Genomic DNA, 144,179 nt, shown 5'->3' with positions numbered 1-144,179 from the left:
AGCGGTGGGATTTTGAACTTTGCATTTATGACCCATGTGCAGTGATTAGTGTGCGCTACATAGTGAAAGCAGACCATAGCGCAGCCACAATCTGTTTTGGTTGGATATTCTATTTTTGTTCTCCGCTTTTCCTGAAGCTTGATTTTTGAAACTGCCAGTTTTAACCATGAATGATACCGGAGTCACTCCCCTTGTTGTTGTTGTGGAGGAATTTGATAGAGCCAAGATAGGGACATACGAAAAGAAGCAACTGCAATACTTTTGCAAGCAGTTTCAAGTTCCTACCAAAGGCATCTCCCGGAAAGGAGACTATTCCAAAGCATTGGAGGCCTGGTTAGAGGCCAGAGACCCCTCTGCCCCGGTGGTGGTACCGACAGAGGAAGGGGAGGAGGAAGTGCCCGTGACTGGGCCTGTATCCCCTCCTGGCAGCAGTGTTTCCTCCAAAGGTCTTTCCCCTGAAGAAAGAGAAGAAAGGGCGAAGGAGCGAGCCTACAACGTGGAAATGGCAAAACTTAAGATAAATGGGCAGTTGGAGATAGAGAATGCAAGAGGCAGGAGAGAAGCTGATTTGGAGATCAAAAGATTAGAGTTTGAAAGAGAGAAGTTAGCTTTTGAGCGTGAGAAAATGGTGAGGGACATGGAGCTCAAAGCTAAGGAGTTAGAATTGAATCCCTCTGGTGGCAGCGTCCCATCTGTGCCTGCAGAAAGTAGGTTTTATTTTCCCAAAGATGTGATCAAAGATTTTCAGAAGAATGAGGATATTGGTCAGTGGTTTAAAGCATATGAGTTAGCATTGTTGGCCCACCGGGTCCCTGAGAAGGATTGGGGAGCGGGGTTGTGGGGTCGCTTTGTGAATGAGGGAAGAGATACCCTGTTAGACATGCCTGTTGAGAATAGGACGTCTTATGCTCATATGAAAGATGCTTTAATGTTAAGGTATGGCCTAACCCCAGAAAAGTACAGACAGGCCTTTAGAGAATGTAAGAAGTTGCCTGGTACCACGTGGGTGGAGTATGTGTCATATTTTTGCAGAGCCATGGATGGTTGGGTAAAGGGCAGCAAAGTGGAAAGTTATGATGCTCTTTATGATTTGTTTGCTTGGGAGCACTTGTCTAATAACTGTTTTCCAGAGCTGCGCCAGCACCTTATTGATAGCAAGATATCTAACCCTAGAAAACTTGCTGAAGAGGCGGACCGCTGGGTCAGTACCAGGGTCCACAAGGGTCCAGTGGGAGACTCAGCCAAAGGTGGGCAGGGTCCCCAGCAGAAGAATGGGGGGGACAAGGGTAAACAGAGGGAGTTCCAGAAAGGGCCCCAAAGTAATTCCCAAGGGAACCAAGGGAAAGGTTCCCAGCCTCCCCCTGTGAAGAAATCAGAGGCCCCGCCAGGTAAACCTGGTCATAGGGGCCCACTGACCTGCTTCGTTTGTAAGCAGGTGGGACACCGTTTTTATGACCCTCAGTGTCCCTTGAAGAAATCTGGTGCACTACCCAGTGCACCACCCCGTCAGTTGGCTAGTGTAGCTCTGGGAGGGGAGGAGATGGTTGCCCATGGTGGGGAGGGTCCCGCAGAGATGTCCCTGGTCTCTCTAGGAGACATGGAATTGGTCCCGCCACCCCCTCTGCCTAGTAACACTAAAAAATATAGGCAGTGGGTGACCATTAATGGCCATAGAGTGGAAGCTCTCAGAGACACCGGAGCGAGTGTGACAGCTGTCAAATGTCACTTGGTGTCCAGAGAGCAGGTTGTTCCCCACGCATTCTACCCTGTGATAGCTGCTGACAACTCCCAGAAAGAGTGTGAGGTAGCTCAAGTTTCCTTTGAATGGGGGGGAGTTTCAGGTACTCTTCAGGTTGCTGTGAGGCCCGCCATGCCTGTTGATTGTCTCCTGGGCAACGATTTAGAAGACTCCCCTTGGGCTAAGGTGGAGAGGGAGACACATTTGAAAATGTTGGGTGTGCCAGAGTGGGTGTGTGCAACCACTCGATCCATGACAGCAAGTAAGGGTGTTGATGGGGTTCTGGAGCCTGAAAGTATGGCCCAGGACCCAGCTGTGAAGAGAAGAGGCAGGGGGCGCGGGAAACCGTCCCCCGTAGTTCCCGTGGTCCAGGAGGAGGCAGACCTCGAGGGGGATGCCCTGGAACCCACAGGTGAACAAGTTGCCGAACTGGGAGACCTGCCCGAGCTGACCCATTGGCAGCAGGATGGTGGTCCCTCCAGGGAGGAATTCTGTGCAGAACAGAAAGTGTGCCCTTCTCTTGTGGGTATGAGGCAGCAGGCCTCAGCCCAAACCTCAGGTGATCAGTCAGGGTCACATTTTGTGTACTGGGAGAACGACCTCCTGTATAGCGAGCCTAAGGCTGCTGAGCCTGGGTCAGCCCGTGTGCTGGTGGTACCCCAGCGCTTCAGAGCCTTCCTACTGGGTTTGGCTCATGACGTTCCTTTAGCTGGACATCTGGGGCAGGACAAGACCTATGACAGGCTTGTCACCCATTTCTATTGGCCTCAGATGCGAAGGGATGTAGACATCCAGTGCAAGACCTGTCAGACTTGCCAGGCAAGTGGGAAAAGCGGGCGGAAGCAGAAGGCTCCCCTCCAACCTTTTCCCGTGGTCAGTACCCCCTTTGACCGGGTGGGGATTGACATTGTTGGGCCACTGGACCCCAAGACAGCCCTGGGCAACAGGTTCATCCTGGTCTTGGTGGACCATGCCACACGGTACCCGGAAGCCATCCCTCTCAGAACAGTGACTGCCCCCGTGGTGGGACGGGCGCTGATGGGTGTTTTCTCCCGAATGGGGTTCCCCAGAGAGGTGGTGTCAGACCGGGGCACCAACTTCATTTCCAACTATATGAAGTCTCTGTGGAAGGAGTGTGGGGTAACTTATAAGTTCACCACTCCTTACCACCCTCAAGGTAATGGGTTGGTTGAAAGATTCAACCGTACCCTTAAAGGCATGATCATGGGTCTTGAAGAACCAATGAGGCGTAAATGGGACGTCCTCTTGCCATGCCTGTTGTTTGCTTACCGTGAGGTGCCACAGAAGTCTCTAGGGTTCAGCCCCTTTGAGCTTTTGTATGGTCACCCGGTAAGAGGACCTTTAAGTCTGGTCAAAGAAGGCTGGGAGCAATCTCCCAGGAAACCTCCCCAGGATGTATACAGTTACATGCTGGCCTTTAGGAACCAGACTAGGCGCTTCAGGGATCTTGCTCAGGCAAATCTGGAGGCCAGCCAGGAGGAGATGAAGCGGTGGTATGACCAGAGGGCCACTCTGGTAGAGCTTCAGCCTGGACAGAAAGTTTGGGTCATGTCCCCTGTGGAACCTTGTGCGCTCAAGGACAGGTGGACTGGACCATTCGAGGTTGTGGAGAAGAAGAGCGATGTCACCTACCTGGTGGATTTAAAGTCTCCCAGGAACCCCTTGCGGGTCCTGCATGTCAACCGTTTGAAGCCCCACTTAGAAAGGTCCGAAGTGGGCATGCTCCTAGCTACAGATGCTGGAATGGAGGAGGAGAGTGAGCCTCTTCCTGACCTCCTGTATGCAAAAGAGCAAGATGGGTCAGTGGATGGTGTTGTCCTCTCTGACACACTGACCCCTGAACAGCAGCAGGATTGTCGCCATTTGTTGGGGCAATTCCCTGATCTGTTTTCCTTGATTCCTGGTGTTACTCAGTGGTGTGTCCATGATGTAGACACCGGGGACAGCACTCCTGTCAAGCACAAGGCTTACAGAGTGACTGACAAGGTCAGAGCATACATCAAGGAGGAGGTCTCCAAGATGTTTGCCCTAGGGGTGGTTGAGTCCTCTAGCAGTCCTTGGGCCAGCCCCGTGGTCTTGGTTCCAAAGGCTGCAGCGCCTGGTGCTTCACCGGAACTTCGGTTCTGTGTGGATTACCGAGGACTCAATTCAGTCACCAAGACTGACGCGCACCCCATCCCCAGAGCTGATGAGCTCATCGATCGGTTAGGGGCTGCCCAGTACCTTAGTACGTTCGATCTAACGTCTGGGTACTGGCAGATCGCCTTGACCGATGGGGCAAAAGAGAGGTCAGCATTCTCCACACCAGATGGGCACTACCAGTTCCGGGTTATGCCCTTTGGGATGAAGAATGCCCCTGCCACCTTCCAGAGGTTGGTCAACCAGGTCTTGGCTGGGCTGGAGGATTTCAGTGCCGCCTACCTGGACGACATCGCAGTGTTCAGCGCCAGCTGGGAAGAACACTTGTGCCACCTCCAGGAAGTGTTGTTGGCCCTGCGCAGAGCAGGCCTCACAATCAAAGCCAGTAAGTGCCAGATTGGGCAGGGTTCAGTGGTGTACTTGGGGCACCAAGTAGGGAGCGGCAAGGTGGCCCCCCTGCAACCCAAGATTGATACCATCCTGGCATGGGCACCACCCAAAACCCAGACTCAGGTGAGAGCCTTCCTGGGTCTCACGGGTTACTACAGGAGGTTTGTCAAGGATTATGGTAACATTGTGCACCCCTTGACTTCGCTGACTTCCAGGAAGCAGCCACGACTTGTGAATTGGACTGACGCCTGTCAGACGGCCTTTGACACCCTGAAAACTGCAATGTGCACAGCACCCATACTCCAGGCACCCGACTTTTCTAAAGAATTTGTTGTTCAGACGGACGCTTCAGAGCATGGCGTGGGGGCTGTTCTAGCTCAGGTGAATGAAGAGGGCCGAGACTTACCTGTAGCCTTCATCAGCAGGAGGTTACTTCCCAGGGAACAGAGGTGGAGTGCGATAGAAAGAGAAGCATTTGCTGTGGTCTGGGCGCTGAAAAAGCTGAGACCCTACCTGTTTGGGACTCACTTCCGGGTGCAGACAGACCACAGGCCCCTCAGATGGTTGATGCAGATGAGGGGTGAGAATCCAAAGCTGTTGAGGTGGTCCATTTCCCTACAGGGGATGGACTTCACGGTGGAACACCGCCCTGGCACAGATCACGCCAATGCTGATGGTCTGTCCAGATTTTTCCGCCTTAGTGATGAGGACTCCCTAGGGTAAGGGTAGTTCTCCCCACATTTCAGCTGGAGGGGACACGTGTTAGACCTGGCATCATTGGCATGAGTCTCTCCTCCATTTTTTCTGTTTGCCTCCTCTGTTTACGATGTTTTTGCTGGCATATGCTTTGGGCACTGTGCCACTGCTGATCAGTGCCACAGTGCAAGTGCTCCCTATGTGAAATTGCTGTATTGATTGACTTCCATGTTTGGCTTATTTGGTTTACTATAAGTCCCTAGTAGAGTGCACCAGGAGTGCCAGGGCTTGTAAATACAAATGCTGCTAGTGGGCCTGCAGCACATGTTGTGCCACCCACAAGAGCGGCCTAGTAAAAGTATGTCTGAAGGTCTGCCATTGCCAGACCACGTGCAGTCTGACTGTCACGAGGACTGCGCAAGTACACCTACTTGCCAGTCCCTAAACCTTCCCTTAACCTCATGTTAGTCACCCCAATGGTAGGCCCACGGGCAGGGTGCATTGTAAGCATAAGGTAGGACAAGCCTGACAAGGTTGGCATGTCCTAATAGTGAATTACATCCATAGTCGTTTTTCACTATTGTAAGGTAGCCTGCTCTCCATCAGTTAGAATGGGCTGCCAGGATTATTAATGTCATAATCCTAGCGGGCTCGGGGAGCATGGTGCAATGTCGAGTTTGGTATCCCTGAACTCAGGGTTTAATAACGCATCCGTTTGTGTGGATGGTTTTTGGACTCTGTGTTTGAAAATAGCACTTTTAGAAAGTAGCTATTTTCTTGGCTAACTGTCTACCGGTCTCTGCTGGTTCTGGTGTGTGTGTGACAGGAGCTGGGTGGCTCCAGAGAGTCTGAATGAGTCAGTGTGGGATGAGTGGGGCATTTGCATTGAGAGTAGGGGAGAGTAGCTCTTGATAGCCTGCCCTGCCCGATACAATGTTGGCTCCGCCCCCCTGCCAGGCGACTGATGACTCTGTGCTTGCCTGGGACTTTCCTGGCCCGCCTCCTGCCGGGCAGCTGATGGCCCTGCCCCTGCCAGTAACAATGCTGGCTCCGCTCCTGCTGAGCGGCTGAGGACTCTGCCCTGCCCAGTGAATAGGCCAGGTGCTCTGGCCTGGCAACACCCACAACAAACCCAGGATGGGGGGAAATTCCCCTGCATGGACAAAGGGATCAAAGCCAAAAAGGGGTATAAGAGAAGGACCCCTGAACCAAGAAATCAGATCACTTCTGACAAGGAAACCTGAACCAAGGACAAGAAGCCTGCTGATCTAAGGACTGCCTACCCCTTCTGCCAGAGTGCTGTTTGTTGGGGGAATCCTGCATTGCTTCTTTATTTTTGCCAAGGAACCAGGAGAGAGGAACTTTGTGTGTACTCTCACTCTTTGCTGAGAAAATCTCCAAGGGCTGGAAGAGTGCCAGTCTCCTGTTGAAGTCACAGGGCTAAAGGACTTCATCTGCTTAAAGTGCTATTTGCTGGGATTTGTGAATCCAGCACCTCTGAAAGAATCCAGCAATCTCGACGCCGACGGACGCCGCCGAATCCAGCTCGACATCGTGAGTAACGGCTCCAGTGTCCCGCTTCCTCGACGCCGGCCGCCGGGCCCGATCGACGCCAGCAGCAACGCCAGTGAGTAGTGAGTTCGGCTCCAGCTCCAAGTGACCCCGTGTCTGCACCGCTGCTGATCGCATCGACTTCGAGCCCTCTCGACGCCGTGAGCGCTGCTCACTCTTGCAACATCGACATCGACGACGCCGTATCCTGCTTCATCCCGTGAGCGCTGCTCCCGCCTGACTTCGGTCGACGCCGCTGCAGATCGCCCCGACTCCGAGGCCCGATCGACGCCGAAGACGCGACGCCGGACATCTCGACGCCGCTGATCATCGAGTGCTTCACTTTTCCAAGGTACTGTGTTGTTGGGGTCTGTGCGACTCCGGGCTCGACGTAGCGCTCCTCGCGGTCGACGCCGAACCTTTGGATTAACTTTGCCTCGACGTCGTGTGACTCCCGTGTGGGTTACTTTGTTGCCAAGAACTGTGTTTTAGAGAAGAAGAGTTGCTTTTGATACTAAAGACTTTGTGCTAAGAAGAAACCGTGCTTGAACTATTATTTTTCCTTCCAAGAGTATTTATTAAGACTGTGGTATATTTTTGTCGTTATTTGGTCTTGTGCTAAACCTTATATAAAAATACTTATTTTTATAATTCTACTGTGTCGTGTCCATTTGTAGTGTATTCACTTTATTACTGTATGTGGTCATAAATGCTTAACGCACTGCCTCTGAGATAAGCCTGTCTGCTTTGCCAAGCTACCAAGGGGGTGAGCAGGGGTTATCTAAGTGTGTGATCTCCTTGCCCTGACTAGAAAAGGTGTGTCCCTATTTGTCAGAAGTGTATACCTCTGCCAACTAGAGACAGCCGCTTCTAACATTGGTGGGTCAGCGGTGGGATTTTGAACTTTGCATTTATGACCCATGTGCAGTGATTAGTGTGCGCTACATAGTGAAAGCAGACCATAGCGCAGCCACAATCTGTTTTGGTTGGATATTCTATTTTTGTTCTCCGCTTTTCCTGAAGCTTGATTTTTGAAACTGCCAGTTTTAACCATGAATGATACCGGAGTCACTCCCCTTGTTGTTGTTGTGGAGGAATTTGATAGAGCCAAGATAGGGACATACGAAAAGAAGCAACTGCAATACTTTTGCAAGCAGTTTCAAGTTCCTACCAAAGGCATCTCCCGGAAAGGAGACTATTCCAAAGCATTGGAGGCCTGGTTAGAGGCCAGAGACCCCTCTGCCCCGGTGGTGGTACCGACAGAGGAAGGGGAGGAGGAAGTGCCCGTGACTGGGCCTGTATCCCCTCCTGGCAGCAGTGTTTCCTCCAAAGGTCTTTCCCCTGAAGAAAGAGAAGAAAGGGCGAAGGAGCGAGCCTACAACGTGGAAATGGCAAAACTTAAGATAAATGGGCAGTTGGAGATAGAGAATGCAAGAGGCAGGAGAGAAGCTGATTTGGAGATCAAAAGATTAGAGTTTGAAAGAGAGAAGTTAGCTTTTGAGCGTGAGAAAATGGTGAGGGACATGGAGCTCAAAGCTAAGGAGTTAGAATTGAATCCCTCTGGTGGCAGCGTCCCATCTGTGCCTGCAGAAAGTAGGTTTTATTTTCCCAAAGATGTGATCAAAGATTTTCAGAAGAATGAGGATATTGGTCAGTGGTTTAAAGCATATGAGTTAGCATTGTTGGCCCACCGGGTCCCTGAGAAGGATTGGGGAGCGGGGTTGTGGGGTCGCTTTGTGAATGAGGGAAGAGATACCCTGTTAGACATGCCTGTTGAGAATAGGACGTCTTATGCTCATATGAAAGATGCTTTAATGTTAAGGTATGGCCTAACCCCAGAAAAGTACAGACAGGCCTTTAGAGAATGTAAGAAGTTGCCTGGTACCACGTGGGTGGAGTATGTGTCATATTTTTGCAGAGCCATGGATGGTTGGGTAAAGGGCAGCAAAGTGGAAAGTTATGATGCTCTTTATGATTTGTTTGCTTGGGAGCACTTGTCTAATAACTGTTTTCCAGAGCTGCGCCAGCACCTTATTGATAGCAAGATATCTAACCCTAGAAAACTTGCTGAAGAGGCGGACCGCTGGGTCAGTACCAGGGTCCACAAGGGTCCAGTGGGAGACTCAGCCAAAGGTGGGCAGGGTCCCCAGCAGAAGAATGGGGGGGACAAGGGTAAACAGAGGGAGTTCCAGAAAGGGCCCCAAAGTAATTCCCAAGGGAACCAAGGGAAAGGTTCCCAGCCTCCCCCTGTGAAGAAATCAGAGGCCCCGCCAGGTAAACCTGGTCATAGGGGCCCACTGACCTGCTTCGTTTGTAAGCAGGTGGGACACCGTTTTTATGACCCTCAGTGTCCCTTGAAGAAATCTGGTGCACTACCCAGTGCACCACCCCGTCAGTTGGCTAGTGTAGCTCTGGGAGGGGAGGAGATGGTTGCCCATGGTGGGGAGGGTCCCGCAGAGATGTCCCTGGTCTCTCTAGGAGACATGGAATTGGTCCCGCCACCCCCTCTGCCTAGTAACACTAAAAAATATAGGCAGTGGGTGACCATTAATGGCCATAGAGTGGAAGCTCTCAGAGACACCGGAGCGAGTGTGACAGCTGTCAAATGTCACTTGGTGTCCAGAGAGCAGGTTGTTCCCCACGCATTCTACCCTGTGATAGCTGCTGACAACTCCCAGAAAGAGTGTGAGGTAGCTCAAGTTTCCTTTGAATGGGGGGGAGTTTCAGGTACTCTTCAGGTTGCTGTGAGGCCCGCCATGCCTGTTGATTGTCTCCTGGGCAACGATTTAGAAGACTCCCCTTGGGCTAAGGTGGAGAGGGAGACACATTTGAAAATGTTGGGTGTGCCAGAGTGGGTGTGTGCAACCACTCGATCCATGACAGCAAGTAAGGGTGTTGATGGGGTTCTGGAGCCTGAAAGTATGGCCCAGGACCCAGCTGTGAAGAGAAGAGGCAGGGGGCGCGGGAAACCGTCCCCCGTAGTTCCCGTGGTCCAGGAGGAGGCAGACCTCGAGGGGGATGCCCTGGAACCCACAGGTGAACAAGTTGCCGAACTGGGAGACCTGCCCGAGCTGACCCATTGGCAGCAGGATGGTGGTCCCTCCAGGGAGGAATTCTGTGCAGAACAGAAAGTGTGCCCTTCTCTTGTGGGTATGAGGCAGCAGGCCTCAGCCCAAACCTCAGGTGATCAGTCAGGGTCACATTTTGTGTACTGGGAGAACGACCTCCTGTATAGCGAGCCTAAGGCTGCTGAGCCTGGGTCAGCCCGTGTGCTGGTGGTACCCCAGCGCTTCAGAGCCTTCCTACTGGGTTTGGCTCATGACGTTCCTTTAGCTGGACATCTGGGGCAGGACAAGACCTATGACAGGCTTGTCACCCATTTCTATTGGCCTCAGATGCGAAGGGATGTAGACATCCAGTGCAAGACCTGTCAGACTTGCCAGGCAAGTGGGAAAAGCGGGCGGAAGCAGAAGGCTCCCCTCCAACCTTTTCCCGTGGTCAGTACCCCCTTTGACCGGGTGGGGATTGACATTGTTGGGCCACTGGACCCCAAGACAGCCCTGGGCAACAGGTTCATCCTGGTCTTGGTGGACCATGCCACACGGTACCCGGAAGCCATCCCTCTCAGAACAGTGACTGCCCCCGTGGTGGGACGGGCGCTGATGGGTGTTTTCTCCCGAATGGGGTTCCCCAGAGAGGTGGTGTCAGACCGGGGCACCAACTTCATTTCCAACTATATGAAGTCTCTGTGGAAGGAGTGTGGGGTAACTTATAAGTTCACCACTCCTTACCACCCTCAAGGTAATGGGTTGGTTGAAAGATTCAACCGTACCCTTAAAGGCATGATCATGGGTCTTGAAGAACCAATGAGGCGTAAATGGGACGTCCTCTTGCCATGCCTGTTGTTTGCTTACCGTGAGGTGCCACAGAAGTCTCTAGGGTTCAGCCCCTTTGAGCTTTTGTATGGTCACCCGGTAAGAGGACCTTTAAGTCTGGTCAAAGAAGGCTGGGAGCAATCTCCCAGGAAACCTCCCCAGGATGTATACAGTTACATGCTGGCCTTTAGGAACCAGACTAGGCGCTTCAGGGATCTTGCTCAGGCAAATCTGGAGGCCAGCCAGGAGGAGATGAAGCGGTGGTATGACCAGAGGGCCACTCTGGTAGAGCTTCAGCCTGGACAGAAAGTTTGGGTCATGTCCCCTGTGGAACCTTGTGCGCTCAAGGACAGGTGGACTGGACCATTCGAGGTTGTGGAGAAGAAGAGCGATGTCACCTACCTGGTGGATTTAAAGTCTCCCAGGAACCCCTTGCGGGTCCTGCATGTCAACCGTTTGAAGCCCCACTTAGAAAGGTCCGAAGTGGGCATGCTCCTAGCTACAGATGCTGGAATGGAGGAGGAGAGTGAGCCTCTTCCTGACCTCCTGTATGCAAAAGAGCAAGATGGGTCAGTGGATGGTGTTGTCCTCTCTGACACACTGACCCCTGAACAGCAGCAGGATTGTCGCCATTTGTTGGGGCAATTCCCTGATCTGTTTTCCTTGATTCCTGGTGTTACTCAGTGGTGTGTCCATGATGTAGACACCGGGGACAGCACTCCTGTCAAGCACAAGGCTTACAGAGTGACTGACAAGGTCAGAGCATACATCAAGGAGGAGGTCTCCAAGATGTTTGCCCTAGGGGTGGTTGAGTCCTCTAGCAGTCCTTGGGCCAGCCCCGTGGTCTTGGTTCCAAAGGCTGCAGCGCCTGGTGCTTCACCGGAACTTCGGTTCTGTGTGGATTACCGAGGACTCAATTCAGTCACCAAGACTGACGCGCACCCCATCCCCAGAGCTGATGAGCTCATCGATCGGTTAGGGGCTGCCCAGTACCTTAGTACGTTCGATCTAACGTCTGGGTACTGGCAGATCGCCTTGACCGATGGGGCAAAAGAGAGGTCAGCATTCTCCACACCAGATGGGCACTACCAGTTCCGGGTTATGCCCTTTGGGATGAAGAATGCCCCTGCCACCTTCCAGAGGTTGGTCAACCAGGTCTTGGCTGGGCTGGAGGATTTCAGTGCCGCCTACCTGGACGACATCGCAGTGTTCAGCGCCAGCTGGGAAGAACACTTGTGCCACCTCCAGGAAGTGTTGTTGGCCCTGCGCAGAGCAGGCCTCACAATCAAAGCCAGTAAGTGCCAGATTGGGCAGGGTTCAGTGGTGTACTTGGGGCACCAAGTAGGGAGCGGCAAGGTGGCCCCCCTGCAACCCAAGATTGATACCATCCTGGCATGGGCACCACCCAAAACCCAGACTCAGGTGAGAGCCTTCCTGGGTCTCACGGGTTACTACAGGAGGTTTGTCAAGGATTATGGTAACATTGTGCACCCCTTGACTTCGCTGACTTCCAGGAAGCAGCCACGACTTGTGAATTGGACTGACGCCTGTCAGACGGCCTTTGACACCCTGAAAACTGCAATGTGCACAGCACCCATACTCCAGGCACCCGACTTTTCTAAAGAATTTGTTGTTCAGACGGACGCTTCAGAGCATGGCGTGGGGGCTGTTCTAGCTCAGGTGAATGAAGAGGGCCGAGACTTACCTGTAGCCTTCATCAGCAGGAGGTTACTTCCCAGGGAACAGAGGTGGAGTGCGATAGAAAGAGAAGCATTTGCTGTGGTCTGGGCGCTGAAAAAGCTGAGACCCTACCTGTTTGGGACTCACTTCCGGGTGCAGACAGACCACAGGCCCCTCAGATGGTTGATGCAGATGAGGGGTGAGAATCCAAAGCTGTTGAGGTGGTCCATTTCCCTACAGGGGATGGACTTCACGGTGGAACACCGCCCTGGCACAGATCACGCCAATGCTGATGGTCTGTCCAGATTTTTCCGCCTTAGTGATGAGGACTCCCTAGGGTAAGGGTAGTTCTCCCCACATTTCAGCTGGAGGGGACACGTGTTAGACCTGGCATCATTGGCATGAGTCTCTCCTCCATTTTTTCTGTTTGCCTCCTCTGTTTACGATGTTTTTGCTGGCATATGCTTTGGGCACTGTGCCACTGCTGATCAGTGCCACAGTGCAAGTGCTCCCTATGTGAAATTGCTGTATTGATTGACTTCCATGTTTGGCTTATTTGGTTTACTATAAGTCCCTAGTAGAGTGCACCAGGAGTGCCAGGGCTTGTAAATACAAATGCTGCTAGTGGGCCTGCAGCACATGTTGTGCCACCCACAAGAGCGGCCTAGTAAAAGTATGTCTGAAGGTCTGCCATTGCCAGACCACGTGCAGTCTGACTGTCACGAGGACTGCGCAAGTACACCTACTTGCCAGTCCCTAAACCTTCCCTTAACCTCATGTTAGTCACCCCAATGGTAGGCCCACGGGCAGGGTGCATTGTAAGCATAAGGTAGGACAAGCCTGACAAGGTTGGCATGTCCTAATAGTGAATTACATCCATAGTCGTTTTTCACTATTGTAAGGTAGCCTGCTCTCCATCAGTTAGAATGGGCTGCCAGGATTATTAATGTCATAATCCTAGCGGGCTCGGGGAGCATGGTGCAATGTCGAGTTTGGTATCCCTGAACTCAGGGTTTAATAACGCATCCGTTTGTGTGGATGGTTTTTGGACTCTGTGTTTGAAAATAGCACTTTTAGAAAGTAGCTATTTTCTTGGCTAACTGTCTACCGGTCTCTGCTGGTTCTGGTGTGTGTGTGACAGGAGCTGGGTGGCTCCAGAGAGTCTGAATGAGTCAGTGTGGGATGAGTGGGGCATTTGCATTGAGAGTAGGGGAGAGTAGCTCTTGATAGCCTGCCCTGCCCGATACAATGTTGGCTCCGCCCCCCTGCCAGGCGACTGATGACTCTGTGCTTGCCTGGGACTTTCCTGGCCCGCCTCCTGCCGGGCAGCTGATGGCCCTGCCCCTGCCAGTAACAATGCTGGCTCCGCTCCTGCTGAGCGGCTGAGGACTCTGCCCTGCCCAGTGAATAGGCCAGGTGCTCTGGCCTGGCAACACCCACAACAAACCCAGGATGGGGGGAAATTCCCCTGCATGGACAAAGGGATCAAAGCCAAAAAGGGGTATAAGAGAAGGACCCCTGAACCAAGAAATCAGATCACTTCTGACAAGGAAACCTGAACCAAGGACAAGAAGCCTGCTGATCTAAGGACTGCCTACCCCTTCTGCCAGAGTGCTGTTTGTTGGGGGAATCCTGCATTGCTTCTTTATTTTTGCCAAGGAACCAGGAGAGAGGAACTTTGTGTGTACTCTCACTCTTTGCTGAGAAAATCTCCAAGGGCTGGAAGAGTGCCAGTCTCCTGTTGAAGTCACAGGGCTAAAGGACTTCATCTGCTTAAAGTGCTATTTGCTGGGATTTGTGAATCCAGCACCTCTGAAAGAATCCAGCAATCTCGACGCCGACGGACGCCGCCGAATCCAGCTCGACATCGTGAGTAACGGCTCCAGTGTCCCGCTTCCTCGACGCCGGCCGCCGGGCCCGATCGACGCCAGCAGCAACGCCAGTGAGTAGTGAGTTCGGCTCCAGCTCCAAGTGACCCCGTGTCTGCACCGCTGCTGATCGCATCGACTTCGAGCCCTCTCGACGCCGTGAGCGCTGCTCACTCTTGCAACATCGACATCGACGACGCCGTATCCTGCTTCATCCCGTGAGCGCTGCTCCCGCCTGACTTCGGTCGACGCCGCTGCAGATCGCCCCGACTCCGAGGCCCGATCGACGCCGAAGACGCGACGCCGGACATCTCGACGCCGCTGATCATCGAGTGCTTCACTTTTCCAAGGTACTGTGTTGTTGGGGTCTGTGCGACTCCGGGCTCGACGTAGCGCTCCTCGCGGTCGACGCCGAACCTTTGGATTAACTTTGCCTCGACGTCGTGTGACTCCCGTGTGGGTTACTTTGTTGCCAAGAACTGTGTTTTAGAGAAGAAGAGTTGCTTTTGATACTAAAGACTTTGTGCTAAGAAGAAACCGTGCTTGAACTATTATTTTTCCTTCCAAGAGTATTTATTAAGACTGTGGTATATTTTTGTCGTTATTTGGTCTTGTGCTAAACCTTATATAAAAATACTTATTTTTATAATTCTACTGTGTCGTGTCCATTTGTAGTGTATTCACTTTATTACTGTATGTGGTCATAAATGCTTAACGCACTGCCTCTGAGATAAGCCTGTCTGCTTTGCCAAGCTACCAAGGGGGTGAGCAGGGGTTATCTAAGTGTGTGATCTCCTTGCCCTGACTAGAAAAGGTGTGTCCCTATTTGTCAGAAGTGTATACCTCTGCCAACTAGAGACAGCCGCTTCTAACATTGGTGGGTCAGCGGTGGGATTTTGAACTTTGCATTTATGACCCATGTGCAGTGATTAGTGTGCGCTACATAGTGAAAGCAGACCATAGCGCAGCCACAATCTGTTTTGGTTGGATATTCTATTTTTGTTCTCCGCTTTTCCTGAAGCTTGATTTTTGAAACTGCCAGTTTTAACCATGAATGATACCGGAGTCACTCCCCTTGTTGTTGTTGTGGAGGAATTTGATAGAGCCAAGATAGGGACATACGAAAAGAAGCAACTGCAATACTTTTGCAAGCAGTTTCAAGTTCCTACCAAAGGCATCTCCCGGAAAGGAGACTATTCCAAAGCATTGGAGGCCTGGTTAGAGGCCAGAGACCCCTCTGCCCCGGTGGTGGTACCGACAGAGGAAGGGGAGGAGGAAGTGCCCGTGACTGGGCCTGTATCCCCTCCTGGCAGCAGTGTTTCCTCCAAAGGTCTTTCCCCTGAAGAAAGAGAAGAAAGGGCGAAGGAGCGAGCCTACAACGTGGAAATGGCAAAACTTAAGATAAATGGGCAGTTGGAGATAGAGAATGCAAGAGGCAGGAGAGAAGCTGATTTGGAGATCAAAAGATTAGAGTTTGAAAGAGAGAAGTTAGCTTTTGAGCGTGAGAAAATGGTGAGGGACATGGAGCTCAAAGCTAAGGAGTTAGAATTGAATCCCTCTGGTGGCAGCGTCCCATCTGTGCCTGCAGAAAGTAGGTTTTATTTTCCCAAAGATGTGATCAAAGATTTTCAGAAGAATGAGGATATTGGTCAGTGGTTTAAAGCATATGAGTTAGCATTGTTGGCCCACCGGGTCCCTGAGAAGGATTGGGGAGCGGGGTTGTGGGGTCGCTTTGTGAATGAGGGAAGAGATACCCTGTTAGACATGCCTGTTGAGAATAGGACGTCTTATGCTCATATGAAAGATGCTTTAATGTTAAGGTATGGCCTAACCCCAGAAAAGTACAGACAGGCCTTTAGAGAATGTAAGAAGTTGCCTGGTACCACGTGGGTGGAGTATGTGTCATATTTTTGCAGAGCCATGGATGGTTGGGTAAAGGGCAGCAAAGTGGAAAGTTATGATGCTCTTTATGATTTGTTTGCTTGGGAGCACTTGTCTAATAACTGTTTTCCAGAGCTGCGCCAGCACCTTATTGATAGCAAGATATCTAACCCTAGAAAACTTGCTGAAGAGGCGGACCGCTGGGTCAGTACCAGGGTCCACAAGGGTCCAGTGGGAGACTCAGCCAAAGGTGGGCAGGGTCCCCAGCAGAAGAATGGGGGGGACAAGGGTAAACAGAGGGAGTTCCAGAAAGGGCCCCAAAGTAATTCCCAAGGGAACCAAGGGAAAGGTTCCCAGCCTCCCCCTGTGAAGAAATCAGAGGCCCCGCCAGGTAAACCTGGTCATAGGGGCCCACTGACCTGCTTCGTTTGTAAGCAGGTGGGACACCGTTTTTATGACCCTCAGTGTCCCTTGAAGAAATCTGGTGCACTACCCAGTGCACCACCCCGTCAGTTGGCTAGTGTAGCTCTGGGAGGGGAGGAGATGGTTGCCCATGGTGGGGAGGGTCCCGCAGAGATGTCCCTGGTCTCTCTAGGAGACATGGAATTGGTCCCGCCACCCCCTCTGCCTAGTAACACTAAAAAATATAGGCAGTGGGTGACCATTAATGGCCATAGAGTGGAAGCTCTCAGAGACACCGGAGCGAGTGTGACAGCTGTCAAATGTCACTTGGTGTCCAGAGAGCAGGTTGTTCCCCACGCATTCTACCCTGTGATAGCTGCTGACAACTCCCAGAAAGAGTGTGAGGTAGCTCAAGTTTCCTTTGAATGGGGGGGAGTTTCAGGTACTCTTCAGGTTGCTGTGAGGCCCGCCATGCCTGTTGATTGTCTCCTGGGCAACGATTTAGAAGACTCCCCTTGGGCTAAGGTGGAGAGGGAGACACATTTGAAAATGTTGGGTGTGCCAGAGTGGGTGTGTGCAACCACTCGATCCATGACAGCAAGTAAGGGTGTTGATGGGGTTCTGGAGCCTGAAAGTATGGCCCAGGACCCAGCTGTGAAGAGAAGAGGCAGGGGGCGCGGGAAACCGTCCCCCGTAGTTCCCGTGGTCCAGGAGGAGGCAGACCTCGAGGGGGATGCCCTGGAACCCACAGGTGAACAAGTTGCCGAACTGGGAGACCTGCCCGAGCTGACCCATTGGCAGCAGGATGGTGGTCCCTCCAGGGAGGAATTCTGTGCAGAACAGAAAGTGTGCCCTTCTCTTGTGGGTATGAGGCAGCAGGCCTCAGCCCAAACCTCAGGTGATCAGTCAGGGTCACATTTTGTGTACTGGGAGAACGACCTCCTGTATAGCGAGCCTAAGGCTGCTGAGCCTGGGTCAGCCCGTGTGCTGGTGGTACCCCAGCGCTTCAGAGCCTTCCTACTGGGTTTGGCTCATGACGTTCCTTTAGCTGGACATCTGGGGCAGGACAAGACCTATGACAGGCTTGTCACCCATTTCTATTGGCCTCAGATGCGAAGGGATGTAGACATCCAGTGCAAGACCTGTCAGACTTGCCAGGCAAGTGGGAAAAGCGGGCGGAAGCAGAAGGCTCCCCTCCAACCTTTTCCCGTGGTCAGTACCCCCTTTGACCGGGTGGGGATTGACATTGTTGGGCCACTGGACCCCAAGACAGCCCTGGGCAACAGGTTCATCCTGGTCTTGGTGGACCATGCCACACGGTACCCGGAAGCCATCCCTCTCAGAACAGTGACTGCCCCCGTGGTGGGACGGGCGCTGATGGGTGTTTTCTCCCGAATGGGGTTCCCCAGAGAGGTGGTGTCAGACCGGGGCACCAACTTCATTTCCAACTATATGAAGTCTCTGTGGAAGGAGTGTGGGGTAACTTATAAGTTCACCACTCCTTACCACCCTCAAGGTAATGGGTTGGTTGAAAGATTCAACCGTACCCTTAAAGGCATGATCATGGGTCTTGAAGAACCAATGAGGCGTAAATGGGACGTCCTCTTGCCATGCCTGTTGTTTGCTTACCGTGAGGTGCCACAGAAGTCTCTAGGGTTCAGCCCCTTTGAGCTTTTGTATGGTCACCCGGTAAGAGGACCTTTAAGTCTGGTCAAAGAAGGCTGGGAGCAATCTCCCAGGAAACCTCCCCAGGATGTATACAGTTACATGCTGGCCTTTAGGAACCAGACTAGGCGCTTCAGGGATCTTGCTCAGGCAAATCTGGAGGCCAGCCAGGAGGAGATGAAGCGGTGGTATGACCAGAGGGCCACTCTGGTAGAGCTTCAGCCTGGACAGAAAGTTTGGGTCATGTCCCCTGTGGAACCTTGTGCGCTCAAGGACAGGTGGACTGGACCATTCGAGGTTGTGGAGAAGAAGAGCGATGTCACCTACCTGGTGGATTTAAAGTCTCCCAGGAACCCCTTGCGGGTCCTGCATGTCAACCGTTTGAAGCCCCACTTAGAAAGGTCCGAAGTGGGCATGCTCCTAGCTACAGATGCTGGAATGGAGGAGGAGAGTGAGCCTCTTCCTGACCTCCTGTATGCAAAAGAGCAAGATGGGTCAGTGGATGGTGTTGTCCTCTCTGACACACTGACCCCTGAACAGCAGCAGGATTGTCGCCATTTGTTGGGGCAATTCCCTGATCTGTTTTCCTTGATTCCTGGTGTTACTCAGTGGTGTGTCCATGATGTAGACACCGGGGACAGCACTCCTGTCAAGCACAAGGCTTACAGAGTGACTGACAAGGTCAGAGCATACATCAAGGAGGAGGTCTCCAAGATGTTTGCCCTAGGGGTGGTTGAGTCCTCTAGCAGTCCTTGGGCCAGCCCCGTGGTCTTGGTTCCAAAGGCTGCAGCGCCTGGTGCTTCACCGGAACTTCGGTTCTGTGTGGATTACCGAGGACTCAATTCAGTCACCAAGACTGACGCGCACCCCATCCCCAGAGCTGATGAGCTCATCGATCGGTTAGGGGCTGCCCAGTACCTTAGTACGTTCGATCTAACGTCTGGGTACTGGCAGATCGCCTTGACCGATGGGGCAAAAGAGAGGTCAGCATTCTCCACACCAGATGGGCACTACCAGTTCCGGGTTATGCCCTTTGGGATGAAGAATGCCCCTGCCACCTTCCAGAGGTTGGTCAACCAGGTCTTGGCTGGGCTGGAGGATTTCAGTGCCGCCTACCTGGACGACATCGCAGTGTTCAGCGCCAGCTGGGAAGAACACTTGTGCCACCTCCAGGAAGTGTTGTTGGCCCTGCGCAGAGCAGGCCTCACAATCAAAGCCAGTAAGTGCCAGATTGGGCAGGGTTCAGTGGTGTACTTGGGGCACCAAGTAGGGAGCGGCAAGGTGGCCCCCCTGCAACCCAAGATTGATACCATCCTGGCATGGGCACCACCCAAAACCCAGACTCAGGTGAGAGCCTTCCTGGGTCTCACGGGTTACTACAGGAGGTTTGTCAAGGATTATGGTAACATTGTGCACCCCTTGACTTCGCTGACTTCCAGGAAGCAGCCACGACTTGTGAATTGGACTGACGCCTGTCAGACGGCCTTTGACACCCTGAAAACTGCAATGTGCACAGCACCCATACTCCAGGCACCCGACTTTTCTAAAGAATTTGTTGTTCAGACGGACGCTTCAGAGCATGGCGTGGGGGCTGTTCTAGCTCAGGTGAATGAAGAGGGCCGAGACTTACCTGTAGCCTTCATCAGCAGGAGGTTACTTCCCAGGGAACAGAGGTGGAGTGCGATAGAAAGAGAAGCATTTGCTGTGGTCTGGGCGCTGAAAAAGCTGAGACCCTACCTGTTTGGGACTCACTTCCGGGTGCAGACAGACCACAGGCCCCTCAGATGGTTGATGCAGATGAGGGGTGAGAATCCAAAGCTGTTGAGGTGGTCCATTTCCCTACAGGGGATGGACTTCACGGTGGAACACCGCCCTGGCACAGATCACGCCAATGCTGATGGTCTGTCCAGATTTTTCCGCCTTAGTGATGAGGACTCCCTAGGGTAAGGGTAGTTCTCCCCACATTTCAGCTGGAGGGGACACGTGTTAGACCTGGCATCATTGGCATGAGTCTCTCCTCCATTTTTTCTGTTTGCCTCCTCTGTTTACGATGTTTTTGCTGGCATATGCTTTGGGCACTGTGCCACTGCTGATCAGTGCCACAGTGCAAGTGCTCCCTATGTGAAATTGCTGTATTGATTGACTTCCATGTTTGGCTTATTTGGTTTACTATAAGTCCCTAGTAGAGTGCACCAGGAGTGCCAGGGCTTGTAAATACAAATGCTGCTAGTGGGCCTGCAGCACATGTTGTGCCACCCACAAGAGCGGCCTAGTAAAAGTATGTCTGAAGGTCTGCCATTGCCAGACCACGTGCAGTCTGACTGTCACGAGGACTGCGCAAGTACACCTACTTGCCAGTCCCTAAACCTTCCCTTAACCTCATGTTAGTCACCCCAATGGTAGGCCCACGGGCAGGGTGCATTGTAAGCATAAGGTAGGACAAGCCTGACAAGGTTGGCATGTCCTAATAGTGAATTACATCCATAGTCGTTTTTCACTATTGTAAGGTAGCCTGCTCTCCATCAGTTAGAATGGGCTGCCAGGATTATTAATGTCATAATCCTAGCGGGCTCGGGGAGCATGGTGCAATGTCGAGTTTGGTATCCCTGAACTCAGGGTTTAATAACGCATCCGTTTGTGTGGATGGTTTTTGGACTCTGTGTTTGAAAATAGCACTTTTAGAAAGTAGCTATTTTCTTGGCTAACTGTCTACCGGTCTCTGCTGGTTCTGGTGTGTGTGTGACAGGAGCTGGGTGGCTCCAGAGAGTCTGAATGAGTCAGTGTGGGATGAGTGGGGCATTTGCATTGAGAGTAGGGGAGAGTAGCTCTTGATAGCCTGCCCTGCCCGATACAATGTTGGCTCCGCCCCCCTGCCAGGCGACTGATGACTCTGTGCTTGCCTGGGACTTTCCTGGCCCGCCTCCTGCCGGGCAGCTGATGGCCCTGCCCCTGCCAGTAACAATGCTGGCTCCGCTCCTGCTGAGCGGCTGAGGACTCTGCCCTGCCCAGTGAATAGGCCAGGTGCTCTGGCCTGGCAACACCCACAACAAACCCAGGATGGGGGGAAATTCCCCTGCATGGACAAAGGGATCAAAGCCAAAAAGGGGTATAAGAGAAGGACCCCTGAACCAAGAAATCAGATCACTTCTGACAAGGAAACCTGAACCAAGGACAAGAAGCCTGCTGATCTAAGGACTGCCTACCCCTTCTGCCAGAGTGCTGTTTGTTGGGGGAATCCTGCATTGCTTCTTTATTTTTGCCAAGGAACCAGGAGAGAGGAACTTTGTGTGTACTCTCACTCTTTGCTGAGAAAATCTCCAAGGGCTGGAAGAGTGCCAGTCTCCTGTTGAAGTCACAGGGCTAAAGGACTTCATCTGCTTAAAGTGCTATTTGCTGGGATTTGTGAATCCAGCACCTCTGAAAGAATCCAGCAATCTCGACGCCGACGGACGCCGCCGAATCCAGCTCGACATCGTGAGTAACGGCTCCAGTGTCCCGCTTCCTCGACGCCGGCCGCCGGGCCCGATCGACGCCAGCAGCAACGCCAGTGAGTAGTGAGTTCGGCTCCAGCTCCAAGTGACCCCGTGTCTGCACCGCTGCTGATCGCATCGACTTCGAGCCCTCTCGACGCCGTGAGCGCTGCTCACTCTTGCAACATCGACATCGACGACGCCGTATCCTGCTTCATCCCGTGAGCGCTGCTCCCGCCTGACTTCGGTCGACGCCGCTGCAGATCGCCCCGACTCCGAGGCCCGATCGACGCCGAAGACGCGACGCCGGACATCTCGACGCCGCTGATCATCGAGTGCTTCACTTTTCCAAGGTACTGTGTTGTTGGGGTCTGTGCGACTCCGGGCTCGACGTAGCGCTCCTCGCGGTCGACGCCGAACCTTTGGATTAACTTTGCCTCGACGTCGTGTGACTCCCGTGTGGGTTACTTTGTTGCCAAGAACTGTGTTTTAGAGAAGAAGAGTTGCTTTTGATACTAAAGACTTTGTGCTAAGAAGAAACCGTGCTTGAACTATTATTTTTCCTTCCAAGAGTATTTATTAAGACTGTGGTATATTTTTGTCGTTATTTGGTCTTGTGCTAAACCTTATATAAAAATACTTATTTTTATAATTCTACTGTGTCGTGTCCATTTGTAGTGTATTCACTTTATTACTGTATGTGGTCATAAATGCTTAACGCACTGCCTCTGAGATAAGCCTGTCTGCTTTGCCAAGCTACCAAGGGGGTGAGCAGGGGTTATCTAAGTGTGTGATCTCCTTGCCCTGACTAGAAAAGGTGTGTCCCTATTTGTCAGAAGTGTATACCTCTGCCAACTAGAGACAGCCGCTTCTAACAATACTGCTGCATAAGAACCTTTGAGGTGTCTTCTCGGTGTTTAAGGAGTGGACCTTCTTTACTGGAATGGAAGGATGCTGCCGTTCAGAAGGACAGTAGTGCAATGTCAGACCAGTATACGAAACCTATGCACAGTAGCAGATGTATTCCATGTAAAAATAAAAATAGACTGCTGAAGCATACTGTCTTTTGAATTTAAGGAAACAAAGCTCTGTGTGAAAGTCTGTGAACTGACAGCGTGCCCTATAGCCCGGGGAGCTGTGCCAAGCTCAGCCTTGAGAAGTGAAATATAGGTCAGGGTTTTCCAGGTTTGTCGCTCGGAGATGAAGGGTGGAAGTAATCCAGGCGCGGGACTCGACCGGCTGTGGGTTTCATCTGGGGTCACAAAACTCTGCAAACCCTGACTCTGAATGCCCCACGAGCTCATGACGCATTGCGTGTGACATTTCAATGCTCTTTGTCTGAGCGCTCAGTTCCGTGACTCCTCCGCGATACCAACCAGACTACCATTGCAACCCAGCACAAGGAGAGCACCCGCCAGCAACACAGGGCTAACTTGGCCCACGGACACAGCACCGGAGACTGCTGATGCATCCAACGAGAACTCGGGTCTCCACCCATGTGTCTACTGGCACAGCAGGAGTGAAATATCTTCCTAGCAAATACACATACTCTATACTTTCTCTGCTTTCCCAGCTTCTATCGGACAGTTAGGAGCTGTGACCCACAGTTGTTTTAAAATGGCGGCAGGTGACGTACGTGTTATTTTTAAATTGTTAGAAAGTAACCAGGACACACGTCCTAACAAGCACTCACCTGAGGACGGTAACCAGGACACAGGTCCTAACAAGCACTCCCCTGAGGACGGCTTCTTCCGGCGGCAGTCGGCATGGAATGGCTGCCGCAAAGAGCCGAAATTTTTGCGATTCGGGGGCGTGATTTTTTCTGAGTGACGGATGACGTCACGGGTAGAAAGAAGGCAAAAAACACGCACCCGAATCGCAAAAAGACGGGGCTTGATCAGAGTGATGCCCCTCTCCTCCAATGGCTGGCCAGCATTTACGAGGCCAGCCAATGGAGAAGAGGGGCGGGTTCAAGCCCCGTACTAAGAATCATTAAATCTCTGACCGAGACTGTGCAAGCGCAGCCTACGGTCCTCGACCTAAAAAGAAACATAGTATTTTGAAATAAAGTCTGATTTTCCAGCTGGTTGTTCTAAGAGTCCAATTCAATGTTCAAGTGAATTTCGACAGGAGAAGAGATTTGACTTCTTTTCTGAAGTAGGCAGTTGAGGGGTTAAGTCTGGTTTCTGGGGGTAGTGCATTCCAAATCCTTGGAGCAATACCAGAGAAAGCGTGGTTATATGTTTTCTTCTTGGCAAATCTTTGAGGCTTTAGAAGAGGGTTGCTGGTGCTCCTGGATGATCTGTTTCCACACGAAAGTTCCAGTTTCTGGGCCAGATACCTCGAGTGTTGTGATGTATGGCTTTATGCGTCATGCAGGCGATTTTTAAATGAATTCTTGCTTCGAAGGGTAGCCAATTGAGCGCTTTGAAGTCAGGGTAAATGTGGCTATTTCTTTTGGAGCATGTGATGAGCCTGGCCACTGAGTCATAGGGGGGCAGTTGTAGATCTAGGGAGTCCACAGAGAGTTGCACTGCCATATTCTAGTCTTGGAATTACTAGTGCTTGGACTGCCAATTTGAAGTCATTTACTGGGAAGAAGGGTTTTAATTTTCTCTGAGTGCTCATCTGAAGGTTTGCTCCTTTTGCTGTGGCACTGATGTGTTTTTGCATGTTTAGGTTACTGTCCAGAGTTACTCCCAGTGATTTTGCTGAATCGATTATAAGAGGTTGGCAGTTGAACACTGTAAGTTTTTTAAGCCATTCGTGTATGGTGGCTGGTTGGTTAGGTGGGGTGATTAGTAAGAATTCAGTTTTGAGGGCATTTAGTTTGAGGTGGTTTTCAGTCAACCATGACTGAGTCTTTTGTAAAGTTTGATTGAGAGATTTGATGTCATCCGGAGAATTTATCTTTAAGTATATTTGCGTGTCATCTGTGTACATATGAAAGTGGATATTTGATGAGTCGAGAATCTCAGTGAGAGGCTCCATGAATAGGTTAAACAGTGTAGGTGAGAGGGAGGTGCCCTGCGGGACTCCTAATGTGACTGGGACGGTCGTGGACAGAGATTGGTTAATCTTGAACCTTTGGGATCTGTTAAGGAGGAAAGAGGTAAACCTATTTAGTACTGACCCTGATAAGCCCATTCTGTAGTGCAAGAGATCTAGAAGATTATCATGTTTGACGGTGTCAAAGGCCGAAGAATAGTCGAGCAGGATAAGTAGGCAGGTTTCTTTCTGGTCTAGGATTCTTTGTGCGTCATCTACTATGTGGGTCATAACCAATTCAGTCCTATGTCCTGCCTGGATGCCAGATTGGAATTTATTGAGCAGGTGGAAATTGGTGATGTGGTTGTCTAACTGGCTGAGAACACATTTTTCTAGGGGTATAGCCAGAGTTGAGATGTTGGAAATTGGACGGTAGTAATTTAGGTCCGTGGGGTCAGCTATTGTTTGTTTTAGGATGGGGGAAACTTGTACTGATTTGAGAATTTCAGGAATAATTCCTTGGACTAAGGAGGCATGGATAATCTTTGTCCAAAGTGGCAGTAGCGCCGGTATGAGATCTTTGAGGTAGTTTGCAGGAAGGGGGTCTGAGAAGTGGTTGGAGGGGTTCAAGGACATTGGTGCTTTTAGAATTGCTTCTTCGCTATAGGTTGTGAAGGTGGCCCAGGAGGCGTTATTTTTTAGGGCAAGCTTAGATGAGCCGGTGATTGGGGTTGCTAGAATGTGAGATGTGTATGGTATTTCTATAGTGTGAATCTAGCCAGAAGACAGCAGAGCAATATGCTGGGCACTCGAACTTGATAGTTGGGGTGGGACTTCATTGCCCAGTATTCACTGTTGCTCTGCCTTGCCCCAAACACCGCCTGCAAGCACTTTCAAGTGTTTCTCATTGCCGCTGCACGGGACAGCAGTAAGTTGCTTGCTAGAGTGGGACTTTGTCCCCCAATGTTCACTGCAGCTCTGCCTTGCCCACATGCCACCTGCAAGCGCTTAAAGTTCTCCTTATTTCAAGCAGTGCAGGATGTGCCCAAGACATGCTCAGGTGAAGACCAGGCCAAGAGCGGGACCGTCTGTGCCCATCAGAGCCTGGAAGAGACTGGGTCATCCCTCTTTGGTTGAGCATTTTGAGAGGTAAGGCTTTTTAAAGGATGTTCAATTAATTTTGCAATATCTAAGGACTTCCGTTTGAGCTTATTGAACATCACGGGTGAAAGGAAGATTCAGAGTTCTGGTGGAGCAAAAACCCCTCCACCAGCTAATACCTTATCCATCACTAACCATTTGTTCTCCATAATGGGAGTTTTAAACTCTGAGATTGGCCTTGCCAAGGAAACAAAATAGACGTGATTCAGCGACACTCTTTGTCATCACTTACAGCTCCCAGGCTCAAGTTCAGAGAATCCCTGTAGATCTGAACGGCCTGGACAAGGATGCATTATCGACTGGGCTTGAAGCACAAGGAGGGGTAAATGAAACCAAGAGCCTAAGTAGTGATGTGACGCAGTGCGCACAACAGAAAGAGAATTGAAGGACAAGACCCTATCTACCCATCCAGTCTTGTGACTGAACTATTTTGTCTGTGGATTTAGCGACTGCAATTGTAGAGCCTTCCCCCCTAGTTCAACTCGCCCCCTCCCAAAAACAGGAGATGCATTAAGTAGGTGGCTATTAGAAGGAATCCTCAGCCCAGCTAACATTGGCGGAAGGGTGCAGTTGTCCTCTACCCACAAACGTGCAACAGTGTTGAGAGCGCTATTTCTCCTCTGGTGGCGAATGTAACCTCAGAAATGTAATCATACTGTGTTATTGTATTTTCCTGTTTGGAATCCCCTGTTCAAATCTTTGATTAAGGATTTAACAGGTAAAATCGAGGCAGGCTTAAACAACATTCGCTCACTCTGGTAATTGGGCTCCCAACTCAGGGGGTGAGAAACTTGTAAGTGTGGGCCATTCTCATCTCAATTCACAGCAGGTACGTGGGTCTTCCAATCTGACCCACAGGTATCATCAAGATGATACCTGTCATCCAAAGGTCATCCAATGTATTGCAAAGGTCGAGATGATGAATACCCCTATCCTTATGAGGGGGCCTTGCTCACAGGAAGCTGGAAGAATATCATCTAATGGCACAGGCCAGCAACATCTGCATCTCCTCCCAGAGTCAGCCCTGTTTATTATTATTCTTGAGGCGCCCCCTTTTGGCCACAGAAAAAGGGAATTAGAGTCAGATTTGAAACACAAAGTCATGTACTGGTTTAAAGTTAACCTAGGTTGGGTTGATGCCCTCTCTTAGGAAATCCTATTAGAAGAGTTCCAAGGTGGATCCTGAACCAAAACTCTCGCAGAGGGACTGTGTGGTTGTGAGTTTTAGGAACCCGGTCTGGTGAGATGCCTTCTTTCAAATTTTAATTACTTGGCCAATTCCTCAGTCCAAATCAGATCCCTTACTCTGGGCTATTTTTCCAATCCCCCTTAGCCATTGAATGGAGTTGCGTATGTTGAGCATCTGAGTAAGGATAATCGGTCAGTTCACTTACAACCTAAATTGCTTCCTTTAAGTATCCGTTTCTCTGCCCTAAGCAACTTGCAAGAAAATGATTGACGCGTATTGCCCTCTGTTCCGAATGACCCCTTGATTAGCACCATGGTTACGGATCCACCCCTAAACCAGATCGGGCCTTTAGATTGGACGAAGAGGCCAGGCCGAGCAGAGAGCTCTAGTGCAACCATCCTATGCTGGAAATGTTTTAAAGCCCTTTCTTGAAATATCGCTGGCCTTCGCTCCAAGCTCCCTAATGAGGACTGGTTGGCCTTCATCAAACACTTTGATGTGTTGTACCTCCTAGAGACATGGGCCCTGGAAGGTTATCATTTCCTGTTGCAACCCTTCTGTTCCTGTTGCCTCCGGGAGAGCTAGGAGCGGCTTGGCTATTTTAATCTCAGTTCAACAACTTCCGGTATAAAAGTTAAATCTGCTAGCTCCTCTCCCTGGTACCAGTTAGTATTGCTTTCAGGACTGAGCCTCGTGAATTTGTTGATTATAAATGTTTATTATAACATTTGATCATCACTCTTCCAAAATTGTGACTGATGGTTCACGAAGACATTGGTATAGTAAGAGCAACATGTCCCTCATAATGTTTGCTGTGAGTAGGAGATTTCATTTTTAAAAAAAAATATTTTTATTATTCATCATCAGAAAAACAAAGTGTAAACAGTTAATTACTTTGACATATATATCTAATACAACAAAAATAATTCAATTAAAGCTTAGTCACTTAAAGTAACAAACGAGATGCAAAACATAATTTAAATACAATTTCAGAGAAAGAAGAGTTGAAAGATCTGAACAATTTTAACACCGCCAACTATAATCCTATCAAAAATGAGCATGAGTCTATCCCCTTTTAAATTACCCGTCTAATTTAAATTTCCATTTTTCAACTGGGGCCCATATCCATTTCCTAAGCTGCTTTGCATTCACACCTTTTTTTTCATATAAAGCTTTCTCTAGAGTATAGATAGCTAATAATTTTGAGAGCCATTGTTGAAACGAAGGAGGATTAGAGTCTTTCCATACCGTTGCAATACAAAGCCGACTCAGCGTCATTGCAATAAACAAAAATTCTTGATGGGGTACATCCTGTCCCTCCTTTGCCACCCGAAGAACCATAATCTCATTAGTTAATTTAATAGAAATCTCCAATTCCTCTTTAAAGAATTCTTCCATAGCTTGTTTAAAGGGATCTAGTTTAGGACAAGCTACAAACATGTGTATCGTGTCTGCCTCCATACTCTGTCATCTTGGGCAGAAGATTCCACTCGTACCCCCCCAGCGGGCTATTCTATGCGGTGTATAATATAGTTCATATAAAGTCTTGTAGTATTGTACCTGCAGATTTGCAACCTTTAAGATAGTGTTTCCTAGCTAATAAATATACGTTATTTAAAAAATTTACCGAAAAAAAAAGTAGTCCCTTGGAAGAAGCGCCGGCCGCGACGTGCGTGCCCGACGTGAGGAGCGCGGGGAGGAGCGCGAGGAGGACCAGCGGACATGGCGCGGGGAGGAGCGGTGAGGAGCGGCGGACAGGCGGTGATGAGCGGCGGACAGGCGGTGAGGAGCGGCGGACAGGCAGGGAGCGGCGGATGAGGTAGGTTATTTATTTATTTATTTAGGAGCGGTGAGCGGCGGAAAAATGAAGCAAAAATGAGAATCGTGAGCAAGAGGAAGCAAACGGAGCATTACAAAAGTGAGCCAAATGGTGCATTACTGGAGGAAAAAGTTACGTGTGCAGGTTACAAAAGCGTACATCGTGAGCAAGAGGAAGCAAACGGAGCATTACAAAAGTGAGCCAAACGGTGCATTACAGGAGGAAAAAGTTATGTGTGCAGGTTACAAAAGCGTAAAAAGTAAACATAGAGGTATAGGAGGAAAAAGTGACGTGTGCAGGTAGCCAGAGGAAGCAAACGGAGCATTAAAAAAGTGAGCCAAACGGTGCATTACAGGAGGAAAAAGTTATGTGGGCAGGTTACAAAAGCGTACAAAGTAAACATAGAGGTATAATACTGCAATATATGGAGGAAGGCTCCGGGGGACCCATGGACAACGTCGGGGCGGGCGGGGGCCCTGAAGCCTAATTGATCCCGGACAACGTCGGGACGGGCTGCTAGTATCTAATAAATGAATCAATATAACAAGCAAAGAGTAGAGGGGAGCAGGGACATCCTTGCCTAGTCCCACGTTCAATTTTTATTGCCTCGCTCAGTTCTCCCCCCACTCTCAATCTGATGTTCGGATTTTTATAAAGGGCCTTTAATGCTCCCATACATATTTTCCCAAAATTACATTTGTTCATTGTTGCCCATAGAAAACCCCACGAGACCCTATCGAAAGCCTTTTCGGCGTCCAGCAATATTAAAGACATAGGGTCTCGTGAGGCATTCGTACCGTCCAGCAGCGCAAACACCCTTCTAATATGATCAGCAGTACTCCTCCCCGGTATGAACCTGTGCTGCCAGGGTGAAACTATCTTCCCAATTACCAAGCTCAGCCTGTTTGCCAAAATTTTAGAATAGGCTTTAGTATCACTATTCATTAAGCTGATTGGTCTGTATGACCCAGGATCCGTAGAGCTTTTATTCTTTTTTAGAAACACCACCATTGAAGCTTCTCCCCAAGACCTCGGAGGGGCGGCGCCGTTTTTTATGAGGACCATAAGTCTATAAATGTCTGCTTCTAAGGTCGGAAAGAACTTCTTATAAAACTCTAGCGGTATTAAATCAGGTCCAACTGCTTTCCCTGACGGAAGATCATTAAAAACTCTTTGTACTTCTTCTAAGGTAAAGTTAATCTCCAGGGAGTTGTTGTCCTCCTTTGTTAGTTTATCTAGTGAGGCAGACTCTAGATATTCCTCAATTTCCGCTGTATCTGCTTCCCCATTATCCTGGCTATATAATTTCTTCTAAAAGTTCTGGAATACAGAGCAAATTTCCTTTGGTGTTTTTACTATTGCCCCTGCCTCCGTAGTAATTTCTGTTATCTGCCCCTAAGTAGCCGCCTGCCGAGTTCTAATCGCTAGAATCCGTCCTACCTGTTCACTATATTCATGTTGCTCTTTCCTCCTCGCTAGGTATTTACCAGCTGATTTTGCGGCATATGCTTCACCCACTGCTGCTTTAGCAATAGCTAGTTTTTGCGTTACTTTTGTCACATCCTCTTTCTCTCTTATACTTCCTATCAGTTCTTCCTCTAGCTTTGCTACTAGACTTATCTTCTTCTCAAGATCTTCTTTTTCCTGCTTGCTCCGTCTAAGAGAGTAGCTTAGCGTTTCCCCCCTAATACCTGCCTTCATAGCATCCCATACTATTTGGGGTGATGCTGTGCCCCTATTGTTTTCCAGGAATTCTTTTAACCAAATTTCCATGTGAGTAACATAATTTGTATCCTGTAGCAGAGCTCTCTCGAAAGTCCAACTAATTATGCTTTTCTGTGAATGTGGTATAGAGATCTCCATGGAAAGCGGATTATGATCTGACATCAATCTGGGCATTTTTTTAACTTTCACCATCGGTATCAACGAGGGAGAGATCAAGAAGTAATCTAACCGAGCTAGAGTTTTATGGAGGGGGGGGGGGGCAGAATAATATGTACTGCCTCCCCCTCCGTTTATAAGTTCCCAAATATCGATCAACCCATTATCCTGCATGAGCTGTATCAGCGCTCTGTGGGGTTTTTTCTTTTTACCAGTGAACCTTGCAGGATCATCTTTCCACAGCCCATTAAGGCCATTTATATTTAAGTCGCCACAAAGTGAAATGGGGAGAGGCCAGTTGGGTAATTGAGAATTTATATGAATTAGGGTTTCCGGATCATCATCTGTTGGTGCATAAATAGAACATAAAGTAAAATTAAAGCTTTGAATTTGGCACTCCGTTAAGACCCACCGCCCGTGTCTATCTACCTGTTGTATTTTTTAGTGTAGTCCTATTTCCCCGTGCTAATATTGCCACCCCACGTGTTCTGGTGCCCTGAGTCGTGCAGGTCAAAATTTTATATCCCCATTGTTCCGGTAGAGTTTTCTGCGAGATCTCTATATGCGTCTCCTGAACACAGATTAAGTCTGCTTGCAGTGTTCTAAAATATTCTTTCAAATCCCTTCTTTTTCTTGCATCATTTAGTCCACACACATTAATTGTGACTATGCGCATCATTTTTCTTTTTTTTCTTGTAGGAGATTTCAAATGTACAGTATTTGATTCTAGTAACCGGAGGGTGCGTGGCCTGGAAAAAAAAAACTATGGGTTACATTTTAAACATTCCACTTGTGGAGATGCTCTGAATAATATAATACTCTTCGCGGGTTTAGTGTTTGTGAGTGTATGTCAATGTAGACTGCTTAACACTAGAGTCAGCTTGGGTTGTACATTTTACCTGAGTTTTTAACCCCCTGAATAAGGACAATCACTCCCAAGATCTGAGGCCCCTTACAGCACGAGAAAGGGAATCAGTGCTACAGTTTAGCCAGTCCATTACAGTGAGGGAGGTTGAGGTAGCCATCAAGCAAAGTAAAGAGAGTAAAAAGGCCCCAGGGCTGGATGGATTCCCAGTAGAGGTGTTTAAAGATAATCTTGATCTCTGGGCCCCTTTGCTTGCTAATGTGCTCAGAGCTGCTCCCTTTAACCTGGAATGGGCTATTGTGGTGCAAATTTGTAAAAACAAAAAGGCGACAGATCCGATCCTGCCTGTTATAGGCCTATTTCTTTATTACCATACCACAGTGAATATTTTGGCCTGGATCCTTCTGGTGTGATTTTAGGGGTGGGCTACTCCAAATATTGTCCTTTCAGAAACCAAATACGGGTTTAGACAAGGAATGGGAATAATTGAACAGTGTTTGAACGTATCTCTTACTGTACAAAGGTACACCAAGTCCATGAAGGGCTCTTTGCATCTAGCATTCCTGGACTTGTTGTATGCTTTCGATAATGTCATCGTTCCAAGTTGTGGGTCATGCTTGTTAGTATGGGGGTGAAAGAACCCCTGGTTTCCCTTCTTCGGCGACTATAATGAGAGCACTTCAGTTAAGATCTGTTTTGTTTCAGGGTTCGAGTGTACTTTTTCTGTACATTCCACCCATGTGGTACAGCAGGGTTGTATCTTAGCCCCATTTCTGTTCATCTATATAAATGACCTAGATGCCCACTTACAAAACAAAGACCACTGACTCACTGTCAGTGAAACTGCTCTCCCACCCTCTCAGCTCCACCATTAAGTGAGGCCTCTCTGAGCCCTGCACTCCTGTAGTGTTGACGGTCGAGGCCCTCCTCCACCCGCAGGTTATACCTGCGCCTCATCACTGGTGGTCCTGTGGACCTCTGACTCCTCTCTCTCACTCTGCTTCTGCTCCTTTCTGCTGCGTTTTCACCCTTTCAGCTTTTCTCACCCTTTCACTCTCTTTAGCACTCACTTTGTACTCTTTATATCTTTTTCCTTTACTTTTTCACCCCTTTTACCCTTTTTATCCTCTTCTTCTATTGCCTGCTTTTCACCCCCTTTTTCCCATGGCTGCTGCCCCCGCGGCCCATCCCCCCAGCACAACCAGCCCGAGCCAGTTCCCATCCCACCTCCCAGCTGTCCAGCCCTCCCCGACCCCTACTTAACGGTGGCCGGTGTGCGGCCACGCGCCGCTGGCGTGCCAAAGGAGCGCCAAAGGAAATCCTGCCTGCGCCAGTCCGCGACCCGACCGCGACCAGCGCCAGGAGCCTGGACCTCCGCACCGCCAATGCTACAACCCAGCGGCGCTCCACGCACTCAACCAAGGCCGCAACAACAACTGCAAGCTAACATCACCAGCCGACAACGACGGACCCTTCATCTGTCACCGCTGCTGCCACACCTGCAGCAGCACCACCAGGAACACAGACCCAGAACAGCCCGTCCACAAGAATACTACCGAACCAAAGACCCTGCAATGCATCCTCCTCAACATCCGATCACTCCACAAACATGCCACTGAAATCTGGGACTGCCTCGACAGCACCACCCCAGACGTAGCATTCTTCACCGAAACCTGGACCAACACAACCTCGGGATCGGACATCGCCATCGCCATTCCCCAAGGATACAAGATCTCTCAGAAGGACTGCCCCACCTACCCAGGAGGAGGAATTACCATTGTCCAAAAATCCACCCTCCAGCTGAGCACACTCTCCAACAAGCCCACAGACCTGATGGAACACCTACACTTCAAGATACAGGCCAGCCCTACCACCACCCTCTGAAGAACTCTCATCTACCGACTCGCCGAACCGCGCAGGTCTTTCACCAACTCCATCACGGATATCATCTCTCCCCAAGCCATCGCATCCACCAACTACACCCTGCTGGGAGACCTCAACTACCACCTCGACAACCAACTAGACCCCAACACCACATCCCTCCTGGACAACCTCCACAACTTTGGACTCTGCCAGATAGTGATCAAACCCAGGCACTCAGCAGGACACACCCTCGACCCACTCTTCACAACAGGAAACTCCATCATTTTCAGCCACACCACTGAACTCCTGTGGACAGACCACTGATGCATCCACTTCACCTTCAGAACACCTACTATCCAGACACCAGCACCTGCTCCCATGAAGAAACTGGACCAAAATCCCCGACGACCAGCTCACCTCCTCACTCAGCAACTCCACCCCATCCACTGTGGAAGACGACGACCCCAACACCGCAGCCCAAACTCTCCACAGATGGATCTCCGACAGTGCCTACACCATAGCCCCCCTCAAGAAGAACAACAATACACACACCAAGAAAGCCAGACGGTTTACCACTGAACTTCGAGAGTCCAGACGCACATGCTGCTGCCTCGAAAAGGCCTGGAGGAACTCCAAATCCAAAGAAGCCCACAAAGACTTCAGAGCCGCCACCAACGCCCATTACCCCCAGTTCCCTTATGTCCTCGTCCCATTCATTACAAAGTGGAGATGATCATCTCCCGACAGAAAAAAAAACAAGAGGAATGCTGGGACACTAATTCTGCCCCTACCCCGGGAGTACATAAGCAGTACTTACCCAGCAGCCCTCCTGTTCTTTTTTTCTGTCTGTCGACAGATTGGATGGTGTGCTGGTGCTGCTCCTGCTGGGCTGGAGTGGCGGTGCTTCTCTTCTTCCCCCCGCCCGACTGCCTGGCTGTACGGGCGTGGGGTTCCCTGGACTGCCTCCTGGCCTGCCGGGCTTGCTGGGAGTCAGTCTGTCTTGGAGCCGGTGTTCTGCTGTGCACTTTGTGTGCCTACTGGTCCTTTGCAGCTGGGGCTGGAGTTCCCGAGATGTTGCTTCCGGGTCGTGGGCTCGTCTTCCCGAGCTTGGCCGGGGAGACGTGCCTCGATGGATGGGCTCCTGCTGTTCCTGGCTGTGGTGACGGTGGAGTGGGGGCCTTGTTCCTGGTGTTGGCCCCCTCTCTGCGTGAGTCCCGCTTGCGGGGTTTTTCTTTCTAAACTTCATTTACATTCAACTTGTCTGCGGAGACTCTTTACAAGAGCTTTTCAAAGAGTCAATCCTGTCACTCTGTGCCTCTGCAGCCCCTCCCTGCTCCCGGGCTGCCTCGGAACCGGGAACATGAAAGTGGTTGTAGCTGTATTTCTAAGCCCCGTGAGGGAGACCAAACCGATGGGGGAGCTGAGCTGGTTAGCGTGTGGCTGTATTTGTGGGCTCCCCTCTGATGTAGGGGGAGACCAAACCTACGGGGGAGATCCTCTGACCCGTCCTGGGGCTCAGGTTTGCACCTCTGTTTATGGCACGCCTGGGATTTGGGTTACATCGGCTCTGTGGAAGTAATGTCCCGTTCTTGCTGGGGCTGCAGATTTGGGGACCGGGCTTCGGGCTCGGGAACTGTGGATGTTTTCGGGTTCCTGCCAGTCCACTCAGCCTCTTCACCTTCTCAGTTTGATTAAGTGAATGCCATTGAGTTGGGTAACATTACACATCTGTTATTCAGCTCCGAGCCGCCCTTCATGGTGAACGTTTCCTTTACTACCTGTGCTGCTTTTCTGTGTGGCTGTGTCCCGTGCGATTCGTTTCCTGTGGTCCCTCCGTCCTCCGGGCAGGCCCCCAGGTCCTTCCTGGGCATGGTAGCTGTGTTGGTGGGGGCTTCAGTGATGGTTCTGCTGGACACACACGTGAATGGAGTCCGCGCAGTGCTTTCTTCTGGGGTCCTTGTGTGACTCGTCCATTTGGTCCTGGCCTTTCCACGCTCGGCCTGTTGGGTTTTGAGGGGTTGGCGTCCCTGAGATGCCTTTCTTTTTTGGCGTGCTGCTGGGTGGACTTATGGCTGGTGGTCTCGGGCGCTGGGGTGCTGTGTTCCTTTCCCTGTCCCTCGCCTGACTGTCGGTGTACTGGGATCTCTATGGCTGCTTGTGCTTGGCTGTGGCTTCGCCTGCGCCCTTCTCTGGGTCTGTGATGTTCTGTGCCGGTGGGGGCCTTGTTGTGCTGTTGGTCCCCGCTCTGGCTCTTTCGCCCCCTTTTCTTCTTCTAGGTGTCTCGTGGGCTGGTCCTGGAAGTGGTGGCTGGCTGTCCTTCTGGATGTGCCGTGTTCCGGCGCCATTGTCTCCTGGGTGTGCCATGGTTTGTGCCGGGGCCTCCTACTTGGGGTGCATGCATTCGGTGCTGTGCTTCGCCCCCTCTCCTTTTTTGGGTTGTCCTGCTGCTGCCACTGGTGCCCGCGCTGCTTGCTTCCTGTGTGTGCTCAATGGTGGGTGCTTCTGTGTGCTTGTGGTGCTCGGACGCACTGGTGTTCTCTGGTGCTTCCCCCCCCTGCGGTGCGTGGGTGTCTGGTGGGTGGTGGTCGGTCGGGCGCTGTGGTTCCTGTGCTCCTCTTTTTGGTCTGCGGGGTCACGTTTCTGTTCCTGGCCTTCTGCCTTGCCGCCTGCCTGCCCCGGCTCTTGTCTGTTCTCTGGGGGCGGGCGTGTCGAGGGGCTTCTCGCTTTGGTTCCCTTCTTCAGGTGGTGCCCCTGCTCTTGGCGGCTCGAGCTTGGGGGTTTTCCCCTCTGGGGTTGGCGTGGGTTCCTGACGCCTCTGTGGGGGCTGGTTCCTTTTTTTCGCTGGCTCTGCCTTTTTTGCTTGCTCCTGGGATTTTCTCTGTGTTGTTGGGATCTCCCTGCCTGCTTGCTTGCGCCTTGCCCTCTGCTACTCTTCTGTTTGGGTCGCTTCTTCGCCGACTGCCTTCTCCGTGGGTGACCTTGCCTCCGCTACGGGCTGGTTGTTGTGGCCTTGCTCCGGTTGTGTGCCCTGGTTCTTCACCTCCGCTTCCTGGCTTCTGTGGGGTTGGTCGGCGTTTGAGGCTCCTGGTTCCTGGCTCTGTTCCTACAGTCCTTTGGGCTGCGCCTGGTTCCTGTCCTTGGATGCTTTCCGGGGGCTCTTTGGGGTGCTCTGTCCCCTCTACCTGCGCTTGGGTGGCTTGTGCTGCCTTGGGTGCGGCTGTTCTGTTCCGCCCTGCCTGCACCTGTTCTCGTCTGTTCCCTGCGGTTTTGCTGGGTCTGGCCTGGTTGGTGCCTGGTTGGGCGCCCGTCTGGGTCTTCCTGGTGATCTGGGCTTCCTTTTGCTCCGACCTGGGGCTACTGGTGTTGTCCCGGGGCCTTCTGTGTGCTTGGCCTGGATGCTTCTGCTCTGGCTCTCCTCGTGCTTGCCTTTGGCTTGCTTCTGGTGTTCTTGGCCGCCCCTCCTGTTTCTGCCGTGGTGCCTGCCTGGTTTGTTCCTGACTGGGGCCTCCTGGATGTTGCCGTGTCCTGTCATGCCGCCTGTTCTCCGGAGTGGTGTGCTGTCCCCATGCTCCGCTGTCTGCTCAGTGGTTGTGCCTGGTTAGGCCGGGTTGGTGCCTGCCTGGCCTCCTGGGGCTGCTGGGTGCTGTTGGCTTCTTGGTCCTTATGCTCACGGGGGTGTTTGCTCCCTGGGTTGTTCTGGTCTCGTCTGGTTCCCTTGGTGGGTGCCTGGCTGCGGTTTCGGCTGGGGCGTGCCTCTCCTGCGTGTTGGGCTCCTTTTTGGGCTCTGCTTCCTTGCTGGTCTCCCTTTGGGTCCTGGCGGGGTGTTCTGCTATTGGGGCTGCTTCCTGGTGGTTCCTTCTGGGCCTTCTCCTGCTGATGGTTCTCTTCCCGGGCTTGTTTCCCCGGTGTTGTGGGCCTGTGTGGGGTTCTGTGGCTCCGGTTCTGCCGGCTTCTTGCTGGTTGTGTGTGGCCTCGGTCTGTGCCTCCTGGGTTTTCGGGCTCTGCTGTCCTTTTTCAGCCTGCTCTGGGGGTTTGTTGCCGGATTTTACCTGGTTCTTTCCTGGTTCTGGGGTCCTGGCTCGCTTCTTCCTCCCTTGCTTCTCCGGGCTTGTTCCCGGTGTGGGTCTATTTGGGTGCCCCACCCCCCTCCCTCTCTGGTTGGGGTGCGGTTCTGTGGTGCTCTTGCCTCTGCGGGTCCCTCCCTCCTGGCTGCGGGTTGTCTGTGGTATTCCTGCTGCTTGGTCCTCTGCTCTCCTTCTGGGGTTTGCTTGGGTCTGCTGTTTCTCCTGCGTGGTCGGGTTGCTTGGCTCTGGTCTTGGCTTCCTGGTTCTGTTGGCGTTTGTTGCCCTGTTTTTTTGCTGTTTGCTTGGCTCCTCTCCGGTGTTGCTGGGTTCGGGCCTTGTAGTTGTGGTCTGGGTGCTGTGCTCCCTGGGGCTTTCTTTTTCCACTGCTCCTGCCCTTGCTGCATGCCTGGCCTGGGTGTGGGGTTCCTGGGCGGTCCTGTGCAGTGTGGGCGCCATCTTTTTGTGCTGCTGGGTTCTGGGGTTTTGGGGTTCTTTCCCCCTCCCAGTCTTTTGGGACGGGTTCTCGATCCTGTTTGGCTCCTGGGTTGTTGTTGCTTCCTGGGCCTCCTCGGCCGGGTTTTCACCTCTGGTCTCTTGGGGTCGAGTCCTTTGGTTTTGGGAGGTTGGCCGTTTTTCTGGCCCATGCTTTCTCCTTCCTTTTTGGTCTCGGTGCTTGTGCCTGCGCTCTGTTGGACGTTTCTTTCTTTGGCTTTCTTCCGGGATGTCTTGGTTTCCTTGTGGGTGTACCAGGTCCTGTGTGCCTTCCTGCTGGTTCTGGGCGTGGCGGCCTTCTCCGGTGGGTTGTTTTGGCGGGTCCTTTGTGTCCTGGTCCCGGTCCCGGTTGCTAGTTTCTCGGGTTGGCGGCCTCCTTTCTTTTGGAGCCCTGGCTTTTTCTTTGTCTCCGGTCCTTGTCCCTGCCGTCCTGTTCTGGGTTGCGGGCCGGTTGTTTCCTGCGGTCTTCCTTTCCTCCTTCTCGGTGCTCCCTTGGGTTGCTGCTTTGTTGTGGTTTCCTGGGTTTGCTTGTGCGTGCAGAAGGCCGGTTTTTCTGTTTGGTATTCTCCACTTTGTAATGAATGGGACGAGGACATAAGGGACCTGGGGGTAATGCTCTATTACTTACCGGTAATCTTCATTACTCCGGGTCCCGTTGTCCTCGTCCCATTCATACGCCCCTCCCTCCCTCCCAGACGGCCGGCCTTCCTGTCTGGGCTTGTTAGTACAGGAGGGCTGCTGGGTAGGTACTGCTTATGTACTCCCGGGGGAGGGGCAGTATTAGTGTCCCAGCATTCCGCTTGTTTTTTTTTCTGTCCGGAGATGATCATCTCCACTTTGTAATGAATGGGACGAGGACAACGGGACCCGGAGTAATGAAGATTACCGGTAAGTAATAAAGCACCACCAACTCATCAGAAAAACAAGGAAAAAAGCGATTGAAGACAGAATCTCCACACACGCCCACAACAGCAAAGAACTCTTTAGCATCATCAAGGAATTTGCCCGACACACCAGCGAGTCTATGGACATTCCTCCCTCACAAGACCTCTGCAACAAACTAGGCACCTTCTTCCACCACAAAATCAAGAACATTTACCACAACTTCAACGAAGACAACCAACACACTGAACCCTCACCAGCCACCCCCGACACCCTGAAGCCAATGATTGACAACTGGACAGCCCTCACCACCGAAGACATACTGAAGACGATGAAATCAATCCACTCCGGGGCCCCCACAGACCCCTGCCCCCACCACATCTTCAACAGAGCTGCCAACACCATCGCACCCATGCTCCGCCACACCATCAACCACTTCCTGGCGAACGCCTCCTTCACCCAACGAGTGGAAACACGCAGAGTTTAACCACCTCCTGAAGAATCCCTTGGCGGACCCCACTGACCTAAAAAATTACAGACCCATCTCCCTGCTCCCGTTCCCAGCGAAAGTCATTGTGAAAACCATCAACAGCCAACTCGCCACCTTCATCGAAGAGCACAACTTCCTCGACTCCTCCCAATCTGGCTTCCGAAAAAAACACAGCACAGAAACCGCCCTCCTCACTGCAACAGACGTCATCCGCTCCCTACTGGACAGAGGAGAAACAGTAGCCCTCATCCTCCTCGACCTCTCAGCGGCCTTTGACACAGTCTCCCACCGCACCATGACACGCAGACTCCACGACGCCGGGATCTGGGACAAGGCCCTCGACTGATCCACTCCTTCCTCTCCTGCAGAACGCAGCGGGTCAGACTCCCTCCTTTCCTCTCGGACCCTGCACCAACCACCTGCGGAGTCCCCCAGGGGTCCTCCCTCAGCCCCACCCTCTTCAACATCTACATGGCTCCGCTTGCCCCCATCGTCAGAACCCTCGTACTCAACATTGTGTCATACGCAGACAACATCCAACTCATACTCTCCCTATCCAACAAACCCAACGCAGCCAAACACAACTTTCAAGACGGCATGGAAGCTGTTGCCAAATGGATGAATAGCAGCTGCCTACAACTGAACACCGACAAAACAGAAGTACTCATCATGGGCCCAAATCCCGATGCCTGGAACAACACCTGGTGGCCCCCCGCCCTCGGAAGCCCACCCAGCCCCACGGACCTCGCACGCAGCCTTGGAATGATCCTGGAATCCGAGCTCGAAATGGACTGCCAGATCAACTCCGTCACATCCTCCTGCTTCCACACCCTCCGCCTCCTACGTAAGACCTTCAAATGGACCCCCCTTGAGCACAGAAAGACCGTCACGCACGCCCTTGTCACAAGCACACTCGACTACGGCAACGCACTCTAGGCCGGAATAAACAAACACCTCACCCGCAAGCTACAAAACATTCAGAACGCCGCCGCAAGACTGGTCCTCAACCTGCCAAGACACTGCCATATCTCCCAGCACCTGCGCACACTCCACTGGCTCCCCATCGAGGCTAGAATCACCTTCAAGACTCTCACCCACACACACAAAGCCCTCGACAACACCGGACCAGCATACCTGAACAGCTGAATCAAATTCCACGTACCCCAAAGGACCCTACGATCAGCCAGCACTCCATGGTCCCCTACACCAGAAAGACCAGATCGGGAGGCCGCTCCTTCTCCTTCCTCGTGGCCAGAGCCTGGAACGCCCTACCGCTTCACCTCAGACAGTCAACATCACTCCCCAGCTTCACCAGAAGCCTCAAAACTTGGCTCTTCGACAGAACCCCCCCCCCCCTTGATGGACTGGAACCTGCACCACCCCCCAGCACCTTGAGCCCCATATGGGTGAGTAGTCATGCTTAACAAACGTGTTGATTGATTGATTGATTGAATTTCTCAAGAGCAGGTATCTACTTTATCCCCTCTCTTCTCTATGCAGATGATGTGGTCCTGCTTGCCTGGACTTTAACTAGTTTTCAGAAAGCTCTGGAGGCCTTTGTGCAGTTCATGTCATCTTTAGATCTCAAGATAAATCATCAATAAATCAGGGGCTTTTAAAGCGCGCTACTCACCCATGAGGGTCTCAAGGAGCTGAATCTTTATTATGGTCTGCGTCCCAAAAAATGCCAAATCCAAAACCTTTTTTAATTAAAAGATCACCCTTCTCCAAAGTTGAGAGTTTTTGTTATTTGGGCTTACCATTTAACTCAGAGTTAAATTGGAACTCCCTGATGTCGCTAAGGGTGCTACAAACAAATAGTGCCATTGAAGCAATGTTTTGCTTTGCAGCAAAGTTAGGCCTAGACCATTGAAGGAAAGATTACTCTCTATAGAGTGAAATGCCTCTCAATCGCAATGTATGGGGCAGGGTCTGGGGGTAATCTGACTGTTCCATACTACAAACTGTAGAGAATGGTTCCCCCAAAGGCTTTTGATGATCCAAATGGTTCATCAACCTTTTTCTGTCATTCGGAAGTGGAACTAAATTATGTAGGGGATACTTTGCGGCTTTTCCTGTAACTATTATGGGTAAAAGTATGGCAAACACCTGAATTGGAATTTTCTAAATATATTCTCCATGACTGTTTGGCTCTCAACAACACTGAGTCCATACCATGGACTGGCTGTGTTAAGCATACCTTCAGGTAGTAGGGAGCTACAGAACTTACTACTACTGTGCACATTCCACACTACAGCTCAAATAACGTCTGCCTTCTTTGAGTAGTTGCAGTTTAAGTCCAGGCATCAAATTACTCAGTTAGTTTCCCAGGCAAATTACCATGATATTGCACTTAGTTACAAGATGACATTTTACCTTCTCCAAATTGAAAGTTCCCAATCTAGGCCTTACCTAACCAGGCTCCATTTAGGGACAGTGACTTTTTTATTGGCTTTTCCATGACAAGGGGGATGGTTTGAAAATATCCCCTCTGCCCATGTGATAATTCCTCCAGACAAAGCACATTGCACTTTTTACTTTTTTTGTGCACTTTATAAATCTGTAAGAGTAGGAGTCCTACTTCCATTTCTATGCTCACGCAGTTTTAATTCTTATCAGGAAGGTTTTCGATTTTACTGCATCTTGATTCTTTGGATATTTGCTATGCTGTTCTTAATTTTATTAGAGATTCTTTGATAATCAGGAAGAGATACAGTTAATTTGATTGGACTCAGGTGTTACTACTGAGATATTTTAATCGTTTTGGATGTATTGATTCTGTGATTATTGTCATATGCATGAAATGAATTGTATGTATTTTATGGGTTTTGCTTTGATATTTTATGGCTTGGTAAGCCGGATTAAGTTTTGACTGACAATACGCAGGGTCAAAGACAAGTACAAAGCCAATGAGTGACAGGGGAAGTTGGTTGCAGAGTTGTGGATGGTTATTGCACTGTGTTTTAGTGTTCTTTAAAGAGGTAAGTATTTAACTCTCTGAATTTTAGCTGCATACGGATAGTCCTGATGTATGCAAGAATGTTGTTCTAAATCCTGGGTGCATAAGTGTATAAGGCCTACTGCCTTGTTTTTTTTTACGCTTCCCAGTCATCAGTTTGATGGTGCCCTTGCTGAGGGTGTACCAAGAACCACTAAAGATGGTGAGCTTCTCTGCAAGATAAGCAGGGTGCTGGTTGTGAAGGTTTAGTAAATGACATGGGGAACCAATTAAGTTCCACTTTGAGGTGAACATTTTTCTTCAGGTGCTGGATGAGATTTGCAGCACCATCAAAGATGCCCTTAACCTGTTAGCTACTTAGGCTTTTCTACCCCAAGCGTTGAGCCCTTTTTTTTATATTTGGGGTACTTGGTACTTACATCTTCATAACATGGTATTCAAATAACATATCCATGACAAATTTGCATCCTTTTTTCCAACATCATGGGTATTTTAAAAAGTTTGAGGATTTCCCTGGAGGGCACCAAGAAAACAACCAATATATATATATATAAAGAAATAAAAAATTAAATCGTAGTGTTCTTCTTTGTAGATATGGCATCAACGAATAGTTTGTTGTGCTAGGATTGCCAAATTCCCAGCTTTCAGGAATAAGCATTTTTTTTACTTCGCGTTTTTGTATTTTTCTAAGATGTAATCTATTTTTCCTAACTTTTGTGCTTTAACCTACTTGCAGTTTGTGGTGGAAACAGGAGTAAAACATCGGTATGGTCCCACAAAGCTATACATTTCTGAATTGGGCAAGTGGTCATTTGTGTAGGTCCCCGAACATTTTTACCAATAAGCTGGTCATTGAAATAAAAAAATACTGACAATGAGCAGAACAAATAGCAATTGGTGACAAAGTTTTCATCTTTAACTTTCGGTCACGATGGTCATTTCACAAAAGTAATATGCCTTTATTTCCTTTAGACCCTAATGGTCGTAAGGATTTTTAGGATTTGTAGGTTTTTCCAAAAAATGTGATACCCAGGCTAAACTGCAGCTGAGAATGATTGTTCATTGTGTGCCGACAATGCAACAATTCAAATAGTAAAATCTAATTGATGAAAAATTATAATGAAGTAACTCTATGTTTTTCTGAAACATGCAGAAGATACTGAGTTTAGGGGCAGTGCTTATTTGTACATCTCCAAATTTGGGGTTACCCATACTATCATGTGATTCGGAAGCCATTTTACAAAGTCTGTTGTATCTTACATACTTGATTACATTTGGAAACCAAAAATGCAGAGAAATCCAGTTGGTGATAACAAATGTTCTACTACACTGTTGTTGTCTCCCAATAATAATGGCACCCCACTTGTGATGTTGCGCCATAGCCACAGTGACATAAAACAATATATGGAGACATACCATTTCACCAATCAAAACCAGCTCTTTTTGCGATGTGGATAGCTGTGGAGTATGAGTTGTGGCCCATCCACTACCCAGGTGAAACACACCAAGCCTAGATATTTCTGAAAGCTAGACACACAGGGGAGTCTAGGGTGGTCTGGCTGCATGGATACCATAACATTTTCTTACCCACATTGCCCTTCAAACCTCAAACTTATGCAAATACATTTTCTATACATTTCTCTGAAGGAAAGTTCTGAAATCTGCAGGGATCCACAAATGTCCTCCCACCCACTGTTCCTGTTATTCTCCTGCTAAATCATCTACTATTTAAAATGCTACTCCTGGCCCCTTGTGTGGGTGGGCTCCATGTACATAGCACAACATGTCCCAAAGATCAATGTATTTCGTGACAAATAACCAACCTGATTTAGCAATGAGAGTAGCTGTCTTATTTGAGCCCTGGGTGGCGACCCAAGGAAACCTAAAAAACTGAGACATTAAAAAAATTATACACCAGGGGAGTCCAAAGTGGAGTGCCTTGTGTTGATACCACAATTTATTTGCACCTACCGAATAAAACTCCAGGGTATTTATATAAGACAGAGCCACTTGTCTGGACTTCATATATAAACTTATTATCAAATACAATAGCGACAGGGGGTGAGATAGTGGAATCATAGAGAGAAGCAGAAATCATTTACATTTACTAAAAAGGTGGTGCATGTACACCCTCTAACAACAGGCTGATCAGTTTGATCGACAACCCGCGGAAGGTCTTTGCACAACAAGTTCTAGATAAATTGTTAGACTGGGCTGAATCGAATAATATCATCACCCCCCTCAGGCTGGATTCTGCACAAAGATCAGTACCAGTAACCATATTTTAAGATTTGCTATGCTACATTGGAAATACGTCACAATACTTAAACAAAAGCTATATGTGGCTTTTGTAGATCTTAGATCCCCCTTTGATCTCATCCCACGAAACAATTTGTGGTGGGTTTTGTCATCCATGGGGGTCCCCACCAACCTTATTCAGCTTATGACCAGACTCCATACTGAGAACTTTGCTCAAGATCAATATGGCAGCCAGGGTGAACTAACCAAACACATTCCTGTTGAGCACAGTGTTCCTCCTACATTATTCAGTTTATACATGAACGATGTAGTGAATGTATTGTTAAACTGTAAAATTCCCTGATCTGAGTCAGAGGAAGATTCCTATTATTTTATGCCCAGATGACTCTTTACTCATATTTAAAACCCTGCGGGGGCTTCAAATCTTAATTGACAAGTTGCAAGGGTTTTGCAGGTGAAGGGGTCTAGAGCTCAATGTAAATAAAACAAAGTACATGGTGTTTGGAATGGGCCTGTTCAAAAACTCTGTCATTCACTTGGGTGGGGAAGCACTAGAGAGGTCGCATAGTTTTGATCATCTGGGGGACAAGCTAATGGAAACCTTTAAGTGATCAGAACAAATCACCAGGAGTGCCATGTTAATAGAACAGAGATCAAACGTTATTAACAGGTTACAAAAGCAAACAAGTTCACGCCTTGTTTCACCAGCCCTAGGGGTCTATCACTTTATGGTGCTGAGATCTGGGGCTATACAGATGTCCATCAACTATCTAACGCTGAAAATGAATTTGCAAGAAAGCTAGTTTCTGTCCCCAACAGCACCTCTTTAATTCCAGTATATTTTGAATTGGAATTGAAGAGAATTAATGACCAGGCAGTGCTTAAACTCCTAATGTATTGGGTTCACCTCTGGGTGCAAAGGCAGTTCCCTGGCTTAAATTTGTTTCACATTGGCTCAAGAGGCTGGCTCCTAAAAGGTTATGGGATGCGCCAAATGCTATATCTCGAGCCAACACCATCAACCTGAAAATGTGCTACTGGGCACACATGCATGAATGCCACATAACAAAGTGGATCAAATGGATCATTGATTACCATGCACCTTGATTTTAAATGGGTCCCGTGTTTTGAAGCATGTTTAGATTCAATATAGCCTTCCCTAATTTAATTCCTCTAAGGGAGGCTGTGTGGCCTGTAATTTGAAATAAGACCTTAGTGATGGGGTGACTCAGATGCTTTCGGATTTTTTCTTTGCTAATTTCTTACGTTCTCTCTTAGATGGTGTATTTACCGTATTACCTTTTGGCTTTGACACAGTTTTAATAGATTTAAATATTTTCAATTTCTGCTGTGTCTCTGAGACCTCTAGCTGTGGCAATTCTTTGTCAGGGGATTTCAAGTAATTCAGGGGATGATTTGTTTCCCCCCCCCCAAAATATCCCTGCTTCTAAGGGTATACCTATTAACTTTTTTTTCAGTACACAGGCCCCCACCCTGTCTCTCCTTACTTTCCACTTCACACTCACAGTCTATTTTTGGCCCCCAGTCTCTCCCCCTTCTCCTTACCAGAATCATCGAAGTTGGCCATACAACTGGATCGAGTTCTTCTGTGTTCTTCAAGTTTTGTCTTTCCCTGCATCCAGTAGTCTTTTCTTCCTGGGAGAGAGTATTATCCAGCTTGTCAGGGAAGCAGACAAGAAATGTGGCCGGTGCTGAGCTCTTCCGCCCACAAACCCTGGCTGCACAGCCCCTTCTCAGGGCAATTCCCACAGCAGCATTGAACCATCTGTGAGGCCCTCCTATGATCGCCACCTCCACAAGCCTGCCTATCTCACTGCCGGACGCTGAAACCAAAGAACGCCAGGCTCGTACTCCTGCTCCCACTCCCGCTCCGATCCCCACCGAGCCCCCCTCCGCACTGGCAAGATGATCAGTGAACCGCTGCTTCCACACAACACGGCCGCCGCCGCACAGCCACGAGGCGCCGAGATGCCGAAACCGAAGAGCCCTCCTCGGACTGGCGTCACACCCACAGGCTCACCTGCGGATCGGAAACACCGGTGCCTCTGCCGCCGCCACCACAAACACCGCTATTCAGCCGCGTAGGAAACAAAAAAGATACAGGTGAGATGACTAATACAAAGCCGGTCAAATTTAGAAACTTTCTTCCGTTTTTCTGAGCTCCATCCGTATGTTTAAATTAGTACCTGCCTGGAACAGATTAATGAGCCTGCGACTGCTACTAGCTAGCGGCCACAATTTCCCCTGTCTTATTTCAAAGTACAGGCCACACAGCCTCGCTTAGAGGAAGTAAATCAGGCTTATACACAGACTCTAGATCTAATAGTGCCTGAAAAGAACCCTTCGAGCTCTCAAAAAACTTCAGTACAACTTATAAAGAAGAAAGACAGGAGGGTGAGAGACAAAATGGATCCAATACCTTTACAGAACAGATATGAATCACTTGCACAAGAGCCAAATGATGTCGTAAACAATGGATCGCCCATTGTTTCTTCCCTGTTTCCTCTAGTGAAAGTGGACCCAGTTGGAAAGGGTGGTTTCTCAGAAAAATCAAACCCCAAAAGTACCTTAAATCCAACATGTGATACGGGATCTGCCTCCCCTACAGAGGGATTACTAGCTACATTACTCAAAGAGCAAAGAGACAAGTTTGCAATCTCCGAAAACAATCAGTTAAAAATACAAACAGTCTGTGAGGCTCTTGAATCCAAAATGAATGCCATATCTGATAGAGTTGAAGCAATGGAAGTGGCATTTGAGGACCTATCAAAACGGGTAGATAAAAACATCCAAGAAATCCAGACCCTGAGAGGAGAGGAGAAAATGGTAAAAGAGAAATTGGAGAGCTTGGAGAATGCTGCAAGGAGGAACAATATTAGACTTTTAAATGTGCCAGAAGATATAGAAGGGGATGATTTGAGGTCATTCATTATTAATCTTCTGATAGAAGTACATCCAGACATTGATAAAAAAGACATTGGAAGACGATGTACAAAGAGTACATCGGGACCCGTTCCTGAAAAAAACAGGGAAGAAAAACCTCAGAAAAATCCTGGTCAACTTTAAATCGTATACTTTAAAAGAAAAGATCTTGACAGGAGGGTTAAAAATGGGGGTTGATAAAAAGGTAGATTGGACATTTCGCATTAGATCTGATATATCTCACTATACTCAGGAAAAGCAATGGGAATTGGGAAAAGCAATGTTTAATTTTAAAGACCCAGAGGAAGCAAATGCCCTGGTAAATCAAATAAAGAGCTCAACATCCAAACATGTATGTATGTATTTCGCATTTGTAGAGCGGGTTATCACCGTCGGGTCTCTAAATAGAAATTCTAAAACATAGCCTGGTCAGAGATAGAGCCTAAAAATTAGAGGAATACCTCTAATAGTAGTAAGGGAGGTTTTCCCAGGGGAGGGGGGGGGGTTCACGTAAAATGTAACAAGAATTTTTTTTTTATCACCACACTGGGTGGGGGAGCATATGGGAAAAAATACAAAATGTTTTTTCTCATTTAAAAATGTTATCTTAAAAAATCTCAGCCCCTTTTTTTTAACTAACAGCTACAATCACTTGATAATATATGATGGAAAATGACAAAATAAAAGACCTGGAAATCATGTCGTGGAACGTGAATGGACTAAGGGTATCCCGCTAGAAGAAAAGGGCTATTAGAATATTTAAGATTATCCAAATGTAAGATTTTTCTTATTCAGGAATCCCTTCTACTCAAAGAGCAATGGTCAATGATTTTAAAACACCAGAAATGGATTGAACATTGTATTTGCACAACTCAATCTTGTACAACAAAAGGAGTAGCCATTTTGATTAAAAAAACAGCATCTGTTATATTGGGTGACTGTACAGTTGATCCTTTGGGAAGGTGGGTGATTGTTAAATTGAAAACTAATGGGGTTTGGATGACTCTTGTAAGTTATTACGGACCGAATTTAGATAATCCAGCCGCTTTATATACTCTACTTTTTCACTTAACCGAAGTTAATGACTTCATAATATTTGGAGGAGATTTTAACTTGGTTTTGAACCCAAGTGAGGATTCTACTTCACGTAGAGTAGTTAGCAACACACAAAAAATGAGAAGCGCTATAAAATAATTGATGTCAGACATAGGGTTAATAGACATCTGGAAAGAGATGGCTAGTAAGTCTAAAATAACGGGTGGAAAATATACGTTCCACAATAAAAAATGTGGACATCGCTCGAGAATTGACTTTTTCTTGGTAAGTACAGTATTGAGTAGAAAAACTTTACAAGTTAGCCATGTTCCTGAACACCTGTCAGACCACTCAGCTGTTATTTTAAAACTAGCTATGTGTAATGCTCAATCACCAAGGAGGTGGACTATTAATGGAGCATTACTTTCAGAAGGCAATATAATCAATAAATAAAAAATAGAAATTAAAGAGGTCTTCGATATGAACATTAATTCTGCCACTATTCAAACAGTGTGGGACACGTTTAAGGCCTTTCTGAGGGGTTCATTAATAGCCATATCGTGTTTACAGGCGAGGAAAATACAAGAAGAAACAAAAAAGCTAGAAAGTGAGATATCTAGATTACAAGAAAGCTATGAAAGGGAACAGGGTAATTTAAATATTTTAGGAAGTTTAACTACTGCAAAACATAAACTTGCTGATCATTTAGAAACTATTATTAAAAAAAATGGGACGCCAGTAAATTGGCGTACCATGAATACAGGGAGGGGTGTGGCAAGTTTCTCGCTTGGAAAATAAAAACTGATCAAACGAGAAACTGGATAAAGGATCTTAGATGTGTAGATACTGGAAATATAATTACAGATGAAGTTGAATTTTGAGGAAGCCTTTGTTAAGTTTTTTAAAAATGTATACACAGAAGAGAAGATAATTGATGAACATCTTATGGGTGAATTTCTATCAGATTTGGCCCTTCCTTCACTGCAATCAAAGGAAAAAGAACACATACATTGCCCTATTCTATGCAAGAAATAATTCAGGCTATTAGGACTTTTAAAAAAGGAAAAGCAGCAGGCCCTGATTCTATTCCAAATTAAATCTATAGTATATTCAAAGATGAACTGACACCTATTCTTCTACAATTATTTAACTCCTCTTTTATGGAAGGCCATGTCCCTCCTGTATCATGGGATGAGGGGACCATTTCAATTCTGTTAAAACCAAATAAAAATCCACGTCTATGCGAGTCCTACAGGCCTATCTCTCTTTTAAACTGCGATCATAAGATTTATACGCAGATTATCACCAAACGCCTGGATAAAGTGATGGGGTCACTTATACACTCAGATCAAAAAGGGTTCATGAAGGGGAGACAGCTCAGTGAACTAACACAAGATCTCATTGCAGCTATAGATATGGCCCAGACATATAAGACCCCCTTGGCAGTAATGACATTCGATGCTGCTAAGGCATTTAATCAGGTTAATTGGTCATTCCTATTCAAAGTTATACAGCTTTTAGATATGGGTGAAACATGTTTGACAGCAATAAAAGCCATCTATAATAACCCCTCAGCAAAAATCTTGGTTAACGGTAAATTAACTAGATCAATACAGATTGGAAGAGGGACTAGGCAAGGCTGCCCCCTTTCCCCGCTACTTTTTAATATTTATATTGAACCATTGGCCTGTAAATTAAGAGCTTGCCAGAATAGTATCCCCTTTGAATATAATGGATGGGAAAACAACCGGGTTATATGTCGATGATCTTGTCATTTTCACTGGGGATTTGGAAACATCATACAAAGAAATCTGGTCCGAGATAGAAAATTATGGAAAGGTTTCTGGATACCTTCTCAATCAACAGACGACAGAACTAATGAAATGGAATACTGACTTTGAAAATATCTATACAAAAAAAGAAATCAGATACCTAGGGATTCAAATAGTCCAAGACACTGATAAAATAGCACAGGTCAATTTCGAGAAAGTAACAAAGGAAGTGAGTTCCCAATTACAAACATGGGGATCATTGTCACTTTCTTTTTTGGGTAAATCCAATTTAATAAAAATGTCGATCCTCCCTATATTCACTTCTTTATTTAATACTATTCCTTTAGACTTCCCAAAAGTTTGGTTTAAGAAAGTGCAGGGCCTCTTCTCGAGCTTTATATGGGGAAACAAGAGCCTGAGAATAGCTTTAAAAAACTTAGGAAAAGAAAACAGTACGGTGGGATTGCAACTCCTGATTTGTATTTGTGTGCATTCCAATTGAAAAATTTCCGGCAATTAATAATGGAAAGTTCCATGTTTTCTCCCTTGTATAAAGCTCTAACTTTTGATTTTATAAAATCAAGCTGGGCAATTTCTTCTAAAATTTGGTCACCTAAATTTTTTTAAAAAGGTTAAATTAAAGATTTTATTATCCGCAATAAAACTTTGGTCTCAGGTGAGACGAATTCTAAAAAACCTATATTATAATGAGATTACACCAATATGGGACTCACCTGGGACACCACCGTGCCTACACGACGCCCTCACAGCCCCTTTGAAAAGTTGCGGTATTAACAGATGGGGGCAACTTTTATTAGATGCAGAATTAATTACTTGGCCCCATCTAATGGCGATTTGTAGAAATCAGGTCTCAAAGTTTAAATATTATCAACTATCGAGTTGGGCAAAATCATCTGGAAAAGAACTAAAAGGGAACTCCAATTTGGCACTAAGAATAGTCTCTCAGCAAACAAAAACTAAGGAAGTGGTGGAGTGGTACTGGTTACTTGTCCAAGAATGGGAAGAGGAGCAGGCCTCGTTCATGGAGACATGGAAGAAGGAGCTGCCCAATGAAGACCTTGAAAATATTGGGCAAGTATCGATGTCTTCACTATTGTCATGTGTAAATGCTGCCCCTTTAAAAAAGAATCACCTTTTTACAGTTCATAAAACCTACTGGACCCCCCCCAGAGACTATCGAAAATGGGAAATCGAGAAGTTAAGAGTGCCCTAAATGTGGAGAAGACAGAGCCAACGAGGTCCATATGTTTTGGAGTTGCCCGGTAATACAAGATTACTGGATCAAAGTGGGTAAGACCATATCAAATATTATGGGGGAGGAGATAAAGTTAACAACTCAGTCGGTAATTTTCGGGCTACTACCAATGGAGAGTTTAGGACGGGTTTTAAATAAAAATTACAAAGCTCTGTTTTTCACTTTAATATTATTAGCCCGAAGGGAGCTCTGTATTGAATGGATCCTGCCATGTTCGCCCACAGAAGAAGAATGGATTCATTCCATTCAGAGGATAGCCTCTTTAGACTAATCGGGTAATTCCAATAAAAAATCAAAATATTGGGACATTTTGATAATTGGGTGGAGACTGGGGCAAGTCGTACTTAGTATCTTTTGGAAAAAGTTTTATTTCCCCATTCTGTCTTAAGATTTTAATGAGTGAAGGATGAAAACGTTGTGATCCTGTTATTTATATTTTTTGCAAATTGTTTTGATTTCTAGGTCCGGTGATTAAAAATATGCTTTGGACAAAATCCCAGGATGGGATGTTCCTATCTCTCTGCAGAGGGAGAAAATAGTGGTCTTTTAAGATCTCAAGATTAGGGTTTGAGACTAGTTCAAGTAGTAGGAGCGGCTCTGGAGATACGATGTATCCTCTCTCTCCCTAGGGAGTGTGACCAGGCCTGTAATAGTCTGCCTTTGAAAACTTGAAAGGGTCAGAGTAATCGCTTCTTGATTTCGGAGCATATTGTTGTTAAATAAGGACAAAAAAAAAATATATATATATATATATATAGCCTCCCCTAGCAAACAGCCTTTTACGTCTGTTTCCGTTTAAGCATTCTTCCATTGAGGTACTTTACTGATAAATGGAATAAGGTTCTGGTCACAAGCCTTTGTCCTGCCTGTGCCTCGGACAATGAGACAGAGATGCACATATTGTTTTTTTAGCCAGCATTCCTTGGGTCTCACCGTAAATGGATTCGCCCATTATGTCGGTACTTGGGCTTGTCAAGATATTTAGTGGCCCATAGAATTCTACAAAGTTATCCGTCCCTGGCTATTGTTATTGCTGTTAGCAAATTTGTACAAGCTGTTTGGCATAGGCGCAGTAAATTCTTAAAGGAAATAGTATGTTGAAACACGCTCTGCACTAATTATAAACACAACCTCTGGACTATATACTAATGCACAATTATAAAGTTTTAAAACTCAGAGGTTTTAATCTCCAAATAATTAATCATTTGCACTCAGTTTTAAGCTGTTTCTGTATTAATTGATTAGTTAAAGGAATTAAATGTGAACTTATTGAGATTTTAGAGCTGTACAGCTGGGGAAATAATGTGTAAACTGACTTGGGTATGTGCAATTGTATTTATTAATTTACTTAAATCACAAATTGTCTTCACATTTCATCAAAGGAAAAATCCAGAATCTGCAGGCATCCGCAAAATTCCTACCATTCAACTTCCATTGTCCCTAATTTGATCCATTCCTGCCATGGGCACCAGGCCCAGCCATAAAAGTGATATAGCATTTTTATCACACCAAGTGTGGGAACCCTAGGTGGTTGGATTTTTGTGGATCCCTACCGATTCACGACATTTCCGCAACAGATATGTGCGGATAATGCAGTTGTATTTTTGTGTGTCTGATGTCACCAGCCAGGAATGTGCTAAGTATGCCCAGTTTTGACCGAGGCCAGTCTTAGGGCAAGATAGCCAGTTGGACAGGTGGACCTGTTATAACAGTGACCAGGCCACTGCACCGTATATGCATACCTGATATCTACAGCATCTTAAACCATAAGCAAGTGCACCAGTCATGACTGCAAGGTCTTGTTTTAATCCTTAAAATGTTAGAATAACTGTAAACAGATTAAGATGTTGATTATTGTTTGCATAAGAAATGTGTTTTAATCACACAACTGTCTAGGCGTTATACTTATGTACTTACTGTTTGTAGAAGATTTATGTTCATTTACCTGAGAGACTAATGAATTTGTATATTGTAAGTGTTGGCAAATGAGGTCACTATCACTGTCTTGTCACTAAAGTCATGTCTTGTGTGCTTTTCAATTGCCCTAAAGAATTCCCCAGAGTTCAGGATGAAACGCGTTGGCTGTAGTTTCTAATATGTGTTATGTGAAGAAAGTTGTAAAATAAAATAAAAAAAAGAAAATACAGATACAACATACAAAACTTTCTACTGTTTATAATTTAAGAAGTGTTCGGTATCCAGTCGATTGACACATTGAATTATTGATTTATTCTCAGTGTGTTCTGAGGGATATGATATACAAGTGTTCTAAGGAACCATTAGTTTTAACAAGCATTTGCAATGCAATCAGTCTCGCCTTTGGGACCTTATATGTATTTAACTATGCCGTACATTAGCCTGGGTGCTGAAACATCTACCGCTCTTTAACATGGTAAAAAGTAAGCAACAAACTGTGTGACATGCCAGGTATGGGAACACATGAAGCAAAATATTGCCTTTCAGCTGGAAATGTTATAGTCCAAAGCTCTGTTTTTAATATAAAATCAGGGCTTTTTGTGGTCATATCACTGAAAATACAATATTTGAAAAAAATATTATTGTCTACCGGTGCTCAGGGAAGACAATTTCTATGGACTGGAGAATGCGAAAGTGATTCTGATATTTTACTGACCTCTGCTGGTCGTTTTTTTATCAAGAAAGTTAAATAGTGGCAGTTTCCAGAAAAATTAGAAAAAGAAAGTTCCTCTGCATAAAACAATTCTGGTACTTTACTGACCTCTACAGGTCCTTTTTTTTTAAGACAGTTAAATAGAGGCAGTTGAACAGAAAAAAAGTCCTTAAACGGAGGCAGACAAGTCCTGGGGCTGATCTCCAGAGCCCACAAAGTACATACACATATAAGTATAGTATATACTAATATATAAGTATATACTAAAGTATATACAAGAGGTCTCAAATGCTCGCCCTAAGTATATACTAAAGTATATACAAGAGGTCTCGAATGCACGACCTAAAAACGGTGCTCCTGTACTTTGTAGTTTTGAATTTTGCCTGTCTGGGTGGTTCTAACGGTTGATATGGAGAGTGAGCACATTTCTATATTTCAGAAATAACAGTGTGCTGTGAATATATAACACAACCATTTGCCAACAGAATGATTCTGTATTGCTGATGAGAATGTGCTTTAGAAATGGATAGATTTAAATGCTTGAGCTGGAATGTTTCAGGTCTAAATACATCCAGCAAACGACAATTAGTTTGTGAAGAAATTACAATGTATAAGCCCCAGATGGCTTTCCTAACAGAAACACATATTGCCTATAATGATCGAGCATTATTAAAGCATCTGAGTTATAACACTATTGCATGTACCTCTCAGTCAGTGTCTATCTGGGGGAGATGCCTTTCTGGCTGACAGAAACCTAGATTATAAAGATACTAAAAACAGCTGCTGATCCGAGAAGCAGATGGGTGATTGCCCTGTATTTATATGGTATTAAATTTGTTTTTGGCACAGCATATGGGTCAAACGTAGATAAACCTGGTATGTTGGATGGTTTATCGTTAGAACTAATGGATTGGAACTCTTAGTTATGAGTGATTTCAACTGTGATCTTGATTACAGTATTGATTCTAGCAACCAGGATGCTTCACCGGATGGTGAAAACCGAGGCTTCTATTTTAGAATTTGCCCCTTTACATCACCTGACTGAAACTTGGAGGGCATTGTATCCAACCAAGCCAGGATACACTTATCATTCCTCACCTCATTGACACTACTCTGTGATCGATATGATATTCGCTGGTCGCAACCTTTTACAGGCAGCTGTCATAGAAGTGTGCCCTAAGGTAACCTCTGATCATCATCCTACATTGCTATGTTTCAGCATACAAGCACCCACTGCTCAGAGGCATCAATTTTCCTTTTCCACGCCATCTTCTCTCTTACTCTGAGTATTTAACATTTATGTCAAAAGCCCTCTCTGAATTCACCTGAGTAAATGTTGGCACAGCTTCTCTGCTAGTAGTCTGGGACACAATGAAAGGTTTTTTTATTCGGGATAGCACTGCAGTTTGTTTTATGTCAAAACAAGGACCTAGCTGTAGGGCACTAGGCCAGTTCTTGGCGTCGACATGTGTCATACTGGATCAAGCTTGCGGAGCTGTCAAGGAGATGAATGGTCCTGTGTCGAGATGCATGGCGCAGAGAAGCCTGTTGTGTCCCTGTGGCTTCAGAACAGGAGGTCAACTGACTGACCCTTTGATATTGTGGAGTCCTGTGATGAACAGGCAGGCTGTTCTCAGCAGGACAGCACACATCAGAAAAGTCCTGGTGTGGCAACAGCGGTCCGTGGGCAGCAGAGCAGGTTTGCAGGACAGATTTCACAGTTGGGCACTCCTTCTTCCTGAGAGAGTCCACAGCTCCAGTAGTGATAAGAAAAGTTGAGGTCTAAGGTCCACTATTTATACCTGGTGCCCACTTTGAAGTAGGAGACACTTCTAGAGGTTTACATCCCCCTGAATTCATTGCAATTTCTTGCCTCCCTACCTTGGCCCCAGATTGTCTGGGGTCACAATAGACAAGTGTAAAAGCCCTTTGTCAATATGAACAGGCAGGGCAGGGCCTTTATGGTGTACAAGTGTGGTAAGTGACAGCTCCTCCCCCTCATTAACTCAGAGTGGCACATCATGCCAGTTCCTCTTTTCCCTTTCTATCACTATCTTAGAGCAATACACAAAGACCAACTGCCAAGTACATCTAGTCATTTGACCTAGGATGCAGGCAGCAGACATGCTTCGGACGGGAAAATGCCAACTTCCTAAAAGTGGCATTTTCCGAAATGTGATAAAAAATATGACTTGACAACTAAAGCGGGTATTTTATTGCAATTCTATAGCCACCACACTCAACCTGTCTACCTGCTCCCAATTGAAAGTTATCACTTATTATATGTAATAATGTAAGCCAATGTTATCATATGGAAGAGGTAGGTTTACAGAATTGAGAAACAAATGTTCGAGTTTTTCACTACCAGTATATATAAAACTTAAAAGTACAAGTCCAAATTTTAATACAATACACCCTGCCCTCTGGGCTGTCCAGGGTCTATCCTAAGGGTGAATTATATGTATTAAAAATGAATAAAAGGGCCTGGAACAAGGTATATGTTGCCAGGTTGAAGTGGCAATTTAAAACTGCATAATCAAGCTGCAGTGGCCGGTCTGAGACATGTTTAAAGGACTTCCTGAGTAGGTGGCACAATTGCTGCATATTGATCGTATACAAACTAGGACACTCGTGGTTCTTGGGTGGACTCTGAGCAGGAACTACATCACATGCAGGAGGTGGTAGGGTGTGGTTAATGTTAAGTATGAGCTAAAGAGCAGTGTGTGAGAGTATGCTGAGGAACTAAGAAGTATTTGACTGCAGCTCCTGTGTGGCGTATTTCATTTACATGCTCCAGGGCTTGGAAAGACGCTACAACAATCACTGCTGCAGGCCCATTAGTAGCATTTATTAACAGGCCCTGGGCACATGGAGTACCACTTTACTAGAGATTTACAAGTAAATTAAATATGCCAATTGGGAGTAAGCCAATTCTACCATGTTCAAATGAGTAGAGAGCACATGCTCTTTACCATTGGTTAGCAGTGGTAAAGGGCACAGAGTCCTAAGGCTAGCAAAATTAGATCTGCAAAAAATGGAGGAGTATGGCAAAAAAAGTATTGGGATGACCCTCCAGAAAGGGCCAAGACCAACACTAGATTTATTGATTTTGTTTATTCTATTTGACTTGTCTGTTAGATTTTTGTGTTCCAGAGATGTGTACTGTGCCATTTGTTATCTTCCCTTTCCGGTGTTTTCTAACTCAGTTAGTCGATCTCTCTTACTAAGATTATCTTTCGCAGAGAAACACAATCTCTTCATGCTTATATCTTTAACCCTGTACACACTCCCCTGAATGCACTATTTGTTTTGTTTCTTTCCCCATGCATTACGCCACCTGTACCTTGAAGGTATAAAATTAGTCCGAGCGAGCATGGCAGAGAGTCCTATTTTCCTGAGAGCCCTGAAACCTGCAAATCCAAGCAAAAAGTTAAAATAGCCTCCGCTTTGACCAAACCTCCAATGGGACCATCAGTCTATCCAAGATCCAAGATCCTTTTCACCCTTACATCAACCCATCCATATTGTTACATTTCGATCAGTCTTTTCACCTTTCCACTCATCCTTCATTTCATCCCACCGTTTGTTCACCATTTCATACATTGACAATTTCACCTCCTGGTCCATTCCCACATCCATTCCTTCATCCATCTTTTACCCACTTATCCATCCTTCCATCAATCCTTTCCTCCATCCACCCACTCCTTTAACATTTCCATTCTTTCACCCTTCCATTATTCGACCTTTTATCCATCTTTTCATTTTCTCACCATTCCATCATCAATTTACCTTTCCTCCAGACAACAGGTAAGACATCCATCCATCCATCCACCATTTTTTTTCACCATAACATTCCATCTATCCTTTCAACAGGCAATTCATCCTTTCCCCCTTGCATCTATCTATCATTTCTCCAGTCAAGTCATCCTTTCGCCTTCCGTTAATCACCCTTCCTTCCATCCTAGCACCTTTTAATCCCTTTGCTCTTTTCATTCATCTTTCTTTCTTCCCTTTCTTCTTTCTTTCTTTCTTTCCTGCTTTGTTTCTTCCTTACTTCATCTGTCTCTTTCACCCTTCTTTTCGCTTTCCTTCCATCTACCCTTCCTATCTTCTCCCCTTCTGTATCCCTTTTTCCTTGTACGATTATATCTACCATCAGTCTTTCTTTTCATCCCTCCCTATTTTTTCTTTTTTACCTTTCTCCTGCTCACCTTATTTGCCTATCTCTGTCCATTATCCATGTTTCCTCCTTTCTATTTATCTGCCTCCCACTCTGATCTTTGGTCATTCAGCAGCCCTTGCACTGCACCGTAAGCACTACCGTAGGATTCTTTTAAAGCATGCCTTATGAGCTTTTGTCTACAAACCTGCATATAGAAGAGATCCATAAAAAGAACCCAGCTTACCAACCCATCAGGCAAAGTGACATCGCCCTCTCCACTGTAGCTGCTAAAGTTCAAGGTTCAAGGAGCCACTAAATGCACACTAAGTCAGTCACTATAGGAGGCAGGACAATGTACTATGTAGGGCAGTGAAAAACAATAGTGCAGAGGTGTTTTATATATTTTGAAAATGAGGGTGTTGGGAATGGAATTTCCCCCACAATGGTAAACTGGTGTACCCCCCGAACACCTGCATGGAAACTGGTATCTTGAATTTTATATTGGCCCTGATGCCACTCTAACGTATAGTGCACGCAGAGGCCTGAGCCTGTCCACGGTACTGCTAGGTTCAGAACTTGCTCTATGACCTGGAAGCTGCAACAAAACACGCCCTCATAGTGGGCATTGGACTACTGTCCACGCTCTGGGTGTATCACATTAAAAGGTGGTGGTCAGTGTTTAATTTGTAAAAGAGTTCCATGACACGTCAGGACACGGATCTATGCAGACACGGAGAGCAGCCGATCGCGCCCCGTCACCTACACTTTAGATACCATGGGCCATTGTGCCATAAAGATTCAGACTGAGGGTCCCCCGTCTGTTTAATCTGAACTGTCATCCTTCCTTGTTTTGATAAAGACCCGCCGCGACCACCCACAGGGGCGCATGAGGGTCGAAACGTCGACACATTTATAGGCCCAGACTCAACAGGATACTCACAACAATCTTAGGAATCCTTGGTCAATAATCAGCATCTGGCCGCTGAAATCAATCTTGTATATATGTATATGTATTAATTCCTTCACACTGTATATGTTACCACACCCATTGAGCACCACTTCACAAAAAGTCACAAAATGTGCATGTTTTTATGACGGTCCTATCTTGTATTGAAAAATGTATCCTTGAATGCAGTAATTCAGATATGTTTGGAAGAAATTTGTTATAATTTATACAATATAACACATTGACCTTATGACTTTGTTTTTTGAGCATTTATTCCTCAAAGCGTACATTGTGTATCAGAGAGCTGTCTTTCGTTTGTCTACATTTATGAGCATTGTTCAAGTAATCTGTCTTACCCAACAGAACCATTTTTTGTTTAACTAATTTGTAAAAGAGTCATGCCGGTAACCAAAGCTCTGCTCTGAATACCGCAGCTGGTACAATTAAATTTCAGCGCTTGAACACCAAGGCTGGTAGTCTCAAACCACCTCATGTACCTTTTTAATTCACTACCAGGCACTCCTTGACCCTTCACCTTCCTCATGCAGGTCCCTGCTTTTTCCTTGAGCCTGGAAGTGGCATTTGAAAAACGATAGACCCAAATCAATTCTGAAGCAATGGAGCCACATGCCTTGACTGGAAAATGTGTATAAGAGTAGGATCCAAACCACCCCACTATGTTCCAGTCCGAAGTTATTCTTGACCAAGAAAGAGAGGGGCATATTATCAAGCAGGGCGATAGGCAATTATCGCCGTTTTAGCTGCCGTTTTCGGCCGCTAAGCGGCGATAATTCTATCGCCCTGTTAGCAAGGCGATAGCGAGCGGTTTGGGGCCCGCTTTGCATGTCAGCGATGTTTATCGCTAATGACATGCAAAGTGGGCGTACCCAACCAGTTAGCGACTGAAAGCAGTCGCTAACGTCGCTATCGCCTATTAGCAAGGCAGGCGTAGCGATGGAAATATTCACGCTAAGCGCGAATATCTCCAAATACTAACACCTGCCCAGACCAGTTCTTAGCCGTGTTATCCAATTGGAGGTGGATAACATGGCTAAGAGCATTTCGACGCTAATGCGTGAATATCGCTGTATTCTCAGCAATATTCGCGCATTTCGCCGCTATCGCTGGATTTTTTAGCACAATGGAGAAAAATGTTGCTAATAGCATGCTTTCTCCGCTAACATATCCAGCGATAGGCAGCGATAAAAAAATCGTCGCTAAGCCTATTTAGCGATAATTATCGCTACTTGTTGGTAATATGCCCCAGAGTTCTCCTCAGAGCACTAAGAGAGCTGCTGTGTAGCTAGGGCTGGTGTCTGCCTGACAGCCAGCCTCCCAGAGGTGGGAGGACATCACCTGAAGTCTGCAACTTCTTCTGGGGGTGCCGAAGGTCTGCCTGAGGTGCCTAGAAGCCTGACTGCTGAAAGAATGAAGGAGTGCACCTGGCCCTGCAGAAGAAGAGACGGTCCCGAGAAGAAGCCAAGCATGATACCGGCATATTGGGCACTCAGAGAAAGCTGACTATCCCAGAGAGCGAAACTAGTGACGCCTGGGCCTTGAATGAGCCCCACCCAGTCTTTCAATATGGTTCCTGGGTGAGCCACGTTAAGACTGATAAAGATAAGGGATCACTGTCATGCCGGTCAGTCTGCTGAGGATTCAAAAGGTCTGTGCTTTTGCTGCCAACGCAGCTCCAGAGAGATGCCCCTTCATCACTGTGCAGGAAACCCTGATTACTCCAAAGGCCACCACTGCTGGAGGGCCACCACCACGGATGACACAGCCTGGAGGCTGCATTTGCCAAATCTGGACCCTAGTCTGCATCCAGCTAGGAAAGCCTCCACTCCCGTAGATGAGGGTTGCCTCCCAGGTCTGCCTCAACAGTCTCAACCCTTGAATTCAGAAAACTCCTCAAGACCTGGCTTTTCGAGCAGTAGCAGCATCCTCACCCCAGCGCCTTGAGACCCTCACGGGTGAGTAGTGCGCTTTACAAATGATATGATTGATTGATTGATTGATACTGTCCCGAGGGGTAGTCGCCACTGCCACCGTGCCCCCCACAAGAGAGGACCTGCTGCCCTAATGGAGGGAGCCTGAACCTCAGCAGCCACACAGATACAGATGAACGGCTCACTAGTTTGGAAATGTGGGGCGTAGGCTACACCTGGGGCCAGAGAAACGATAGCACACGCGTAAGGCTTTTGATGGGGGTAAAGGAGATTGAACTGAGTTGCACATTTGAACAAGGAGGAGTATTTTACACTACCTTCACCTGTGCTCTAGCGATGCCGAAGCCACAGAGGGTTGTGGACTGTATACATAGGATCCTCACCCTAGTCGGGAGAGAACTACTGAAAGAGGGGGGTGTATTTTCTCACTAATAAACACAACTTATATGATAACCCTGTATTACTTTTCTTTTGAATTGTGTAGTATTTAGTCATGATGTGAGATTAACATACTTTCTTTTATAACAAAGATAAGCACTTTTCGCTCTGATCAAGATGATGATACTCCCCCGATTTCTTTACGTCCTACAAAACTTCCCACTACAGATTCCCAACGCTTGGTCCACTGAGGTGGCAGCGATACTCCGATCCTTTGGCGGGCTAACCCTCGTGCATCATGGAAGCAAAATGCCGGCGCTAAGTATATGACGGGGGCCTGGATGCAGTGGAAGTCCGTCTGCTGTACTGGGTGTCTCCCCTTCTTGTTGTCAATGATTGGCTGACTGGTGGGTGGACTGACTCCATATACCGACGAATTGGCCTCAACAGGGTGATACGACCAACTGATCCCCCTCAACCTTCCAGAAGTTACCAGGGTGATGTGCCTGTTGTGGAGGGCAGCCCACGGATTCACCGGTTAGGACAGGCAACTAACCCAAAAAACCCTGCTTTGGAAGGGACATTCGCTGGACAACACTGCGCGATTGGAAGGCTTTCGATATTGGGAACTCATCGGGGTCACAGTGCTGGGCGATGTGTAGCGCAGGTCCTCCATGTATATGTCTACCGATCTGCAGATTTGATTCACACTTTCCCATACCCAATTCCACAAAAATCTATAGCTGTGACACGCGCTGGGTCAATACCATGACCGGTTAACGGGTCTGGCAGGGTCCAGAGATTGCCCGTTACTGGACCCGTGTAGGTGTCACCGTCTCTGCAATACTGTTGCATTGACCCCGAAGATGGCCCTTTCAGGTCTCATGGATGACTTTGGTGGTGGGAGGGGTAATAGGACAATGGTTGAGCTGGTGACCCTGGTGGCAAAAAGACATATTGCAAGTACCTGGAAGTTGCCAGGCCACCTAGTCTGAAGTTGTGGAGATCCGACATGGACTGGTGTGCCAAGCATGAAGAACCAATCTTTATTTCCAGGGGTTGCCTCCAGAAATGTGAGAAACTCTGGGGCAAGTGGTGGGCGTACTATGATTTTCCTCAGTGATGGAAACGGAGCGTGGGGATGGTGGTTTACCCATGCAACCTATTGATTTTGGAGGTGGGTTGGGGCTAATTTGGGACGCAATATTTATTTTTATTGTGTTGCTACACCTTTATTTAAACCAATAACGTTTTTTTTTACAAAGGCAAGCACTGGACTGAATAATTCGTTATTTTTTTCTGTGGCTTGACTGTTGAGTTCTTGCCCCCTCACTACCTCCCTCAGAGTCTGTGACTGCTCATCCTCGCAATCCTGAGAGTTAATTGTAAAAAGTTTTTTTTGCAGGTGCAGGGCCATATTATGGCGGACTGGCATTACTTGAACTGCATGTAAAGCCTATGGTCCAATTATTTTCATATCCCTGGCCCTAGTTGAGCTTTGCAAAACTCATATTATTTCCTCAAATTTGTGTTCTGGGATTTAAGGCCCGCCAATTATAAAGTTTTACATAGTGGCATTGCTCACACTCTCTCCGCGGTCAATCTGGTCGTCTCTCCTTCTCTATCTCTCTTTCTCTCGGTGTTTTCTGCTCCTTTTCTTTCGTTTTTACGTTAACATTTATTTTTTAACGCCTACTTTTCACCTGGGCCATCATTCTCTAATTCCTTTATGTTTGTTTTTCCACAAGTACTGTACACTCCTCCCACCTTTACTTTTTGCATGTTCCTCCTTTCATGTTCCTATTCTTTTTTCCCTTCAGACAACTTTTCCCTTTCTTCTTTTTTCACCTCTCGTCATCATCTTTCCTTCCCTCGTAGTTCATTCCTTACTCCTTCACTACTTTTCTCTGCTGTCTTTTCCTTCTGAGTTGTCGCTTCTCCTCCCATCCTTTCCCTCTGCTTATGTACATCTAAACTCTCCTTTCCCTCTCTCTCATTTTCCTGTTCCCCTGTGACCTTCCTTTTCGCCCTTCTTCAAGATTATTTTTCCTTTCTTTTCCCCTTAATTCTGCTGTCCTTCTGAACCCCTTCTTGTTTCCACTCGCTCTCTTCCTATTGTCTTTCTTTTAGCTCTCTTTTCTCTTTCCTGTCTCTCTCTCTCGCTCCTTTCATCGCTCTTTCTTTTCTGTGCTCAGCAGCATTCCACCGGGGGCTGCTGCATCCCCCACATCTCTGTTGAGAATGCCAAGCAGACAAAGCTCGCCGTGTCTCTAAATATTAAACCACAAAATGTTTACCACACATTTTGGACCAGAAAACAGAATGCCTCTTTCTAAATATCGCTAGTTTTTTTTCAGCCCGGGCTCCCACCCGTGTAATGCCAGGCACGGATTGGCTCTGAGTTGCCTCGACCCTACATGCCTTCGGCGGTGCCCTCTTTTAAGCCTTGTGCTGCTGGGCCCACCCTCAGTCCTGCACTGAGGGGTCTGGGGTTCCATCCTTTCCTCCTCCCGTCCTCACCCCTTTCTTCTTTAATTTAGGGATTTGCTTTCCACAGCAGCAGGCATGGTTTCCAGGAACAGCCTTGGTACAGAAAGTGTGCTTCTCGCCGCTATATTTTTGTCCGTATTGGGTAAGTCTACTTTATTCGAAGTGTCTTTTAGGGGGGAGTGGGGGCGACGTTTTAACGGTGGTGTGGCGAGAGCTCCACGCGTGGTGCTCAGAATAAAAGGACCACACCTCTCTTGCACTGATGCACCTTCCTCCTTTCAGTAAATGCATGTATTCTCACCAGTGCTACATTTGAGGGACAGGACGAGCATGAGAGGGTGTGGCGTTAAGGTCAGAGCTGCCGACTTTGGAACTAGTGTCACAAGTTCGAGTCCCGGGGTCAGCCCATAATTCTGGTCAAATCACTTCTAATAAAAAAAATAATGTGACATTGTATAATGTAACTCGGGCTCATGTAAAGCGCTCCAATACCATCGGGGCAAGTTAGCGCTATATAATACTGTAAAATTATTGTGGAAGGATTGGGTATGGACATGGTTATGCCAGTGCACACAGTGAGTCCGCTCAGAATATTTGTCGTCGTGGTCTTTAGACATGCTCTGTGCACCAGACCTGAAGGGACACGGTTTGATGTCCTTATATCAAAGTTGTTTTTTTGTAATTTTCGCGAATGCTACGTTTACTGCCTATGATTCATAACATTTTCTGCATGTGAGGTTGCATGCTAAAATCTGGATTTCTTCCCACCATGTAAGATTTTTTGGGGGAAAATAGATCTTACGAATTTATCATGCTTCAAAGTTATGAGGACATTGTTTGTTAAAGTTAATGCTCAGGAAAAGGCCACATCCATTTGTAGCGCCAACAAACAAATGCAAGAAACTATTGTGATTGTGAAGGGAGCAACTAAGCCATGGCTTAAACTTCATTAGAAGAAAACCCAGGAAAGGAAAAGAGGTAAAAAATCGAGGTGTACACGAAAATAAAGTTTGTTCTCCTCACTAGTCCTAATAGTCAATGTTAGACATGTTCCTACAATTGATTTATCTGCACCTCATTGCGACCACGTCAATACTCTATCAGCCAGATGCATCAACAGATGGAATTGCGATTCCTAAATAGCGATTTTTAAGGAATCGCTATTTAGGAATCGCAAAAGCCCATGCATGTAGGAATCGCTATAAAAAAAACAATTCCTACACTTTCCCTAATTGCGAGTCGCAAATTGCGAGTCGCAATTAAGGAATGCCTCCCCATTCACTCATTCCTATGGGCCTAGAGGCCCATAGGAATGGATGGGAAGACATTCTCAATTTGCGATTAGCAATTAGCGAATTGCAAATTGAGAATGCAATTTCAAGGGTGCAGGGGTGTCCAAAGGACACCCTGTTGCACCCCTGAAATGAATTTGTGCACATATGTTGCGCACACACATGCCCTAAGGACATGTGTGTGTGCAACATGAAACTTTGAAAAATGCACAAAAGTGCATTTTTTTAAAAAGTTTTTGCAAATTACCATGAAGTTCAACTTCATGGTAATTTGCTCCCCCTATTAGCGAAATCGCTAATTCTTTTACTTTGTTGCATTGCATTTAAGGAATCTCAATTTGGGATTCCTTAAATGCAATCGCAATTTAAGGAATCTCAATTTAGAGATTCCTTAAATTGCGATTTTTGCATTTGGGATGATGCATCCCAAATGCAAAAATACAGGTCGCAAAGGGGCAGATTCTGAGGATCTGCCCGTTTGCGATCGGTTTTTAGGTTGATGCATCTGGCTGTATGTCTAGAAGTCGAAGATGAAGGACAGACAAACCAGTCAATGGGAGACAATGTGGCAATGCTGCTCTCCCATGCAGAATCGAGTTTATGATGTCAATTATATACTTGTCCAGTGCTTAGAGGACCAGGATTACAATGTGACTTATTTGAGTTGGAGCTGCTCCGCTTATCTAAGACGTTTTGTGATCTTGGAAAAGTTCTGTTTATCCCTGCGACTTTCTTTTATCAGACTTTTTGTTATCTGGAGACGGCTGTGGTCTTCTAACAGCAGGTGCCAGAGTAGCCCTGCTGGATACATTTTCAGCGTGTATTCCAGGGTTTTCCACCCTTTTGTGTACTAAGAGCTACTTATATTCAATGAAAATCACCCCGAGCTAGTACTATTTTTAGTGATGTAATAGTGACCACATCAGACAAGATTACATTAGTGGCCCCGCCATGCAAGATTTCTAGTATTGAGCACCTCAGTCCATCAGAAAGAGTTGTCAGCAGTAATATAAAAAAAGACTTTGCCAATTTTGAATGACTCTGTATGGGTAATACAGAACAGACATAGCTACGATGCCCCTGGCACCAAGACAATGATTTTAGTAATAAGTCTCCTAACACCACGATTTATCATTTAAATATCAGCTTTAAATATGTTTTGAAAATGTAGCCATTGTTCTCCACACATCAGCTTCTGAGTTCTGAAAATACACACATTTTCATTGAGAATGCACTCTCTCAATTTTGGCATTGCATACAATGTAGCATCATACCTTATCTCAAAATAACATAACATAAAGTTGTAGTGACATGACTACAGAACATGTGTTAGGGCTAAGGTTACAGCATCCTGTTTATATTGACTTTTCTACTGTGGTATATGTATAGTGCCTTTTTGTAGGGGAGTACCCAGTTTATATTGAATTTTCTGCTCTACTGTAGCAGATGTATATTGTCTTTCTAATTCATTATGCAGCCCAGATCTACAATTGCGTGGCAGAAAAGCAAATGCAGATAATAACCCTCCACGGAGGGCATTACCAGTGTTTAAAACCCCTGCAGCAGGCAATGTCACTTAAGCAGGGGCATAGAAAGATGGCATGTCTTAAATGTACACAGCAGCAATAAAGAACGAAGAAGACATTTGACTGATCTCTGAGTGGAGGGTAGCCTCTGGTTGAGGTCTGTGTGGAGGGTAGCCTCTGGCTGAGCTCTGTGCGGTGTACAGAGACGACTGATCTCTGAGTAGAGGACAGTCACTGACTGATCTCTTTGTGTTGGGTAGCCTCTGGCTGAGCTCTGTGCGGTGTACAGAGACTAACTGGTCTCTGTGTGGAGGACAGTCACTGACTGATCTCTTTGTGGAGGGTAGCCTCTGGCTGAGCTCTGTGTGGTGTACAGAGACGACTGATCTCTTTGTGGAGGGTAGCCTCTGGCTGAGCTCTGTGCGGTGTACAGAGACGACTGATCTCTTTGTGGAGGGTAGCCTCTGGCTGAGCTCTGTGGGGTGTACAGAGACGACTGATCTCTTTGTGGAGGGTAGCCTCTGGCTGAGCTCTGTGCGGTGTACAGAGACGACTGATCTCTTTGTGGAGGGTAGCCTCTGGCTGAGCTCTGTGCGGTGTACAGAGACTAACTGGTCTCTGTGTGGAGGACAGTCACTGACTGATCTCTTTGTGGAGGGTAGCCTCTGGCTGAGCTCTGTGCGGTGTACAGAGACGACTGATCTCTTTGTGGAGGGTAGTCTCTGGCTGAGCTCTGTGGGGTGTACAGAGACTGACTGGTCTCTGTGTGGAGGACAGTCACTGACTGATCTCTTTGTGGTGGGTAGCCTCTGGCTGAGCTCTGTGTGGTGTACAGAGACTGACTGGTTTCTGTGTGGGGGTCAGCACAATTCCTAGGATGCTCACATGCATCCTTTTTATATAGTGGAAACATCGGGTCTACCAGTGGTGTTCCTGCCAATGAAAAGATCCATGGTGATTGTGACTTGTGTAAAGTGCCATTTGTCTACAGTCATGGTCATAAGGCCACATAGCTTGCCTCTGAAGAATCAAACAGTGGCATATACAACGTAATTTAATATAATGTAAAGTATCATAACATTACATACAATATAGCAACATACACAATCACAAAATAACATAACATAACTTCGTGGCACGATTACAACAGAACATGTGTTAGTGCACCATACTTAGATTGTCTTTTCTACTGGGGTATAGTTGTAGTGTTTTTTGTAGCAGAGTACCTTGTTTATATTGTTTTTCTACTCTGCTATATTATATGTATAGTGTTTTTTTGCAGGGGAGTGCCCTGTTTATATTGTCTTTTCTAATGTGGCACATTTATATTGTTTTTGTAGGGGAGTATCCTGTTTAAATTGTCTTTTCTACTGTGGCATATTTGTAGTGTTTTATTTTGTAGGGGAGTACCCTGTTTATTTAGTCATTTCTACTGTGCTATATGTGTAGTGTTTTTTGTAGGGAACTACCCTTTTTATATGGTTGTCTTTATACTGTGGAATATTTATGGTATGTTTTGTAGGGGAGTACCCTGTTTATATTACAATTCCACTGTGGCATGTTTATAGTGTTTGTTTGTATGGGAGTACCCTGTTTGAATGGTATTTTCTACTGTGGCATATTTATAGTGTTTTGTTTGCAGGGGAGTACCCTGTTTATTTTGTCTTTTGTACAGTTGTATATTTATAGTGTTTGTCTGTAGGAGAGTACCCTGTTTAAATTGTCTTTTCTACTGTGGCATATCTATAGTATTTTGTTGTAGGGAAGTACCATGTTTATATTGTCTTTCTACTGTGGCATAATGATAGTTCTATTTGTAGGGGAGTAGCCTATTTTGATTGTCTTGCTACTGTGGCATAATTATAGTGTTGTTTGTAGGAGAGTATCCTGTTTATATTGTCTTTTTTACTGAGGCATATTATTTATAGTGTCTTTTGTAGGGGAGAGCCTCGTTTATTATTGTCTTTTCCATTGTGGCATAATATTTATAGTGTCTTTTTGTAGGGAAGAGACCTGTTTATATTGTCTTTTCTACTATGGCATACGTATAGTTTTCTTTGTAGGGGAGTACCCGGTTTATATTGTCCACCTATGGTGGCATAATTATAGTGTTGTTTGTAGGAGAGTACCTTGTTTAAATTATCTTTTCTACTGTGGTATATTTATAGTGTTTTTGTAGGGAAGTACCCTCTTTATATTGTCTTGTTTACTGTGGCAATTGTATAGTGCCTTTCCCTAGGACGGGCGGTGTTTGAATGGCAAGATGTGTACAGGGTCAAGCTTTCATTGCTGCTACATCAGACCACGGATTCTCATGGATGGCTGGCTGATAGGATGTAGGCATACCCTAGCGGATGTCTCACATGCAAGCCCGGCAGTGCTCCATTGGATGGACCGGTGTGGTTACAGAATGTAAAAATGGCTGAAAGGAAGTGTAGGGTGAAGGGAGACCTCAATGTTTATATGTCACACTGAATGCTGCTTGGTGGACGTGATGCAATGAAGGCTGCATAGCTACGAAATAAATGTATGCTCTGGGCAGTGACTATGTACATGAGTGTAGTTTAAGGTTGCCAAAGGATGATTTGTGAGTTAAGGTAGATTTCTCCAGCCAGGGCTCTCATATGACCAACAACTGAAATGTGAACCCCGACAGCTTTAATGATGAGATCGAAGACACAAGTGCAGCAATGCAATAATAAAATAGAAACTGGTGTAGAGCACGCACCCTCAGTGACATGAAGACGCATGGATGCATTGTAGGGCCAGAGGGCCTAATGTCAGTGTTGTGCACCATTGTTAGTATTCCATGGCTGACTCCAATCGATCCAAGTATCTTATCAATATGCGGCTAACATGCCTGTCCTATCTAAAAACTCACTAAGCTGTTTATTAGTTAATTCGCACCAGTAGAAAAGCGAAGAGTAAATAGCCCACAACCTGTATAATGTATGTTTTTTTGCCCACTGTGAAATTTAGCACTCCCTGAACCTAGTTGGGTAGGTATGAGCATTAGAGGGGGGACTGGATGTACTTAAAGTTTCAACTAGTAAGTTCTTAGTTGTGATTGTCTTCCAAACTAGCCCTTAGCTGTAATGGCCAATTCTCTCAACATTTATAAATAGTTTTATTTAAGGTATTGTTTGTGAATCCCCAGTTTCTGTGCTATTCAGCAGTTCGTTTGCCGAGTAAACTCAACCTGTAATGTAACCGCATGCCTCTCTTACTCTAATGGTCAATGGATGTCATTTCATTTGTGTGATCTGCAACCGACCTTAGTTCAAAAACCACCAGCACGAAGCAGATGGGACTTTGTATTGCCATTTTTATTATAAGCACGATCCTTCAACGATCGCCGTTGGCTAGTAAACCTGGACTGGGTAAAGTCACCCTGGTTACAACAGGCCAGGTGACAGCTAAGCACCAATTTAAAAGATAAAAGAGAATTTCAGTTACTTCATAGATACTTTCCAATGACCTCTTCCAAATAACACTGATGACTAAGAAGCAATTACAGCCCAGAGGAAGATGTTCAAACTCCTTGTGAAAGCATAGGACAGAAACCTTGTGTTTTAGCATCAAGACACATGGCCATGTTCGCCAACTATTTCATGTGTGAAGGTCTTCCTTCATGAGAAGAAGAGAACAGAGAGAAAATAGCTATGTTTTAGCCAACTAGTACACATACACAATACATGTCTTCAGTTGAGATATGTGAAACAATTAATGTGGAGTTATACCACATTATTGTGGTTTTGATATCAATCTAGCAAAATATTGTCAAGAATACTGACTGTGGGTTTATTTGTTTGAATATCATAAGTGAAAAGAATTCACAACTGAAATGGTGTGCCCTAATTATCATTTACCAAAATATCACCCCTGGGGATGTAGATTTTCTATTATTAACTCCAATGGGGTGATTGTTTTGTAAACAGTATTTAGGACACTATATTTCTGTTGGTCAATATTTTGGTTGTGATATTCTTGTACCACAAAAGATGTGGAGACAAACACATTACATCTACAGTTCCCTATCTAGGTACACATACCGTGATGATATTTTGGTAATCAGTACTAAGGATAAGATATAAAGTCACAACTTTGTGACCTACAACAGAAAAATACAAGAATTTACAAGAAAAACTAGAGAAAAGACTGCGGCCATCTAAAGGGCGGTCAAAATGTATTACCTCAAAGAAGAAATCGTAGAAGAAATCACATTTTCATCACGTATTCTTGCATTTAACCCTGTACAGCACTCATCTGCATTTTGGAGAGGTTCAGTCTACAAAGATATCACATATACATACATAAATACATACATCCGTTGAAACAAAACATACAGAAAACGGGGGTTTCTCTGCAGCAAATCCTAACCTTAAACGGCCAAGTTAATCCTACACGTTCATCCTTGCATCGGCTAAGCACAGATGAAGGTTTACATTCTTAATTATGCATATTGAGGCTCTAATTCTTTCCATTGTCAATCTTCTTCGGAAAATGTCCTCTTGATTAAATTATCAGTTTTGGAAGGAAGCTAGGCTCTTTACCCATTAGCCTCTAAAAACGTGCTCCTTAAAAAATCCTTATCCACATTTTTTACTTGTTTCCCTTCCCTGTCCTCTCATTTCTCACATCTGCATACATAACTTTCTCTTAGCTGATGTTGAATTATAAGGGCAAGATAGGCATACCTTGTATGTACCATGTCACTTGCGGGATGAAATTCTTGTGGCAAATAATGCATGATAACATAACTTCAAGAGACTTTAATTTACCTTTCAAATTAGGCAAAAAGGACATTGAGGACGTTAGCCATTTATTTGTTATAGTTAGCCACGTTTTCACGAATCATGGAATGCGAAGAAACAATAATGACATGAAGACAATATCAAACTGAACAAGTCTCCGCAGCCTAGTGAGGACCACTGAAGCAGTTTACAGAGAGATATGGATGATAATTTTCTGACCTCCTTGTGTCGCGTGCACAGAATATTCAGCTACTCACTGACCCACACTAGAAAGGAATGATATCTCCTTCTGTGTGGGCCAACACATTTGTCAGTGGTTGAACCAGTGGTCCACCTGTTGCATGTTCTATTTTCATCTGGCATTTTAAATATTTGTGGCATAACTAAACAGTAAATAAATCCAAAAGGGAGACGAATTTAGAGAGGTGGCCATAACTGTTTTTAGACTGAACATTACTAATGCTTTTTTGTGCTCCGGTTATTTCAAAGGAAAAAACGAACACATAGTTTGCCTCATTGATTAGAATCAATTTTGTGTTAAAGGCATCTATGTTCCTACGCCAAATAATGGCTTCTGGATTAACTCTTCAAAATTGGCCACGTCATAAAATGATCACCTTTTGGGGGGATTCATGTTCTGGCTATCCCTCAGAACTGTTGGTGGTTCGAGTTGTATCTGGTTCAATGTTTACAAATGCCATACAAAGTTTACACGCAATAAAAACATTTTATCTTTCATACCTTGTCCGCAAGACATATTTCGTAGTTGAAACACCTCGCATGTCCTCGAATGGAATTATATAGAGTTGTGTTCAAGTAATATCTAATCTAATTTGTTAATAGTTTGACCCTAAACAACCTGGCTCTTGGGATCTTTTGAATCCCTGGAATCTTGCTGAGAAAATCATTGGGTCTTGCAAACGATTTAGTCCAGGAATGCTGTTCTAATATCGAATTTCTTCATATTCCAGATTATCAAAGGGTACTTCCATTTTACTGACATTCATTATAGTCTTACTGATGAGGCACAGGCCCATCAACGATGAAACCTGTTTGGGATGGTGTACTGTTGACTGAAGAAGGAGTAGAGCTTAGCAGTCAAGACTGGACCGACTCTGGAGCGGGCGGAGACTCATTTGAATGTGCTAGGTCTGTTCTCCACTGCTGCAGTGAGAGTAAGAATGATGGACTGCAATGCTGAGTTAACATTCTGTATCAAACAAAAACTTTGTCAGGGGAAAATCTCCTCCAGTCTATCATCATAAGGTTTTCAGGAAGACCAAACAATCCATAGAAAAATGTAGCCACACTCTTGAAGTCACCTTCAAAAGGTCTTAATGAAGACAGTCATCTAAAGCAGTGTCATTTGTAGTATCAGCGTCTAAATCCCTAATTTCATTGACAACAAAGAAGAGCTGGAAGCATGTACTTACACGGGACAAGGAGGAAAACCTTGAAATGCGTACGTATTATAGCACTAAGTCAGCACAGTGCATTTCCACATTTGACAATAGTGAAAGAAATTGAAGTGGACTTCACACATGCAGCCATAGTTAGTTAATTGGTTGTCTTCTGGCTTTGTTACCATGCAAGAGTTGTGAAATCTCTTAAGTACTAAGGATTGAATAATTCCACTGTTCGAGACATGCCTTCAATATCATACTAGCCAGCAACATTTATCTAGTAAGATGAAAGGAATAGACAACTGGGGGATATGCTGCTGCAGTCTTGGAAGTGAAAGCATTTGCTTGCAATGTGGCCCTTAAGGTAAGAGTTTGGTCTTGTGTGCTAAGCTCTGTGCAGTACTATAATCGTATTCGGTATTTGTCAGGCACACACTTTGAAAAATTGTGAATGAAGATTAACTAGCTCATGGGCAACTTCATCCGTATTTACGGCAAGGACCTCCCATGGTACCAAAGATGAGTTTCAGTATATATGGGTCAGTCTTTGTAAATGCTATCCCAAACAACTTGGTGCTGACTAAGGTAAACCACTGGTGATAAGTGGGTTTAGTTTCATGACTATCTAATTTCTGGTGTGAGGAGTTAATATTAAAGCCTTGGACACTGGCAGGGTAGGGGAAGCAGATTTGGGTTGAAGATGAAAGGACTAAGAGTTTGGTACTGCTGAGTAGTTTAACCAGCACTGCAGTGAAACGGCTATAACTAGAGAGTCTGGCACAGTAAGACTCATCAGACATAGGCAGAATGGCTTAACAGTCGTGAGCTTGTTCGGTAGCTTGAGGTTTAATCTGATTCGTATGGTGTTATGCCATAAGGAAAAATTGACTACATTTATAATTTACAGAAGCAGATTTGCACTTTGCCTTAGATGGTGGTAGAGCTTCTGGTCTCTGGGTTGATTTGTGGGTGCAAGATCGCGTTCAAGCTACATTTTGGTGATATTAGTAGTGAAGTGATTTAAGATTCAGGCCATTAGGCAGAATATTGTTTTAGTTTTCCAGGTCCATCTATGACAACTCTTGGTCCTTTCCACATCCGAGGAAACATTGTTCATGGGTAAGTGATGAAAGCTCAGGCTGAGAAGTAGAAGGCTTCCATTACACTACGGCGGATCAATGGCACATGGAGCATAGTCAGGTTAGGATTATGATTCTGAAAAGAAATGGATTTACTCAATGTGGAAGGCTGCAGAGAAAAAAGAGAAGACATCTGTTATTTAGAAGATTGGTTCTAAGCACAATGCCATAGGCAGACTTTGCTCTATATAAATTGGATGAAGGGGATAAAGGAATGCTTTGTGTGCAGTTTGCTGCCAAGACCCAGATTTCCTTATTCACAGACACCTAAACTGACCCACACACTGTGACTCGCCCTCGGCTCTGATGATCTTACCCCTCACCCATCATCTGCCTCACCAAAAGCAAGTTTCCTGGCAGTTCTCTCTGACATAGATCATAATTCTGTCCCATCAAGTCAATGCAGGTTCAAAGGATGTCAAGAATCAGGTGTTTCTTCTATGAAACATTCTCCCTCTTCTACACATTGACCACAATGTTTAATCGACAAAAGTCTTCATCCTGTCACACAGCCAGTCTTGTAATATTATCTACTCCATTATCTCCCAAAAACTCATTACCAGACTCCAAACACCAGAGCCAGGCAGCCAGAATGTGCCTTAATATTCATTCACCAAGACCCTGTATACCTGCAGAAGTTGGCACCTCAACACAGCAACAACAAGAAGGAACCTCATGCCGTGTCTACTTTATGTTTTGAATAGGAAGACGGTCATCGAACTTGAGAAATCCTATATAGAGAATATTCGTCAACTTTTACATCTTCAATCCGCTATCCCTCCCTCTGTCATCAGGCTGGAATTGAATCTAAAATCATTCTCATCACTCCATATTGGTGCTACTATGATTTGGGCGACTGTACAAATGCAGATCCCACCATCGTAAAATCTCTGATTTATCTAGCACTCAAGAACATTTCAAACAATGTCATGGAACTGAATTGTTCTTCTTTAAACAAGGTGATAAAAGCACACAACTTAGGAGACTTTGAGAGTTTTGCTAAACTGAGTTGATCTCTACAGAAGCGTGTAACAAGGAAGGCCTTAACTCTCATTCAAAACGAGAAAGAAATAATCTTGTTTGGAAAATAAAAGCATATGGATCTGCTATACGAATCCTATTTACTGCCTCATCAGGATTATATCAATTCCAACTTGAAAGGTGCGATACAAAGGAAGTATTTAAGATTTAGACTGCTATACGTCCCTATCATCGAACTTGAGGGGTCTTGGCGGCAGACTCTACAGGGGAAAGAAGGCATCAGGTGCGGCTCTAGGCTCATGGCGGCCCTGGGCAGGGAGCGTAGGTAGGGGGCCCTGGAAGAGGGGGTCCGGGCCGGTGGGGTCAGGGTGTTTGGAAGTGGAACAGAGCCCGAGGCCACCAAATCCCTGCCAGGGGCCGCCACTCAAATATGTATCCATCCTCAGAGGATTATTTTATTAAGGATATATATTGGCGTGGTGGCCTGGGGTTTGGCGGCCCTGTGCAGGTGCACAGCTTGCACATGCCTAAGGCCGTCCCTGAAGGCATGTTATCTCTGAGGCTATAAAGAGGAAAGAACCCCTTACTCACCTATTGCGCATTTGCCTGAAACTTCTGCCCCTATGGAGTGCACCATTTTGAAGGGCACTAGTATAGGATTAATTTCTGAAGCGGTTAAATACTGTTTTAATTTTAATAATATCGGTTGCATTATTATATCAACAACATTTTTTAATTTAATTTATAAAATGTTAAGTAATTATATTTAAGTATGTTTTACAAATACAGTTTCTTAAAATCTCGCTTTAAAAGCTCACTTTGACAAGTGTGGGACAACCACTTACTATTTAGTGTAATCATTGTGATAAATGCAATAACATTTTGTACTACTACTACTCAGTGCATTAGTGAGCGGTGGACTGGCTTCTTGAAGCTGCGGGTGTGCCTTCCACTGATTTTCACGGAGATCCCCCTGCGGGCGGGTGCAGTGAGTGACTACATCTGCATGCAGGAAGATCCCTGTTGGCACCCTGGTAGCCCATTTGCCACTTTGCAACAGGTGTCCTGGTGGGGGCGCTGACTATATGACACCTCTATGCTGTGCACAGTCAGTGTCTCATTTTCTATGTGCCTGTAATATGGCGCAGTCGCGGAGGCAACATAGTCTCTCTTCTTATGGAGCCACGCCCTTAGGCAAATGAGGGCATTACCGTTAGGATCTCATTGGTGCAGTCTGTATGACAGAAGGGGCTGCAGGAGCGACTGTGGTTCCTTCTGTAATGCCGCATTGCATGGGGGAGAGGGAGTGGGTGCACATGGCCCGTTGCACGCTGGGGCACTTACTTTAATCACTGAGCTGACCCTGTGATACAACCTTAACTGTGACAAAGCGTCACTCATCAATAAGACAACCTAAACAGCGACTAGAAAATTCAAAATGAATGTGGAGTAATGAGGCTACTGCCTCGGTATCCAAAAACTCACCACTGTCAGAAAGAATCTGACAGACGAAAACAAGACAGTAGACTGCACTTACTTTATTATAGCCCATAATGTTCATTCCAAAGCATGGAGTTCAGATACCTCCTTTGCTAGCCCCAAGCCCTAGTAGGAAGCTTCCTGATAGTGGCAAGTAAATGTACTTGTAATGCCACTGATAACAGCAGTGCTTTTATCATGATAAATTGTAACCAACACTCTGAGCCAGAACTAAACATTCATGATTTAGCTGTAATAAGTCTAGAACTGCTTTCTGAGGCAGCACTTCCAATTTATGTAACAATGTTATTGTAAATAATCTACAATTGAAAGGCATTAGAAATAAAATGTTCCACACAGATTAAAACTGTGAGATATGTTCAGGCCATGAAAAGGTGAAGATGTCAGATTGTGGGTGAGGAACACGGTAGACATGGCACACCCAGAGCACACAAGGACTGAGCATTTGGAATGTATGTCAAGTGGGAAGAATAAAGGGGCACTTCAGCGCCATTGTTAGACCGAGGCACAGAGTTGCTATTCACAGCGCGTTGGGCGAGTCATATTTTGACACAGGTCCAAGTCATGCGGGTGCTTGAAGCGAGTCGTGGCTGGAATCACTTCATAAGAGCCTCCTACGGACGGGTCTCGGACACTTGCAGTGGGGGCCGAGGAAAGCACATTCGGGCTTTACCGAGGACCCATACAGACTGGCCACTGTTGCCTCTTCGTGGTAGGACAATGTATGCATGTTTGAGTGTCAAGAACCAAACCAAAGCCTTTTAAAGGTTCCCAGGTCATCATTCAACATGGTAGTAAGAGGTGACTTAATTATAACTAACACTAGAAATCCGTGAAGGTGCAGATACACAAAGGATGTTGGGGCATATTATCAAGCAGGGCGATAGGCAATTATCGCCGCTTTAATGCTATAATAGCTTAGTGCGAATATTTCCATCGCTATGCCTGCCTTGCTAATAGGCGATAGCGACGTTAGCGACTGCTTTCAGTCGCTAACTGGTTGGGTACGTCCACTTTGCATGTCATTAGCGATAAACATTGCTGACATGCAAAGCGGGCCCCAAAAACGCTCGCTATCGCCTAAAAGCTGTCGCTAACATCAATTAGCGACAGCTTGCTAATAGGGCGATAGCATTAACGAAGGGAGTATAGCGATGACAAGGAGGCCGTTCAAATGGCTTAATTCAGGGGTTTCTGTAATTATGGTACACTTTCATGTATCGAGGAGCACGTTCAGTAATGATGCGTCAAATATCGAATAGCTCCAGCCGGAGCTCCGATTCGTCAGGTCAAAGATAGGATAGCACGATGGATGCCTTAATATATCGCGATCTTGTGTGTGCTAATGGGAACTCAATATGCACCCATAGAGACTCAGAAAACTCCAGCCGGAGGTCCTGTAGGGTCAGGGCAAAATATATTCACTCAGTGGGGGCCTTTAGCTGGATTTGCAGAAACGGCAAACAAGATTTCTCAAGAGTCGGGTAGATTATCGTTGATGACAGTAAAGGATAGCATCCATCGTGCATCTTTGACCTGACGAATCGGAGCTCCGGCTGGAGCTATTCGATATTTGACGCATCATTACTGAACGTGCTCCTCGATACATGAAAGAGTACCATAATTACAGAAACCCCTGAATTAAGCCATTTGAACGGCCTCCTTGTCATCGCTATACTCCCTTCGTTAATTTATTCTTGTTTGTGAGTCCCTAACCCCATGGTACATCTTCGCCCTGAAGAAGGTGTGGCCTGAATAGGCCCTACACCGAAACACGCGTTGGCGTGGTGGCTGTGGATGGAAGAAGCGTAGCCTTTGTTAGCCATCTCCTCCTAAGCATCTTGCCTCCACAGTCTCATTTGTGCTTATGCAGCTAAATTTCACCTTTACTGCAGGCTTGGCTGTAGCAGTATGAGTGTAATGTATAAATGTTTGTGGATGTGATTGGTTTTATCAGTGTGAAAGTGAGTGTGACTCTAGTATGGTTGCCTGGTAGTGTATGGGACATGTATATACATTGTAAATTTATCTTATGAGAGGTTGTTTTTTCCTCCTTTTATTTAATACAGCATAGGGATCAGATCGTGACCCAGGCTACTTGAAAATATCTAAACAGATTAACAAATAAACAAGAAATAACAAAATGAAAATGGTGTGATGTGTACCTGGCTCTGATGTTTATTTTTGTCACCTTTATTTAAAACAAAGGATCCCTTGTGGGGCTGCAATATACACTCTGGCAGGGTTGCTGTTTATTCTATTTTGCAGGTATGCCTGCAAAAACCTGTGCATGTGCACAGAGGCGGAAATGTTGCAGAAACCTAGAAGGTACTTATGCCTGCAGAAACCTGTGCATGTGCACAGAGGCGGAAATGTTGCAGAAACCTAGAAGGTACTTATGCCTGCAGAAACCTGTGCATGTACACAGAGGCGGAAATGTTGCAGAAACCTAGAAGGTACTTATGCCTGCAGAAACCTGTGCATGTGCACAGAGGCGGAAATGTTGCAGAAACCTAGAAGGTACTTATGCCTGCAGAAACCTGTGCATGTACACAGAGGCGGAAATGTTGCAGAAACCTAGAAGGCACTTATGCCTGCAGAAACCTGTGCATGTTCACAGAGGCGGAAATGTTGCAGAAACGTAGAAGGCACTTATGCCTGCAGAAACCTGTGCATGTTCACAGAGGCGGAAATGTTGCAGAAACGTAGAAGGCACGTATGCCTGCAGAAACCTGTGCATGTGCACAGAGGCGGAAATGTTGCAGAAACCTAGAAGGTACTTATGCCTGCAGAAACCTGTGCATGTACACAGAGGCGGAAATGTTGCAGAAACCTAAAAGGCACTTATGCCTGCAGAAACTTGTGCATGTTCACAGAGGCGGAAATGTTGCAGAAACCTAGAAGGCACTTATGCCTGCAGAAACCTGTGCATGTTCACAGAGACGGAAATGTTGCAGAAACCTAGAAGGCACTTATGCATGCAGAAACCTGTGCATGTTCACAGAGGCAGAAATGTTGCAGAAACCTAGAAGGCACTTATGCCTGCAGAAACCTGTGCATGTAAACAGAGGCAGAAATGTTGCAGAAACCTAGAAGGCACTTATGCCTGCAGAAACCTGTGCATGTAAACAGAGGCAGAATTGTTGCAGAAACCTAGAAGGCACTTATGCCTGCAGAAACCTGTGCATGTAAACAGAGGCGGAAATGTTGCAGAAACCTAGAAGGCACTTATGCCTGCAGAAACCTGTGCATGTGCACAGAGGCGGAAATGTTGCAGAAACCTACAAGGCACTTATGCCTGCAGAAACCTGTGCATGTGCAGAGAGGTGGAAATGTTGCAGAAACCTAGAAGGCAGTTATGCCTGCAGAAACCTGTGCATGTGCACAGAGGCGGAAATGTTGCAGAAACCTAGAAGGCACTTATGCCTGCAGAAACCTGTGCATGTGCACAGAGGCGGACATGTTTCAGAAACCTAGAAGGCAGTTATGCCTGCAGAAACCTGTGCATGTGCACAGAGGGGGAAATGTTGCAGAAACCTAGAAGGCACTTATGCCTGCGGAAACCTGTGCATGTGCACAGAGGCGGAAATGTTGCAGAAACCTAGAAGGCACTTATGCCTGCAGAAACATGTGCACGTGCACAGAGGCGGAAATGTTGCAGAAACCTAGAAGGCACTTATGCCTGTAGAAATCTGTGCATGTGCACAGAGGCGGAAATGTTGCAGAAACCTAGAAGGTACTTATGCCTGCAGAAACCTGTGCATGTGCACAGAGGCGGAAATGTTGCAGAAACCTAGAAGGCACTTATGCCTGCAGAAACCTGTGCATGTGCACAGAGGCGGACATGTTGCAGAAACCTAGAAGGCAGTTATGCCTGCAGAAACCTGTGCATGTGCACAGAGGGGGAAATGTTGCAGAAACCTAGAAGGCACTTATGCCTGCGGAAACCTGTGCATGTGCACAGAGGCGGAAATGTTGCAGAAACCTAGAAGGCACTTATGCCTGCAGAAACATGTGCACGTGCACAGAGGCGGAAATGTTGCAGAAACCTAGAAGGCACTTATGCCTGTAGAAACCTGTGCATGTGCACAGAGGCGGAAATGTTGCAGAAACCTAGAAGGCACTTATGCCTGCAGAAACCTGTGCATATACACAGAGGCTGAAGTGTCGGCAGCAGAAACCTGGTATAGGAAGTGATGTCACCAGATATATACAGTTTAAATAAACTGCAAAAATGGACTTAGAATATTATGTCAAGAGGCACACTATTCAATTTCATCTTTATTTTGGCACCGTTTGGGCCATAAAAGATACATGAATCATCAATACATAATAAAATCATTTTCACATTTGCTTGCTATAAAATCTATACACGATATAAAATGCACAGCGGAGGAGAGATAGGAGTCATATAATATGATGAACTATAAATTACATAGTTTAGAACATATTCATAAGGGATATTGAGGTCAAGATATCATGAATACTACAACAGTTTTACAGTTTACAACCATTCCTTTCGCGAATAAATTTTATGGAAAGTAGAAATCTACTAATACAAAAAACAATCGTTCTCCTAGTGTCAGATTTGACGATTCTAAGAGCCTCCCTGCAAGTTCTTACACCATGAAGATTACATAGAGGCTTGATCCATTTTCTCATTGCTGACACATAGGCCGAACAAAAAAATAGAATATGTTGATCGTCTTCCTTAGAGTTGTCCGAGCACATAGTGCAAACATCGCTTGGTATTATAGCATTTTGCTCAGCATTATGCTCAGCATTACCTTCCCCGGCCCATCTGGTCAAAGTTGAGTTATGCATAAGATTGCCATACCTGAATTTCATAAATAAACTTTTGGCTATGGGTGGTTCGATTTCATCAAGAAAACTCTCAAAACAAGGACTATCCTTGAAAGTCAAGAATTTGTTAGTTAATGTTCCACCCTTATGCTCGTTAGCCAGATTATGTGCAATATAACCCCCAAAAACAGTTTTTAGTACTTTTTTAGCATTTTGGGGTAAATTTTCCGGTGCGTCCCAATATTCAGGCAAACCAGTTTTCTTAAACCAGAAACTAACATGCTTGAGCCAGGCACAGTAAGAAATGCACTGTTCCGTGGAGTAGAAAGTGATGTAACTGGACATATACAGTTTACATAAGCCCAAATTATGGATGTAGGAAAATATGCACACTGCTTGCCGTTACAGTCACTGAGTGCAGAGAACTTAGCACGCTCTTTATCTCGAGAAGATTGAGAAAGAGTACAAATCCGAGAATGTTGTCAATAGAAGTACATGCAGGGGTTCAAACTGAGAGGTTTGGACACAAGGAAGTCATGCAGGCTGACAAGTCATGTACCCAGAAAGATGTACGTGGACACATAGGAGGAGAGTCATGTCAGGAGAACCGTTCAAGCAAGCATAGAAAGGAAGGAGTGGTTCTAGCAACAACCCCAGTGATGCAGAAGAGGAATTCACTTTACTTTCTGACATTTTACATTGTAGGGTGTGTGATAGATTGTTGTTCATGTTTAAAGCCGCCACCTGCCAGCTCTCAAGCATTCTCTTGGAAGCATATATATACAGGTTTGTTTTTAAAACTTCTTCAGGTAACCTTGAGTTGTAAGTAACATTTCTCCTTTGTTTTTCATGAAGGTCTCCTCACAAATCTGGTGCCCTATATGGCGAGAGCTCCTGGCGTTCATGTCTGTGCTATTGTCTTTAGTGGGGAATGATTGAGAACGATGACAGGATCTATTATTTTTGTTTTCTTCTGCAGCACCTTTTCCTACCTTGGGAATCGACGTATACACTGCTCGTGAGGTCCATGGAACGGTGGGATCAAAGGTCACCCTCTCCTGCACATTCTGGTCAAGCGAGTGGATTTCAGATGACATCTCTGTGACCTGGCACTTCAAGCCCGATGGCAGCAGGTCCAGTCAATCCGTAAGGCTGCTACTCACAGTGTTTTCTTGTACAGATTTTATTCGTGTGAATATTAAACTATAGTTGGACCGCTATGCTTGTAATACTTAAATGTTGGTGAAGTTTGACCTTCAATTTTCCAAGAACCCTGTGACTTAGTTTATTCTTCAACAGATGTTCTGTCAGCCATAGCCAATGTTAATATTACTGATATGAAGGACCCACAAAATCTATGTACCTCCAAGATCCAATTTAGAACATGTTTATTTAAAATATTTGAATTGTGACTATTGAAACCACAGAGACCTTAGGCAAGACTGGTACAGCGTCAGCTGGTCGAACTAGCATTATGTCTTCGGGTAGAAAGAAGCATAGTGTCTGTGGGGGGCACTAGCAACATGTCTGCAGGCATAACTAGCACATTATCTGTAGGAAGGACTAAGGCAATGCATATTCAAGAGGTCATTAGAGTGTCTGCTGGTTGGGATATCACAAAAGTAGGGATATAATTGTGTATGTAGTCAGTAAATATTGTCGAGAAGAGCGTAGTGACTGTAGGTAGGTGACTCATAGTGTCTGTAGGAAGGACTAGTGAATTCATAAGTTGTATCATATCTCTGTTAGCTAAGCACTATTATCACAGTATAATATATGCAAGTAGGATCATCACAGTGACTGTAGGAAGAACCAGCATGGTTTATTTAGGGTGGGTTAGTCAGTGGCGTAGGGGGGGGGGGGCAGCATTGGTGAGTAAGTCGTGCATGTCAACTACCTCAACCCCCCCCCCCCCCAGGCAAACTTAGGGGCCGCCCCTGATGCATTTAGTCTAGCTAAGCCAATGGGGTTAGTAAACTCTCTGAGGGAAGGAATAGCCAGATATCTTTATGAAAGGATAACACAGTGTCTGTAGGTAAAACAAGCATGGTATCTATAGTGTTTGCATACAGAGTAAGTACATCATAGCTGTAGGAATATTAAGGACTAGGATGCAAGCATTGTTAGAAAACAATAGTATATGTCATGTTGCATCTAAGCATGACTACAATTGTATCCATAGGATGCAACCACATAGGCTCCATTTCATAAAGGTTAATTCTGTCATAAATGTAAGTTTATGACCAATTTACTTGTTTAAATACCTACCAAAAATCCACAGAAGGATTCAGGTGGGAGTAAAAATGCATTTAGGATGACGGATTTCTGTGCCACGAGAATAGATAAATCAGGACTCGTAAATCTATACAAGGGCTATGATGTGGGCATTCAAGGAGTGATTTACCTTGAAAGTTTGGAAACACCCACAAAAATGTACATATGCAAGCACTGCCAATCTGCAATCCGACCCTAACCAAATTGGCATTTCCAGACTCCACTTCAACCCCTTTTTAACCTGGAATTGATAAACGATTTACTGTAGCAAAAGGCTGGGATAAGTCTTCGGCCAGGGTGGGAAGGGGAACAACCTCCATATTTGGTTGACTCTATGGGAAGGATTTTCTTCAACATGAAATCCATGTTTTTTATAGAGGAAAAAATAAAAAAAACAAGTGTCATGATTTACATTCTGTTAAGTACAGGAAACCAGTGCCTGACCAGCTTCCAATGCGTATGTCTAGGAATTTTTATAACTTCCATAAAATTTGCAAACACACGTACACATAAATGTATGCATGTCGATGTACTACTTTGTTTGTGAATCAGGGTAAAAATGTCTGCAGGTGTTTACAGATCAGTCAATATTTGTAAGTTTGACTAACGCCGTGTATACAGTTACGTAGCATAGCACAGTTCCTAAAAATAATACTTTAGGATCAAAATAATGGGAGCGAATAAGCAACCCACAGGGCTTTTTAGACTAATTCACCGGACCAATTACCTCTACTACCTACAGATGTAAACACCCAACAGTTTTGAGACTACCGCTCAAGTTTCTTTATCAATTAAAGAGTAAACAGGTTCACATCAATATTGTCCACCACGTAATCTGGGCACATCCACCCAAACCCTCCACTTCCAACAGCATCCAAAATTAGCATTTTGCCAGGTAAGCTCAAAATGTATTTCAATTGAATTTTTGAAATCCATCGAGCTTCCACAACACTGCTGATAATCCAGATATTTCCAAACAAACTCCTGAGGAACATCACACACTTCTTACTTCATTAACATGTCTTTCTCATAAGGAATAGTTTTAGATCCTGTAGGAGAGGCAAACATTGTCACCTGAAAAAAAATGAAAACAATGGATCACAGGATTCCTAATAATCGACCCCAAACTCACCTTTCCACAACATCTAAGACGGGGTCTCCAAACCCTTCTGTAATAAAGCCTGGATCCTAATCCACAAAAGCAACAAATTCAAACTGCTCACAAGCACATACAAAGAACTACACAGCACCGGCTCTGCATACCTCAACATCCGCATACACCTCTACAGACATCCCATGCACATCCGCTCAGCTGGACTCTCACTGGCACGCATATCCCGCATCCGTAACGCCACAGCCGGAGGCCACGCGTACTCATATCCATTCCCCAAAGAATGGAACAACCTGCCTCCCCACATTAGAGACTCCTCCTTGCTTCTTGAGTTCCACAAGAAGTTGAAGACCTGTCTCTTGCATTAACCAACCAGAAGACAGCTGGCTGCCCACCTGCAAAGCGCCTGGATACCCCCATGGGTGATTAGCATGCATTAAATACACATGACATATTAAGAGCTACTTATGGCCAATGAAAATCATCCTGAGCTACGAATATTATTAGAGGTGTATTAGTGGCCACCATATGCAAGTTTACCAGCAGCAGTCACCTCAGTGTATTAGGCACGTTTGCCAGCAGTAATGAAAAAATGCTTTGTCTACATGTTTTATACATAACAGCCATAGATGCAATGCCCCAGATTAAAGTTTTTTTTTTGTTTTTGTTTTTGAAGACCTTTATTGTTATTACAGAGGTAAACCACAGCTTTGTGCCTACAACCCATTCCGACAGGCCGGCAGCGACAGTGTACAGATCAATCACATACCCCGGCTCTGGGCTCGGTGCCAATTTCTTACACAGCATGTCGCCTACAACCCACTTGGGCCGGCCGCGTTAACTGTTATACAAAGCTGTAGAATGAAGCGTATTACCGCAAGCATACTATCCGTTAATTGCAGTTCGTATTTCCTTGAGGTCTAATTTTTACATTTTGTCGCACTGTAAACATTAACAACAACTCGGTACAGAACGAAGAGGGTCACTCCTATTCCTCTGTGATTTCCCCGGTGGGGGTGGTGGACGGTCAGGGTCTCCGGATTCCAAGTCCGGTGTGTTGTGACTCCGAGTGGTGGAATGTATGTATGTATGGTGCACATCTTAGTGTACAGTCAGGCATGCGCTTCCCACTAGGGGAGGGGGGGGGGGCTATGTGTATAGTCTATGCCAGTCTCCTGGCATGGGGGCATTGTTCTTCCCTGAAATGACGAATCATGTGCAATGCGCGAGGGTAGGGAGGAGGGGGGGGGTGGAGAGGAAGGAGGGCGAGGGGAGGGGGGGGGGTGGGAGGGAGGAGATTAGCTGGGCCAAGCAGCACAGGTAGTAGGCCACAACTTCGACTCTCGTGCGCACCGGGAGCGATCCAAGTGCCACCTCACACTTCCCCCTCGGCGGCTCTAGTAATCGCGCGTAGAGGAGCATTGCAGGCAATAAATCCCAGCCGGATGTGTCCCAGCAGGCGGGTGTCAGGCGCGCTCTATCACGTCCTCACTACTGGGAGTCATTACCAGCTTCAGCAGCTGATTGGGCGCGGAGCAGGTAGGCGGTGAGCGGGCCCCATAGATCCTTGGGACGCGATTTATGTGGAAGTAATTCAGCGTAACTGTGCAGCTGGTCTTGCCAGGTTGACATTGTCGCCAACCATATTTTGAATTTGGGGGCACGGCCCCGGCCCCATCTGCACGCCACTTGGCGTTTTGCAAGAAGGAAGCCCATTGCAGTGAACTTCCGGAATCTGTTATTCGATGCGGTGGGGAGCCCCAATAATGCAACCCTGGGACAGGCTTCTAATTCTATCCCTACCATTGTGGACATGGCCTCTGTCACCTGCGTCCAATACAGCGCGACTGCCGGGCATGACCACGCTAAGTGCATAAAGTCCGCTCCTGCCTGTCCGCATCTGGCGCAACGGTCATCTTCTCGAAGACCAAATCGGTACAGTTTGGCAGGAGTGTAATATAGGCGGTGGAGGAATTTATAGTGGATCAGTCTGAGGCGAGCATTTCCCGTCACCGAAACTGTATGGGAGCAGCTGTCCTCCCATTGTTCATCCGAAAGGGGAGGGTCTAAGTCCTCGTCCCAGTCTCGTCTTGCACGCAGTTCCGGGGGAGCGGAAGATGCATATGTGTGGTTGTAGAGCATGGAAACAACGTGTTTCGGGGTGTCCTGTTGTAGCAGTGCATGCAGGGGCGCAAAGGTCTCCGGCTCATCAGGGAACTGCGGTGTTACAGATTTGATATTCTGTCGGAGCCGCGTGTATAGGAATGTGTCCATAACAGAAGGAGTTTGCTCCCCGAAAAATTGAGCCTTCGTGCGAAACTTGCCATTCACGTATAAGTCTCCCCATTTGTAAAGGGCTAGTTTGGAGAGTAGTTTACGGCCTATTTCCTCTCGGGCAATACTCACTCTAGGGTCAAATGCCAGAATCATTGTTGGGGAATACATAAGGGTCACCCCCATACGCTCTGCGATTCTACGCCAGGCTCGTACTGTACAATCTACCGTGGATGGGTCCCGGTCCGTTACACTAACCTCCTTATAAAGGTACCCCGACGGTTTTTCTGGTCGCATATATCCGTCTTCCACAGCGAGGTGCGCCATGAACGGCGGGGGATGAAGCCAGTAGGAAGCAAAGTGGCCCTGTGCGCAGTCATAGTACAATCGGAAGTTCGGCACCTCAAATCCACCCAGATGGTAAGGTAACATGAGCGTCGTCAGTTTTAGCCGAGCCTGTTTCCCCCCCCATATAAGTCGGGAGAGTTGGGACTCCAACGCCTTAAAGAAATGCGGGCCTGGACTATAGGGAATATTAGTGAAGAGGTACAGCAGCTTAGGGAGTATGACCATTTTGATCATGGATACGCGCCCCGCCATGGATAGCGGAAGATGAATCCATTTCGTGATGCTGTCCGTTAATTTGTCAAGGACCGTACCATAGTTCGCTCTGAACAGAGCATCACGGTTTCTGGTCACGACGACTCCCAAGTACTTTATCTCGTCTTGTGCCCATACTAGCGGGTAGTCAAGGGGGAACTGGGGCGTGTTATCAGTGAGGGGGAACAGGGCTGACTTGGACCAGTTGATTTGTACCCCCGCTATCGCTCCAAATTTGGTAACCTCGCGCAGTAGGGGATTGAGATTATCTCGCGGTTTATGCACGTATAAAGTCATGTCGTCCGCGTATAAGGAGACGAGCAGTTGACGTTCTGGGTATATCAGGGACCTGTGGTTATGGTGCTGGCGGAGTTTGGCTGCCAGGGGTTCGATTGCTATCGCAAATAACACTGGAGATAATGGGCAACCCTGTCGGGTTCCTCTATGTATCTCGAAGGGTGCGGATCGGGACCCGTTTAAGAGTACCGAAGCCCGAGGTTTGGTGTACAAAAGTTTTATCCAATCCAAAAAGCTGAATGGAGTACCCATCCGTTCCAGTAACTCCAAGAGGTAGTCCCATTCCAGGGAGTCGAATGCTTTGGTAGCATCTAAGAATATTGCAGCTGCTTCACATTTGGGGTCTATATCTTGCATGATCGCCTGCAGGGTACGAAGATTGTGCGAAGTCGCACGATTCGGGACAAACCCCGCCTGGTCAGGGAGGACCAGCCTCTCCATAAGAAGATTCAGGCGCGTCGCGAGCACTTTAGCTAGTATTTTTACATCAGTATTTAAAAGTGACAGGGGACGGTAGGAATCGCAAAGCTCCGGAGGTTTACCTGGTTTAAGCAGTGACGCTATCAGAGCCTCTCTCATACTGTCGGGCAGTGTGCCTTCCTCAAGAGCCGAGTAATACACCTGCTTCAGATGGGGGCAAGTATGTGGATGTAGGTTTTATAGAAATCTATCGGTAGCCCATCCGAACCCGGGGATTTGCCAGATTTCATGGACATTATGGCGTCCTTTATTTCATCCAGCTCTAGTTCGAGGTGTAAGAATTTCTGTTGCGACGGGCCTAACCAGGCAATAGCCGTGTCGTCAAGGTATGTATGAAGCTCCAGCGGCACCCGCCTCTGTGAGGTGTACAGCGCCTTGTAGTGATTCGTGAGTACACGGAGCTGCCCCGGCAGGTCCCTCTGAGGCACCTGATGATCATCGCACAGAGAGGTAACGTAATTACAATGTCGAGGGGGTTTTACTGCTGTGGCAAGGGCCCTACCCGGCCTATCTCCCTCGCCATATATGCGCGCCATGTAGGGTTTACCTCGGAATTGACTCTCTTTATCCGCTGCTTCCGAATATTCATTGATCTTCTCCCTGAGCTGAGCTCGTTTCTCATTTCCCGTCGCGCCGCGAGTGACTTCCCTCTCAAGTGTGCGTAACTCGGACTCTAACTTGCGCAGCTCTCCCCGCAGGGATTTGAGTACTCCACCACCTTTGGAAATGCACCAACCCCTGACGGTGACTTTGAAAGCCTCCCAGACAGTAGTTAGGCTGCCAACTGAGTTAATATTACGGTCGAAGAAGTCCTGTATGTCCATTTCAAGTTCCGACTTAAAGGCGGAATCTGCAAGATGCGCGGGGTTGAGGCGCCAGCTTAAATAAGGGGAGACTTCATGGGGGACGCGCAGGGTAAGGAGGACCGGTGAGTGGTCCGAAAAGGTACGAGCCAGGTGAATGGTGCGAACTACCCAGGGTGTGAGGCCTGCCGCTAGGAAGATGTAATCTATGCGAGCCCAGGTAGAGTGAACTGCTGAATAGTGAGTACCCTGGCGCATGGTGGGCTGTGAGTGTCTCCAGGCATCTACTAAATGGTGATCCTCCAGAAGTCCCAGTAGGGAGCGTTGAGTGTTAGTGTAATGTGTCGATTGCGGGTGCGATCTGTCTAGAACAGGTTGGACGGCTGTATTGAAGTCCCCCCCAAGTATTACATGAGCTATGCCCAGGGTTTGAATTTTGCCCCACAACGTGAGTAGTGCAGACGGATCATCTGTGTTCGGGCCATAGTAGCAAGCAATGAGCACTGTGTGAGAGTACAATTTCCCCCAGACCATGCAGTATCTCCCCCCACTGTCCATGTCAGTGCCCGCTAGGGTGAACCCTACCCCTCTACGAACAAGGATCGTGACCCCTCTAGCATAACTGGAGTAAGACGAAAAGACCCTGCACGAGGCCCACCTGGATGCGAAAAGAGGGGACCCACTCGGCAGCAGATGAGTCTCCTGCAGAAGAGCTATGTCCACACAATGTCTGTCTAGGTACCCCAAGATCTGTCTTTTCTTTCTAGGGTTATTGAGCCCTCGCACATTCCACGACAACACCTGGAGCCGGAGCTCGGGTGGCGAATCAGTTACGTCTCCCATCCCCACAATGACAAGTAAATAGAACAAGTAGGTGTAGCAACATGCATCGAAAAAATTTCAGCAGAATGACAAATTAGGACAATACCCAACCCTCCACCCTGGGGTCTCCTCCCCCTGGGACACAACTTCAAGTGACCAAAAACAGTGTAAGGAACTAGCTGACCCTTCGCTCCACTCCTCCCTCCGGTAACCCCAACAGACCGGATCAACTTCCACCCCGCAACACTGAAATGTCCGCCCCCTACTAGAGTAGCCAGTGAACTGATAATCATTGAGGCAGTGCATGCGTTCCACCCTCCCACTCCGGCTTCCCCAACTTGCCGGGCATTCAGCACCCACCCTCCCTCCCCCACCCCAAACAGTACCAAAAACAACATCATAACTACAATAATCCTGACCCCAGAAGGGGGAAAGGAGTCATGGGGATCGCCCATTGGAGGCGTAGTCTAAGGGGCGCCAGACCTGCCCTCCACCTCCTTACTTGCACCCACTGGCATCCGGGACCAGTCCCAGATTTCGGCCGTGGGACGGAGGTGGGTGATCCGGCACTTGTCAATGTTGTAGATCGGTGAGAGAAAAAATTTTGAAGTGTTACCTCACCAGTAAGTGTCGCATCTAGACCAGAGGATGTCCGTTACCGGCGATGGTACCACGATGATTAACAGGCTGCCATGATTAGTCTTGCTGGGATAACGGAGATTGTGACCTGGACCGTCGTTCCTCCCTCTCTTCCCGGAGTCTGTCCTTCCTCTGCAGCTTCAGAAAATCCTCCACCTGTTGTGGGTTGGTGAAGAAGTGGTGAGTGCCACGGTGTGTGATCTTTAACTTTGCAGGATAAAGCATGGCATATGGGATTTCGTGGGTTTGTAGTTTCTTTTTCACGGCGGCGAATTTGCGTCTTGCATCTTGTACTGAGGGGGTAAAATCAGGAAAGAAGGACAGCGTTGCGTTGCCATAGGATACTGTGCCCAGCTCTCTTGCGCGACGAAGAACTGCGTCTCTGTCCCTGTAGTTCAGGAAGCGGGCGATGATAGGGCGCGGAGGTAACCCAAGGGGGGGAGGTGCAGCAAGCGATCTGTGTGCCCGTTCCACTATCAGGTGCGGGGAGAAAGAATCTTGTCCGAACAGTTCCACCACCAGTTTTTCCATGAAGATCTCCAGTTTCCCAGTGTTTGTGGTCTCCGCAAGGCCCAGGACGCGGATGTTATTGCGCCTGGACCTCGCTTCTAAATCTTCATTTTTATCCGCAATTATTTTGAGCAGTTTATCCATTTGCGTAACTTGCTTGGTGGTTGTCGTCGCCCGTCTTCCAGCACAGAAATCCTGTCTTCGGTTTCTTTGATACGGGTGTCATGTTGTTCCAGTCTCGTCACCACCCTATCCATTCGCGAGTTGATGGTGTCAATCTTGGCGTCAATGGTTGACAAGCTCTGCCGCATTCCAAGCAGGAGCGTTTTCCAATCTTCGTCCGGGGGGGACTGTGCAGGGGGGCTTTTCTCCACTTCCGACGTTCTCCCGGCAGGTTTCTTGGACTCAAACGGTATCTTGGACTGTCTGGCATCGTTGCGTCCCATTTCGCGCCTCGGGGTCCGGGTCGCCGCCAGTGAAGAAGCCGCCAGAGTCACAGCTAAAGGAGTTCCGACAGTGGGGGGCACAGGCAGTCAAGCTGTACAGTGTGAGGTCTCCTGTTTTACCTTGTCGCCTGAGCTGGGTGGACGGGCGTCGGTCACACTTTGGATTCCCTCGCGTCACTCATCCAGTCCCTAAGCTGGTGTAGCCGACCTCAGGGGCAGTTAGATCGTCAGATTTTTCCCCCCGGGAGAGGGGGTGTCCTCACAGTGTCTTTCGGATCTTTCTGGAGTCAGGGATCCACGCCACCCAGACAGGGAGCCCACTCCACGAGCCAGGCAGGACCACAGTATTAGAGGGGCCCAGCAGCCACTCCCAGGGGGCGGTCAATCAACATCTCATTTCTGCATCGCCTAGGCCAGACCTCCGGTAACCACGTGGCCTCGCAGATCAGCCCCCTATTCTGTACACGCAAGTCGCAGTTGTAGGCCCACTCACTGTCTCCCCGCCAGGGTTCCTGCGCTATGAGGTGAAGCAGAGACGTAGCTAGTATTGCAGTAGGCGAGGCTCCCTCGCAGCGCAGGTCCGCAGCGCAGATCAGGCCGAGGCAGGCCGCTTCCTCTCGCTGTCTCGTCGCGCTGTGCGACAGGCGCGCTGTGGAGTACAAGCAGGGGGCCATCTCAGATCTCCCCAGCCCAGGCAGTCTTAGCGGAGCAAATTAGGCGCGAAATGCAGGCGCTCGATCCCCCTCACCTCCAACGCGGCCCGTTGAGCCGCCAGAGCCTTCCCGGCTGAGCGCAATGTACGGCGCTGTCTTTGGCGGGAACTGCGTCAGTTCAAAAGCTGTGTTCGCTGCACAGCCCAGCGCCGGGGTTCCTGTCTCAGTCTCCTCTCGGGCCGGCCTCAGGGGAGAGGGGGGGAAGGGACACAGCCTCCGCGCCGCCTTCCGTCAGTCTCGTTGTGTGGGCCGCTGATCCCCGGACTTTCCTAGTGTGTGGGTCCGGCAGTGTGCAGTCTCTGCTCCGTCAGCCACTCCCGCTCCGGAAGCGCCGGCTTCTCCCAAGGCGGCCGGGCGCGCAAAGTCGGCAAGTGACACACCGTTGTGTGCGGGGTACCTTAGTGGAGCTGATTATAAGGGTTCCAGGTCAATTCAACCGATCAGGATGATGAAGGATTGTAAAGAGTGCCAGGTCGGGCGGGAGCCTCACTCCAGTGCGGCCATTACGGTTTGGCGCCACCTAGCGCCTCGCCCCAGATTAAAGTTAATAATATTAATGTTTCTCCCCAGCGCTGTATGATTTATCACTCAAATATCAGTTTAAAAAATATTTTTGAAATTCAACCATTTTTCTCCAAAAATCAGGTAATGAGCTCGAAAAAATGCACACATACTTGTCTCAAACAGACATTTTTCATTTTTGGTATACATATATTAGTTCAACCAAGCAAAATCTTCTAATTTAGTATGCTGGACTGCACACAGGAGAGCTACTTACAGATGGGGAGGAGCTACCAGTAGCTAACAAGCTACTCCTTGGAGAATTTTTATCTAAGATAATCAAAAAAGACCACCTCACGGCTCAAAACACCTTTGCCATGGAGTCTGACTGCTGCAGAACTGAGGCCTGACTTTTGAATGTCTTATTAAATATCCTTAAAATAATTACTAACAATTATTTTTACTTAATGGTAAACCCAGTGATTCTTGTTGTAACATGCAAGGATTTCTCCTTTAAATACTATTCTAAATATTTTTTGACAATAACTAAAAAAATGAAAAAGCAGTCCAAATTGAAATGTGAAGCCTTCAATAATCACAAAGGTTCAACAGGTCATCTGGACCAAGTCAATCAATCAATCAGTGTTCTTATAAAGCGTGACTAGTCACACATGAGTGTCTCAAGGACCTGGATGGGGCTGTGGGTCTGCAGTTCAGTTGAAGAGCCAGGTCTTAAGGTCCTTCCTGAATTGCCTCAGGGATGGTGATTGCCTGAGGTGCAGAGGCAGGGAGTTCCAGGTCTTTACAGAGAGGTAGGAGAAGGATCTTCCTCCAGCCGTGGTCATGCAGATCTGTGGGATGGTGGCCAGGGCCAGTTGAACTGTATACTTTCCTCTATTGGAGTCACACAAATATATCCGCACTGCCACCACCCTGCAATGGGGAAAACCTCTTTAAGTACCTCGGGGAATATCTCACAGGGACCAAGCAAAGTACTTAGGAGAACAACATTAAGCCCATGGTTGCCCAGGCCTGACGGGACATGGAAGAATGGGAGACCACCCCCTTTACAAGCTGGCAGAGTACCCTTATCAAAATGATCCACTTACTGAAGTTGCTATACACCTTGCAAAATTACCCCTATGAAATACTCCCAGCCTTCTTCCACACCCTGTAAACAGCACCCCCAAAGTTTCTCCTTAAGTGGGGACAAACCCCATAAAGCAAATATGTGCTGGGACCCTCTAAGTGTGGCCTTGTAGTAGCCAACATTAGCAACAACAACAAACATTGAGGGAGGGTCAAAGGGGATTTTAAAGACCACACTCAGATACAACCCCAAACAGTATTAAACAAAATAGAGTATCAGAGGGTCTATGGAGCCAAGACAGGGAGCGCTATGTACATGTCTAGAGAGGACTAACCATAACTGCCTTCAACAACATACCAATGATGTACGGGTCAACCTCACAAGGAGCCTGCCCAGTGATCATGTGAGGATTCCCATCAGTCACCACACGGAACCGCCCTTCATCATTTGGGTTCCTGTTGGGACCACTACTGATGTTATCTATTCTATTCTACATGGAGGGGTCTGGTAGCAAGATACCCTCTCATGATCAATTAGATTAACGTGGTCTCAGATGGAGATGATGTTGTAAATCAAGGGGGACTGATATCGTAGTGCAAAGATTGTAACACAAAACTAAATGTGTGTGAATTAAAATTGGATGAGGGGGTGCTGAATGTAACTTTATTCTGTCGCTACCCACTCTGCCAATGTTAAAAGAAGTAGACAAGAATAATCCAATGATTCTTGGGTTATTTCATGTATAAAGGGGTCAACATGTTTCTGCAATGTTTGACAATAGTTGTCATTGCTTTCATCAGGATCATTATATAAACATGCTACTACGAATTAGTGCTCACAACGAAAAAACAATGAGTGCTCAAAATTATGAATGAAATAATAAATATTTCAAAACCGATACTGGAGTCACCTGAATCCACTAGTTGTCTGTATCGGTAGTTCAACCTTCCAATGTGGAATTTACCCAAATGGAGGATGTATAAACTTCACCCCACCTGGCCACGGCTCAGGATGAAGGGGAAGCACCGCTCTGTCCGTCGGTGCCTCGCGAATGCGTCTGAACCGATAGCCAACATTAGACCAGCCACATTGTACATATTAACCACTGGATATTAGGGAACAGGGCGGACCCATCCATGGGTATAGGACTCCGGACCTTGGAACGATACGGAATCTTTGACTTACTCTTCGGCCCACCCCGCAAGCCTGTCTCCCTCCAGCAACCTGAACATCACATGCATACTGGCATCAGGCCTTGCGGTGGATACGCTGACATGGGACCCTGACCAAGGAGACCCCATTGTGGGCCAGAAGTTGGCTCTGACACCTGATCGCCCTGTGCGGCTTCCGAGCCTGGGACACCATTGGTATCTCGAAACTGGGCAAAATCTGGGAGGGGGGCACACAGTGTACATTCCAACACCATTTCAATGTGTACAATATGCATAGATTGCAATTTTATCGATACTTACAACTCAGGCATGCCCTGGAACAGCATTGAGGGGCTCTTCCGGTAGTCCATGAGTACAAGCCACTTGAGGCTCACATTACAGTCTCCTCAATTCGAGCCAAAAGCATTTCCAAGATATAACTCTCCCCAGTCAACAACACCCCAGGTCCCAAGGCCACATTGTGGGAACGGTGGGAATAGGACATAGGCACACTAGCGGAAGAAGACTGGGTGGAGGTTAGAATTATTCATTCACCTTAAGCTAGTACAACTCAAATATCTGCACACGGTATATTTTAGCCCAACTAGGCAGCACAAGATGAACTACACCCTGACCCTCACTGCCTATGCTGCAGAACATAACTAGGCAGCTTTTGCTACACGATCTGGAAATGTAGATATATTCAGTTATTGGCACACTATATGCATGTCCCCGGATGACACTGGAGAGCAGAGACACTGCCTATGCTGAATGAATGAAGACCCAGAATGGACTACTGAGCCGAGGAAGAGTGGCATGACTATAAAGCTAGGGGCTGCCCCGAAAACATAGTAACATTTGGGGGCCTGGACTGCAGGTTCCATACGTGGAATGTAGTGTGTACTTTTGGTATAGGGAAAGCTGAATGACTTAAATAGGTGGAGGGCTCAAGGCGCTTGATGTGAAATACATTCCTCTGTACTTTGTGCAGTGTGATCAGTTAAGCACTCTGTAAAACTAATAAAACAGATATGTCAAAAGAAAAAAAAGAAACTTTATAGCAATGGGGTCTATTCAGAAAAAGAAAACTAAAAATATCAGAGAACTCCACAAAGTTCTTCCCTGTAAATGCACATTTTTTTCTCCGTACGGAAAACATTTTTCCCACATAGAGAAAACACTTCCTCTATGCCCCTAGCAAATCTGGGGATGAATAGTTCGCTTTTCCACCCTAGAAGGGGTCAATCTCTGACATTTTCCATGTCGGAAAGGGTGTTGCAGAAGAGTTTGACAGGGAAACATCCTTTACAACGCAACTTTTACCAAGCAGTGCCTTTACGACGCAACTTTTACAACGCAAACCATTACAACGCATTGCGCTGGGGGGGCGCTCTAGGATAGGGAATAGGTTTAATTTACTATCCAACACCTTCCCTACTATCCACGGGGACTGGAGTTGGAATAGTAAATTAAACTATTCACTATCCAGTGCCCCAAAGCACTATGCGTTGTAAAGGCATGCGTTTTAAAAACAGCGTTGTAAAGGCATGCGTGGTAAAAGCATGCGTTGTAATGTCATACATCTGTTTGACAATGCCCACAAATGTATATCTTTCTGAGTGCTCACAAACATTCCAAGCAAATCGCACCTTGGAACAGTCATTTCCCACCCGTTGAGTGGGATTTACTACTGTGTAAAAATCCACACTAGTAAATGCATGTACACACACAAGGAATTCCTTTGTAAATTCATGGCAAGCATAAAAAAGTTGAATTCAGTCATAAATGTATGTTTACAAGCAAATTTGCCTTTGCGAATAGGGCCTTTCATATTTCTTTTTTCGGTCGCATCAAACTTCTTGTTGAACTGCCTCATGCTGCTTTTAGCCCCAAACTAAAGAGAACTAGAGGAGGAAACTAGTTTATTGAGACCCATCGTGAAAAGACAGCAGGAACAGTTTCACACAATCCTTATTTGTTATTTATGTTGCTCCTTGTACTCCCCTCTTCTTCCAGATTGTCCACTATGCAAAAGGAAAGTCCTACATTGATGAAGTTGGAACATTTAAGGATCGCTTGGAGTTTGTGGGTAACCCACGAAAGAAAGATGGCTCTATAATAATCCGCAAGCTAGCTCATACTGACAATGGCACCTTTACCTGCGATGTGAAGAACCTGCCTGATGTGGTGGGGACTACCTCTTCTGTTCATCTCTTAGTCTTTCAGAAAGGTAAGAGCAAGTCAAAGGGGCTATTAGATCACAATAACACAAACAGAGACATTGGGGAGAGCATGCAGTGACACCTTACACTTTATTAGTGGTTCCTGCCCATCGTTGGTAGTCCGTAACCATTACATGTTTCGCAACCACTAGAGCGATCACAAAGAATTTGTGCATGACCCTGCAATTGACAAGGGGAGTGCCTTGCAAGTTAGAAATGTGTGGATTACTATTTGGAGTGGCAAGTGCATCATTGTGTATTGCTAACTGGAATTTTGCTTTTGCAAACTTAGCCTTGCTATCTCTGCGAATTTGAAGTATCTTTGTACATATTTATTTATTTATTTATTTATAATTACATTTATCAAGCGCACAGCTACCCGGAGGTTTCCCGGCGCTAAGCAAACTGAGCAGAAAGGGAAACAGAAAGAGTCAGACCAGGAAGGTTAAAAATCAAAAAGCCAAGTTTTAATTCCTTTCCGGAATTTCAGAAAACAAAGTTCAGAGCGCAGAGATTGGGGTAAGGAGTTCCATAACGAGGGTGCCAGCAGGGAAAACGAGCGTCCTCCCATTTTGGCTCTGGTGACACGAGGGATCTTACATTTGTTCTGAGTGGAGGACCTAAGTGTACGGGGGGGGATGTATTGCTGAACCAAAACAGAAAGATAATGAGGGGCTCTACCTGTCATGATCTTGTGCATATAGCAGAGTGCTTTGAATTTAATTCTGCTCTCGATGCATAACCAGTGCAGTTTACGCCTATGCTGTGAGACCGAGGATCTCGCAGGGAGGTGACAGATAAGGCGGACTGCCATATTCTGTACCACCTGAAACCTCCTGGTCACCTCCTTGCCGGCACCGAGGAATAGGATATTCCCATAGTCCAGGCGTGAGGTGACAAGAGCCTGGACTACAGATCTCAGGGTGTCGGCAGGCAGCATCCACGTAATTTTCCTCAGCCACCTGATGATGGTGGTACAGGTGGCTGAGACTTTCACCGCGTGTTGTTTAAATGATAGCTGGTTATCAAAGATAACCCCTAGATTACGAGCAGACACGGTGGGAATAGGTAAAGGCCCCATCTCAGGTGGCCAATGTTGTGGGCCCCAGAGCGAGGTGTCTGAACCAAACAGGAGCAGTTCGGTCTTGTCCCCGTTTAATTTTAATTTGTGCTTCAGCATCCAATCTGATATTTGTTTCAGCCCGGATTGAAGAGAAGAAGAGGGAAGATTTTTATTGGTAGACAATGAGTAGATGACTTGAGTGTCATCAGCATAGGAATAAATTGTGAGACCAGCCTGTTCTGCCAAAAAAGCAAGGGGTCTCACATACAGGTTAAAGAAAAGGGGACTAAGGATAGACCCTTGGGGAACACCGTGAGTGGAAGGGAATATGGATGAAACAGAAGAAGAAGAGAAAACTTGAAACGTGCGATCAGAAAGAAAATTAGCAATCCAGGCCAGGGCGGAGCCTCCGACGCCAATAGCCTTCAGGGTGGACAACAAGATGGAATGGGAGACGGTGTCAAATGCGGCACTCAAATCAAGCAAGATGAGTGCCACCGTCTCCCCATTGTCCACCTGCCGTCTAATGGTCTCTGACACACCCAACAGAGTGGTCTCCGTAGAAAAACCAGCCCTGAACCCGGATTGAGAACCATGTAAAAAATTGGAGGTTTCAACATATGAATTAAGCAAAGAGTTAACATGTTTTTCCAAGATCTTGGAAAAACATGAAATCAAAGAGATGGGGCGAAAATTAGAGGGATTGTTGGGGTCAGCGTTAGCCTTTTTCAGCAGTGGAACCACCATAGCGTGCTTCCAGTCACTAGGAACAATAGCTTCTGTTAACGAGGCGTTCAGGACATCCAAAATAATAAGGAGTGAGGCTGAGTCCAGAGAGCTCAGAACTTGAGGGGGCATTGGATCAAGGGGGGAGCCAGATTTGATGTCATGCAAATACTTTTTTAAGAGCCCAGGAGAAATGGGGTCCCACACTTGAAGTGGGGGGATCACTGACTCAGAACAGGGAATGAGAATAGGGGGAACATTGCACAGATCTTGCGCAGAAGGAATAGACCCATGATCTGTGATTTTATTAATTCTTGAACCTTACTGATGATGCAGTATCTCTAATAGCTTCAGGGAAGTGGTACTAATGAGAGAATAGGAACTACATAACAATTGGGAGCACCAGCAGATATTTTTTTCAACCGAGCATGCAGAACATTTTACGGATTTGTGATGCTAAATTTGATCCTAAACCCAGACTCTTCGCACAAACACAGACTTCCAATACTATGATTGGCATGACAAGATAGGGTATTGTTCTGAATGCCCACTGCATAACAGACTTACTTCTCGTTTGTACTTGAGCCCTTCTCATTCCTTTCTCCTTAGTGCCCTTGCGACCCGGGGTTCTTGTTGGAGCCATCGTTGGAGGAGTGCTTGGTGTGGTGATCATCATTGCTGTTATAGTGTACCTTATAAGGTATTGCTGGTTGCAGAGGCAAGCAAGACTGAGAAGAGACCTCAGGTAAGGATATCAAGAAGTCCAGGGATTTCAACTGCTATCAGATTATGAGTATTTGCTAATTATTACGAAATCCTTGTAAAGCTTTGTCTGATAAAAGACTTGCCATGATCAAGCCTAACAATAGTGATGGAAAAAAACATGAAATACATTTCTGTGTGAATCCTACTGAAAGGTTTGGGAATTAAATGCTGGAGATCTCAGAGGGATAGCGGATCTCTGTTATCACAGATTGTCATTCTTTTCAGGGGAAAAATTGCAAAATATGTAGCCACTGGGGAGAGCATACATACTTACCCAATGACATTCAGAAAGTGGGAGCTGTACAACACAGACGGCCTAAACTTTGCAATTGAAACTACCCACGTTTGAATGCCAGTATCTAATCCCTGCAATCGCAAACCCTTACTACATTGCATCGTGAATCATTGAGATGGGAGGTGTGCATGCCACATCCTTTTTTTCCATACAAGTTGTAGTTGTTTGCAAAGAGTACATTGCGACTCACAAAGACATTTGTGAATCTTAATGTGCCTTTGATTCATTAGGACGTTGGACTTTGTGGTAGCAGATACTGTGATTTTGCAAATCACTGGCTTTGAAAACAGAAAAGAGAATCTATTGGTAAAAAGGGCCACACGTTTCTTATATTTGATTAAATATGCAATTGATCTAAACCAGCCAGCTCCAAATGTGGGAAGGTGCCAATCTATAATTTGAATGTACAGTGGTCAATTAGCGAGCATCTGTGAAATGGATATCATCAGATAATGGCCCCAGGGAATATGTTCAGTTCACAAGCATTAATGTGTGATACCCATTGTTATCCTGTGTAGTGTGCATGCACTTACCACAAACAATGTGTCTTTTTCCTGATCTCTTGAGGCACCTTAACTAGCTTGGCTGGCATGGTATCTAGAGAACTATTTAGAAAACTATCTGTATTTGAATGTGACTTCTCTTTTCTTTTTCCATTAGTGCACTGGAAAGGGGGAAACTTCATAAATCTGGCAAGGACTCAAAGCGAAGCCGGCAGGTAAGCACCACCAATTTAACAGGAAGTCATGACGCTAACCAATGAGAACATGAGATGATATGTTTTGAGAAAAGAAGTGTAGAAGTTGCAAAGGTAAGGAATGGTAGAGCTCAAAAGTGATTAAAAGTGTTAAATGGTGGATGTTAGAAGTGGTATAGCTCTGACCTTGCGGAGCTCAGACATGGCTCTCGGTGGAGGAACCTAGAAATAGTTATACTGCCAAGTGATAAACCATTGAAGAGGAGGAGCCTACTGTGTAGAATTTTGCAGAAGCAGAGCTCATGACTGGTAGAGCTGAGAAGCAGAAGAGCCTAGGCATGGTAGACTGTGCAAGTGAGAGGTACTGGAATTGCTAGAAATGGTAGGGCTTGGGAATGGTTGAGTTCAGGTAAAGGACAGGTAGCAAGTGATGACATTTATAATAGGCAGAGCTGGGGGTTTTGGAACTCGCAAAGAGATGCACTCCTATGAAGCTATCCCTCTCAGTGTCTCTATCTGTCTCTCATACAGTCTAGATCTCTTGTTGTCTCTTTCGTTCTCTCTATCACAGCACTTCTACTTCGCCTTAGCCACTCTTATTGTGTGCAGCATCCCCAAGTTTCCTCTCTACTATTAGCAAATGGCCATAGAGACTGGGCGTGGAAAGTTATGAAATATCTCTGCACATATATGAGAGTCTGCTTTCAGAAGACAGCCTCTCTTGATTTCAAAGGCCGGGAGCCCAAATTGGCTCAAACTGTTGAGGAAGAAAATCAGACCCTCCAAAATTTACCTCAATCTGACTTCCCACAATTTACTGGATTGGAGATTGTGTTAACCTCAATTTCATGATGCAACGTGTCCCTGAGTTAAGGCACCACACAGAACACCAAAATCAAACACAATACAGTTAATTAATTAATTAAGGGGGGAAAAAAGGGGGGAAAGGGGAGTGCACAGGTCTCTAATGGATTGCCCTCACACACCCTGAAGGATGTCATGCTTCATCATTGGGCTGTGCTCCTCGTCTGGCCTGCGCTGCAATGCCCAATCGGCACCCGCAAAGGGGCTCTTTGCCGGAGACCTTTTAAGAGACAGCCGTTGGGCGTGTGAGGGTATGTGATCAAGGTAGTGAATTGAGAGTGCAAAGTGAGTTAAAATAGGTTGGTACTGCACTGTATGGAACAAATTTTATTCTGAGGGTGTACTAACCTAACTAAAATGCGTGAGCCCTGTCTGGAGCCAATGATCCTACAGGGTCTAGATAGTGTAAGTGGTTGACATGTTTCTCGCCTTCTGCCCCTAACGGGTCAATCAGCAATTCTTCAGGACCGGTGTATTTAAAAAAAAAGGAATATAGTGTTAATAACTACTGCAAAGCCGGTGCTGAGTACCGTCTTGTTACCAGCGTTGCTTTTGGTGTTCCAGGGCTGAAGGCCTGGATAGTTGAGAACTGAAAAAATAACAAATAAAACGATAAAATAATGTCATTAGTCCTGACGTGGGGAAAAGCTGTGCATGTTTAATCATGCAACTTTGTTCGGAGTGCAATTCTGCGGAGTAAGGGAGGGTGCACCAAGATAGTTTAGTGTCGTAATAGTAGCTTGGTCAGGGTGGTACACTTCACATGGTGTGAAACACATCGTGGTGGTAGTGTGGTACACATCGCATGACACTCAAGCCTGACATCACCCCTGGTAATGAGGTCCGGTGCTGATGGGTCTGCCAAACGAGAACTGCGTTGCTCGATTCTGTCAATTGAAAATCAACAGGCGGGCAGCCGCACACATATAAACGTAAGCACGAGTCATACAGTCTTACCGGCCTCTTGTTGAACCGTTCAATTTTAGATGAATAAGATCAGTACTTACAAAAGGGTGGCCCTCCCTTACTATGCAGAATTGCACTCCAAACACAGTTGCATGATTACACAAGCACAGCTTTTCCCCATGTCAGGACTAATGATATCATGAGCCCTGGGTTATCAGTACTACTGTCATTTACCTTAGGACACTAATCATGTCCCAGTGACAGAAACACACCATCCCATACGACCACACTGCCACATGGGGTTATACTATTTTGCATATCACTTCATGCAGGGGATACATGTTTTAACTGATCCACTGGCGACATAGCACTCTGTGATGTGCATTGAGTCAAGATTTTTTTTTTAAATAACCAAATCTTCACTTTAACTTCCCCTGTTTGCCACTGGTTGCAACAAGTTAACGCATGGAAGCACTGCACTTGGTGACTATGTTCCTATCCAGACTCGACTCTGCAAGTATGGGAACTATAATAGTTTTATTATTACTTTTTCAGGTCTCAACTATCCAGGCCTTCAGCCCTGGCACACTAAGAGCAATGCTGGTGACAAGACGGTACTCAGCACCGGCTTTGTGGTAGTGTTAGAGTTAGGAAAACTATATTCCTTTTTTTTTTTAAATACACCGGTCCTGAAGAATTGCCGATTGACTCATTAGGGCAGAAGGCGAGAAACATGTCGACCACTTACACTATCTAGACCCTGTAGGATCATTGGCTCCAGACAGGGCTCGCACATTATAGTTAGGTTAGTACACCCCCAGAATAAAATGTGTTCTATACAGGGCAGTACTGAACCTATTTTAACTCACTTTGCACTCTCAATTCACTACCTTGATCACATACCCTCCCGCACCCAACAGCTGTCAATTAAAAGATCTCCAGCAAAGAGCCCCTTCGCGGGTGCCAGTCGGGCATTGCAGCGCCAGCCAGACAAGGAGCACAGCCCAATAATGAAGCATGACATCCTTCGGGGTGTGTGAGGGGAATCCATAAGAGACCTGTGCACTCCCCTCTCCCCTCCCCCCCTTGGGAACTGCACACCCACTTCACTGACTTACCTTTTAGGAGCATTTTGCAGGACCTATTGAAAAAACTCACGGTTCCTCCCTTTTGATTAACCAATCAGTCTGTACATGTGGAATCAAGTGTGTTCATTAAAGTTTTAGCTCTCAATTATCTTGTGCCCAAAGAAAATAGAAAGTAAGTAACATTTCTGAATGATAGGAATTAGTGCTGGAATATAACATAATTATTATCTCTGGCAAATATTAAACCAAGCATGCCATTATATAAATAATTTATACAAAGGAAGCAGACACATCATGAAACATTGTCTTGTCTAATCTTTGGATTTGGCAAATGATGGCACAAGCCTGTCAAATGCTATTGACCTTATTCAAAACCATGGTAAAAATAGAGTGCAAAAGCCACCCTATATCCCCTGAGTTTTTTGCACTCAAATCTGAGTTTTCCCCTACACACAGAGGAATTAACTTGCAGTATTGGTCTTTCCAGCTGATATAATCATACAGCAATCCTCTTTGAGTACTGTTGAGACTGCACAATTTTCCTCTAGATATGTAAAGATTTGTGCACTCAAAAACCTTGCCAAATTTGTAGTTCAAAATCGGGAAAATGTAGTGTAGCATTCAGCAGGAGGTATATTTATGTCTTAATGTTAAGGCATTTTTAAAACAAAAATAAAAAGGTTTTAGTGTAATAATTTAAAACTACATTACCTTAGTTTCCTGAAGTAGATTATTGGTGGAACAAACAAATTAGTCAGGGAACACAAACAACTAAATTCAAGGACAGTTGTGTCCGGCATGTTAATCTTGGCACGATTGTTTGCTGGGCACGAGATGGGTAAATGACAGTGTTACCCCTTGAAAAACACAAGCTTTAGAAATACCTGATCCCTAGAGTAAGATATAAGGGCTTCTGTTTTTGGATGAAAAGTGTGAGAAAGTATAGAGACAGGCTTTGAGGATTTGTGAAGCTGTGACATGTTGAAACAAGGGTACGGTAGGCATAATGGGAACAAATATTTGAGGCTACTCCATCAGGGGATCAGTTATAATAGCAAATTGACGAATTAACAATTGATAGTATTCCACCATACTCAAAAAGGCTCTTAACTCCTTAATTGGGAAAAAGGGAATGACTTTGATTGCTAGTATTTACCTACTTATGGTTTGATCGTCTCCTAGCATGTAACCTATGCATCTGGCTTCCGTAGCAGCAGGAAGGCTGTTTCTATGATCAGTATGCAAACCAAACTCCCTGGGTGTATTGGAGAAGGTTGTTACAAGGTCTTGAGGAGATGGCCAGTCTGTACTATAACTGATAATGTCTAAATAAGCAGCAGCACAGCCCGTGTGTGCCTGCAGCAAGGAATTGAACAATCTTCGTAAAGTTGCTGGTGCCCCATGAAGACCAAAAGGTAGGCCGAACCATAATGAGTTTGAAACAGTTTTTTCTTTAGGCCCTGGGCCACAAAGATCTGCCAGTATTCCTTGGTTAGGTCTCTAATGACCATGCATGGTGAAGTAACCATCTGGCCTGTCGTATCATGTGCTCTCTGCAATGGTGAATTGTGCTATAAAAATCATTCAACTAATACTGATACAGAAGCATGTGTTTCGTCTAGTTTTTAAACCAATTCAGATGAATAGTTCCAAGTGCTTCTTGACGGCTCAATAATGTTGTTTTCTAAAGAATCTGGATTTGTTTCTCAGCAGGCATTTGGGTGATCTTATTTGGTTTGGTTGGATGAAGGTGGTACATGCTGTAGTATTTAAGAGTAGCAAACACACAAAAGGTGATGGGAGGAGCAGCATTCCATTGCATTGTTCTTTTGCCCAACATGCCACCTCAGTTTGGACCCAGCCATGTGAAAATTAGTCTTGATTCTGCTCCAATAGATATAGTCCAGACCAAACTACTAGGCCAGATCCTCCCTGAAGCATACACAACCAACCCAGGACTGGTTTCACCATGTTTGGGGCTCTTAGGTTTGGTCTTGCTTGACTTTATAGAGAGGCACTGTAAGCACATGACCCATGTTTGGGAATACCCTTACCACTTAGGATGGTACTTCAAGCTCACAGGGGGTGATGAGAAGAATGCTGGCAATTTGTCTAAACATGGGAAATTGGTTTGGGTAGCATTCCAACCCATGGATCTTTTCCTCACCATGCTACCTCAGTTTGGACCCAGTCGTGTGCAAATCAGTCTTGATCCTGCTCCAAAAGGAATAGTCCAGCTAGAATTGCCACACCCTCCATGAACCAGAACACAAGCAACCAACGACTGTTTTTTCCCTGAATTTGGCTTGTCAGTGTGGTATAGCTTGTTTAAAATTGCACAGTAAGCAAGGGACACACATCTGGGCATGCAACTTGCCATTTAAGGTGGCAAATCAAACTCACAAAAGGTGATAGGAGGAATACTTGCAATTTGTCTAACAACATGCATTGCTCTGGGTAGCATTCCGACTCCTCATTCTTTTGTCCACTGTAAGAATTTGAGTATTAATTGAGGGGGCTGAGAATTAAAAACCTCATATGATAACCACAATCCTTTGCAGGGTGAACCACAAAAGTCACTAAATACACCTGTGCTTAACATTCTGGTAGCTGCCTGAAAAGCAGTCAGGCATAATGTAGAGACAACAGGTAAAGTATTTATGCAGTGCTCAAACAGTAATAAAGTAAAAACACAACACCAGAAAAATCTCAATTTAGCAAAATAGAGTATGTTTTTAATAAATAAAATGATACCAAAATGACAAAAATCAATTTAGTAAAATCAGAGATATGAATTTTTAGGTTTGAATTAAAATAGTGCTAAAAAGCACAAAGTGCCAATCCCAGTTTTCAGGTCATCCTAGACCGGGTCTAAGTCAAACGTTAAAGCCAACTCCAATTGATCACGGGTGGATATAGGGACCAGGCTTGTCCCGGTGGAAAGTTTTCTTTCTGACTTAAAAACGTATGGGGAGAAAAAGTGGTTGCCGACAATACATCGGCGGGGCAAGCTGCAAGCTGGATCCGAAGTGGGGCACGATGATGACAGGTCGCTAAAGCACAGGATCTTGGTGCGTTGATCGACAAAGGCAGTTAAGCTCCGAGCAGACAAAGTCAGTCCCCAGGAAAGTCTCAATGGCAATCGGCTTCAACTCGGTGTTGGTCTCAGTGATGTTCAGATTCAGAAACATTTCTGGAAGTCAGATCTCCTTCAGCAGGGAAAAGCAGCAAGCTGAGGCCAATCGGCAATTTGATGTCAATGGCTGCAGCTGCGAGGGCAACTCCGGTCTCTATCGTTTCTCCAGGCAGAAAGTTGGCAAATAGTTTTAGTGTGGGCAGGAGGACTGCACTCTAACTCCAACTAAGGGCCAAGGGCCTGGTAAGCACTGGCTGGAGTTAGGACTCACTCCAACGCAGGCCAGCAGCATGGTTCAGGGCAGGTTCAGTGAGGGCTTGTCAGCTGGGCAGTTGCAGGGTGAGAGGCAACTGGAAGCTTGATATATCCCTGTAACTCAAACAGGTCAGCCAACTGACACTTGGAGTAACGTCTGGGGTCCTGGCTGAAAGGCAAGTAGGTCTAGTCTTCTTTCGGGGTTCAGCAGCAGAGTAGTCATTATTCTGCTCTTCACATGTCCAGAGTGTTTTGAGGGAGGTAATGAGGATGCCACTTTTATGGCCAGTGCCACTCCCTAACCAATCCTAGGGGTGACTATACCCACATTTACAGCACTTCCTGTGTGTTTTACTGTAAACTATTCAACAGTGCCCTTCTCTACCTAAATCCAATATGGCAGAAGCCTTTTTTTTCCTGATCAGAGCTCCCTGTGCCCACCCAGAGGCATGGCTATGGAATTGGAAAACTCTCCCTTGTGATCACTCCAAACAACTTCCAGGGCAGCTCCATTTTCCCACTAGGTTTAGAGCCGAGCTGATTAGAGAGACAAAAGGAGCCAGGCCTATGTAGGAGCCCTTAGAAGCTCAGGAAGAGGCTGGGCACAACCACACAGGCTATCCTGCACAAGGAAGAAAAACACATCTCCACACCCAAGCCTTTTGTCCACTGTCTGGGAGCAATACACATAACACCACATGAGAGCCATTAACAGTCATGTGACACTAGCAGAAAGGCAGATTAGGTTTAGGCAGCGAAATGACAACTTCTAAAAGTGTCATTTAAAAAATAGTGATATAAAATCTGATTTGAGGTTTACATTGGATTTTATATTACTATTAACATCAGTACTTCAAACATGGTTCAAGCTGCTCTCAAACTGAAGTTAGGCATTACAACTTGTTATAATGTAACCCAGTGTTTTACAATGGAGAGGGCCAGCCTTGCCACAGTGAAAAACGACTTTGTAGGCTTTAACTGCCAGGACATTTAAAACATTAAATATACATGCCCTACTTTACAAATACCACATACCCCGGTCTGTGGGCATTTAGGGCCTCCCTTAGGGCTGACTTAGAAGTACTAAAAAGGAAGGTTTATGAATGGATAAATTATTGTATTGCCGGGTCAAATTGACAATTTAGAACTGCACACACACGCTGCAAGGGCTGGCATTGAGACATGTTTTATAGTGCTTCTTTAGTGAGTGGCACAATGAGTGCAGGAGCCCACTTGTAGCATTTAATTTACAGACCCTATGTACATGTAGTACCATGTAGTGGGAACTCATAAGTAAATCACATGTGCTAATTAGGAGTGTGTAATTTGAACCATGTTGAAAAGGGAGAGCACAAGCAGTTTACCACTGGTTAGCAGGAGTACAGTGTGCAGAGTCCTATGGCCAACAAAGACAGATTCAGTTAAAGAAGGCAAAACATCTGGTTGAATACCATGCAAAAGATGGTCATTTCCAACATGCGCCCCCAGCAGAAAGCAGGGAGAGCTACCCACCCTCATGTGAATTCTCATTGAAAAAGCAGAATAACTTGGTCAGCATTGGGGTGGTCAGTCCCAGCGTGATTTTGCACCATAAAACCAATTCCCTGTAGGGAGAATGGACCCCTCAATAGTTGTGAATTCTCATCCAGCCAAGTGAGGGGGCTGCAGTGTGTCTGAACCTAGAAGTGAGTCCCAAACAGCAAGATCTCAGCTTCTCAGCTTCTCAGCTTCTCAGTGCACAGACCACTGGAAATGTTTCCCTCTCAATTGCATTCCGACTCTCTTCCCTGAGCAGTAGCCTCCTGCTAACAAATACCACAGGTTAGTCCAGCCCTCATCATTCAGCTACGACCTGTCATCCTTAGGGTGGTTTCTCCCCAAACATTTTGCCTGATCTCCACCTATTTTTGATTTATCATTTTGTTGGCCTTAGGGCTCTGATCACTTTATCACTACTGACCAGTGCTAAAGTGCATTGTCTTCTCACCTAAAGATGGTGGCATTGGTGTGTACCCAATTTACATATTTAGTTTACTTATATGTTCCTTGTAAAGTGGTATATCATATACCCAGGGCCTGTAACCTAACTGCTACCAGTGGGCAAGCAGCACTGATTGTGCCACCCACACAAGTAGCCTTTCAAACCTGTCTCAGGGCTGCCATTGCAAGGCCTGGGTGTGCAGTTCACTGCCATATCAACTTGGCACTGAAAACCACTTGCCACCCTTAAACTCCGCTTTTATTACTCATAAGCACCCCTAAGGTAAGCCCTAGGTAGCCCTTATGGCGGGGTACTGTGCAAGTAAAAGGTAGGACATGTACTTTTAAGTTTCACATTTCCTGGTAGTGACAAACACTAACATTTGTTTTTCACTACTGTGAGGCTGACTTCTCTCATTGGCTAGCACTGGGAAATTCTCAATACACTTTTACGTTGTAATTCCTGATTAGAAAGGAGTAGCTGCATCATGTTTCATATCTTTGAAATGGGAAACATCCTTTATAACGCAACTTTTACCACGCAGTGCCTTTACGACGCAACTTTTACAACGCAAACCATTACAACGCATTGCGCTGGGGGGCGCTCTAGGATAGGGAATAAGTTTAATTTACTGTCCAACACCTTCCCTAGTGTCCACGGGGACTGGAGTTGGAATAGTAAATTAAACTATTCACTATCCAGCGCCCCAAAGCACTATGCGTTGTAAAGGTATTCGTTGTAAATACCGCGTTGTAAAGGCATGTGATGTAAAAGTATGCGTTGTAACATCATACATCCCTTTGAAATAGTAGTGCTAAATCCTCTTTAAAATGTCACTTTTAGAAAGTGGACATTCCGCTGCGTTTACTGCTCTGTGTGCCTTGCAGGCTGTCTTTAATACATGTCTGGGGTGGGTGATAGCTACACTTTGCTCATTTCCTCTCACAGCCACAAAAACCGAAAGGGTGGGTGTAACAAAGAACTCATCTTTAGTCATTTGCAATGTGATAGCACTTTCTGGGCAGGAAGAGCTGACACTTATACCTGAATAGGCAGTGTCCCGTTTATCACACAATGGGCTGATTACCCCCTAATTGTCTAGAGTCAGGACTGGGAAGAAAGGGGGACCTGTGCACTTCAAGGACCTGTCTGAAGTCACCCCTACTTCAAAGGCACACCTGGATATAATTCCTGGGCCTTTGACACTACCAAGACAGCCCACTACTGGACTATGAAGAACTCATCCAGGAGTAAAGACTGCTGTGCTACAAGGATTGCCACTCTGCCTGACTGCTGCTCTGGAAGAACTGGTTTTATGATTTGCTCTGCTGCCCTGCTGCCTGCTGATCTCTGCCCTGCTGAGGACATGGCCCATCTCACTTGAACCCAGAGTGACACCAAAGGATTGCTGGCTGGCCCCCTTTTTCTGAAGTCTCAGGGCCATCAAAGACTTCCTTTAACCCTGCAACATCACCTGGACTTTGCCATCTGTGAGTCCTGCCCTGCAAGTGGTGTCAATCCAGTCCTAGGCCCTAAGCTTTTGCTGTGCAGAACCATCAAAATTGCAGTGACGACTTTGCACCGATTGGAACCAATGCTTTGCCCTTTGACACCGACGCAGGAACCAATCGCTTACATCACTTAGACGAACTGCGTGGTTCATCGACGACGCATCGCCAGCATCATAAAGGGATTTGCTGATGAAGCCTTCATTGCCTCCGCGGATCGGCACCAATACATTGAGTCTTCGACGTCTATGCTTCTTCCATCTGAGGTACTTTGTCCAGCGGGACCTGCTTGAGTCCTGTAGCCAGTCTACCTCCCATCACGGTTGGCCTGAACTTTAGATTCACCGCAGTCGAGCGCAACCTCTAAGCTGAGCGTCTAAGCACTACATTTTGATTTAATCTTTAAAAATTCATAACTCCGGTTCTACTTTTTGGATTTCTGTTGTTTTGGTAATGTTTTATTCATAAAAATATAATCTATATTTTCCCTGTGTGGAGTATTTTTATGCTGTTTTCATTGGGTTACTGTGTGTGTTGCACAAAAACGTTATACTTTGCCTCTTTAGATAAGCCTGATTGCTCAGTGCTAAGCTACTAGAGGGTGAGTACAGGTTATCTTTTAGTGTGCATCTAGCTTACCCTGACTAGAGTGGTGGATCCTACTTGTACCGGGTGTATACTCTGACAACTAGAAGCCCAATTCTAACTGCCATTCTTTAGTCCAAAGGGCATCACTTTAAACTGAAAGTCACCCTTTGGGGTGGATAATGCGGACGACTCTCCCTTGCCCTGCAGTCAGGGCGATCTGTCAATACCCAGACGTCAAGTCAAACGTACTGAGGAATTTGGAAGCCCCCTACTGAGTGAAGAGTTCATCAGCTCTGTGGGTAGGGTGAACATCTGTTTTGTTGACTAAATTGAGGCCCATGTAATCTACACAGAAACTGTGTTCTGAGGTAGAACCTGGTGGGGTAGCCTTGGGTGCCAGTACTACTGGACTGGACCAGGGAATAGAGGAGGACTCATTCACCCCAAATCCTCATACCTTATGCTGGTACTCATTGTCAGACAGCCTCTAAATTTTGACTGACATGAATGGAATTTCAAATATATATATATAATTGGTATTTCACACTTCCTCAGTCTATCCACAATGCTTGTCAAAGTTATCATTATTTTTTGTGATTTGTTGCTCACCTTCTAGCAATTGTGATTTTATAATAACTTGTTTCATGTTTTAATTTTTCTATGTTTAAGTATTTTTATGTAAACTGTACTTTTTATTTTTTTTAGCCAAGCAGCTAAACTAATTTAAATAAACTATATTGAAATAGCTTTGTTTTATATGTTATTACCTTTTTTCATTTCAGGCTCCCATCTTGTATGCCATGCTAGACCACAGCAAGAGTTTAAAGTCTGCCAGTGAGAAAAAGGCCAAGGGAGGACTCGGGGACTCCAGAAGGGATAAGAAATAGCAGTTAGCCGGCAGAGAAGGTACAAAGGGGTCTGACGAGGATTCACCACGCAGTTCCAAAGTTGTTATGACCATAGAAATGGAACTGAAGCGGCAGAGTCCCACAGAAGAGCCTTTCAGAACTGCAGTAAAATCTCCCAGCAAGAACAGCCTCAAAAACGCCTTAAAGAACCTAATGCAAATTGACTCAGAAAAGTGATATGAATTAATATAGAACAATTATTCTGGAAATAAGAAAGTGATGTGGGAGGGCAAAGGGTGTTTCTTCTCTCTTGTTTCCAAGTAATATCATTGGATATAGAAAATATTGTGTCTTACCCAAGGTCTATGTCTATATTGAATGTGTTCAAAGGATGACTGGATGTTCTGTTTGTTTATAAGTATTAATATCCTCTAAACCCCAAGAAATACAAACAGTGATATATTATCTATAATTTTCTTTTTAACCTTCCATAGCATAGTCTGATTTAGGCATGGTTTACTGTAGGAATTGGAAAACACTTACTTAAAGTCAAATGTACAAGGATTTACTCAAGCAATGCTGTGAAGACACTGAAAGTCCAAACCTCCTGGACAAATTGTATTAGCAAAAATGCATTTTAAAGCTTCTACTGGGCCTTTCATAATTCACAGCAATCCTCCATGGTGCACCCTGAGCCTCTAAAATGGATACTACTCAAGGTACATCGCCAATCTTTATGGTAGGCAGTGTCACTACGATATGCGCCATGATTACCGACAACGCACAGGGACATTTGGAGAGCCACAATGAACCCAAAAGATGCAATGCTCCATGAATAGCCCAAATGCAAGGGTTCTTCCAGATCATTAATCACTAATCTTCAAGATGTATTGTGAATCTCACCATCTTTCTTAAATGCACCATGCATATATTTTCTAAGATAGAAGTAGCTCGCTAAGAAGCACCACGGATCAATAAGATTCAGGGGTCTCTTCGGAGATGCACCACAAAACTGTGAGATGCTTAGATACTTGAAGGTACAGCACAATGTTCTAAAATGTAAGGGGATTCTCACAGATTAACAATAAACCTTTGAAATGTATGGGGATTCTCATAGGAGTGCCATGAATTTCTAAGACAGAAATTGACTCAGGTAAACCTACCAACCATTAATATTCACCGATCGTTACTGTTTGGAATGCACAACAGTTCTCTAGGAAATATTGTGTCTCTCCAAGGTAGACAAAGACACTTTAGGATTCGCTACCAAGATGAGTGCTATGCATCTCTAAGATATATGAACAATCTGAGATGGTCAGTGGTTTTTGAGGTGATCAAAGATTAATCAAGGCCTATGGAAACTCTAACAGGTGAACCATTAAAACCTGAAATGGATCACAAATTAGTAAAAAGAGCACTTCATAAGAGGCATCATAAACCTCTTAAACGCAAAAACGATCTCAAAATTGTTTCGGAGCAAATCTAGTGACCACTTCTATCACATCATTGCCTGTTTAAAGGTACACATTATATATAATTTCCAAATGGAGACTGTGCCATGTTGGTAAAAGCTGACATGAATGTCAAATGTCATTATCAGATCAAATTAAAGAGTAGGATTCTCAATGCACGATTCTTTCAATGCCACTTTTAAAGATGAGATTTCTTTCCACGGTACATCGTTCCTTTTTAGATAGTTGCAGTAATTTGCTATAGTTTCAGAAAGCCCTTCAGCATCAAAGGAAGAGAAAAATGTGCTACTTAGCACATCTCTTGGAGCCTCTAAAATGTATTTTTGTTTCCCCACAAAGAAAATAGAATGAATCACATTTTAGGACTGCAGATGTTTTCCTTTTAATTCATCATCTGAAAACACTTAAGCATGCCATTTAAGCAAAGTATGACTTGTAAACACAGAGACCTGCCTTTAAACCTATTCATTTTGAACCTGGACTCTGTCTAGAATTCTGCCCTGTCCCGACCCCATTATCACAAAAAGGCTCAAGACATAATCCCTTATGTACCTTCCTCTGCAGGGACATGTAGCATTCAACATGAGCAAATATTATGGTGACTGTGTAACTAGCCGTGCCTTCATTGTTTGTGTATTATAGCCAGGTGGATATTCGCCCAGGTCAGGCAGCACAACTCAGTGTTCTTACAATGCATTCTGGTGTTGCTGTTAGCAGGGTTGGTTGTGGACATTTTCCATAAGCACCAGAATTAAGATAATCATAATCTGTTAATGTTTGGATAATGTATTTGGTCAATTTTAAACCTTATTATAAAGGAAGAATCACCTTCATAACATCATATTTGGTCCTCTGCATTACATAATCTGAAAGAATATAATTCCTTTCCATATCAAGGTTGGCATGAACCCCATCAGTCCCTAACAGATTCAAGCATTGTAATTAGTAAAACTTTTCACATGAAATGCCTGAACCGACCAAAGTGATTCTGAGTTTTTCACAAGTTTACAGTACTTCTTATGGTCTCCACCAAACAGCTGGCAAGTAGTTTGTGCGCTCTGCCATATCACAAATTGGAAATTGGGGACATTTAAAAAAGAAAAGGTCCATAGAACCCAGTCAGTCAGTCAATCCATCACGATGCTTCTGGCTTTTAAAAACTGAAAAGCAAGAAATATTCAAATAATAGTTCAAATGCTAGAGTCTCTTTCTCTTTCAAGTTGTAATCCAGCAAGACAATTTTGGTTTGCTTCACCATTACTGTACATACCAAAATATATTGGCAAGAGTATATGAACAGGAAAAGGTTGTGGTTTGCCTTTCACACCTGATGTTGTCTCAGGTAAACTCTTCTAGTAACTCACAATCTTGGTTAATGCCACAGTCGAGCTGTCTTGTTGTTTTTTGTAAACCCACGTGTGCTATATTTGTATAGAGAAACATTCAAAGTACGAGGCATACCCTCCTACAACTATTTTGTGTGGTTTTAATAACTAGGTTCTCAGCATGGTTCCTTTGGTAGGCTTTGTCTTTCCATGAAACTGATCAAAAGATGTGCCAGATAGCAAGATACGGGAAACATCCTTTACGACACGACTTTTACCACGCAGTGCCTTTACAACGCAGGTTTTTCAACGCAAGTCATTACAGCGAATTGCGCTGGGGGGCGCTCTAGGATAGGCAATAGTTTAATTTACTATCCAACACCTTCCCTACTAGCCACGGGGACTGGAGTTGGAATAGTAAATTAAACTATTCACTATCCAGCACTCCCCAACGCAAGTCGTTGTAACGACTTGCGTTGAAAAACCTGCGTTGTAAAGGCATGCGTAGTAAAAGCATGCGTTGTAACAACGTACATCCCAAGATACAGCCACTCCTCTAGCAAGGCATGCACAATTGCGTCAGAAAAACCCTATTTGGACGCTTTAATTTCCTGACAAAAAGCCAAACCCTCCGAAAATATGAATCTGAAGTCAGCAATGTGTATGAATTACTTTGATTAAAGTATTGTTTCTGTCTTCCTACCCTTTTCTCTTCGATGTTTTCTTGGGCCCCACAATCCCTTCCCTTTGCTCAGATGGACTCTATTACAATTCCCATTGGCTCATCTGCCATCCAAGTCCTCTAACAATTGGGTTTAAGTTTCTGTATTTGCAGTCTTTTACTCCCAGTCTTAGGTACTGACGTATTTAGGTTGGCACCCTAAACAGTGGAATACGTTGCAAAATGTTAGGCATGCAGCGTTATGACTTTCTGGCCCAAAATGTTATCTGAAGGCAATGACATACATATATTCGAGTGTAATATATTTATTTCCAGTCACAGGTGTTTAACGGAATTCAACAGAGAGAGTTAAAAAGGACATAGTGAATACAGAGCAGAAATAAGTCCATGAAATATATTTATTAGAAAATGCACAGGCCGTCCTGTCATTTGCCTCCTGCAGCGATGTTAACACCTTCGTTATAATAGAGCTCTCTGCTAATTTTCCTCAACATTTACAAGTCTAAGTTCATTTACTTGTTTTACAGAACAGTTGAACAAAGTACAAACAAATGCAAAAAAACTGCAATTGCAATAAAAACTAATATTTGCAATAGTATAAAAATAGCACACAACATACATTGTTTTACTTTATTTTTTCTTTCACCTGGACATGCACTAAAATGCATTAAAATATTTTTACGTTCTATTGCGGTGTAGAAACCAAGTGTCACGTTAAGTCTTGGAATCCTCAAGTACAAAAAAAAGAGGTGTGTAATCCAGGCTAGTTTCATATGTCTGCTGCCTCAGTAGATTGTGCTTCTGGTATCTCTTTAGAGGAGGTTGTCTCAAAAATAAATTTGTCTGCATTGGCCAGATCGACCTCACACCAGTCTGAAAAAAATATATAATAGTCTTTATTCATGTTTTCTTTCCTTATATTTAATTATTTTAAAACAAAGATATGCATATTTATGGCAGATGAGAACCGCTGGGACCATCTATAATGCCCCTTGTCTGTGTTCTCTATCAGTCCAGTATAGACTGACAAAGAAGTTCAATATCTCTAAAAGTCCCCATTGCACCTACAAACCATTTTGGGGAAGGTATGACTAATTTCCATTTACAATGCTACATTGTAAAAAAAAGGTTTTGTTTACAATAATGTCTTGGGAGCAAACAGCTGACCAATGAGAATCCAGCTTACAAGTCAGGAGCTTGTTTTCTTGCAATAAAACTTTCATCCTTTGACGGTCCTAGAGAAATGAAACCAAGTTTGATATGGTCGACTTGCTGCACCACTCATAATTGCTAATTAGTCTATGATTGTAGTGTGTTTTGTGGCCCGCGTGTGATGACCATTGACATAATACATACAGTGCACCCTACCTGGAGTCACGTGTGAGGGAGTATACACTGACTCTTCAGCATCGGATAATAAGTGGTGGTGGCTGGTTTCAGAAGTTTTCTGGACAGCATCTCTGTGAGAAGGCTACATGAAGCTGAAAGGGAAGCATGGAGTTTTGAAATGTCTAAACAAAGTATCTAGTTAAGTTATATGCTTGGATCAGGGAAGGTGGTGATATTGTCTCCTGCACCATGAGAAAGGGAAACCGACAAGCCATTGGGTTGAATATCCTCTGGACAGCTTTACTTCATTATTCTTAAGAACCTGGAAAAGATGTAAATACTGATAACAAACATACTGGTCGGCAGGGAAGCCAGGAGTTTTTCTGACAAGTCGGTGCTCCCCAAAGGCTGTTCAAACAAGCTCATGTATCTAGGGAACTCATTCAGAAACACTGACTTTCGGAAAGATTTTCTGAATTCGCTCCGACCAAAAACTAACAGTTTTAACAAGCGCGCAGTTGCACCTTTTATATCAACTTTTAAATGTACATATGTCTTTCTTGTTTTGTAAAACAGACTACTTAAGAAGTATAACCGTGGTGATTTTACATAGATGTCTAACTAAACGTGGGTAACAATAATTTTCCCCAAAACCTCCTTGTCTTGTTTTCTTTGGTGGCTTCTGTTTCTTTTTCTCCTTGACCGTGTGATTGAGGACCAATGACGTTGTGCGGTGAGGACCAAAAAGCTCAGAATTTTCTCTTCCATTTTGTTCTTTCCATGTTTTTAAAATAAAGTTGCTTGGAAAAATCTTGTATCTTACAACCCTTTAAATTCTGTTCTTCTGTGGTGCATTCTGGAATGTGTTGGCCTGGTTTCTTCATTCGCGCGGACTAACTTCATCAGAAAGCTTGAAAATGGGCAACTCCACTCACAACACCAAAGAGTAAGATAAATGGAACATATCATATACTTACGAACACTGCTCCTTCAGGCATTGATAGATCACGTCTTCAAGCAGCAGCCCTAGTTTGTTTTCCATATTTACCAGGGATGTTCAAAATGAACCTGCTACCAATCATTGGTTCTAAAATGACATTCACTGCCAAGGACGGATTATCAAACTACATTCATGACCAATAAGAATTCATCATATTACATGTTCAACCAATGGAAGATCTTTAAACTGCTCTCATGACAAATAAGTTCATCAAACTATATTCACGACCGATAAAAGATCCTTAATCTAGTTTCAAGGCCAATAAGATACTAACAATCTATTGTCACATCCCTAGCAGGTCTGCAAGCCCGTAAGATAAGTACATCCCTAGTCAGCAAGCTACATTTTTGATCAAGGGTAAATGATCAAGCTAAATTCTCAAAACATGAGAAATCCTAGACTACGCCCTCTACCAATAAAATCTTATCACCCACTACATTCACATCTACAAGTTATTTCCTTACCTCTCCACGAGCGACACCAGGAGCTGTTACTAATCGCCATTGCTAAAACCTTTTTTAAACAGAAAATTGGATAATCTGTGCTATTTCTCATGCTTTTCCACTGTTAATTACAAGAGAAAATAGTCCTTGCTCTGGACAGACCGTAATACATCTAAAAAGAAACTAGTCAAGCCATTTAAGCACATATGAGTAGTAATTCAAAGTCTGCCATTTTGTTTTAGAGTTCTCTCCTACCAATCTCCATGCGCAGGTATATCATCATTCTTCCACATTTATGTCTATTGTTATTGGTTTCAGGGAATATTCTTCGATATCCTACTTTTTACCTACATCCTCATAGCTCAATCCCTTCATATGTCATCTGTGTGTGTAACTCAGGAAAATGTGTATCTGTGCACAAATTTAGCATAGCAAATTTTAAATGTAAATCCGTCTTTGTAAAGCGCAAACTACTCACCCTTCCGGGTCTCAAGGAGCTGAGCTGCCGCCGCAGCCGGGGATCGAACTGTGAACCCTGTGCTTCGAAGTTAGCTGCCCTGGCCACTGCACCACACCTCTCCAAATCTTATAAGAAGAAATGTCTTCTATGGAACATCTATATGGCTTGTTATAATTCTGAAGCGTCAACAGTACTAATCAAATCACACCTCTAGAAAATCGATAGGATTCAACAAAAATGCATGGCATTACAATGCATGATCATGCCGTGTAAGACGCATGCAGTTGTTTTCCTTATAGGAAAAGTATTCCTAAAAATAACACAATAATTACAGTAAACCCCTTACCTACATTATCAACTGGGCTCCATCCCACAAGAATACAGTGGGGGAAATGGGATTGTGGAAATGAGAACAAATGTACCCAGAGCAATACTCACCGGAATGCACATAATAGGAGAAATTGAGAAAGAGATTTGGCCATTGTCTTCAGAGTTCATCAGCAGTGGTTGATTGTCTAACACATCAAAAGCTATGTACCCGTGACATCTGTCAGTCACAACCTTCAGGTTCACTATATTTACATGGGTGCTCTAGTGTTCCTTTATAGCCAAGTAGTAGTCACATGATGGTCCTGTTCATAAACTGCCTTTTAAAAACTAAGCTATAATGTAAGTCATTGTTTTCTGAGTTTTGTACATTTTCAATTCATAAATAAAAATGGCAATATAATATTTAATAAAAACTTACATTTCAGGAGATGAATGTTTTGATGTTTTTTATTGTCCTTTTTTGATGGCTGAAATGTTTTATGTAGTAATATTTTGAAACTGCTAAAAGCCTCAACCTACAAATAATAATAATAATAAGCAAGTTTGTAAAGCTCTTGGTTACACTAGCTAGTGTGTCTCTGTGCTGCGGCTAGACCTCATCCCGGGTGATAAGTAACATAGCTAAAGGAGATCCTAAGGGCGGAAGAGCAATGCCTTAAATTTTTTACGAAAGATCATTTCAGACGGTTCCTTCCGAAGTGCGAGAGGGAGATTGTTCCAGTGTTTTCTTGGCTAGGTATCGGAAGGAGTGGCCCCCCATTCTTGCTCTTTTAATAGCCGGGGCTCTGCCCTGTTCAGTCCCTGATGATCTTAAATGACGAGATGGAGTATAGGGGAATGGATGGTTGTGTAGGTAGCTTGGCCCTTTTCCCTGCAGAATACGGTGACTAACACACAGGGCTTTAAAGAGTACTCTCTCCCTCCTTGGGAGCCAGTGAAGGGCGACAAGGGTATTCTTGTAGTTCTCCTGGGGAGCATTAGAACAAGGGGGGCTGCTGCGTTCTGAGTACATTGAAGTCTCCTCAGACACTTACTACTTGCTACCAGGTATTGAACATTCCTGTAGTCTAGGTGGGAAGTTACCAGTGCGTGGACTAGGCATTTCCTCGCTGCCACAGGCAGCATGTCGAAAGTTTTCCAAAACACTTCCCAGCCACAATTCTGGTGTGATTCTCAAAGGAGAGCTTGGAGTCCAGCCACATTCCCAGGTTCTTAACCTGATTACTGGGGGGAGGAGTCAGGCCCAGAGTCTGCGGCCACCAGGATGAGGACCAAATTGAGGGAGCCATTCTCACCACCAGAACCTCGGTTTTGCTGCCATTTAATTTTAAGCAGTTATTCCTCATCCAGAAAGTCAGCTCTTGTAGGCAGGAAGAGAACGTGTTGGGATTGTAACAAAGAGACCACCAGTTGCATGTCATCCGCATATGACACGGCACTGATACCATGTTTAGAAATAATCTCCGCCAATGTGGCGATATAGAGATTAAAAAGGATGGGGCTTAGTATAGAGCCCTGTGGGACCCCTTGAGCAAGCGCCATGCTCTTGGAATAGTGAGGTCGCTGAGCCACCGGAAAACTACGATCCTGTAAAAAGGACCTCAGCCATTCAAGGGTTAGTTTATCCAGCCCACCTATCCTGAGGCGCTGTAGGAGTAGTGGATGGGCTACAGTGTTGAATGCGGCACTGAGGTCCAAGAGGACTAGCACAACTGTCTGGCCCTCGGCGAATCATTTCAGTTGACAGGAGCAATGCTGATTCAGTCAAGTAAGTTGCTCGAAAACCCGATTGCGTAGGGTACAATAGGCTGTGCCGGTTAATGTGGTAAGTCAGTTGTATACTGACCACTTTTTCTGCTATTTTTGCAAAGTATGGCAGGAGTGAGACTGGTCGAAGGTTCTCCAGTTGGCTTTCACTCACATTTGGCTTTTTTTATGGGGAGGACAATCACTTCTTCCCATCTTTTTGGGACCACTCCTGACTCAAAGGAGGTGCCTAATATGAGGTACTAAGATATCCAGGCTCTATCTTAGAAGTTTAGGTGTAGTGGGGTCCGTAGGTGAGCCAGATTTTATACTTAAAGCAACGCCTTTGAGGTCGTCACAGGAGGGGAGCTCAAATCTGGAGAGGCAATCTGCCTCATCCACGATTGCCCTCCCCTCGTTATCAGAACTCCCATTACGTGCCTCATCCGGGAAGGTAGTTTAAATCCTTGCTACCTTCTCTGCAAAGAAGTCTGCCACCAGATTGCACAACTCAACTGGTCGCCTTTGGAGGCCGTAGTTCTAGCTAGTGACGAGATGTCTTTGAGAATTGTGAAAAATTATCTAGAAGAGTTCTCAGCTTGTTCTATCACTGTAATAGGAGGCACGAGTTTTTCTTATGAGGGAGTGATAGTGCTTAAGACTGGTTTTGTTTGCAGCCTTCCTGTAGTCTGAGAAGTCTTTCCTCCATACTTGTTCTAACCTCTTTTTTTAAGTTCAAGAAGAATTTTATTAATCATAAAATAAGCCACCAATACATAATAAAGCAAGAGAAATGAGGGTAATAAATGCAGGGGAATGGGAAACAAAGAAAGAGTAATCAGGATATACTTTACAAGATATTAAATAGCAAAAGACATATCATGGGCAATAAGAATAAAAATAAGGGATACAATAATTATACATCAGAAGCAAGTGCGAATGAGGACAAAGCAGATAATAATGCAGAAAAATAAAGGAAATGAAAAGGGTATCAGGGGGGTTTGGGAACCTCCTGCTGAGCAGGTCGTGGGCAAAAAGAACGAGTCACACAATTATCCAAATACATTGTAACAGGGAGCCATAGGTCTGCAGGCTTGGTTGCCAATTGGGCAGGAAAAACAAAAGCAGTATCAAGCCTGTGATTATGACAAACATTGTACCACCATGCTTTAAAAGAAATGTCAGAAGAAGTCTTCCAATTAATAGTAATCTGTTGGAACGCAACAGCCAAAAGCAAATCAACAATGCGAACATGTAGATCAGTCCCCTCCCAACAGGGAGAGAGGCTCCCTAGAAAAAGATGAGTGTGAGACAGGGGAATACATGTATGGAAAATTACATTATTTGAGCCCAAACCTGCAACCAAAAATCATGTACATGTTTGCAAAGAAATAGCATATGAAACAGAGTAGCGTGAGGTGAGGAGCAAGACCAGCAAGCGTCTGAAACAGTAGAGAACCGCTTGTTAAGGGTAAAGGGAGTATGGAGCAGCCTGTTGTAGATGAAAAATAAGGATTGCGTCAAGGACGCTGCTCTAGAGGTTTTACGAACCTTTGTCCATATCCTGTCCCACAGGGATATTGGCCAAGATATAGCAAGGTCCTGTTCCCACTGCTCCTCCACCCTAGACTTAGGTCTAGTAGATGTATGAAGATGCTTGTAAATAATGGAAGCTTTAGGAGTAGTATGCAGGAGAGAATGAAGTCGGAGGGCAGGGTCGGGAGAAGTGGAGGGGGGTGAAATCTGCATGAGCCATGTGTAGATCTCCATGACCGCTGCTTTAAGTAGAAGGTATTTGGGAGCAAAAGATGAGGGTAAATCAAAGGAGGAACAAAGAGTGTGAAAAGGCAAAAAGGTAGAATGTGAGAACAACTGCGAAATCCAGAGCAATCCTCTGGTCCTCCAGGATTTCCAGTAAAAGGGTCTATTATGAATTAAAAGATACTTGTTATGCCAAATGGCGGACGAGAGAAAGTCAGCAATAGTCGTAGGGGGAGGAGGATTAGAGGATAGAAGGAGCTTGACAGTAAATTTATAAATAGGAGTGGGAATCGAGGAGGGTTTACGTGAGAAAGAGATATACTCAGCGAAGGAAAATTGGGAAAGGAAAAGGCGCTCAACCTTAGTCCACAAAGGGCAGGGGGAGGTGGGATCTTGGAACCAAAAGGAATCTTGGCGTAACAAAAAGGCCTTTTGATAGGCTGGAAAGTCCAGAAAATTGACTCCACCTTCAAAAGCAGGGCAAATTAGTCTGGCAAGGGACATTTTGGGGGTCTTGTTATGCCATAAGAAAGAGGACAGGATCGAATTAACTTTCTTAAAGAATTTGGCTGGGATAGAAACAGGGATATTAGAGATTGTGTAGAGAATTATAGGGGACAACATCATCTTAATGGTGTCAAGACGGCCCCATCAAGACAAATAGAGAGGATGCCATCTAGCTGTAAGGTCAGATATTTTCTGAGAGCACTTGGTCAAACAGAGTGAAATGGTGTCTGAGATGGAGGGGGTGATGTGCAAGCCTAAATATTTATTATGGGAGGGACTCCAGGCAAAGTTGGAAGCACTGAAGTCAGGTTTAAAGGTGAACTTCGTCAGGGGCAAAATCTCACACTTGTCATTGTTAATCTTATAGCCAGAGATTAAGGAGTAATTCCGCACTTCCTCTAGGAAAGCGGGAATGGAGTCTGTGGGATTAGAAATGAAGAGTAAAATATCATCTGCATAGGCAGCGAGTTTAATGGAAGATTCCGCAGTCTGAAAGCCATGTATGTTGGGATTCTGGCGAAGCTTGGACAAAAAGGGCTCTAAAGCGAGATTCAAAAGAAAAGGTGAAAGGGGGCAGCCTTGGCGAACGCCTCTACCAAGGTCATAGTAAGAGGAGATCTGACCATTCGCATAGACCGCAGCCCGTAGGTGAGAGTACAACAGTGAGACTAGGGAAGTGAATTTAGGGCCAAAGCCAAACCATCCGAGAGTGTGGAAAAGATATGGCCATTCGACCCTATCAAACGCCTTCTCGGCATCTAGGGCGATCGCTGCAAGGGAATGCTGGAGGTGGGATGACTTCGACAATATGTTGAATAAAAGTCTGGTATTTTCAGTAATGTATTGACCCCTAACAAAACCAGACTGCTCTTCGCCCAAGAGGTCAGGAAGTAAATGGTCCAACCTTATCGCCAATGCCTTAGCAAAGAGTTTGTAGTCAATATTGACAAGGGAAATGGGTCTGTAATTTTTGCAATGCATCACATCCTTTCCCTCTTTGGGTATTAAACAAATATGTGCATCGGAAAAGGTTCCTGAGGAGTTACCTAAATCAGCAAAGGTGTTGAGGAGAGAATGTTGTTTCGGGATTAACAAGTTGGAAAAGTGGAGATAGAATTCAACGGTAAAACCATCTGGTCCAGGGGCTTTATTAAGTTTGAGATGTTGGAGCGCGGTAATCAATTCCTTCTGCGAAATGTCATTCACCAGGAAGGAAAGATCAAGAGGGAAGTGTGCAGGCTTTTGGATATTAGAGAAGAAATGTGTGAGGGAATGAATAGAGGGTTGGGTTTCAGAGGTGTATAGGGTTTTGTTGAAGCGGGAGAACTCAGTAAGGATGTCGGCGTCCTTGTGCTGTAAGTTAGAATTGGTGTCGTAAATAGATTCAATGTTCAGTCTGTTGTGCTTGACCTTCAAATAATTGGCAAGAATTTTCCCAGCTTTGTTTCTCCCACCATAAAACTTAGCACTAGACTTGAGTAAATATAAGGAAGCATCTTCTGTAGACTTCTCATTAAATTTCATCTTGGCAGCGACAAGAGCCGTCAGACTATCTTTTGAATGTGAGGTGAAGTAGACATGTTCCAATCTCTTAATGTCACAGAGGAGATTTTTAGTGTATAGACGGGCAGTCCTACGCTTCTTTGCGACATAGCCAGTCCTACGCTTCTTTGCGACATAGCCAATAATAAAGTCGCGCGCTGCTGCCTTAAAAGCATCCCAAACGGTGTGTTTCGGGAGGGAAGGGGTATCATTGAACAGGAAGAATTCATCAAAAAAGGCAGTGAAGGAAGCAGTGAATTTGGGATCCAGGAGGAGGGTATTGTTAAAGCGCCACCTCTTGGGCCCATCAATCTTAGGAAGCACGTCAACGCTGATTACAACAGGGGCATGATCCGAAAGCAAAATCGGACCAATTTCAGCAGCGGTGAGTGAGCAAAAGTATGAGAAACAAAAATATAGTCAATCCGCGACTGGGATCGGTGAGACGGTGAGTAAAAAGTAAACTCCCGCAAGGTCGGATTACATAGCCACCAGGAATAGACGAGCTTATGTTGGGAGATGGCTTGAGTAAAAAGTTTGTGTGATTTATTGGAAACGTAAGTGGCGTCGGAATTCCTATCAATAAAAGGATCTAGGGGATGATTGCAATCTCCAGCTAGGATAAAATGGTCATCCATAAATTGGTTGATACGTGGAGAAAACTCAGCCCAAAAAAGAGGTTCACCATTGGTGGGAGCATAGACATTAAGGAGGGAGATTGGAACACCTCTAAGCGATAGTCTGACGTGTGTCCATCTGCCATTAGTATCCGATTCTTGGGAAATAATTGTGAGAGGGAAAGATCTACGACATAAAATTGCTACACCATTACGTTTACCATCACCTTGTGAATAAAAAACCTCACCCACCCAACCTCTCTTAAGCTTTGCAGATTCTATGTTGGAGAGGTGGGTTTCCTGGAGGAACGCAACATCAACATTCAATTTGGCAAGGTGTGACAAAATGCGTTGACGCTTAATTGGCGAGTTAATACCCTTAACATTCCACGATACTATGTTCAATGAAATACTATAAACAATAATCCATAAAATACATCGTAAGCATAATTAGGATAGAGACCCATCAATAAGGATGGACAAAGAGAAGATAGATATAAAATAGAGATTAAGAGAGGAGAGAAAGAGAAGAAATTGGTGGAAACGAAAGAGTGTGCAGAAAGAGAGAGTAAAGTAGAAACTAGAGAGAGGCTCAGGAAGGTTAGAGTAAGAAGAGAGAGAACATGAAGATAAATACAACCTGAGAAAAAAGAAGTCATGGTTCCTGCACAAACAAGGAAGCTGAAACACAAGAGGAAGGGTAAGAAATAAAAAATACAAAATAATAGGAGGAAACAGAGGAAAAACATACCTACAAAAGGAGAAGACGAGAAGGAGCTGGGGGGGAAGGGACCACATAGGCAAGGCAACACATCCGAGGCATGGGAACAGTCCAGTCCGAACTACCAAGCCATGTCTTTCCCAGACTGGAATCAAGCAATCCATCGTTTTTTTGCACTCCACACCACCCTGGGTTGGACACTGGCTATATGCAAATCTTGGAGCTACTTGGAGTGAGAAGGACAGCGGAGGGATAAAAGGGGAAGAAAGATTTGCATTCATACAGCACTCGTCACCCCTGATGGGCGTTGAATCGCTTTTCTGGCGAGTAGCACGCCACTTCGGAACCCATGAAAGATTACTTTTGAAAATTAGTATAGTAAAAGAATAGGAAGTAATTTGAGTAGTGGATATGTTATTCAGTTATTTGGGTAGTATATTAGTATAGTTTAATATGGAATTTGAGAAGTGAACGTGTTAGTCTGTTCATTTCGATTGAAAAGGATAGTGGAGGGATCAAAGAGTGAAAGATTTTTTTTAATTTTTTTATTATTTTTTTAGGTCTTAGCAATAGGAGGAGGCTTTAGATGAGTAAAAAAGGAGTTTTGGAGGGGAGGACTCAGAGGAAAGAGTTTAGAATGGTTTGTTTTAGGGTATCGGTATAGTAAAAGATGTGTCAGATGATGCAAAGAGGGGTAGAGTAGGAGATAAAAAGTGGTCTGTTAGGTGTAATTACAGCAGGGAGAGTGTGTCTGAATGGGATGCAGTTATGTATGGTGTTGATTGGCGTTGTGTTAGTGATGAGTGTATTGGTTAGTGGTATAGGATAGAGCTGTGTACTGTTTGTAGGTGATGGTGGATATGTGTGGTAGTTGGGATAGTAGGGTGTGTAGATGTGGTTTGGTTGGGTTTGTAGTGCAGGCTGGTACATTAATTTGTGCATAGTGTTGTGCGTGGTGTACATTTGGTGTGAGTGTGCTGCTCTGTTTGTGAATGTTGATGGTGTGGGCTGGCCCTAGTCCCGACCAGTCTCGAACAAGTTCAAACAGGAAACTGCCCTTGTCCTCTCTGCCCTTACCAGGCTCAAACAGGCACCTGCCCTTGTCCTCTCTGCCCTTACCAGGCTCAAACAGGCAGCTGCCCGGGCTGAGACGTCCTAAGCTTGGCCTTTTTTATAGCTCTAGTAATCAGGTGACCCCTTCAGCCAATGGGAACCCTAGCCCTAACACTATCCAATCACAACACTAGCCCTAAAATCTAGAGCCAACAGGAGACCAGGACCTTACAGCCAATCTTAGCCCTAGTCCAAGCAACCAATCAGTTCAAATACCCTATTCTCTATGTCCAATAAAGGCCTTAGCCCTACCAGTAGTCCCAAAACAAGTCCATGCAACCAATGGCACAGGTAGCCCTAGACCCTACTTCCAATAGAAAGCCTAACCCTACTCTAAGTCCCACACCTAGTCCAGTAACCAATCACACGAGAAGCTCTAATAGCTACTTCCAATTAAAGGTATAACCCTAGCCCTAATCCCACCCTACTCCCAACAACCAATAACATAGGAAGCCCTAGTCCCTACTTCCAATAGAAATCCTAACCCTAGTCCTAGTCCCAACCCTACAATGATTGAATCACAGACCCAGAAACCAATCAGAACCCTCAAATACCCAACCAATGAGGACATTAACCCTAATCCAATAGAAACACCAGATACAACCACCAATCAGTGTAGACATGTACCAACCACTAGCAGACCATATAAGGTCCCAGCGACCTCAGACAAGGTTTGCTGGCCAGGGAGTTGGAAGCTGCTTCTCCTGTTCAGAATCTCCTAGGAGACAGACAGGCTCAATCCACACTTTGGACTTCAGCAGGTAAGGGCCTCACTAACTTGAAAATCTAACAATACTGTTTGAATAAAACTTTACTCCCCCTGCTGGCCAAAAAACGAAGTGCACAGGCCTTAGTAAAACACAGTTTAAACAGCGCACAGAAGCACCCTCTGATGTAGAAAATCCCTGTTGCTGGGGGGGAGGCAGGGGGGCTGGTTTCACTGGCTTGTGAGCACAAAATGGTGGCTGGGGGTGCACTGTTTTAACATACAGGTCTTAGCACAGAGCAAATGAGAAATTTGAAGGGAAAACAGAATTGTCACCAAGGAATGAGAGGGACAAACTACAGAGGTTGGACTGCAAATCCCACAATTCAATACGCTAAATAGAGGCTATCATGGGCAGGGAAAACCACAAGTTTAAAACACAACTGCTACCTGGCCAGCTGCGATGGTGACATAGTCTCAACTATGGTCAATAGCGGGCCTGTACAACACTTAAAGTTTGCATTCAAATTATTATGGCATTCTACACCTAAGATCTCGCATCCTGACTAGCCGCTAATTGCACAGCACCCTCTCTGCTACCCGTGCACGTCCTGGTCGCAGTGTTTACAACTACTAGGTAGAGTTCACAATACAGGGGCATAAATGTTGGTTTCAGTCAATTCTATGCTTCATAATCTGAACTGCAGCAAGGCGGAAAAAAGTTGCACTGTATACGAAGACTAAAGACTATACTATGATACAGTATGCTATGATGTAGAGAGCAACCTGCCTACACGTCTGCCGAAGGCGCTTCCGTGCATCATCAAGAACTTCCAGCCACGGAAAGACAATTTCAAACTTTCACAGTTTGTATGCTTCCTCCATCTTGGTCATGTATCAACTTTTGTGCCTCGATTGTTCAAATGCTCTGCTCACTGAGGAAGTGTTCCAGTCTCTTGTATTCATTTTGCTTCCTCCAAGCAAATTTTTGCAGGCACACAGGACTCATGGAGGACGGACAATTTCAGACTCCCTTCTCTCCCACATTTAAACACACATTTATTTTCCAAAATGAATCTCAGCCCTTTCTGCGGAGCAGAAAACCATACTTCTAGGAAAGACGAATATAGTATTATTCATCATTTATAAAATCACGCTATTGTAAAACCCTGTGTAATGCATATTTTCTCGCTTTATCTATGCACAAATTAAACGATTATTCTTTTGTTTCAGTTTAGTGTAAAATAAAACTAGAAGCTTTAGTCTGTTATTTTCACATGCATTTGTGGCCTACTTTATCACTTTAACACGAGCCTGTGCAATTTTCGTTTTCCCTCATGTTAACCTTTTTTTGCATTTAGTTTGCACATCACACAATTAGTATTTCACACAAAGGGAGTTCAATCCGAGCAGATTTTATTTTACAAAAACCCTGCTTTAACACCGGGCTCCTTCACAGTGAGCATTTAGGAGCCTGCTGGGGTAAGTACAGCATAGCAGTCTATTTTCGTGACACATTGGATGATTTTGCAGCATTGATATTCTGTCTGCTATTTTCTGTGGTCTGGGGCCTGGTTTGCTGAATCCTTTTGTTTCCTTGTGGCTCTTCATCTTGGTCCCACTGAACTTTCTGTTCCTGTGTAAAATTGACTGTGTTACGCTTGGAAATGCTTCTCTGGGCCTGTTTCACTGCAGTTTCTGGTCCTGGTGTTTTTTTGGGGTTATCTGTCATGGGCAAGAATACCCGCAAGAGTCATCATAGGGAGCGCTCCTCTTTCTCCCCTTCTCCGGCCAGGTCTAAGCGCCGCAGGGAAGGGGGATAATGTGAGGATTAAGCGTCTCATCAAGGGGACTCTCCGTGAGATGGGGGTGGTAGGGCTCGTCCTAAGGGCTCTATGCCCGTACATTCCTCAAATTCCTCGGATTCTAAGGCTGAATGGATGGGGGACCAGGAGCACAAAGGAAAATACATCAACAAAGATTTGTTGCCTGAATTCATAAAACATTTCAAATCTAGCATGGAGTTTCCTGATGAGGAGGCTCCTAGCACGTCCGGTGTTCCCTTGTTAAGCCAGTTCCAGAGCGCTGCTGCTGTCGATGTCCCTGTCTATCCTTACATTAGGGATGTCCTGAAGTTGGAATAGAAGGCTCCTGATGGTATTAATGTTCCAGTCTTGTAGGTCACACTTCCTCGCCGAGGATGCTTTGCTTAAGGACCCGGTTGATAAATAGGTGGATACTTCCCTCAGGAAGGTGTACTCTGGTTCTTATCTGGCTCTGAGGGCTGGCATTTATGGTACTTATGTGGCGCAGTCTCTGCTCTCCGGTATCAAAGCTCTGTATCAGTCGATGAATGATGCTTCCGACTGTTCTGGGCTTTTGGAACATATCGAACGGCAGGTGGAGTTCCTCTGAGATGTATCCTTCGATGTAGTAAGGGTCGCTGCCCTTTCCAGTGGAGCGGGTGTGGCTGCTTTGTTGTATTTCTATCTAGGACCCTAATTCGATATTCCTGATTTATGCCCTTATGTGGTTATAATAAATAATATCCTGATAAAGGCATAAGAATCATATCCATATTTAGTCGTAGCCCATGCAATCCAATTTAAGCAAGGCTACTTCCCCAGACTCCTAGAGAGTACAACGAGTTCTTTAAACAAAACAAACCTCCAGCAACCTGAGAAATCCCCATACTTCTGTTTTGATTTGTCCTAGAACTCCTGCGAACACTGAAAGAACGGCCAGTTCTTAGTAACATCTTTATTGACGTCTTATGTCCAACCTTACGTCAAACCCGGCACCTTTCAAGTATAAATATACCAACGCTGCCTTAAGCAAACACACGGTGGTTTGGAGCAGAGCGGCTATCTACTTGCCCGAGAGCCCAGCTGATGCGAGAGCCCACGGATGCCGCCCCTCCCTTTTGACGCACTGAGAAAGACGCTGTCTTTTTCTCCAGCCGAGAAAATCCAGCTCCGGGGTTTCCATATACCCTTGCGGGTTGATGGGATATCGAGTCCTGAGAAAGAGATACCAGACCTCCTGCTTTCTGTTACCCAGGTACGGAGCTGACTAAACCCTTAAAGAGAATTCTTGACTCAGATTCTTGGCAAAAACCGACTTAACTTAAACTGCTACTTACTTACTCCTTCCCACGTATTAGGCTTAGGTCAGGTACACCGGGGTAGGCGTATTTAGAAGCACCAGTTGAGTACATTAGTCAATGTATATATGTATGTATATATTTTATCCATTTTAAAGTATCATATGGCTAAGAAACCATATCAATGCTTTTACAGTATTATTTCATAATACTCCTTTTACTGTACGCACTTTACTTTACATTAAGTATTGCAATTATGGCAATTCATTTCTCTTGCATGAGAAAGAAGACTGCTCAATAAATAACACCTTTTATTGAAAACGCCCGTCTCTCTTTTCTCTGCACTCTGGTGAAACTAAGTATGCACGATTGACTGAGTAAAATAGCTGTCTATTGTTTTCACACGACTCTAGAGATACACTCTTATTCTGAGGGAGCAAAGTTGTCATGTTTATGGTTGTCAGAAGCTAATCCCTTCTTGTCTATCCAGGGAAGTTAAACTCCTCCTTGTTTATTCGAGAAAGTTTCTAGTGACCTCTGAGCTAGCTGGCAAAACTAATATAGTCTAATATAGTCAGTAGAGACCTAGTCGACCTCAGTCCTACGTCTACACTGCTGTTTATATTATTCCAATGCGCAGAGCCTATTGGGAATATAGGAACTACACTACAGCTTGTCGCAATCTGGTACTAAAGGAATGGAAAACGGACTCTGCTCAAAGACTTGCGCCTTGCGCTTACCCTTTCAAGGGGCCATGACGTTTGGGGAAGAGTTGGAGGAAAAATTGCATACATTGTTTAAAGAAAAAAAGCACTCTTGTTCCTTTAAGCAGTCTTCTACTGCTTCTGTTTCCTCTAAGCCTAAATCTTTTTACCACCCTCCCTCTCGTAGGCAGTGTTCCAGGGGCCATGGGAGTTTCTCTTTGGGTCGGGATAGAAAGGCTAAGTGACCCCCCCTCCCAAGCTTCTTTCCTGAATTATGGCTGTGGATCCTGGATTATCGGTCGGAGGTCGACTGCGGTTCTTCCTACCAGCTTGGGTGTAGTCATGTTTAGACGTATGGGTGTTGGACATTATTCGTCAGGGTCATGTTATCGAGTTCTAGGAACCCCCTCCGGACTCGGGGATTCGTCTGACTCCATGGCCGTCCTGCCGGTCCAAGAGGGACAATCTGTCCCTGGTGGTCGAGTCACTTTTACAGAAAGGGGTGATTCAGGAGCATCCTCCTCTGAAGGTGAGAAGGGGGTTTTACTCTCTGATATTCCTGGTTCCCAAAGTGATGGGGGTTCAGGCTGGTCCTGGATTAGAGGGCTCTGAACAAATGGGTGGTTCATCTGCCTTTTCGAATGGAAACCCTTCAGCTGTGATTCCGTTGGTGCTTCCGGGCCATTTCATGTTCGCCCTCGATCTCCAGGACGCTTGCTATCACATCCCTATTCACCCTTGGTCTCGTCGGTTCCTGAGGTTTTGCATTGAGGGCCGTCACTTTCAGTTTCAGGTCCTGCCTTTCGGCCTGATATCTGCACTGCGAGTGTTCACCATGGTGGTGGCTCCATTGGTGGCTTCCTTGCATTTTCAGGGTGTCCTGGTTTTAATGCTCCCTCTTGTCCCAGTTGTTGAAGGCTCAGAATGTGGGGTGCTCTGCATTGAAAGTTTCTTCAGAATCTTGTTGTTATCAACAAAGAAATTTCCTTCTGTGTCAAATTTACTCACTTTCAATAGTTTGCACCGAACCAGAATCTGCACTCACTCATTAGGTGTCATAACACATATATTTTAATAAAAATGCTTTATTACACACAATGCAAAAAAAGGCCCGCTTTTGATTGCATATAGATAAAATACACAAAAAATGATCATAATAATGTAACAAATTCACGTCTGTAGCCACAATTTTTCATGAACACTTTGCAAATATCAAATGATCACATACATATTATGCATTTAAAATAAAATTAAACAAAATACACCACTATATCAGTTCTTCAGAATCTTCCCAAGTGTTAGTTGACCCCTCAGAGGACTTGACTTTCACTTGAGCTTGCTTTCGCACCGATCTCAACAGAGTGTTTCTGCCGGGTCCTTGGGTGGAGACCTTGAGGTCTCCTGCTCGGAGGTTCTGGGAGGGGGGTTCCTTTCCGGTCTGCTTCTGGGTCTCATGGCAGCAATACGGTTTACAGTGGCTTGGGCGCAATTTCACCTCCGTCCTCTGTGGTTGTATCTTCTGGCTCATTGGGATCCTCTGTCTTGCGATCTGGCCTTTCTGCTTCCTGTGTCCCCTTCCACCCTCCCTGCCCTGCTCTGGTGGACTGTGTCGTACAATCTTTCTCAATGTCTGCCACTGCTACCCTCCCCTCCAGCGGTCCTGACTGCGGATGCAAGTTCTTCCAGGTGGGGGCGACTTTGGATTCTCTGTCGTCGATCTTCCGATTGGCGGGAGTTGACTGCGGTGTTCCTTGCTGTGATGGGGTTTCGCAGCCAGTTGCTCGGATGCAATGTGGTTATGCTTTCCGACAACATGTTGTCAGTAGCCTACCTGAATAATGAGGGGGTCCCAGGTCCTCGCCTCTGAATGCAGTGGTGGCCCCTTGTTCTGTTGGGTGGAGGGGCATCTGTTGTTCCTCTCTGCAGTTGATATTCGGGGGTAGACAACAGGGTGGTGGATGCCCTCAGCCGTTATTTCCCTGCCTATCAGGAGTTGGCTCTGACGCCAGTGGCTTTTCAGCTTTTGTGCAGGAGGTTTGGTCTTCCTTATCTTGATCTCTTTGCTTCCCGGCTCAATGCACAGCTGCCCCGTCTTTGATCCCGGGGTCGTCAGGAGGGATACTGGGGAGTGGATGCCCTGACCATTCCTTGGCCATTTTGCTTCCTCTATGCTTTCCCCTCGCTGGCTCTGATTCCCCGGTTTCAGGCTCGCCTGAGCTGGGAGTCTCGAGAGGTTGTGGTGGTGGTTCTGTTTTGGCTCTGGGTCAAGGTTCTCCACTCTGTGGCTGTTGACTGTGCAGGGTCCCTGGTTTCTTCCTTGTTCTATGTCCCCCCTGTGGTCTGCTCGGTTGTTGTCTCTGTGACAATGTCGCGACTGGCTGAGACTGTCGGTGTGGACGTTAAAAGGCAGGGGTGGCATCAGCGGGGTTTTCCCAAACATTTAGCAGTGGCTCTTAAGCAGTCTGGTTGGCCTTCTACCTTAAAATCCTATGGGTGTCATTGGGGTAATTTTTAGCGCTAGTGTCTGACTCTGGGTTTGTCCCCTACAGTGTGCTCTTTGCTGGAGGTGTTGCAATTTCTTTGGGAGAGTTTTGAGAAAGGTTAGGCGGTTTCCAGTTTGTGTGCTCAGTTGGCCACTGTTCGGACTTTCCGTTCCCCTTGGGAGAATTTGTCAGATGTGGAAGATTTGGTCTCTCGCCTGCTTCGAAGTTTTTCCTTGTCGCATCCTGTGGTGCGTCCTTCCTTTTTGCTATGGGATCTGCCTTTGGTTCTGCGGGCTTTGGTGGCTCCTCTGGTTGAGCCTCTGTCTGAGGTGGACATGAAGTTTGTTACGTTTATAGTGGTTTTTCTTGTGGCCATTACCTCAGCGCCCCATCTGGGGGAATTGGGGGCCTTGATGGCACAAGAGCCGTTTTTGTCCTTTTCTGATGATGGAGTTGGATTTCACTTTTGTTTCAAAGGTTTCTTCTAAATTTCATCGTTCCCAGGAGTTGGTGTTGCCTGCTTTGGGGTCTGCTCTTGGTTCTCCCGGTGACCTTCCTTGGTCTTTGTTGGATGTTTGCAGGGCTTTGCATGTCTATTTAGATCACACTAGCTCTTTTCAGAAATCTGACTCCTTTTTTGTTTCTTTTGGGGTTGCCTCTCATGGTGGAAGGCTTCTTCTGCTTCGATTGGTCATTGGCTAAAGCAGGTCATTTGGTTGGCTTACTCTCTTTCTGGGTCTCCTCCTCCAGCGTGGGTGCAGGGACGGTATACCTGGGGTGAGTGGCAGCTTCCTGGGCTGAGTTTCAAGGTGTGCTCCAGTCTGTGATTTGTAGGGTGGACACTGGGGTGTCCTCTAATACCTTTGTGAGGCATTATCGGCTGCAGAATTTGCTGGGGGTTGATGCTAATTTTGGTTTGGGGGTACAGCATGCTGTGTGCTCCTGAATTTCTTGTTATGTTGTTTAATAGATCACTGGGTTTTGCTATGCTTGTCATGGTGATTTGTTATGGATGAATGCCAGTCGTTGCCTGGGACTCATTCTCACTTTGTGAATTAATGGGGAAAGGACAGGAGGGACCTGGGGGTAATGCCCTATAACTTACTGGTAATCTTTATTACTCCTGGTCCCTTTGTCCTCGTCCCATTCATCACTTCCCTCCTTCCCTCCCCTTCTGGCCGGCCTTCATCAGGGCTTGGTATTTCAGGAGGAATGCTGGGAGGGGTATGTTTATATATTCCCAGAGGGAGGGGAAGGGGTAGGGCCAGCATTCCTTTGTTTTTTTTCTGTCAGCGAGGTAGATTATCTCACTTTTTGCATGAATTGGACGAGGACAACAGGATCAGGAGTAATGAAGATTTCCAGTAAGTAATAGGGCATTTGCTCATAGCAAAATCTTTCTGAATCAGGCCCTTTTTGTGCTAAACAAAGGACAGGCAGCAGAGAGAGCAGCTCTCTGAAATGTAGTACATAACAAACTTTCTGGTAATTTCAAAACATTTTATACAAAACAGTAGTGGTGATGATGTGTCTTCACATTCAAGAAATTAGAACTTGTGCGGCCTACAGATCTCCTTAAATTACAACAAGTCTCATCATTTTCCAGATGCCACAAACAGATAGGTCAGAGACTTCTTTGAAGTTAACAAGCATCTGTTTTTGTGGTCGCAGTCTTGGCACAAGCCTTCTCTTTTGCATAGATGGTGATCATTATGAAGGCAATTTAATTTGTTACAGTATTCAAAACAAAATTCAAAACAATATTCTAAGATGAATTTGAAAAACACAAGGGGGCTTATTTACAAGCCTCTTGCGCCACTTTTGCGTCATTTTTAACATGGGAAAAGTAACTTACAGGTGGCGGAAGGGGTTTGTAAATAAGCCCCAAGATTTTGAAGCATCTGGGGCACCAACTCTTCCAGAAAGTACCCTAGCTTCTCCCTCTTCAATCAAATCTACTTTCCAAGGACGTGAATGTTCCAGCCCTCATTAGATTTTCCACCCATTCCGAATTTTAATTACACTTCCTGTGTCTTTTTTCATTTGATATGTTCATTTAATTATTTACATGTGTAGTCGAACATTTCTACCACAAATGTCGCACATGAGGACAAATACTAGGTGCATGAATTAGTTGGCAGAACATATAAATGATTCAGTGAGTAGGGGTGTAGCTATCATTGGTGCAGCTGGTGCAGCGGATGCAGTGGCACAGGGGCCAGACCTCTGAAGGGCCCACTGGACCACACGTATGGCCAGTCAAATCTATCCAATAGGGCTGAGGGAAGTGCTCATTAGCCGGGCAGGGGCGGATGTGCAGGCAAAGAGAGACGTGCTAATCCACACCAGATGGTTGGAGACTAAGCGCGGTAACAGTTTGGTTTTAGATTGTTTTTACTCGAATATGTGTGTAACATTATGCCCTAAACTTACCTTAGCATTCATGCTCTGACAGCCTTCTTGCTCATTCATGCCGACACACAGGGCACCAAGACACAAGCACTTCTGCTGCGACGCAGTCTAGTGTTTGCGGGGATATCAGCTGCTAAACAGCAGGGCTGATTGGTGGGGTGGGCTGAGGGGTGTGCTCATTAGCTGGGCAGGACTGGACGCACAAGCCTGTCTGCGCCCGTCCTTGTCTGACCGGGGCCAGGGCCAGGACCCCTGGTCAAATCCAGGCCTGGTCAGTAGAGGCACTAGCGCATCTGGATCACCCACTGACAAAGCAGGAGGAAGATAAACTGTGATCAGAGGACATACTTGGTAAACAGGAAGGAGGATGGAGCACGGCCAAGCAGTCCTATCTCCTTAAAGATGTGGGGATAGGCAACCCTCGGGATTAAGGGTAGCAGTATTAAATACCCGCTCCCTTCAGAAACAGTCTAGAGATCTTCTCGCTCCTCCAGAAGGAAGCCCTTGATATCCTAGGAGTAACATAAACTTAGCTAGAGGAAGGCTCAGGTCCGGGTATTGTAGCAGCCCTTCCCATGGAATATGATATTTTATGGCACAACAGGCAGGAAGAGAAAAGAGGGGGGGGGGTGTAGCACTGTTTTATAACAAACGGCTAGCTGTATATAGGCTTGTTGCAGAGAACCTTGATGGCACGAAAATTTTAGGGGTAAAATTGAGCTCCAAATCCTCATGCCTGGCACTACTGGTGGTGTACCGCCTAAGCATTGGCGTAAAATCCGTTCCGCTCGCGGAATTTGCGGATTTTCGGCAAATTCGCAGTCTGCGAACTCTTGCGAATTTGCTGAAAATTCATAAATTCGCACGCAGCGGATTTTGTTTGCTTGGTGATACAATTTTGTGGCGGGCGGCGTTCACTTACCGTCATTCAGCGTTTGCAGAGTTGTTTTTCTCCATATTTTGCGTGTGCTGCGCCATTTTGGATCTTGCTGCGGGATCCAGCGGGAGTTTGGCGACCGCGATTACGTCATCGCGGCTTGCCACCTTGCACAGCACGCATCGCGAGAGTTCGCAATTGCGAACACGTAGATGCGGCGGGCAGCAACAATCTCGCACTCGCGAAATTGCAAAATTTGCAATTCTGCACAAGAAATCCACCAGCAAGCAGCATAAACCTTCTGGAAATGATGATTTTTATCAGAATAACTCTTCAGGTTGACATTTGCCTGCACTTTTTTTTGCAAGGAGTCCATTTTGGGGGGGGGGGGAGGAAGTGCCCCACAGCCTCCAACTTCCTGTTCCTGTCCATCAGGCTCCTCCCAGTGCTTTCTTCATGTGCTGGTCACTTTCATTTGGATCTTGACCTGGAAGGATTGCTTTTTGTGGATGCTGCTGGATATTTGGATTTGAGGCCTTTTTGACTTTCTTTGGATCACTTTTGGATTAGAAATCAACTTTCACAAGTAAGTTTGTTTGGGGCATTACAGTTGCTGCAACTACAATTTTGGAACTTTTTCAGAACATTAAATAAAATATATTGTGGGTAGCCACAGTATCCAGTAGGACCAGGGTTAGTTATGGGTGCATGATACAACTGTTTTGTTGAATTGAAACATCATTGAGGGCATGGATGGCCTGGGATTGTGGTGAATTTTGTGGGGTTTTTTTCAATTTTTTTGGGCTGCTGTTGGGGCCTTTTGCCCAGGGGTAGTGAGTGGTGCATGGACTGAGTCTGCCTGTGGGGTCTCTTTAATGTAAACATCCTGGATGGCATTGGATTGTGGTGATTTTTGTGTGTTTTTCGTTTTTTTGGGGTGTACTGTTGATGTGGACTGGCCATGTGGGTGGTGGTGGCCATCTTGAGTGCTGGTACAGGCAGGCCCTCCACATGTGCTTGGGGTGCAAGGGGCCATTTTGAATACAGGCAGTGTCTGAGGCCTGCAACCATTTTGCCTAGCTTTCATCCATTATGCCCAGGGGTAGTGAGTGGTGCATGGGCCTAGTCTTTCTGTGGGGTGTCTTCTTGAATTTAAACATCATTGAGGGCATGGATGGCCTGGGATTGTGCTGAATTTTGTGGTTTTTTTCGATTTTTTTGGGCTGCTGTTGGGGCCTTTTGCCCAGGGGTAGTGAGTGGTGCATGGACTGAGTCTGCCTGTGGGGTCTCTTTAATGTAAACATCCTGGATGGCATTGGATTGTGGTGATTTATGTGTGTTTTTCGTTTTTTTGGGGTGTACTGTTGATGTGGACTGGCCATGTGGGTGGTGGTGGCCATCTTGAGTGCTGGTACAGGCAGGCCCTCCACATGTGCTTGGGGTGCAAGGGGCCATTTTGAATACAGGCAGTGTCTGAGGCCTGCAACCATTTTGCCTAGCTTTCATCCATTATGCCCAGGGGTAGTGAGTGGTGCATGGGCCTAGTCTTTCTGTGGGGTGTCTTCTTGAATTTAAACATCATTGAGGGCATGGATGGCCTGGGATTGTGCTGAATTTTGTGTTTTTTTTCGATTTTTTTGGGCTGCTGTTGGGGCCTTTTGCCCAGGGGTAGTGAGTGGTGCATGGACTGAGTCTGCCTGTGGGGTCTCTTTAATGTAAACATCCTGGATGGCATTGGATTGTGGTGATTTATGTGTGTTTTTCGTTTTTTTGGGGTGTACTGTTGATATTGACTGGCCATGTGGGTGGTGGTGGCCATCTTGAGTGCTTGTACAGGCAGGCCCTCCACATGTGCTTGGGGTGCAAGGGGCCATTTTGAAGACAGGCAGTGTCTGAGGCCTGCGCCCATTTTGCCTAGCTTTCATCCATTATGCCCAGGGGTAGTGAGTGGTGCATGGGCCTAGTCTTTCTGTGGGGTGTCTTCTTGAATTTAAACACCATTGAGGGCATGGATGGCCTGGGATTGTGCTGAATTTTGTGTTTTTTTTCGATATTTTTTGGGCTGCTGTTGGGGCCTTTTGCCCAGGGGTAGTGAGTGGTGCATGGACTGAGTCTGCCTGTGGGGTCTCTTTAATGTAAACATCCTGGATGGCATTGGATTGTGGTGATTTATGTGTGTTTTTCGTTTTTTTGGGGTGTACTGTTGATGTGGACTGGCCATGTGGGTGGTGGTGGCCATCTTGAGTGCTTGTACAGGCAGGCCCTCCACATGTGCTTGGGGTGCAAGGGGCCATTTTGAAGACAGGCAGTGTCTGAGGCCTGCGCCCATTTTGCCTAGCTTTCATCCATTATGCCCAGGGGTAGTGAGTGGTGCATGGGCCTAGTCTTTCTGTGGGGTGTCTTCTTGAATTTAAACATCATTGAGGGCATGGATGGCCTGGGATTGTGCTGAATTTTGTGTTTTTTTAATTATTTTTTTGGGCTGCTGTTGGGGCCTTTTGCCCAGGGGTAGTGAGTGGTGCATGGACTGAGTCTGCCTGTGGGGTCTCTTTAATGTAAACATCCTGGATGGCATTGGATTGTGGTGATTTTTGTGTGTTTTTCGTTTTTTTGGGGTGTACTGTTGATGTGGACTGGCCATGTGGGTGGTGGTGGCCATCTTGAGTGCTTGTACAGGCAGGCCCTCCACATGTGCTTGGGGTGCAAGGGGCCATTTTGAAGACGGGCAGTGTCTGAGGCCTGCACCCATTTTGCCTAGCTTTCATCCATTATGCCCAGGGGTAGTGAGTGGTGCATGGGCCTAGTCTTTCTGTGGGGTGTCTTGAATTTAAACATCATGAAGGGCATGGATGGGATGGGATTGTGCTGATTTTTATGTGGTTTTCGAGTTTTTGGGGTGTATAACTGAACTGATGTTCCTCTGTCTTCCATTGCTTTGAGGTGCACAAGACTCAAGAGAATCACCAGTGCTAGGAAGAAGTCCTGCAGCGGTGTGTGTGTGCAGCATAACGATACGCGACGTCACGTCTGGCCACAGACAACTGTGCAACTCGTGCAACTGCGGCCTGCTGTTCTGACCTCTGAAGAAGATGGCCCCAAAAAAAGTTCCCCGTAGCTCCTCTAGTAAGAAAGTTTTTTTTTTTTTTTAAAGTTATTTATTGTCATTCGTGCGAATATACACAGCAGTGTGCCTACAACCATATTTAGGCCGGCAGCGATACACATTCAGTAATGCAATAGGAAAGTCTTCAAAGATTAGTATAGGGGCAATCAACTGGAGCATCCATTAGCATAATAATACTGTACTAGGCAAAGATACGACAGTCCTTACAGCAAGCCTACCTGCAACTGAGTAATGGGCAGCGGGGGCACATCATGTGGGACAGCACAAATATCATCAGGGTCAATACAACATTGAGGAGAGTCATCACCGCAATCATCAGGCTCAATATACCATAGGTTCCCCTAGGAGGAACGGCGGCGCAGGGTCGACGCATAGCTGTCAGTCAGACCCCCAAACGGAGCAGCAATACAGTGCACAACAACTAACAAGCAGAACCCTGAAAGTCGATCCCACCTGCTTGCTCACACCGGTACGCAGAGACGCCGGCTAGGAGAGGGGAGTCCCAACAACCAATATGGCAGTGCCAGCGTGATCCCCCTACACTGCTCTCCCTCCGCCATTGCCCCACCCAGTGCATCTGTATCTATTCCGAGTCCGAAACCACGGATAGGCCAGTAGCGTCGGCATCCTCCCCCCCTGTGATGTAGGTGTAAGAAGGTATGTCTGCAGAGGGCCCCAGATATCAGCAGGCCTGGAGCTGGGAGGCAGCAGTTCTACGAATACGCCATACTGCTCCTGACAATATAACATGTCTTGCACCCAATCTTTGAATTTCGGGGCCCGGCCCCGACCCCACCTACAAGCCAGATGTCTCCTCGCTAATAAAAGCGCAAGGTTCGTGAATTTCCGTATTGTCCGCGCTAACTGTGCGGTATAACCCAGTAGGAACAGCAGTGGATCCAAGTCCATAGTAACCCCTATCATGAGGGAGAGACCCTTGCAGACCTGTAACCAATATTCTTGGACTTGTGGACAGCTCCACGCCAAGTGGAAGAAATCCGCCCCCTCCTGTCCACACCTGTCGCATCTATCCGAGTCCGCCAGGCCAAATCTGACCTTCTTGACCGGCGTGTAATAAAGCCTATGGAGGAATTTGTAATGTATCATTTTGAAACGACAGCTAGACATCACAGTTCCGGATAGGTCACAACAATACTCCCATTGCTCCTCCGTGATCTCACTGCCAAGATCCAAGGACCAGTGCGCTCTAGCCGCACTCTCCACGACAGGCAGCTCCCTCCGGAGACATTTATAGATATTGGACACTAGATGTGCACCATCCGCGCTATTCAACACAACCGCAAGCGGGGCAATATTGGGTGGTTCCTGAGGGTATTCAGGTAGCAAGGCTTTCAAGCCCTCTCGTAGCCGTATGTAATAGAACAATTCTAGGGGGTTGGGCGTAAATTCCCCAAAGAAACTATCACGAGACCGAAACACGCCATTTTGGAATAGGTCGCCCCAAGTTAGTATCTTCAGCCGAAGACACAGTCGGCGGAATCCCGCTTCCTGAAGAAGCGCCATCTGTGGATGATACGACAGTGGCAATCTGGCTGTGTATAATAATGAGGCGTGCAACCGCTTCCCAATTCTATGCCATGCATCCATTGTACACGTCACTGTATTAATGTGCATTTCCAATTCCGATACGGGGGCATGAATCACCCCAGTCAATGGCAGCGGATGTGCTATCCAGTCCTCTGCTGCAACCTGTGGCATGAAAGGAGCAGGCCTTATCCAATAGTACAAGTAATGTGCCTGGGCACTCAAATAGTACACCTCGAAATCGGGGACATCGAAACCCCCCACATTGTAAGGTTGCGTCAGAACAGCCCAGCGAAGTCACGCCTGCTTGCCCCCCACACCAGTCGGATAAGTTCAGAGCGTAAAGTTTTAAAAAAGAAGGCACCCGGGTAATAGGGAATATTGAGGAAGAGATACAGGAAGCGCGGCAAAACCACCATCTTTATGAGGGAGACTCTAGCCTCCATGGAGAGGGGCAGTGCGATCCATCGTGTCACCGAGTCAGATAGTTTCGACACAGCCACACCATAGTTCATTCGCAGCGTATCTCCCCGATCTCTCGATATCTGTATCCCCAAGTAGCGCACTTCCGAGGTGCACCACTCCAGAGGATAGTCAAGCGGGAATTCCGACACAGCTGGTGTTAGGGGGAAGAGCTGGGACTTTCCCCAGTTGATAGTGACGCCAGACAGGCCCCCAAAGGCGACAAACTCCCTCAGTAAGGCATTCAAGGTGGTCTGGGGGTCTTTGACGAACAGCGTGACATCGTCAGCGTAGAGGGAAATAGAAAGTTGTCGCCGAAAGCAATTAAAGGCGCTGTCTTTGTGTAGCTGGCGGATGCGGCAAGCCAGCGGCTCTATCGCGATGGCGAAGAGCAATGGGGAGAGGGGGCATCCCTGGCGGGTGCCCCTCGTGATAGTAAACGTATCAGACAGACAGCCGTTCGCAAGCACCCTCGCCGTCGGAGCAGTATATAACAACCGCACCCAGCACACAAAAATCGGGGGAAACCCCATTCTCTGCAATACCGTGAACAAGAACTACCACTCTACGGAATCGAAGGCCTTCGATGCGTCTAAAAAGATCGCAGCGAGAGGTATCCCGGGGCTTACTGTCTGTATCAGGGAGAAAACCGTACGGAGGTTGTGAGAGGTAGATCGCGTAGGGACGAATCCCGACTGATCGGGCAGAATCAGCGTGGTCATGAGCAAGGAGAGTCTCGTGGCGAGCACCTTGGCTAGGATCTTGGCATCGCAATTCAGGAGCGACAGCGGGCGATAAGAATCACAGTGCATTGCGGGTTTACCAGGCTTAAGTAAAGATGTGATTACCACCTCTCTCATAGAGCGCGGCAGCACTCCCACCTCCAAGGCATCCTCAAATACCTCCCGCAAAACCGGAGCCATGATATCCACATAGCATTTGTAAAATTCAGCGGGAAGCCCATCTTGGCCTGGTGCCTTCCCGTTGCTCAAGGACATGATGGCATCTCGCACCTCGTCCAGCTCAAGTGGCGCTCCTAGAAACTGTCTATGGGCATCGCTTATCCAGCAGAGCGCAATATCCCCCAGGAAGCCATCCAAATCCACGTCACCGCTCGCCCGAGAAGTGTATAATTGTTCATAGTGTGTTCGGAGAGTGTTAAGTACGCCAGCCGAGTCTCTCCGTACCTCCCCATCAGGTGTTGTGAGTTCTAGGATAATGTTCGAGCCACGCGCCTCCCGGATTACCGTTGATAGCGCTCTTCCAGGCCTCCCCCCTTCATTGTAGACGCGGGCCTTCCAATGCTTTCCCTTGAAGTGCACCTCCCTCTGCGCCTCAGCCTCGTACTCTGACAGTTTAGCCCTGAATTCCTGCTGTACCCCCCCCCCCAGCTCCCTGCACCATGCTCCCCTCGAGGGCCCTCAGGTCTCCCTCTAACCTATGAAGTGTATGTTGTATATCTCTGAGCACCCCGAAACGTTTAGCGATGCACCAACCCCTCAGCGTGACTTTAAAGGCCTCCCATACTGTTTCCACACTATCCACGGTATTCTTGTTACGGAGAAAGAACTCCTCAATATCGCCCCTGAGTTCCTCGCGGAAGACCGTGTCCACCAGAATGTTAGGGTGTAGTCGCCAAGGTGGCCGTGGTTTAGCAAATCCGGGCATATCTAAGGTTAACAAAACCGGGCAGTGGTCAGAGTGTGTTCTGGGCAGGTGATGGGCATGCAGGACAGATGGTGCTAAGTTCCTAGACACAAATATGTAATCAATTCTTGCCCAAGTACCCGTATAAG

General features: G+C 45.9%; 1 protein-coding gene across 1 annotated transcript; it reads left to right on the top strand.

Moving 5' to 3' along the window:
- The first annotated feature begins 63,861 nt into the window (after window positions 1-63,861).
- MPZ (myelin protein zero) lies at window positions 63,862-119,387 on the top strand. The gene is made up of 6 exons (XM_078670039.1): window positions 63,862-64,010; window positions 82,246-82,412; window positions 96,994-97,207; window positions 99,598-99,733; window positions 100,709-100,766; window positions 111,854-119,387. Exons 1-6 carry the CDS (start codon window positions 63,944-63,946, stop codon window positions 111,956-111,958), a joined length of 747 nt encoding a protein of 248 aa, XP_078526165.1. The 5' UTR covers window positions 63,862-63,943; the 3' UTR covers window positions 111,959-119,387.
- Window positions 119,388-144,179: the final 24,792 nt, after the last annotated feature.

This window comes from Lissotriton helveticus, chromosome 12 (assembly GCF_964261635.1).
Source record: "Lissotriton helveticus chromosome 12, aLisHel1.1, whole genome shotgun sequence".
NCBI lineage: Eukaryota > Metazoa > Chordata > Amphibia > Caudata > Salamandridae > Lissotriton > Lissotriton helveticus.
The sequence above is the reverse complement of the archived record's forward strand: the minus strand, read 5'-3'. Positions and strand labels throughout refer to the sequence as shown.

Coding starts and splice junctions, on each gene's coding strand:
- MPZ (XM_078670039.1), top strand. CDS start 63,944: ATGGTTTCCAGGAACAGCCTTGGTACAGAAAGTGTGCTTCTCGCCGCT. Junction 64,011..82,245: donor TATATTTTTGTCCGTATTGG/GTAAGTCTACTT, acceptor TTTCTTCTGCAG/CACCTTTTCCTACCTTGGGA. Junction 97,208..99,597: donor TCTCTTAGTCTTTCAGAAAG/GTAAGAGCAAGT, acceptor CTTTCTCCTTAG/TGCCCTTGCGACCCGGGGTT.